Source organism: Saccopteryx leptura, chromosome 2 (assembly GCF_036850995.1).
Source record: "Saccopteryx leptura isolate mSacLep1 chromosome 2, mSacLep1_pri_phased_curated, whole genome shotgun sequence".
In the NCBI taxonomy this organism is placed as follows: domain Eukaryota; kingdom Metazoa; phylum Chordata; class Mammalia; order Chiroptera; family Emballonuridae; genus Saccopteryx; species Saccopteryx leptura.
The window spans coordinates 131,976,425-132,077,677 of NC_089504.1; the positions used below are offsets into that span (position 1 = coordinate 131,976,425).

General features: G+C 48.4%; 2 protein-coding genes across 17 annotated transcripts; one reads left to right on the top strand and one right to left on the bottom strand.

The window, feature by feature from the left end:
• Window positions 1–15,194: 15,194 nt before the first annotated feature.
• FMNL3 (formin like 3) lies at window positions 15,195–76,561 on the top strand. Of its 7 annotated transcripts, none has more exons than XM_066368743.1 (27): window positions 15,195–15,580; window positions 54,339–54,422; window positions 56,720–56,800; window positions 57,069–57,145; window positions 60,999–61,082; window positions 63,788–63,940; window positions 65,143–65,251; window positions 65,429–65,505; window positions 65,837–65,930; window positions 67,006–67,080; window positions 68,000–68,110; window positions 68,413–68,562; window positions 68,976–69,077; window positions 70,381–70,660; window positions 71,122–71,190; window positions 71,280–71,404; window positions 71,611–71,813; window positions 72,505–72,739; window positions 72,890–72,958; window positions 73,059–73,139; window positions 73,242–73,371; window positions 74,020–74,180; window positions 74,459–74,560; window positions 74,890–74,982; window positions 75,272–75,395; window positions 75,527–75,643; window positions 76,295–76,561. In XM_066368743.1, the coding sequence occupies exons 1-26, from the start codon at window positions 15,455–15,457 to the stop codon at window positions 75,616–75,618; spliced, it is 3,087 nt and encodes a 1,028-aa protein (XP_066224840.1). In that variant the 5' UTR covers window positions 15,195–15,454; the 3' UTR covers window positions 75,619–75,643; window positions 76,295–76,561. The 7 variants fall into 7 exon arrangements, with proteins under 7 accessions (XP_066224840.1, XP_066224842.1, XP_066224843.1 ...); XM_066368745.1 differs by having other exon boundaries at window positions 68,416–68,562; XM_066368746.1 differs by having other exon boundaries at window positions 15,195–15,564.
• Window positions 76,562–77,744: 1,183 nt separating this feature from the next.
• Window positions 77,745–101,014, bottom strand: PRPF40B (pre-mRNA processing factor 40 homolog B). Of its 10 annotated transcripts, none has more exons than XM_066368758.1 (25): window positions 100,978–101,011; window positions 93,137–93,280; window positions 92,751–92,816; window positions 92,073–92,100; window positions 91,820–91,845; window positions 91,581–91,691; window positions 91,170–91,290; window positions 91,064–91,088; window positions 90,618–90,827; window positions 90,252–90,378; window positions 90,104–90,168; window positions 89,437–89,601; window positions 89,227–89,335; window positions 88,732–88,882; window positions 87,919–88,052; window positions 87,006–87,120; window positions 86,767–86,858; window positions 80,324–80,440; window positions 79,969–80,106; window positions 79,678–79,764; window positions 79,374–79,460; window positions 79,001–79,289; window positions 78,659–78,720; window positions 78,402–78,545; window positions 77,745–78,302 (listed from the first exon to the last, which is right to left on the bottom strand). In XM_066368758.1, exons 1-25 carry the CDS (start codon window positions 100,978–100,980, stop codon window positions 78,210–78,212), a joined length of 2,709 nt encoding a protein of 902 aa, XP_066224855.1. In that variant the 5' UTR covers window positions 100,981–101,011; the 3' UTR covers window positions 77,745–78,209. The 10 variants fall into 10 exon arrangements, with proteins under 10 accessions (XP_066224855.1, XP_066224856.1, XP_066224849.1 ...); XM_066368759.1 differs by having other exon boundaries at window positions 79,001–79,175; window positions 79,669–79,764; window positions 100,978–101,007; XM_066368752.1 differs by having other exon boundaries at window positions 79,678–80,106; window positions 100,978–101,014.
• Between the last annotated feature and the right edge of the window lie 239 nt (window positions 101,015–101,253).

Here is a 101,253-nt window from a genome sequence, read left to right on the forward strand (position 1 = left end):
AAAAAATTAAACAACAAATGGCAGTAGAGAAACCAGGAGTTATTTATCTGGGAATCCTCCATGGTATCTTGCACTGTGTCTTTTTTTTTTTTAATTTTTATTTATTTATGCATTTTAGAGAGGAGAGAGAGAGAAACGGGAGAGGAGCAGGAAGCTTCAACTCCCATATGTGCCTTGACCAGACAAGTGCAGGGTTTTGAACCAGCGACCTCGATGCCTTTATCCACTGCACCACCACAGGTCAGACATCTTGCACTGTGTCTTGAATGTAGTAGACTCTCAGTGAATGTTGTTAAATTAAGTTCTGAATGAAAAGTAGAGAAATTGAGAGTCATAATCATTTAAATCTGGGAGAACTCCAGGATGGTGTTTAGAAGATGGTACCCACCTTATAACACCTTTGATCCAATCTGGTGCCTTCAAACTGTCCACACTTCTCCTCCACCTCTTTACCTTGCCTTCGTGGCTCCACACTATGAGCTCTTTTGAAGTCAGGGGATATCTTAACCATCTTTATAGCTTGCATTATGTATCTACTGGTATCTAGCCAGATGCTTTGTACATAATACTCATCCAATTAGTGTCAGTGGATAGAATGTCGGACTGGGACGTAGAGGACCCAGGTTCGAGATCCTGAGGTTGCCAGCTTGAGTGCAGGCTCATCAGGATTGAGCAAGGCTTGCCAGCATGAACACAAGGTCACTGGCTTGAGCAAGGGGTCATTCAGTCTGCTGTAGCCCCCCGGTCAAGGCACATGTGAGAAAGCAATCAATGAACGACTAAATGAAGAATTGATGCTTCTCATCTTTCTCTTTTCCTGGCTGTCTCTCCCACTCTCTGACTCTCTCTGTAATCTCTCTGTCTCTGTCACAAACAAACAAACAAAACTATATTATGCTGAGCCTGGATGAGATTTAAATAGATGCGTATAAGGAAAGAGGAACCCAGATCAGGGACAGGAGAAGTATATTTATTTCCTAGTACTGCTCCAGCAAATTACTACCCACTTGGTGGTTTGAAACAACACAGATTTGGCCTGTCCCACTGGCTCAGTGGATAGAGCACTGGCTGGGCGTATGGAAGTCCTGGGTTCAATTCACAATCAGGGCACACAAGAGAAGTGACCATCTGCTTCTCTACCCCTCTCTCTTCCCGTCCCTTCCTCTTCCCCCCCCCCCCCCACAGTCAGTGGCTCGATTGGTTTGAGTGTTAGCCTTAGGTGCTGAGAATAGCTTGGTTTATTTGAGCATCAGCCCCAGAATGGGGGTTGCGGGGTGAATCCCAGTTGGAGTGCATGCAGGAGTCTGTCTCACTATCTCCCCTCTTCTCACTTAAAAAAACAAACAAACAAAAAAACCAATAACACATGTTTATTATCTATAGCACCGGTTCTCAACCTGTGGGTCGCGACCCTGGCGGGGGTCGAATTTCTGATGGCTTTAGGCGACTCCTGTGTTTTGGTCCTTCGACCTCCACTGGGGTCGCGACCCACAGGTTGAGAACCGCTGATCTATAGGTTAGAAATCTGAAAATAAGTCTTATAGGGCTAAAATGAAAGTGTCAGCAGGGCTGTGTTCCTTCTAGAGGCTCTAGGGGAGAATTCATTTCCTTGCTTTTTCCAGTTACTAGAGGATGCTACCTTCGTTGGCTTGTGGCCTTGCATCACTCTGACCTCTGTATCTGTAGTCACTTCTCTTTTCTCATTCTGACCCTTCTGCCTCCTGTCTGTAAGAATACTTGTGATTACATTGAGCCCACTCGGATGACCCAGGATAATCTTCCCATTTCAAGATCTTCAGCTTAACCATGTCTGTAAAGTTTCTTTTGTCATGTAAAATAGCATATTCACAGGATTGGGACAAGCGCATTTAAGAGAACCATTATTCTGTCTACCCCAAGGGACAAAGCTGAAGACATAAAAATGCACAACTAATGTTTGGAGACAGAATTTTTCAGCTGAAGAAAAATATTCATGAAATATTAGAGCCAAGTAAGATAGAAAAAAATAGATTAAAGAGACACTGGGGTTTGGAGAGGATACAGACCATTGAAGACCAGATCAAGTTTTGGCTTTATCCTGTATAAAGTAAGAAAACCTTGAAGATGGGTGAGCATAGATTAACAATGAAAAGAGTAATCTAGTAGACTCAAGAAGACTCTAGAGTATGTATAAATCTGGTGCTCAAGCAAAATGAAAAACAAAAGATTTGGGACCAAGAGACCACACAAGGGTGAATTAATGTTGTTTGCTGTTTCATCAAAGATTTTCTCTCTGCTAGATGTTTCTTCAGCAGCCATAATAAATGACTGATGAATTATTTTCCCTCATGAGTTTCCATTTTTTGCCTAGTAGAAGTCTTCTGTCGTGTTATAACTCCTCTGCTCCAGAAGAGTCTGGTACATCAGTTGGGAAAGCTTGTGTTTGAGTGGAGTGGTAGGAAAAAAGGGTTAAGATGTGGTGGTTGGTTTGTCCAACTAATTGGAAGAGGCTGTGCTTCTTGGGAGAGAGTTTCAAATGGTCTGGAAAGACAAGGACTCCACTTTTCTTAAACATTTTTATTTGTTCATTTTAGCAAGAGAGGAAGGGGGAAAGAGAGAGAAAGAGAAACATCAACTGTTCCTATGTGTGCCCTAGCCAGGGATTGAACTGGCAACCTGTGCTCTTCTGGATGATGCTCTAACCAACCAAGCTTTCCGGCCAGGCCTGGGACTCCACTTTTTGGTTATAAGTAATAAAAACCCAAGTCAGAGTGACTTACAAAAATGTAGAATTCACCAGCTTTAAAAAGCATCAGTAGCTTGACCAGGTGGTGGCGCAGTGGATAGAGCATCAGACTGGGATGCTGAAGACCCAGGTTCAAGACCCCGAGGTTGTCAGCTTGAGCGCGGGCTCATCTGGTTTGAGCAAAAGCCCACCAGCTTGAACCCAAGGTCGCTGGCTCCAGCAAGGGGTTACTCGGTCTGCTGAAGGCCCACGGTCAAAGCACAAATGAGAAAGCAATCAATGAACAACTAAGGTGTTGCAACACGCAATGAAAAACTAATGATTGATGCTTCTCATCTCTCTCCATTCCTGTCTGTCTGTCCCTGTCTATCCCTCTCTCTGACTCACTCTCTGTCTCTGTAAAAAAATAAAATAAAATAAATAAAAAGAAAAAAAAAGAATTAAAAAGCATTAGTATGCTAGTGATTTCCAAATTATATTGCCAGTCTCATATATATATCTAATTGCCTAATGGCTACCTATACTTGGGTGTCCAATCAGCAAATCAAACTAACCATGCCCAAAAACCTGTTCCTGATCTTCTCTTTCCATTTGTCCTTCACCAGTGTACTCTTCCCACAAACTTCCTCCCTGTCAGTTAATGAAAAATCCACTATCCCAGTTGCTCAGGTCAAATGCTTTGGGGTTTTCTTTCATTCACCTTCCACATTCAAACTGTCCAGCAATTCTATTGGCTGTACTTTCAAATCCATCAAGAATATGACTACTTTGGGGCTTCTGGTAGAAGATAGTGGGGTAGGAAGACCATGAACACGTCACATTTACACCTATAGGCAGCAATTCCTCTTGAAGAACTGAGGGCTGAATGAACAGCATCTGTACAACAAATGAAAGAGAGACTACACAGAAATGTGTAGGAAAGGCCAGAGACATGACACTGTGGACACTCCAACCCAATGAACCACCTTGCAGCCAGGAGGGATGACTGAAGGGCCAGCACAGACTTGTTCACCCTGGGGCACATGGGAAAAAATAATGGTTTAAAGTAGTGGTTTTCAACTGCTGGTCCACCAGAAATTTTGTGCTGGTCCACAAAAGAGTTAACCACCCTAATGTTGTATTAAGATTATAGAACCAGGCCCTGGCCGGTTGGCTCAGCGGTAGAGCGTCGGCCTGGCATGCGGGGACCCGGGTTCGATTCCCGGCCAGGGCACATAGGAGAAGCGCCCATTTGCTTCTCCACTCCACCCCCTCTTCCTCTCTGTCTCTCTCTTCCCCTCCTGCAGCCAAGGCTCCATTGGAGCAAAGATGGCCCGGGCGCTGGGGATGGCTCCTTGGCCTCTGCCCCAGGCGCTAGAGTGGCTCTGGTCTAGGCAGAGCGACCCCCCAGAGGGGCAGAGCATCGCCCCCTGGTGGGCAGAGCGTCGCCCCTGGTGGGCGTGCCGGGTGGATCCTGGTGGGGCGCATGCGGGAGTCTGTCTGACTGTCTCTCCCCGTTTCCAGCTTCAGAAAAATACAAAAAAAAAAAAAAAAAAGATTATAGAACCAATGATCTTAATCAAATTCATTTATGCTCAGGGTGATTGCCACTTATCAGCCTGTATTTTTGATGAAAATATTAAGGTTGTCTTAGATATATTTGGAACTTGTACATTCATTGGAATAACCTTTTGCATCATGCTGAGCATTTATAAATCATACACAAGAGACAAAAAGCATTCAGACAAATTCATGTAGTAGTCAATGCTTTGTATATGTGGAGTTTGGAAATCAAGCACCAGTTCGTACTGTGTTGGAGTGTTATGTGCAGTAAGATAAAACTTCATTCATTGCATGTTTCTGTTTCTAGCCAGCTAGGTTATATGCAGGCTCTAACTCTCTGTACCTCTCTCTTTATAATTAATTTTCTCCCACTTCTCTCTCTCTCTCTCTCTCTTCTCTAAAATGAATAAGTTAAAAAAATTCACTTAAAAGAGATGTGTTGATAAGTTGGAAGGTGCAACAGAAACCCGAAAAGAGGAAAGGAAATTTCTTTAGGCAGTACAATAAGAAGTATTTATAACTTGGTTTCATTGTTGCACATGGTAGTGAATTATTACCATGGCCTTTGTGTGTAGTATATTCTGAAATTTTGTCAAATGATGCTATGAAACCTTCTGAACTTACCTGTCATTTGCATTCAAAACATAATGATCTTATTGAGAAGCCACTGGCTTTTTTTGAGGGACGGGGAACAGATAACACAACCAAATGAAAAGTCAGAAAATTAAAATGAGGAAAATGATGATTAGTGAAAATGGAGGCTTCAAGCATCTTATTTAGCTGCCCTTTGAATATCAAAAATGAAAAAACCGCCTGACCAGGCGGTGGCGCAGTGGATAGAGCGTCGGACTGGGATGCCGAGGACCCAGGTTCGAGACCCCGAGATCACCAGCTTGAGCGCAGGCTCATCTGGCTTGAGCAAAAGCTCACCAGCTTGGACCCAAGGTCACTGGCTTCAGCAAGGGGTTACTCGGTCTGCTGAAGGCCTGCGGTCAAGGCACATATGAGAAAGCAATCAATGAACAACTAAGGTAGGAGTCCCCAAACTTTTTACACAGGGGGCCAGTTCACTGTCCCTCAGACTGTGAGGGAGGGCCGGACTATAAAATAAAAAAAACTATGAACAAATCCCTTTGCATACTGCAGATATCTTATTTTAAAGTAAAAAAAAACAAACGGGAACAAATACAATATTTAAAATAAAGAACAATTAAATATAAATCAACAAACTGGCCAGTATTTCAATGGGAACTATGGACTTGCTTTTGGCTAATGAGCTGGTCAATGTCCGGTTCCGTATTTGTCACTGCTAGCCGTAACAAGTGATATGACGCGCTTCCAGAGCCGTGAGGCGTGCATCCCGTGTCACCAGAAGTAGTACTGTACGTGAGCAACGCCGCGCTTTGCGGTGGTCTCACTGACCACCAATGAAAGAGGTGCCCCTTCTGGAATGCGGCGGGGGCTGGATAAATGGCCTCAGGGGGCTGCATGTGGCCCGCGGGCCGTAGTTTGGGGACCCCTGAACTAAGGTGTTGCAATGCGCAATGAAAAACTAATGATTGATGCTTCTCATCTCTCTGTTCCTGTCTGTCTGTCCCTGTCTATCCCTCACTCTGAAACAAACAAACAAAAAAATGAAAAAACCATTCACTGTTGGTGAAGAATTAGTAAAGCCTTGCATTTTAGATGTCACTTGGGGAATTTTGGGTCCCCAAGCCACACAAAAACTTGAGGTTATACTACTTTGAACAATATTGTTCAGAGAGGCCCTGGCAGGTTGGCTCAGTGGTAGAGCGTCGGCCTGGCGTGCAGAAGTCCCGGGTTCGATTCCCGGCCAGGGCACACAGGAGAGGCGCCCATCTGCTTCTCCACCCCTCTCCCTCTCCTTCCTCTCTGTCTCTCTCTTCCCCTCCCGCAGCCGAGGCTCCATTGGAGCAAAGATGGCCCTGGCGCTGTGGATGGCTCCTTGGCTTCTGCCCCAGGCGCTAGAGTGGCTCTGGTCGCAACAGAGCGATGCCCCGGAGGGGCAGAGCATTGCCCCCTGGTGGGCGTGCCGGGTGGATCCTGGACGGGCGCATGCGGGAGTCTGTCTGTCTGTCTCTCCCCGTTTCCAGCTTCAGAAAAATACAAAAAATAAAAATAAAAAAGAAATAATGACTGCCTGACCTGTGGTGGCGCTTTGGATAAAACATTAACCTGGAATGCTGAGATTGTCCATTCAAAACCCTGGGCTTGACTGGCCAAGGCACAAAAGGGAGTTGATGCTTCCTGCTCTTCCCCCTTTTATCTCTTTCTCTCTAAATGACTAAAAAAAAATTTTTTTTTTTTTTGAGACAGAGAGAGAGTCAGAGAGAGGGATAGACAGGGACACACAGACAGGAATGGAGAGAGATGAGAAATATCAATCATTAGTTTTTCATTGTGACACCTTAGTTGTTCATTGATTGCTTTCTCATATGTGCCTTGACTGTGGGGCTACAGCAGACCAAGTGACACCTTGCTCGACCCAGCAACCTTGGGTCCAAGCTGGTGAGCTTTGCTCAAACCACATGAACCCATGCTCAAGCTGGCAACCTTGGGGTCTCAAACCTGGGTCCTCCACATCCCAATCCGACGCTCTATTCATTGCGCCACCGCCTGATCAGGCAAAAAAAAATTTTTTTAAAGAAGAAATAATGACCGAAAACTTTTTTTTTTTTTTCTGAAGCTGGAAACGGGGAGAGACAGTCAGACAGACTCCCGCATGCACCCCACCGGGATCCACCCGGCACGCCCACCAGGGGCGACGCTCTGCCCACCAGGGGGCGATGCTCTGCCCCTCCAGGGCGTTGCTCTGCGGCGACCAGAGCCACTCTAGCGCCTGGGACAGAGGCCAAGGAGCCATCCCCAGCGCCCGGAGGGGAAGAGAGAGACAGAGAGGAAGGAGGGGGTGGGGGGTGGGCACTTCTCCTATGTGCCCTGGCCGGGAATCGAACCCGAGTCCCCCGCATGCCAGGCTGACGCTCTACCGCTGAGCCAACCGGCCAGGGCCAATGACCGAAAACTTTTTAAACTGGTGAAGGAAATAAATACCCAGGTATAGGAAGCACAGAAAGTTCCAAATAAGGTGAACCCAAAGAGGTCTACTCCAAGACACACCATCTTTAAAATGCCAAAAGTTAAATCAACAAGATTATTTTTTTAAACTTCAAATTTGGAAACAAACAAAAACAAATAAACTTAAATATATATCAATTGAGTAACATCCATATTAAAGAACCCAAGTAACCTTTAGCTGTGGTACTTTTACTATCTTCAATCTGAAGATAAAAGAAACAAAATAAGTGCATAAAAGCTTAACTTTGACTTAATAGATTAGTAGGTTTGTTTTTTTATTTTTTTAAGATTAATAAAATTTATCAATACTTGAAAAAAAAGATTTTTATTTATTGATTCTTAGAGAGAGCAGAGAGAAAGAAAGAGAGAAGGAGAGGGAGCGGGAAGCATCAATTTGTAGTAGTTGCTTCACATATGTGCCTTGACCAGACAAGCCCGGGGTTTGCAATTGGTGACCTCAGCATTCCAGGTTGACACTATCTACTGCACCACCACAGGTCAGGCAGTAGGTAAGATTATTGTTAATAGTAGTGTGGGTGTAGTAATTTTGAAACAAATTTATGTGTATTGTAGAATTGAGCAAACGAATAAATTTATTGATCTTGCTGAGAGCCAGGCTTCTCATGGTGAGAAAAAGGAGCTACAAATATAAAATGATGAAAGGCAAGAATAATATAAAATGGCTATTTTCCCTAGTCTGTCCATTAAAAGGACATGAGCAATGACATCTCAGTGGCAATGAGTACAGCTAGTTTCCAGATCTTGAATTCTATTATCATTCCCCACTAAAAACAAAACAAAACAAAACAAAAAAGTGTTTTTAGCAAAATGGCTGAGTCCAGGGCTGGGGCTAGAAGATTAAGCCTAGTCCGTGTTGTGCCAGAGGTTAAGATATGCTCGAAAAATGACAGGCACAGAAGCCAGCTTGAAGGAGTTCCCACTGGCCAAATCTAGGAGAATCGGAGCATCAAAATAAGTAATGATAGCCTTGGCAGGATAGCTCAGTTGGTTTAGAGTATCATCCTGAAGCACAGAGGTTGCTGGTTTGATCCCCGGTCAGGTCACATACAGGAGGGTTTGATGTTCCTGTCTCTCTCTCTCTCTCTCTCTCTTCCCCTTTCTCTCACTATAAAAAAAAAAAAGTGCCTGACCAGGCAGTGGTACAGTGGATAGAGCGTCGGACTGGGACTCAGAGGACCCAGGTTCAAAACCCTGAGGTCACCAGCTTGAGCGTGGGCTCATCTGGTTTGAGCAAGGCTCACCAGCTTGAGCCCAAGGTCACTGAGTCGAGCAAGGTGTCACCTGGTCTGCTGTAGCCCCCCGGTCAAGGCACATATGAGAAAGCAATCAATGAACAACTAAGGTGCCACAATGAGGAACTGATGCTTCTCATCTCTCTCCCTTTCTGTCTGTCTGTCCCTATCTGTCCCTCTCTCTGACTCTCTCAGTCTCTGTCACAAAAAAAAGTGATAATAATGGGTTAATGGGTAATGGGTTATAAACTATTGAATAAAAATAAGAATCATGGATCCATTCTGACAGAAATAAATAAATAAATAAATGAAAAGGGAAGACCCTTATGATAAAATGTTAACTAATAAATGTAGAAGGAATGATAGTGTTTAAAAACTACTACTGTATTTGACAATCATAGTAATTTGATTCAGGCAATGTACTATAAAGAACAGGATATTCACATAGCTTCAGATAATCACCCCACAGGTTAGTTATTAATTACAATGGGGAAAATAGTAACTAAGTAGAGAAACTTGGAGGAGATGTCCAGGACTTGGTGATCAAAGTTAACAATGCCAATATGGGAATAAGTCACAATCGCCTGTCACCTGATAGGATCAATGAAAAGAACATAGCGTTATTTCTGGGGTATTTCTGCCACCCTATGCATAACGTGAATCTAATGAAGTATCAGATGAATACAAATTGAAGGACATTCTACAAAATAATTAGCTCCATCTGTTCAAAATGCCAAAATTGAGAAGAACAAAGAAGGATTAAGACTGATCCAAGATGAAGGAAGGCTGAAAAGACATGACCACTGAAATGCAACAGATGATTCTGGATTGGATCCTGGACCTGAAAAATTCTTACTATGGAGAACAAATAGGACACTGGGTGAAACCTGAACAAAGTCTATGGATTGGATAACACTGTTTTATCAATGTTAATTTTCTGATTTTGACACATTTGCATTGTGGTTATGTAGAAAATATTTTTTTCTCCTTTTCTTTTTCAGAGAGAGAGAAAGAGAGAGACAGGAAGGGAAATAGATGAGAAGCATCAATCTGTGGTTGCAGCACTTTAGTTGTTCATGGATTGCTTCTCATATGTGCCTTGATGGGGGGTGGGGGGTGGGCTCAAGCTGAGCCAGTGACCCCTTGCTCAAGGCAGCAATCTTTGAGCTCAAGCCAGTAACTTAGGGATCATGTTGATGATCCCACGCTCAAGTCAGCAACCCCATGCTCAAGCTGGCAAGCCTGTGCTCAAGCCAGTGACCTCAGAGTATCAAACCTGGGACCTCAGTGTTCCAGGTCGATACTCTATCCATCATGCCATCACTGGTCAGGTGAGAATATTCTTGATTATAAGAAATACACACAAAAGTATTTAAAGTTAAAAAAGAAGAATCTGAGCATTTCTCACTGCTTGTACAGCTACTATCCTGCTCCAAACTACCATCAACTTTCACCTGTATTATTTTAATAGTCTCCTAACTGGTCTCTCTGCCCATGCCTCTATTCAGTTTGTTTTTAATGCAAGAACCAGAATGATCATTTAAAACATAAGTTAGATTATGTCACTTCTCTGCTCAAAATCCTCAAATAGCTACCTAACCTACTTAGAGAAAAGCCAAAATCCTTTCAATTTCCTACAGTGTCCGATATAATAAGGCTATGGTTACCTTTCTGACCTCAACTGTTCCTATTCTTTCCCTTTCTCATTATACTCCAGCCACACTAGCCTTCTTGCTGTTCCTCTAACACAAGGGTCAGGAACCTTTGGCTGAGAGAGCCATGAACGCCACATATTTTAAAATGTAATTCCGTGAGAGCCATACAATATGTTTAACACTAAATACAAGTAAATGTGTGCATGTTATGTAAGACCAACACTTTTAAAGTACAATAAGTCTCTGAATTCTTTTTAATAACGTTGTTATGCTGTTGCTAACCAATGATGAATAAAGTACTTCTTACCATTAATGCAACTTCTGGTGCTGCATGGTTTTGCTGATGGCTTTGTAGTCTGGTTGATACGTAGTGAGGTTAAGCTTCATGCAGGCGTTGAGACTTCCATCCATTAAATGTGATCGTAAGTTGGTCTTAACATTCTTTAGATGTGAGAAAGACTGCTCACATGCATACGAAGAGTCAAACATTGTCAGTACAGCAATACTCACATGCTGCAATGTGTGGTATGTGACGGGAGCGCGTTCCAAGTTCTGACAATCAGCTGGTCCATAGGTTGAAGTTTTTTCATTTCTCCCCACTTGTGTTTGCTCGCCAACTCCGCTTGCTGTCGTGCAAGTCTTTCCAAATCTTCATTCAGTGACTTGAACTTATTCACCCACATGTCTGAGGCCTTCAGGTCAGCAGCCTGTAGCTCTAAATCTCTGACAGAGACACCGGGGATGTAACTCACGTCGGCACTGTCCACTGCACACTCGTGTGGATGGGTGACGAACTTAAAAAGACGAGTGTGCTCACAAAATTCTCCAAAGCGTGCTTTGAATGACTGTAGGAGATTAGATGTGAAGCCCGCTAGCTGCTGGAGATCAAGATGTTGAGCAGGGTCACTTGCTGTGCATGCATCTTTAAACTCTCCCAGTTTTTCAAAGTATAGTAAACAACCTGTTTCAATGTTGGTGATGAAGAGTTCCAGCTTGTTTTCAAATGCAAACACTGCTTGTTGAAAGGATAAGACTGTATTTCCAACGCCTTGCATTTTCACATTGAGCTGGTTCAGATGTTCAGTCATGTCCATGAGATAGTAGAACTTCAGGAGCCACTCCGTGTTAGCTAACTCAGGATGCTTGACGTTTTTCATTTCAAGAAAAATCCGGATTTCGCTCAGACAAACCGCAAAATGGCTGAGCACCTTCCTTCTTGACAACCAACGCACATTGCTGTGCAGAAGCAGACCAGGATAATGATTCCCAACTTTATCCAGCAGTGTTTTAAACTGGCAATCATTTAAAGCTCGGGCAACAATAAAGTTGACTACCCGAATGACCAGCGACATCACCTCACCAAGCTGCTTGCCACACATCTGAGCACAAAGCGCCTCCTGATGTAGGATGCAGTGAAAACTTAGGATGGGTTTCTTTTCATGTTCATGAAGAAGTGCTACAAATCCTGTTTTTCCCCACCATGCATGGAGCACCATCAGTACACACCGAAATAAGTTTATCCATCAGTAGATTATTTTCTTTAGCAAACTCAGTGAAAGACTTGAAAAAATCCTCCCCTCTTTTTGTCTCTTTCATAGGCAAGACTTTCCTCACATAGTGTGTCACCAACAGCATACCTTGCAATCATGCTGAACTGGGATAAATGGCTTATGTCTGTTGATTCATCCAAAGTGAGAGAAAACAATGGTGCTACATTTATGTCCTTCACCTGTGTTGACTCAATTTGATTTGCCATCATGATGGTACAATCGTGAACAGTTCTTACTGACCGAGGCATGTCTTTTATTCATTTGATTATCTTGTCTTCATCCAAAAAGTCATCCAAAAGTTCATTGGCAACATCAAGCATGAATGTTTTGGCATACTTCCCATCTGTGAATGGCTTTCCGTTTCTCACAATTGCTAAAGCACCAGCAAAGCTAGTCGAATTCCAGTCACCTTGTTGGGTCCAAACACGGAGTTGCTGCTGACTAGCTTGCACTCTGCACAGTAGCTCTTGATATGCTTTCTTCCTGCTGTCCCCCACTGGATATTTCAATGCAAATGTAGTATGGCATGTGTCGAAGTGCCGCTTTATATTTGACTGTTTCATCGATGCAATTTTATCATTGCATATTAGACACACTGCAGAACCTGCTCTCTCCACAAAGGCAAATTCCTCTGTCCATTCCTGCTTAAAAGTATGATACTCCTCATCTTTTTTTCTTTTAGCCATTTTCTTCATCAAAAGAGTTTCTGCGCCTGACCTGTGGTGGCACAGTGGATAAAGCGTCAACCTGGAAATGCTGAGGTCGCCGGTTCGAAACCCTGGGCTTGCCTAGTCAAGGCACATATGGGAGTTGATGCTTCCAGCTCCTCCCCCCTTCTCCCTCTCTCTGTCTCTCTCTTCTCTCTAAAAATGAATAATAAAAAAAAGAGAGTTTCTGCAATTAGCTAGCTGACTACTTGATTAAAAGGAGGGAAGTAGCCTGACCAGGCGGTGGCACAGTGAATAGAGCGTCGGACTGGGATGCGGAGGACCCAGGTTCGAGATCCCGAGGTCGCCAGCTTGAGCGTGGGCTCATCTGGCTTGAGCAAAAAAAAAAAAAAAAAAAGCTCACCAGCTTGGACCCAAGGTCGCTGGCTCGAGCAAGGGGTTATTCGGCCTGCTGAAGGCCCACGGTCAAGGCACATATGAGAAAGCAATCAATGAACAACTAAGGTGTCGCAACGAAAAACTGATACTTCTCATCTCTCTCCGTTCCTGTCTGTCTGTCCCTATCTATCCCTCTCTCTGACTCTCTCCCTGTCCCTGCAAAAAAAAAAAAAAAAAAAAAGGAGGGAAGTTTACTTCCTGACCTCACAACGACCCATGTATGTTATGCATTATCCAATAAAAATTTGGTGTTGTCCTGGAGGACAGTTGTGATTGGCTCCAGCCACCTGTAACCATGAACATGAGCAGTAGGAAATGAAGGGATTGTAAAACATGAGAATGTTTTATATTTTTAACGTTATTATATTTTTTATTAAAGATTTGTCTGTGAGCCAGATGCAGCCATCAAAAGAGCCACATCTGGCTCACGAGCTGTGGGTTCTCGACCCCTGCTCTATCTGGATCATTCTTCCCCAGGTATACCAAGACTTACTCTTTCACTTCAGATTTTTATCCAAATGTTATCTTGGCCCTGACAGGTTGGCTCAGTGGATTGAATGTCAGCCTGGTGTGCAGATATTCCAGGTTCAATCCCTGGTCAGGGCACACATGAGAAATGACCATCTGCTTCTCTTCCCTGCCCTCTCTCCCTTATTTCTCTCTCCCTTCCCACAGCCAGTAGCTTGATTGGTTTGAGTGTTGTCCCCAGGCACTGAGGATAGCTGTGTTGGTCCAAGCGTTGGCCTCAGGCCCTGAGGATAGCTTGGTTGATTTGAGCATTGACCCCAGGCCGGAGTTGCTGGGTGGCTCTCAGTTGGGGCATATGCAGGAGTCTCTCTATCTCCCCTCTTCTCACTTAAAAAAAAAGTTGTCTTACTAGGGAGGCCTTCTCTGACTGTCTTATTTAAAATTTCAACCACCCTACCTCTATACCCTTCAAGTTTTATTCTTATTAACACTGATTACTAACATCTGTATATTTTACTTATTTATTGACCACCTCTCCCCAAGAATGTAAATTCCAAGAGGGCAAGATGTATGCCTTTTATTTATTTATTTATTTTGTTCACTGATGTATCTTCAATGCCTAAAACAGTAATTGACATATAATTAGCTTTTCAGTAAATATTTGTTGAATAAATGAATGAAAGTCAAGATGATAACTTCAGGCATGGTTCGATTTAGATTCTCAGCATGTTACTAGAACTCTATTTTTATCTCTTAGCTTTGCTTTCCTCTGCATTGGCTTTATTCTCAAGCAAGCTTGAGGTGTGTTGCCTGATGACATGATGGCCACCAGCAGAAGCTCTGGATTTACATTCTAATACTTCAGCAGCCCTGATGGAAAGAAAGTGCCTGATTGCTCCAGTGAAAGTCTTAAAAATAAAATCATATTCTGGGCTTGGTTCAAGTGTCAATCCCTAAAACAATCTCCGAAGGTAGAGGAAGAAAATTCTGTGACTGGGCAGGCCTGAGTCATGGGGTTCCCTGGAATCAGGGTAAAGTTCCAGCTCCACATGGACAGAGAATAGGGGAGATTTGGTTTGCTAAAAGGAAAATGGGGTGCTATCACTTGAGGAAGAGGAATGGTGGCAAGGCTGGCAGAAACAACAGATGTCCATCATCAATGATGACCCACCAACAGACCTAACTCAGAACAGCATTCTCCTCTTGCTCCTTCATTTTCACATCCAGCCAGATCCAACTCTGAGCTTGGATAAGATTCTCTCTTCCTAAACGTCTTTTCACCTGTTCATGTCAGTTCGTCTTCCTCATTCCTCAATGCCAGATTCAGATATGATCTCCATTATGATGACTCCTAACAGATGGAGTCGCTCTCCCTCTTCTGAGCATCCTAGTTATTTCTACTTCTCTTGTGGTTATCTTACCACATTTTGCCCTATATTTTACTTATTTGTATACATTGTGAGCACCCTGTGGGAAAAGGGTCGGGTCCATCTCCCAGCTGTGCAAACCAACACCTCACACCCTCCGCTATTGCAGTGATAGATGAGCACCAGGGCCGCCAGGGCGCGCTAGGCGCGAGGCCTCCGTGATTGGCAGGTGCAGCCGTCAATCGCGCGCAGGCGGGAGCGGGGCGGGAGGAGGGGCCTGCATGAATGGGGCGCGCGGCAAGCGGGCTCCAGTCGGCGCTCGCAGGGGAAGCCGGAGTCCCGGCCGGGAGTGGGTGGGAGGAAATGAAAAGGGGGGGTGCGGGGGAGGAAGGGAAAGAGCGCGGGGGGCGGGGAGGGGCAGCGCCGGGGCGGTGCGCCTGGAGAGGCAAGGCGCGGGTGTGAGCGAGAGCTGTGGCCGCGGTGCCGGTCGCTTCTGTGTGGCTGTCTGCTGCGCCGCCTCCGCCATCGTTGCGGGCCGTCGCCTGCGGAACCGTGTGGAGCCCCCGGCGCCCCGGGCCGAGGAGAGGACTGGAGAACCGGCGCTGAGAGAGGAGCCAGGACCGAGCGGCCGAGCCCAAGGCCCCCAGGAGTGGAGGTGGGGGGCCTGAGGCCCCCGAGGGGGCCCCGCCGCAATGGGCAACCTGGAGAGCGCCGACGGGGGTCCGGGTGAACCGCCCTCTGTCTCGCTGCTGCCGCCGCCCGGCAAGATGCCGATGCCTGAGCCCTGTGAGCTGGAAGAGAGGTTCGCCCTGGTGCTGGTGAGAGCGGAGCCCAGTCCCTTCCCCCTTCCACCGCCCCCCTGGTCCCAGCGCCCGGGGTGGGATTTGGCCGCGGTTCCCTCTCTGGCCCACCCCTTCAGTCACGGCTTCCGACAGACCCCGTCCTCCAGCGCCTTTCTGGGAACCTTTGAGCGGCCGCCCGCGGGAGATCCCCGAACGACGACGCAGCCCCTGGACACTTAGGAGGAGGGGTCCCCGGCCCGGGACCTCCCCAGGATCCAGACTTCTTCCTTCCCCCCACCCTCTGCTGCCCTTTTCAATTCTCACCCACTTTCCTGAAAGTCTCCTTAGGTCTCTAGAATTCTCATTTCTAAGCCTCTGGCCGGTGCGGGGGAATTGAGCAGCGTGGGGCAGGCCCACTCCTTAGCCTAAGTCAGGGCTCTCTGACTGGGGAGACCGCCTCTCGTGTTAAATGGAGGCTTTCCAGGGAGCGGATCCCACTCCCAGCCTGGACCAGATGTTTGGGGGAGGTTAGGGGAAATGGGGAGGGGGGCTGGCAGCTCTTGAAGGAGCTGGGATAAAGAGTGATGCCATTCTACTTATTTTCAGAACGGCCTTCAGGCATCCTGCAAAGTTATAGTAGATTTACCTAAAAGGTCTGAACATGTGGATAAGCCATTTCGCTAGTGTATTTTTCCAATTGAAACAATACACAAACCATCCCGCCTCCACCCTCACACACCTTTTAAGTTAAGCCCTAGTGGCTGATTTGTGTTCTTTGCCTGTGTTTCTTTTTAGGCTTTCTGTAGGTTCATTTGGTTTGTATAGATGAGATGAGTTTTTAGAACTGATTTTGCGATTCTCTTTTGGTATGAAAATTGGACATTGATGCCGGGGGCTCTGTGGATAGAGAGAAACCAGAAATATATTGGAGCTAAAGTGAAGTTTTGGAGAAAGAAAGGGAACTAGGTGATGGAATATTTACTCTCAGAGGTCAAAGACTTTGGGAAATAGTTCCTAGTTCCTTAAAGAACTCATTAAGAGGCAGCATTAACGCTGCTGTTATTGTTGGTGTGGCCTGAAGGGCTGACTCTGCCTTTGCCTATGAGGAGGGATAAGTTGTGGACTTAGCAGCCTTATTGGATTTCATCTGCCTTGGAATAGAGAGATTAGATCTGTTGGCATCAGTGGAGCTGTCTGGAGATCCTGGTCTCTCTGGTGGTGGAGAGCCTGACGTAGGCCCACTGGCACCACAGCCAGATCAGAGAGCGTCCATGGGATTCCAAAGGGAAGCAGTATTACTGACACCTCTCTGCACCGACTTTGCAGAGGGCCAGAGGGATCTATCTGGGCCACACATCCTGTGGCCCTCTGCATTTCCCCATGCCTCCTCAGGGGGATGTGGTGAGTCAGTGATTACTAATACGCTGTGGCCATCTCAGAGGCTGAGGAAGAGAACCTAGGGCTTGGTGCCCTTGAGAACAAGAGCTCAACTGTTGAGAGAAAGAGTGGGAGGGAATCTGCACTCCAGTGGGGTGTGCGAAAACCCCCAGTGAGCTGGCATGAGGTAGCCTCAGAAATAGGAGAGAAAGGAAGAGGAGGTGGACTGGGTTGGGGCTGCCTTAGGTTGGGGCTGCCAGGCCATTTGTTGTGAGAGCTCAGAACCAGAGTCAATCATGTCCTCATTGGAGCTTGGTTGATAAATTTGTTTAGTTGGCAAGTTGATGGCTTAATATCCCTAAACTGCACATAATGTCCTGATTTCTAGCGGGAGCACCCAGAAAGCCCAGGTTAAGCAGGGGACTGGACCACCCACTTTGCAAGCCTTCATTTTTGTGTAAAGTTTTGATTTGTTTCCTTGTGGCTTTTGTTTTGGTCTTACTTCTGTGTGCCTGAGCTGCTGCTGATGGGAGGTTGGAACAGGGCAGGCCAGGGCTAGTTAGCTATCTTAAGAGAGAAGGGGATTTTACCTCTCTTTTCCAATACAGGGAAATCATGCTCTCTTGTGGACTTGAGTTCTCTGGGGACTTCTAAAAATATCTTCCTTTGCTCCTGAAATATGCCGTATGTACTATCCTTTGGGAACAATACTGGCTGTTGGGTGATTGACCCTGGAATAGGCTCCGTTTTATTTCTTGAACAGTCAGGAGAAACAGTGTAGTAGAAGTCAGGGCTCTGTCTTAACAATTGTTTTAACCAGTCTGAGCTTTGTCTATAAATTTTATAGATTTCCTTATCTGTAAATTAGAGCTAATAATACCCATCTTGATGAGATTGTGAGAAATAGGTGAGCCCTGTGTAAGGAGTTTGGCACCCAGTAGGTATTCAGTATAGATTAGCTGCTTTTCTTGATTATGTGAGAGTCAGACAAGCTGCTCCTTTTTTACCCTTTTCTTTCCAAGATTGTCATTTTCACTATGATTGATTTGCTTTCACAAAAAGCCAAATAGTATTTGGGGGTGAGAGTTGTTGAGGTGACATACTGGTATCCTGGTTAAGCATGTGGACTTGCAAGTCAAAGTGGGCTGAAATGTGGCTCTCCACAGTTTCTAGTCAGAAAACTGTTTCACCTCAAGCAGGTTAATCTCTTTGAGTCCCAGTTTCCTCTTATAAATGGGAGTAAGAACAGTATTTGCTACTTGGAATTGTGTGGATTTAATGAAACTGCAAGTCAAGTACTTAGCAGAGTCTGCATTTACTATATGCTCAGTAAATAGTAGCTTTTAAATATGTGGTTTTTAGCAGTGACTCAGATCTGAGACCACTTGTATTTCCCAAAATGGGATTTTAAGTTTAGAAATCTGATGAAGCCAGTCTCAGGATATGTCTGGTGCTGTCAGATGGAGGGCTTCCCCAGTCCCAATGTATATATGGAAACCCCCCTAAAAAGCACCCTGGTTGGGCAAGTTGTATCATTGCTGAGTCAAGACCACAGGCTCCCAGCTTTCTGATGCAGACACATGATCTGACCCACAGACTGTCAGCCGAGGTTGGAGAACTCAAGGTCTGAGGCCATGAGGTGATTTGTTCAGGACTTTGATCCTCAGAGTCCTAACCCAGCCTTGGACCCAAATCCAGGGCTTCCCTACTGATGTCCTGGGATACTGATCCCCTCATCCCTGGGGATAACTGAGGTCCTTGATTGGTCCCCTCTGGCTTCTACCATACTCCATGTACTGTACAGATAATATTATTTTCTAGGTGTGTCTCAATATAAAAAAGGTTGCAAGGCTGTTAGACTGTTTCCTTGAGATTCTTCCTTACCCCCCCCCCCCCATCTCAGCAGCAGCTCCCTTTCTGTTGAGTATTGAAAAGTTTAGGGATGGGCATTTATTGGGCTCTTCTTTATTAATACTAGGATGAGAGCTGATCTCTGGTCTGATAAAGCCCCAGTCTATGTTTTGGTCCCCACTAGATTACAGTCCAGTCTCAGTTACTCAGAGGCTAGCATTCTGGCCAGTACTGGCCTTTCTAGATAGAGAGGGGAGGCAGAGGGCTGTAAGGGCATTAAAAAGATAACTCTGCCTTTGCTATGTTTGCATCTTGATTTTATTTTATTTCCTGCTGACTTATTATAGACTTGTGATGGAGTCTGTAGGTTCTGACACCAGAGAAAGCCCTGGATATCAGGAAGAGGTTCTCAGGGCATAAGGGTGGGTTGTATGACAGGCTGCCCCTGCGTCTCTGCCAGAGTTCCTCCTCTCACATTTCTCTGGTGATAACTGATGACTTGGAGTTTTGCTATAAGCGAATCATTGATGTGGGAGCCAAAGCTGGTGTGTGCGCTAGTTGCCTAAGAGGCTTTGACAGGCCTTCTTTCACACAGAAAGGGGTTGGGGAAAAGTTGGACTAAATATCAAGTTCCAAATCACCATGGTGGAATTTTTCCCCCCCAGGATTTTGGTGAATTAGTTCAGGCTGGAATAGGACTTGGGGGAGGGAAAGTACCCTTGACAGCAACTGGTCAGAGGAGCCCCTCTTGTACAGAGACCCCAGTGAGAAGAGCCTAGGCCACAGAGAGGAGCTTCATTCTCTTGACCTTCCCGTATGATCCTGCCTTATTCTGAGGGAGGTGTGTGTATATATGTGTGGGGATGGTCTGGTGGAATGGTGGACTCCTTGTCATTTGGGAATGTTTCCATTGCTCAGAAGATTTGGGGTTTATTTTCCTTTTTCACTTAAGTAATATTCATTTTCTAAAAGTATGAGCAATTAGAAAGAAGATTGAAAATTTACATTGAAGAAAAACATCTGTATTTTCTTTAGTTCCTTTACTAAATGGAGCCAATATTTTAAAACCTGTAATGTTTTTGTCTCTGGCCCTGACCAGGTAGGTTGATTGGTTAGAACAGGGGTAGTCAACCTTTTTATACCTACCGCCCACTTTTGTATCTCTGTTAGTAGTAAAATTTTCTAACCGCCCACCGGTTCCACAGTAATGGTGATTTATAAAGTAGGGAAGTAACTTTACTTTATAAAATTTATAAAGCAGAGTTACAGCAAGTTAAAGCATATAATAATAATTACTTACCAAGTACTTTATGTCAATTTTCGCTAAGTTTGGCAGAATAAGTCTTTATAAAACAACTTACTATAGTTAAATCTATCTTTTTATTTATAGTTTGGTTGCTCTGCTACCGCCCACCATGAAGCTGGAACGCCCACTAGTGGGTGGTAGGGATCAGGTTGACTACCACTGGGTTAGAGTGTCACCCTGACACACTGAGTTTGCAAGTTTGATCCCTGTTTGGGGCATATATACATATGTACAAGAGTCAACCAGTGATGGCATGAATGAGTGGAGCGGCAATTTATTTCTCTATAAATAAATTATTTTTTTTCTCTGAATATATATATATCTCCACTTTGGTGTGTTTTTGTTGTTATTAGTTTTCCCAGACTAATCATTGTAAACATTTATTTTATTTTTATTTACTTATTTTTAGTGATTGTATTTATTGATTTTAGAGAAAGGATAGAGAGAAAGGTGGGGAAAGGAGCTGGAAGCACTAACTTGTAGTAGTTGCTTCTCATATGTGCCTTTTTTTTTTTTTTTTTTGGTATTTTTCTGAAGCTGGAAACGGGGAGAGACAGACAGACTCCCGCATGCGCCCCACCGGGATCCACCCGGCACTCCCACCAGGGGGCGACGCTTTGCCCACCAGGGGGCGATGCTCTGCCCCTCCGGAGCGTCGCTCTGCTGCGACCAGAGCCACTCTAGCGCCTGGGGCAGAGGCCAAGGAGCCATCCCCAGTGCCCGGGCCATCTTTGCTTCAATGGAGCCCTGGCTGCGGGAGGGGAAGAGAGAGACAGAGAGGAAGGAGGGGGGCGGGGTGGAGAAGCAAATGGGCGCTTCTCCTATGTGCCCTGGCCGGGAATCGAACCCGGGTTCCCGTACGCCAGGCTGACACTCTACCGCTGAGCCAACCGGCCAGGGCTCATGTGCCTTGACTGGGCAGGCTCAGGGTTTTGAACCCGTGACCTCAGCATTCCAAGTTGATGCTCCATCCACTGTATCATCACAGGTCAGGCTCATTGTAAACATTTTTAAATACTTGTACAATGGTCCATCAAATGAATGGAACATTGTTTATGTAATTATCCCCCTGTTGTTGGATGTTTAGGTTATTTGCTTCTGTTTGCTATCATAAACAATGCTGTGATGAACATCTTGATGTATAAAGCCTTTTCAGTATTTAGAGTTTTCCTTAAGATGGCAACCCAAATTGAACATTCCAAGTTGTAGGATATGTTTTTAAGTCCTAAATATACATTTCCAAATGGTTTTCTAAAAAGGGAGTAATGCATGTGAGTGTTCCCAAAGTGGAGAATTGAGAATAGCTTCTTTTCTCCTGATTTTGAAAATGATATATGTAAGAGCAAATTAGGAAGTTTAAATATAAAAATGTACAAAATATATAGAAGAGTATAAAGAAGAGAATTAAAATCACCTGTAATCTCACTATCTACTATTAACATTTTGATGTACTTATATATATGCTAACAATTAAGATCATAATGTACATATTATTTTATAAGCTGAATTTTTTATTTTACTATTTTAAGCATTTTCTCATTTGTTTAAATATTCTTCAGTATCATAATTTAATCGCTGCACAGTACTCTATATTATCCTATTTTATTACTGTCTTATAGATCTCTCTTTTTTTTGCTACTATTAATAACACTGTGTTGGATATCCTGTGCATAAATATTTGTGTGCATCTCTGATTATTTCCTTAAGATAAATTATTAGAAGTCAAATTATTTGGTCAAAGGGTATATGTTTTATAAAGGCCTTTGAGAAATATTGATTTCTAAAAATGTTGGCCCTGGCCAGTGGTTCAGTGGCCAGAGCCTAAGCCAGGCATTATGGAGGTCTCAGGTTCGATTCCTGGTTAGGGCACATAGGAGAAACAACCATCTGCTTCTCCCCCTCCCCCTTCACCCCTTCTCCTCCTTCTCACTGTCCTGTAGCCAGTAGCTTGTTTGGTTCAAGCAATGGCCCTGGGCTGTGAGGATAGCTCTACTGGAGCTTCAGCCTCAGGTGCTAAAAATAGCTTGCTTCTGGAGCCTGAGACCCTGATGGGGTTGTCAGGTCGATCCTGGTCAGGGTATATGTGGGAATCTGCCTTACTATCTGCCCTCCTCTTACCTAAAAAAAGAAAAAGGTTGTAACTGTTGGCTTTACCACTTATAGTGTATTTTCCTTTCTTTATAAGCTAACAATTACTGCATGATTTAACTTATAAAAAAATCTTTGCTAAGCCCTAGCTGGGTAGCTCTGGCTAGAGTATCATCCTGATTCACCATGGTTGTGGGTTCAATCCTTGGTCAGGGCACATACAAGAATCAAAAATAAGTGGAACAACAAATCCATGTTCCTCTCTCCTTCCCTCCCTTCCTCTCTTTCTCTAAAATTAAAAAACAAACACAAAAAACCTTTGCCAATTTTATAATGAGGAATGTATCTTACTTTATTTAAAGGTTTTATTTATTGATTTTAGAGAGAGAAGAGAGAAAGGGGAGGGAGTTAGGGAGGAGCAGGCGGCATTAACTCGTACTCCCATATATGCCTTGACCAGGCAAGCCCAGGATTTTAAACCAGCGACCTCAGCATTCCAGGTTCACACTCTATCCACTGTGCCACCACAGATCAGGTGAGAAATGCTATCTTGTTTTACTTTGTATTTCTGTCAATGTTTCATTATGGGTGTTTTGGCTATCTTTTGTTTGTTTCCTTTGCTCTCTGTTAGGAATTTATTATACACACACACACACACATACACACACACACACACGTATGTCTGTGTAATAAATGTATATACTTTTCATTATAAAATATTTCTCACATATAACTTTATGTAAGTTTAAAATAATAATAAAGTGGCCACCAGTGTATCCACTGTGTTCTTGAAATAGCTTCCTGCCCCTTAAAATTTCTTCTTCCTGCTGTTACCTGGGATGCAAAGCCCTTTTAACTCAGGACTCGTTTGGTCTGTTTCTGTAGCTGGGACAGTCCAGGTGGCAGCCACACCAGTGCTTCATAGCTCTGTCTGTGGGGAAACAACTGCTGCAGCTGCTGAGAACAGGAACTGGTCTTGGTGGAAATAGCTAATCTTCACTGAAGTGAAAAAAGAAGCCAAGGTAGAGAGGAAATGAGACCACAGATCCTCCCCTGCCCCTGAGGTTGCCTGGGAAGGCTAGCTGGAGCCAGGGCCCTGTTTTGTGGTCAAGACTGAAGTATCCGTCCCAGAACTGACTGTAGTGGCCCAAGGGACAGCAGTGCTCGCTGCCTGAAATTTATATGATATCTGGTTGGCCTGGCTGGTCACCTCCATTCTAGGGAAGCATTTCTCCCAAGTCTGAGCTGAACTGAAGCAGTGCCAGGGAAAGGCCGGGGGTTCGTTCCAGTTCGGAAGTGCACTTTAGAGAAGAGGAAGGACCTTTTTCTTTGAAGATAAGAGAGGGTGCTGTCTCTATACAGCTCTCCCTCCCCCTTGCTTCTCTCTGGGTACTTTAGGGCCCCTTTTGGAAAAGTACCAGATTGGAACTTGAGGGTTTTAAAATCATCATCCATGAACAAGAAAAGTGGATTACAAAAAAGAGGTGAACTGGGTGGCTAGAATTCCTGAGTTCCCATTTCCAGTCTCTTGCCTCCCTCAGCAGAGCCACCACATCTTTGTATCTTGTTTTCCTTCCATATGGAAGAATAAGCCCCCAAGAAAGATGTTGAGATACTCTGGTTGTCTGCCTCCAACTTGCCTTTCTACTTTTCATCTTTCAGAATCCTCTTTCCAGCCCTTACTGGGTAGCTCAGTTGAGTAGATTGTCATCCCAGTACACCAAGGTTGCTGGTTCAATCCCCTGTCAGGGCACATACAAGAACAATCAATACATAAATAAGTGGAACCACAAGTTGGTCTCGGTCTCTCTCTCTCTCTCTCTCTCTCTCTCTCATCAGGAAAAAAAAGCCTCCTCTTTCCATATTTTCTTAATCTGTCTGCCATCACCTCACAACAAAGTTAGGAGTTTGTATATTGGGTAGGACTTGGGTAGGGTTTTTGGGGAGCTGTTTTCCCCTACTCCCAGCTTTACTGTTAATATTTTGCATACTCTTTTCGGTTTATAAATACTTTGAGTTCCTTGAAAGGTGTTCTAAGCAAGGGACTAAGAGAATTCTTATTTTTTAAATGTTTATTTTACTGATTTTAGAGAGAGGAAGGGGGAGGGGGAGAGACAGGAACATGTGTTCCTGACTGTGCCCTGACCTGGAATTGAACTGGCTACCTCTGCATTTTAGGACAGTGCTCAAACCAACTGAGCTATCTGGCCAGAGCTAAGAGAATTATTTACATGACAAATGTTGTCAGTAAAAGGACAGTTTAGGCTATTGTATACCCTTGATGGTTCAGTTCTTGTCCTCACCTTTTCCCCTTATTCCTTCCCTATCTCTTTTACCACTTTCCCACCTTCACTCAGCATTATCACCAGGGCTGGAGTTGCGCTGGTGGTCTTGCCTCTGGGTTCCTAAAAATATTAACAAGGAAGGTATGTATTCTCTTCTTCCCCTGCGTGCTCATTTCTACTTGGATCTAGACTAGAGAATGTCATAGCCTTCCTAGCCTTCTTCCTGTTGCTCAGCTTAGCCTATCTCGAAGTAAGCTGGGGATGAGCCTAGTGTTTAGGTACTTTAAGGGATAGTTATCCTGTTTTAAGAACTACATATAGCAGCTCTGGTTGGTTGGCTCAGTGGTAGAGCGTCGGCCTGGCGTGCAGGAGTCCCGGGTTCGATTCCCGGCCAGGGCACACAGGAGAAGCACCCATCTGCTTCTCCACCCCTCCCCCTCTCCTTCCTCTCTGTCTCTCTCTTCCCCTCCCGCTGCCAAGGCTCCATTGGAGCAAAGATGGCCCGGGCGCTGGGGATGGCTCCTTGGCCTCTGCCTCAGGCGCTAGAATGGCTCTGGTTGCAACAGAGCGATGCCCCAGATGGGCAGAGCATTGCCCCCTGGTGGGCATGCCCGGTGGGTCCCAGTCGGGCGCATGCAGGAGTCTGTCTGACTGCCCAACCCCCCCCCCCCCCCCCCCCCGTTTCCAACTTCAGAAAAATACAAAAAAAAAGAACTACATATAGCTTAAAGTTCAGTTAGTTTCTGCTCATTTTTTACCAGCTTGCATGCAGGGAGCTGGGAAACCAATCTCTAGATCTTCCCAGTGTTTCCCATGAAACTTGAAAAAAATTTGTTCTGGTTGGAAGTAGTTGGTTTGAGATCTTGCTGGCTCAGGATCCGGTGAAAGAAAGAGCATCAGTTTAGAGTCAGAAGACTTGGGTTCTGATCCAGCTGTATAGCCCTTTTTCCTCCCCAGCTGAATGACTTTGGGCAAAACGTAGAACTTTTCTGAGCCTATTTCATCCTTTATGAAAAGGGTGATGATATTTTACAGGGTTTGCAGGATGCTTAAAGTAGAAAACACTTTGTAACATATAAAAGTTCTACAAATAAATGTTTGTGGCATATACAGTACTCACTCTACCACCTCTGTTCCCTTAAAGTGGTTTTCAACTGGGGGAGGTATTGCCCCAGCAGGGAATTCTGGGAAACAAGTGAGGATGCTTGGTTGTTTTGTTTATCACACTGATGGGGTTGGGAGAGTGGAGATGGTGTGGGGGGGCTCCTGGCCCTTAGAGTCTGAACACTGGGATATTAACCACCCTAAGGTGTTGGGGTCATCTTTACCAATAAAGAATGATCCTGTCCACAATGCTGATAGCATCCTTGCTGAGAATCCTCTTCTACTAAATTTGTACCTCCATTGTCCTGTGTCCCAGTTGGGGATGAAGCTTAAAAAGCGGTAAAAGTGAAGGCAGAGCCATAGTTATTGGTGCTTTCTTAGTTTTCCTATTTCCTATTACTAGAAGCAGACTTGTTTTTATTACCTCTCTCTGTAGGGTTAGTGCCTGATTCCTTGATTTCCTCTGTGTGTGGGTTTTACCCTAAAACTTACCAAGAAGCAGCTAGAGTATATATACTTCACTGCTGCCCTTTGCCTACCCCCTCGTTAGTTTGTCAAATCAGGGTAAAAACTCCTTTTAGTTTGGGAATATATTTGAGAGATCTTTCAACAGTGCTACTGAATCTTCTGGGTAACAGACCTTTTTAAAAATCTGATTAAATCTGCAACCCCTAATTCTCCTTTTCTCTATGTATATGTGCAAACACACATAGTATTTCAGGGGAGAGTTTAAAGCTCGTTCTTGAATCTGAGAGGGAATCCCTGGCTTTTATCCTAGAGCAGTGGTCGGCAAACTCATTAGTCAACAGAGCCAAATATCAACAGTACAACGATTGAAATTTCTTTTGAGAGCCAAATTTTTTAAACTTAAATTATATAGGTAGGTACATTGTTATTAACTTGATTAGGGTACTCCTAAACTGGCCTTTGCTAAAAACATCCTCAGTTTGATTGAGCCGCATGTGGCTTGCGAGCCGCAGTTTGCTGACCTCTGTCCTAGAGGGATAGGAGGAATAGGAGGGTAGTGCTGGGTGAGGAAAAGCAGGAGGTCCTTGATACAAACAGTGCTCTTGATATTTTATAAGGAGGAGCCCTGGTTATCAGAGCAGATAAAATGATGCCCCTGTTGGCAGATCTAAAAAGAGCTTGTTGAAACTTGGCTGACTCATTCAGGGAGATAGTGTGGCCCCTGGACATTTTGGTTTAAACTGATTATGGACACTGTGGTGGGGTTTGCCCCTTTGACCTAGAACCTCTACCTCCAGGAACATCTAGATAGGCGTGACAGTATGTGCTTTGACAAGCCAGGGAATCCAGTGGCATTCTTGCAGTGTGGCCCAAAGGTTAGGTCATATCCTGTGGTGAGAGGTACTGCTTACCTAAAGCTGCAGTTCTCCCCTGCAGACCTAAGGTCTCCAGGACTATCCAGACACTTGACTTCCCAGGGAGTGCCTGGAGGGGACTGCGAGCATCCAATCTGTAGATGTTACTGCTATGCCTGACTCTTTGAGTCGTGAGTTTTTTTCATGTTCCCTGACACCGGGAGTGAGGTTTTTTTTTCAAAAAATGAAATTAGTTCCAGTTCCAGTTTTATTAACTTAAAATCATGTTTGTTTGATAACCAACTTATGGAAACAAGAAGAACATACATTTGCCTTTTATTTTAATGTTGCCTTGCACATTTTTTAAATAAAAATTTTTGTACAATGGGCAGGAGGCACGAGGACGTACATGAACGTTTATACTGCTCAAAGGGTTAAATCTTGTTGCTTTCTGCCTTACAAAAGCAAAACAAAACAACAACAGAAAACCCTACACTTAAAAAAATTTTTAGCCTGACCTGTGGTGGCGCAGTGGATAAAGCGTCAACCTGGAAATGCTGAGGTCGCCAGTTCGAAACCCTGGGCTTGCCTGGTCAAGGCACATATGGGAGTTGATGCTTCCAGCTCCTCCCCCTTCTCTCTCTCTGTCTCTCTCTCCTCTCTCTCCCTCTCTGTCTCTCTCTCCCCTCTCTCTCTCCCTCTCTGTCTCTCTCCCCCTCTCTCCTCTCTAAAAATGAATAAATAAAAAAATAAATAAACTTAAAAAAAATTTTTTTTAATTTTTTTTTAAATTTATTGACTTTAGGCCCCAGCCGGTTGGCTCAGCGGTAGAGCGTCGGCCTGGCGTGCGGGGGACCTGGGTTCAATTCCCGGTCGGGGCACATAGGAGAAGTGCCCATTTGCTTCTCCACCCCCCCCCCTTCCTCTCTGTCTCTCTCTTCCCCTCCTGCAGCCAAGGCTCCATTGGAGCAAAGATGGCCCGGGCGCTGGGGATGGCTCCTTGGCCTCTGCCAAAGATGGCTCCCAGGCGCTAGAGTGGCTCTGGTCGCGGCAGAGCATCGCCCATGGTGGGCGTGCCGGGTGGATCCCAGTCGGGCGCATGCGGGAGTCTGTCTGACTGTCTCTCCCCGTTTCCAGCTTCAGAAAAATACAAAAAAAAAAATTTATTGACTTTAGAGAGCGAGAAACATTAATTTGTTGTTCTACCCATCCATGCATTTTATTGATTGATTCTTTTTTTAAAAAAGTTTATTTTTATTTACAACTTTTTTTTTTTTCTTACAGAGACAGAGAGAGTCAGAGAGAGGGATATAGACAGGGACAGAGACAGGAACGGAGAGAGATGAGAAGCATCAATTATTAGTTTTTTGTTGCTCATTGCGACACCTTAGTTGTTCATTGATTGCTTTCTCATATGTGCCTTGACCACAGGCCTTCAGCAGCCCGAGTAACCCCTTGCGGACCCCAGCCAGAGACCTTGGGTCCAAGCTGGTGAAGTTTTGCTCAAACCAGATGAGCCCGGGCTCAAGCTGGCGACCTCGGGGTCTCGAACCTGGGTCCTCGGCATCCCAGTCCGATGCTCTATCTACTGTGCCACCGCCAGGTCAGGCTATTGATTGATTCTTGCATGTGCCCCTACTGGAGACAAAACCCACAACCTTGGCACATTGGGACAATGTTCCAACCGATGGAGCCACTTGGCCAGGACCCTACACTTTTTTGACTACTCAGAATATTTTATATTAACATTTTTGAAGAAAACTTTGAATCTTTTCAGGTCATTATGAATAAAAGTTTTTTTCAGGACAACATTAAGAACATTCTTTTCTGGGTGGAGTCACCCATCCCATTCTTTTAGGAATGGCTTAGTTTCTTGTCTCCACCAAATGCCTGTATTTAATTTGTATATGTTAAGGAAAGAGAATTAACATTTGTTGAGTATGTGCTGCATGCTTTTACATTTAACTTGACAGCAACTCTATGAGGCAGTTATTTCATTTTTATTTTATAGGTGATGAAACCAGAGCTCGGAGGGATTAGCTAATTTGGAAAAGGTCTCTGCTTAAATGTCACTTACTTAGGCTTTAAGCAAAAATTTTTGGTTAGATATTTTGTTCATGCTAAAAGAACTGCTAGAAGTACAACTTCTAAAAGATGCTTAATCCTTGATTTTATATATACATGCACACACACACACATACACACACATATACATACACAGACATTTTAAAATGCATCGAAAAATTTCTGGAAGGATACAAATAAAACGTAATAATAGTTACCTCTGGGATGCAGGAAGGGAACCATAATGAAAGACACAAGAGAGTTGAAGGAAATTTAGCTTTTAACTGTTGATATTTTTTACAAAGAGAATGGACTTATATATTAGTCATGTAATTAAAAGTTAAAGAAAACATTCTTTGCCTCCCTAGAAATCAAGGAAATGAACAATTATATGATATACTTTCTATACTAATTACCTCAGTAAAAATTTAAAGATTGACAGTATCCATGGTTTTCATTAATGATACATTAATACACTATTAATGGTAGGGTAATTTGGTACAGACATTTCAGAAGGCATTTTATAGGGTCTTTCAATGTCAAATGTGCATACTCTTTAACTGAGTCATCCCACGCCAGGAAACTGACCTATAGAACTTTTTACAAATATGCATCCAAAGGATCCTCAGACTGCATTGTTTAACAGTAAAAAACTGGAAAAAAAAGTTGATTGTGCATTTCCTACCTAAATCTTTTTCTCTTCCATTCACCTAGTTACTCAAGGCAAATACTGGGAATTATTATTAATATTTCCTTCTCCCTTCCCCCTACCCAATCTATCAGCAAGCCCTGCCAATTCTACCTTCAGAAATATATCTCAGATCCACCCATTCTCTCTATCTCTACTGCCACCTGCCTCAGGCTAAGCCAATATCAGCTCTTACTTGTATTTTATCCAACCAACTGTCCTCCAGTTTCCTCTTGTGCCTCTTTCTTCATCCTTCCATCTGTGCTCCTCAAAGCAGTTAAATTTAAAATATAAATCAGCTAGCATTATTCTTCTGCCTAAAAACCTTTAATGGCTTCCTTTTGTACTAAGAAAAAAAAGCAGGGTACCAGCCTGGGCTCTTAGGGGCTGCATTATTTGGCTCTTGCTGACCTCTTCAACTTTATACTTGCCTTCCTGTTTACCAAGCTCCACATTAGCCTGCTTTCAGTTCAGGACAATCTCGTGTCTCAGGGCCTTTGCACAAGCTGTTTCCTCTCCTGGAATGCCATTTTGCTGAATCTTCAATTGGCTCGATTCAGCTTATAAGGTCTCAGTTTTAAAAATGCCATCTCTCAGGACTCCCTGCCTTATTATTCTATCTTAGTGTCCTATTCATTTCTTTTGTATTATTTTCCATTTTGAAATTATTTGATTACTTGTTTATTATCTGTCTCTCCAGACTGTTGACTCTATCAGGGTGGGGACTTTATATATACTTATCACCATACTGCCATACCTGGCACCAGGTAAGCACCCAGTAAACGGCTGTGGCTGATGGGAATCTCCAAGATACGTGTGTCTAAATATAATAATCTAAAAAGGCAGTTGCAACACTATATATAATGCTTTATCAAGCCACATATGTTTGTTTGTTAATGTATAGAAAAAAGGCCTGGAGGAATCAACACCAAGCTGTTAATCATGGTGACCTAAGGAGGGGGATGGGTAGGGTTGGGGGCTGAACAGTGACATTTTTTATTCTATAAGCTTTTGAGTTGATTGATTTTTTAAAATAATATGTATTCATGTAATAAATACTCTTTTAATGGAAAACGAGGAATCAAAATAGAGATAGAGGACTCAACTATTATTGCAAAAAAATAGAGCCCCCTCTCTTATTCTCTGCACTGAGCCAAAAGAAGAGAAGAAAAGGAGACAGGCCACCAGTGGGTTTAGCAGTCAGCCATAGCCCTTTTCCTCCCCTGTGTTGAGCTTGGTCCTAGTTCTCAGTAGAAAGACTCCTAAGAGATGCTTTTCTGCCCTGAGGCTGTATGTTAAGTTGTTAAATGTAGGCATGACCTTGGTTCCCCACACGCAGCCAGCCGGGCTGTGTATTTTTAGCCTCTTTCATTTTCAGATCAGTGAAAGCTGCACCTCTAGTCTTAACAGAGCTCAGCAGGTGAAGTCATCGAAGAGAATATGGGTGAGTTCTGGGCTTCACTGCAGCTAAGCTTCTCAAAGTCAGTTAACTTCAGCAGCCCTGACCCCATGGAAGCCACATTCTCTAGAATCTTGTCTCCCAAGAATACAGATAGTTAATCATTTTAATAGCTAACATTTAGTGAATGTTAATCTCATGCCAGGCACTATGTAAAGCTCTTTACATACATTATCTCATTTAATCATCTCAACTCTATGAAGTAGTTATTATTATCTCCATATTATAGGTGAGGAAATTGAGATTCAGGGAGGTTAAATATACTGCTCACAAAAATGAGGGGATTTTTCAAAATGAATATGAAGCGATAGCATATTCCCTAATTTTTTGTGAGCAGGTAGTTCATTTAAGATCACACAGTTAGGCCCTGGCCGGTTGGCTCAGCGGTAGAGCGTCAGCCTGGCGTACGGGGGACCCGGGTTCGATTCCCGGCCAGGGCACATAGGAGAAGCGCCCATTTGCTTCTCCACCCCCCCCCCCTCCTTCCTCTCTGTCTCTCTCTTCCCCTCCCGCAGCCAAGGCTCCATTGGAGCAAAGATGGCCCGGGCGCTGGATGGCTCCTTGGCCTCTGCCCCAGGCGCTAGAGTGGCTCTGGTCGAGGCAGAGCATTGCCCCCTGGTGGGCAGAGCGTCGCCCCTGGTGGGCGTGCTGGGTGGATCCCGGTCGGGCGCATGCGAGAGTCTGTCTGACTGTCTCTCCCCATTCCCAGCTTCAGAAAAATACAAAAAAAAAAAAAAAAAAAGGATCACACAGTTAGGTGGTGAAGTCTAGATTTGAATCCAAGCAGTCTGTCTCCAAAGCCCACATCTTTAACCTCAATCCCCTTCTCTTTCCAGGTTCAGCCCCCTTTGCCCTCATGGCTGCTATGGTGGACTACAGGGGAAGTTCTAGAACAAGTCTTCCTTTGCTAAGAGGTGTACTGGAAAGATTTGGGCTTAGGAGTCAGTCATTCTTGGGTTTGAATCTCAGCTCTCCCACTAACACATTAATTATTCAACAAGTTTTTGTTGTTGCTTCTTTACTTACTCTGTGCCGGTGATACCACTGGGTATACTATGGTGAATAAACAAATATCACCTCTGCTTTCATGAGGAAAGACATTAAACAAATAAATATTTAATTATAAATTATGCTATTTCCTTGGGAGGTAAAGAACAGATTGTTAGAAGAGAGCATAGCCAAAGAAAGGTAGGCACCTCTAAAGAAAGGCCAGAGACAGTCTTGGAAGTCTGTGAGAAACTTTCTACTTTGATTTTCCTTCCTTTCTTGATTTATTAAGGAAATATGTCCTAGGTGACTGCTGTATACATAGTACTTCCCTGAATGCTTTGTCGAATGCCAAAGAAGTGGAAGACAAGGCCCTGGCTGGTTGGCTCAGTGGTAGAGCGTCAGCCTGGCATGTGGAAGTTCCGGGTTTGATTCCCGGTCAGGGCACACAGGAGAAGTGACCATATGCTTCTCCACTCTTCCCCCTCTCCTTCCTTTCTGTCTCTTTCTTCCCCTCCCATAGCCAAGGCTCCATTGGAGCAAAAGTTGGCCCACGCGCTGAGGACGGCTCCATGGCCTCCACCTCAGGTGCTGGAATGACTCCTGCTGCAACGGAGCAACGCCCCAGATGGGCAGAGCATCGCCCCCTAGTGGGCATGCTGGGTGGATCCCGGTCGGGTGCATGCAGGAGTGTTGTCTGACTGCCCCCCTGCTTCTCACTTCGGAAAAATACAAAAAAAGAGGTGGAAGACAGTGCTCGCTAAGTTGGAGAAACAGAATTTTTATCTGGAACTGTACTATAAGCAATTAGAAAATTAAAACAAGTGTGTGTCCTCAGGTTGTCTACGAGGCTGTCTGTGTGCCTCAGGTACTTTATTCATAATATGGGGATACTTTTCGCCTTGCCCAATCCCAAGTATTTCGGAGACCAAATGAGATCATAAGGTGATGGGTGTCACACAGATATAGGCACAAAAGGATTGGAGAGTTAGGGAAGCATTAGCATGGCATAGGATCACTAATCAGGCAGTGCTCTAAGGAAGGCATGGACTTCAAGTGGGGTCTTAAAGATGACAGGTGTGGATCAGGGAGAGCAGGCTGTTGTAGGCCAGAGCACATAAGAGGAGATCAAAAAGGAAGAAAGAGCCAGCTGTATGAGGGGCAGCCTTGAGCCCTCCCTGCTGGGATAGCAGAGTCCAATTACAGACAGAGAGGTGAGTTTGGGTCAGAACAGATAATCAGAGAGTTTTGTCTGAAGAGCCCTTTAGGGCAGGAAGTAGGGGAATGGCACCCTTTCCCAGCTTGTCATCCAGGCCAGATACCTGGCATCACTCTAGGCTACTTCTCTCACCTTCTCCATATGTACTGCCACTGCTTTAGTTGGCCCTCGTCACTTGCCTTCTCTGTTGTAATAGACATTTTTTGGCTCTCTATTCCGATCTTGCAGACCCACCTGCCCTGATCCATTGTCATAGCTGTATGCAAAGGTCTGGGTGAAGAGTTTTCTAGGGAGAGGGAACAACCTATTCAAGCCTTGGGGTAGAAAAGAACTTGGCACATTCTAGGAACTGAAGGAATGCCAGACTGGTTGACAAGGCTGCTGAAGAGATGTTTCGAGAAGGAAGAAAAGAGATGAGCAGGGCCCAGGTCATAGGGACCTGTGCTGTGTGGGAGGCGCGGTACAGAGTTACAATTACTCACGGATGGATTTGAGGGAGAAATTTATTATGATTAATAACAATAAAAAATATTAAGGCAAAATCAAAAGGGGATTGCACTTAAGTAACTTAGAATAAAGAGAAAGGATCAATGCAACGATGAGCTATACAACATCACCAAATGAAGAAACATTAGCCTGGGCTCTAGAGTGATAACTAGTTAAAACAAAACACTAAGACAGAGAGAATTATGGGTATGTAAGAATCTCACCAAACCGTGGAGGAACATATCACCAGACTGGAAAGCGTCAGCCTGGGCTCCAAAGTCGGCCAGCTGCCATGCACATGGAGAGGAAGAGTTCTCTAGAGCTTCAGGGGCGCTCTGAGACCGGACCTATACTTACAGGGAAATTTTGGCTGGTGGCTATTACACGAGGGCCCTTGGTGTATAACTTCTAGGAACAAAGAAGAGGCACCACATTCTGAAATAATTCACTAGGCCGGCAGTCCAGTGGGAAGACCACCCTCCCTGGCTTCAGGGGAGACTGCAGCAGGACGACTCATCCCACCCTGAGTCAATGACTCAGTCAATTCCTGCAGCCGTTTTTTGTGACCCTTTTTGTTCGTGTTCAGTTGAGTTCAAATTTATATATGTATACTGTTCCTACACAGGACCTTCTTGGCCTTGGTGAGAACTTTGGATCTCAGTTGTTGGAGGAGTGACTTGATCTGCTTTATAGTTTTCAGAGTTCACTGTGGCTGCTATATGGAAAGCCGTGGAATCAGGCTCCCCTCTGGGCAGCATGTTGGGCTCCTCACTCAACTCGGCCCAGCAGAACCACCATGCCCTTTGCCCTTTCAGGTTTGACTGGTGCTCTGTCCTCAGCCCTATACCCCTACTCAGGCCAGAAAGGGCAGTGCCTCTGCTAGGTTGGCCCCAGTGTTTGGCGTGCCTCCCGGTGGCCTGAGCCTATAATTTGTTGGGTTGGCTGGTTACAAAAATAAAAAGTGCGACCTATAACTAAAGCTGAGTGGATTCAGTAAATAGGGAGCTTTTAATTTGCCAATGTCCTGGGCTGTATTTAACTGGAGAAGAAATGTGTCTCCTCCCTGGACTCTGCTCCATTTTCTCCCTTTAGTGCCCACTCTGGGGTGGGTTAAAGTTTGTGGGCCTGGAGGTGAGCTGTGGAGGACTTTAGGGAGATATTTGGAAGGGACATTAGGGTCCAAAGACAGGTTTGATGGGACTTCCTGCGAAGTTGTCATTATTCAGTCCTTCTTATGTAGCCCACTGGGATGGAAGTAGAGTTTTTGAATGTTTGATTGTATGATCACTCATTTATTCATTCAACAAAAAATTATTGAGTGTTTACTCTGTATTTTAGACATTGGGCGTATCATAGTGAACAGATGAGACAAAGAGAGCTGCTCCACGGAGTTCACATTGTTGTTGGAGAGAACAATAAACAAATATACAGATATGTAATGTTAAGTCGCAGTGAGTACTATGAAGAAAAAGAAGGAAAGAGGATAGAGAGTAATAGGCAATATTTTAGATAAGATGATGTCAAAATTTGGGGATGAGATACAAGAGGAATAATGCAGTTGTGAAGGGCAACTACCTGTGGACTCTGGATTCCGGCTCCTGAGTGTTTCTCTGAGGAAGGGGCTCCCCGTGAAGTGACTCCCCATGGCGGCACAGCCAGTCTGGGCAGGACTTAGGTCATTGTTTATGTAGGGGCACAGCTGGGTCCTAGTCCCAGGTGGGCCCCGGTCAGAGTCTTTGGTTGCCTCTTCCCTGCTCCACTTGTCAGAACTGTCTGCAGGGCTGGGCAGGGTGCTGATTAACTGTAAATAGATACTTGTCTTTCCAGGGCTTCTCAAGCCGGATTCTCTCAAGATTTCCTGAAGTCACTCTGTGTGTTCTTGGCTAGAGGAGGAATAAGAGCTGCCTGAGAAACTGCAAGGAGTGCAGGGGTTTCTTCAGCCTGGGACTGGGTACTCAGCCAGGCTTTTTGTGAGCGCTTTGGTGCTCATTGGCTTTGAATTTGAATCCTTGCTCTGCCATTTATTAGCGCTATGACCCTGAGCCAGTGTCTTAACTTCCTTGAGCCTCAGTTTCTTTATAATCAGGATAATACTACTTAGCTTCTAGGGATTTTGTGAGGACTAGATAACATATGTAAAACATTCAGGGTAGTGTCTGGCAGTGTGGGTGCTCAATTTTAAGTAGAAATATTCTAAGACCATTAACCTCTTCAAGTCAGGGATCTGGTATTAAGAGGTCCAATGAAAATATTCAAGAAATTCCTAGCGTGCGGAGGACCCGGGTTCGATTCCCAGCCAGGGCACATAGGAGAAGCGTCCATTTGCTTCTCCACCCCTCCGCCGCGTCTTCCTCTCTGTCTCTCTCTTCCCCTCCCGCAGCCAAGGCTCCATTGGAGCAAAGATGGCCCGGGCGCTGGGGATGGCTCTGTGGCCTCTGCCCCAGGCGCTAGAGTGGCTCTGGTCGCAACATGGCGACGCCCAGGATGGGCAGAGCATCGCCCCCTGGTGGGCAGAGCGTCGCCCCATGGTGGGCGTGCCGGGTGGATCCCGGTCGGGCGCATGCGGGAGTCTGTCTGACTGTCTCTCCCTGTTTCCAGCTTCAGAAAAATGCAAAAAAAAAAAAAAAAAAAGAAAAAAAAAAAAAAAAAGAAAATATTCAAGAAATAGAAGTTATTGTTGATGAGTAGAGACTGGTTCTGTGTACCTCAGAGTTGTAAAAACACTAAACTGCATACTACACATGAGTCACCTTGTCATCCTTGGCGATGATGACCTCTCTCTCAGCTTTGTCATGACCTCTCCTCAGCCCTTAGCACCTCCAGGAATTGACATAGCCCTTGGCCTGCCCTTGAGCACATTTCACCTCTGATACAACCATAGAAGGGTCGGACTTTAAGAGCCTTCTGGACTGGGGTATTTATCAAGGCCAGCACTGCCAGCATAGGCCTCCTGAGATTGAGTCCTGTGCTTCTAGGACTGGATTGAACTCGTGCTGGAGGCCTCTGTTATGTGGGGAGATCACACACTTTCCTCCCCTCAATGCCAGCCTTAGAGTGAGGACTAGAGAATGTTCTCAAATGGCTGGATGAGAGATAGCTAAACAGGAAAGAGCATCTTCGTATGAACCTTCTGTGTCCAGAGTATGCTCGGGCCCCTTACTTTGGTCAGACTTCTTGTTTGTGGTTGTGGTATTTTGTTTTTACTTGCTGCTCAGCAGAATCAGCATCACACAAGCACTCATTATCCTCAGGCCCTGGCAATCAGGGCACTTGCTGAATCCCTTGTAAAGTGCTTACGTCTACACATTATTTTCCGGTGTATCTGGCATGAGTTCCAGATGGAAGGCCCAATAGCAGCTATTAGTTGCTCCCTTTGGGCTTGGCTAATTATTGATGGCATTGTAAGTGACTAAGGAATTAAGAATCTTGTGCATTTATGGGACAACAGATCCTGGTGAGCTCCCAAAGCATGTATCTATCATTTCCCCAGAATGTCATTGTTAAAAATTATGAGCATAAACTCAGGAGTTGAGGGATAGCTAGCTAGAGAGTGTCTGTGGCATCTGGCTTCTCGGTCAATTCCCTGCAAAAACTGTAAAGTAACCACTTAGTACTTGTTGCCTACAGAAGCCCAAGAAAATGTCAAGATGCTATCAACATTATAAAAGCAGTGCTGGCTGCTTTTGATGGACTTAGAGCAGGGGTTGGGAACCTATGGCTCACGAGCCAGGTGTGGCTCTTTTGATAGCTTCATCTGGCTCACAGACAAATCTTTAATAAAAAATAATAACGTTAAAAATATAAAACATTCTCATGTATTACAACCCATTCATTTCCTACCGCTCATGTTCATGGTTGCCGGTGGCTAGAGCCAATCACAGCTGTCTTCTGGGACAACACCAAATTTTTATTGGATAATGTGTAACGTACATGGGTGGTTGTATGGCTCTCACAGAATTACATTTTAAAATATGTGGCGTTCAGGGCTCTCTCAGCCAAAAAGGTTCCCGACCCCTGACTTAGAGGCAGGAGGGCAGAGATACCCCAGCCGTATTCTGTGGCAGAGCAGGTGAAGATTCACAACAGTATTCTGGTAGTGTGGACGGCCTCTGAGGCGGTGAACTGAGAACGGTTAAGGTGTTGTCTTCCTTGCCTGTAGACAGAGAGGCACACGATACCAGTCTTCAGAGCCTCACCGAGTACAGCCTGGTGTTCATTCACTCAACAAGCATTTATTGAACACTTAAGAGAATTGTGTTAAGTGCCAGAGAAGTAAAGATGATTAAGACAGTGTCTGCCCCAGGAGTTCAGTCTAGAAGGGGAGACAAACACATGAAACACATAATTGCAATAAACAGCTTGTGAAGTGCAATGGTACAGATATGCAGGAGCACAGGGGAGAGGCGGAGCTGGGGAAATACTGCCTGTAAGGAGGAAATCTCTACTGGCTACAGGACAATTAGGAGTTGGAGAGATGTGGAAGGGAGAGCATTCCAGGTAGAGAGGCCAGCATGGGCAGGGGAGACAACATAATGTATTCAGAGAATCCTCATGCAGCCGCTCAGGGCTGTTGGGCTGTGAGGTTAAGGCAGAAAGTGGTGGGAGCGGAGGCTGAAGTGATCAGGAGGGCTTTGAATACCTTGTGGAAGGGACTGGAATTGACGCTTTCTGTAGGAGAATGACATGGTCAGATTTTGAGTGGTGGGCAGGCTGGCCTGGAGCCATGGGAAAGAATCAGAATTGGAGGTGGGCAGCCAAGTGAGAGGCCTGGTAGTGTGGAAACAGTGATGGGAGCCTAAACCAGGGCTGGTTTGCCTGGTGGTAATGATGGGACAGTCAGTAAATATTTTCATTACATTTTGAGGACATGATGACTGATTACATTTGACATTCAGGAGGTAGAGATGAGCGAAAAGGGAGAAATTAAGGATGACATCCAGATTTTTAATTTGCTAGATTAGTTAGGTAGAGGTGCCATTGGTTAAGAGAATATAGGAGAAAAAACATAGATGGGAAAGTGATGAGGTCAGTGAGAGACATGTGAGATTGCAGAGCCTGTGGAAGTCTGGGTGAAAGGTCTAATGGGCAGTTGGATATTTAAAGCTAAAGCTCAAAGGAGAAGTCTGAGATAGAAACACATAGTTGAGGCTGACCAGGTGGTGGCACAGTGGAAAGAGCATCGGACTGGGATGCAGAGGATCCAGATTCAAAACCCCAAGGTTGCTGGCTTGAGTGCGGGCTCATCTGGCTTGAGCACAGGCTTACCAGCTTGAGCGAGGGATCACTGGCTTGAATGTGGGATCATAGACATGACCTCGTGGTCACTGGCCTGAGCCCAAGGTCACTGGCTTGAAGTCCAAGGTCACTGGCTTGAGCCCAAGGTCGTTGGCTTGATTGAGCAAGGAGTCACTCTGCTGTAGCCCCTGGTCAAGGTGCATATGAGAAAGCAATCAATGAACAACTAAGGTGCCGCAGCAAAGAACTGATGCTTCTCATCTCTCTCCCTTCCTGTTTGTCCCTATCTGTCCCTGTCTCTGTCTCTGTCTCTCTCTGTCTCCCGCAAAAAATTAAAAAAAAATAGAAACACATATTTGAATCATCAGTGTCTAGTAGGCAGTTAATATTTGGGGCTGAAAATTTCTCATGCTTTTCTCTGTATTCCCACAGATAGCATCAGTGACTAGAAGGGACAGCTCCTAGTACTTAAGCAGTGTCACAAGGAGAGTAGCAAGTTGCTGAGGAATTACTTAAGGAGGCTGAAAACAGATGTATGGCAAAATCAGACCTTGGGTTTGCAGACCACAGGAAGTGGGAGATGATGGAGAAGTGAGGGATTTGAGATAGGGAAGAACATGAATGTCAATTTAGCATATCTCCTCCAAAAGGTCAAAGGAGTTGTCCCAGATCACTTAGCAGAGCACCTTAATCAGTGACTCAATTCTGTCTTCCTGAATCCTGGTCCCAGCTTTCTGTGAATCCTCTTGTGTGACTGACTGTTGGTGTCTCGTCTCAGTCTTATCATTCAAAGGGACATGCGTGCAATTGCTGTAACCTAGAGAAATTTAAAACATATAAATATATTTAACCTGTACTGTTCAACTATATACATATACTCACTTTTATTTATTTTTTTAAAGATTTTATTTATTGATTTAGAAAGAGGAGAGAGAGAGAAAGATAGGAGAGGAGTGGGAAACATCACCTCATAGTAGTTACTTTTCATATGTGCCTTGACCTGGCAAGCCTAGAGTTTCTAACTGGGAACCTCAGGGTTCCAGGTTGACGCCTTATCCACTGTACCACCACAGGTCAGACTTTTTGATGTATTTTAAAGTACTGTGAAATTGTATGCTGCTCACAAAATTAGGGGATATTTCAAAATGAATATGAAGCGATAAAATATCTTGTAATTTTTGTGAGCAGCATATATTGCCAGTGTGCTTAGAAGCTACCTTGAGTCAGCTGCAACTCCTGGAGTAGCTCCTTCCAGTTAATATTCATAGATCCTTTCTGTGCCAGGCACCATGCACAGTCCTTCCCATTCATTCATCCCTTCATGTAATTCTTATAAGAGGTAGATATTATAATCTACATTTTATAGATGAAGAAACAGATTCAGAGAACTTGAATAGTCTACGGCTGTACCGCCCTGAATGTGCCCAATCTCATCTGATCTCAGAAACTAAGCAGGGTCGTGCCTGGTTAGTATTTGGATGGGAGAAGTTTAATAACTGCCACTATCTCATGAAAAGCACCAGGATTCAAATCTAGCTCATCCCTGATTCCAAAGCCCATGCTTTTATCTATAGCAGTGTTTTTCAACTGCTGGTCCCAATAATTACAGACTCTGTAATCTTTATACAACGTCAGGGTGGTTAACTCTTTCACGAACTGGCTCCAAATTTCTGGTGAACCGACACCAATCCACGGACCAGCAGTTGAAAAACACTAATCTATAGCATCTGCATGTTTGAAATGACATTCATATGAAGGCATTGTCCCCATGTGGTGTCCAAGAGGGGAAGTTCCTTTGTCCCTTTGCTCTGCATGATCACCCTTTTACTCTGAGACAGAAACCTTAAACTTCGGGTGTTCAGCCCACATTCTTCATTGAACTGGTTCCACCCTAGTTTTGCTGGACAGGGAAGCACTGTTTAATGATCAACCAAAGCCAGTCAGACAAATCCAGGCAGACTTACTCAAGTTGGAAATGGAGGTTTGTTTTCTTTGTTGGAGGCCACATATCTGGGTTCTGCCACTTTCTTGGTGACTTCAAGACAGTTGGTCCAAGATTTTTTGTTTTAGCAAGAGAGACAGAGAGAGGGACAGGTAGGGACAGACAGGAAGGAGAGAGATTAGAAGCATCAGTTCTTCGCTGCAGCAGTTTAGTTGTTCATTGATTACTTTCTCATATGTGTCTTGATTGGGGGGGGGCTACAGCCGAGACAGAGACCCCCCTTGCTCAAGCCAGCGACCCTGCACTCAAGCTGTCAACCGTGGGGTTTTGCACCTGGGTCTTCTGCGTCCCAGGCTGACACTCTATCCACTGCGCCACTGCCTGGTCAGGCAGTTGGTCCAAGATTCTTTTTTCTTTTATTTTTTATTTAGTGAGAGAAGGGGAGGTAGAGACAGACTCCCGCATGTGCCCTGACTGGGATCCACCCAGCAAGCCCTCTAGGGGGCTTGCTCCAGTTGCAACCGGAGCCATTTTTTAGCACGTGAGGCAGAGGCCATGGAGTCATCCTCAGTGACCGCGGCCAACTTACTCCAATTGAACCATGGCTACAAGAGAGCAGGAGAAAGAGAGAGAGAGAGAGAGAAGTGAAAGGGGGAGAGGTGGAGAAGCAGATGGGTGCTTTTCCTGAGTGCCCTGGCCAGGAATTGAACCCAGGACATCCACACGCTGGGTCGATGCTCTACCACTGAGCCAACCAGCTAGGGCTGGTCCAAGATTCTTAACTTTCTCCCCAGTTAAACAGGCATAATATGTATTTATATTTACCTCTGGTGCTTATTGAGAGCAATAAGTGAGATCATGTGAGAAACGTGCCAGTAATGTTTTCCTCTCCCTCTGTGGCCCTGGGTAAATATGGCACTTAGGACTTCAGATGTGAGAAACAGAGAAGATTCAGTGTCTTTGGGTCAAGAGGTAGGAATCTTCAGAGGCTAATTCCAAAGGGGTGTTTTTTTTTGCTAGCTGAACAATCAGATGACAGAGTTGTAAAAACTCTGAGACACTCAAAGGTGGAGTTGGCATGTGGGCAGCTATGACCTCTGTTGTCAAGTTCTGGCCTTAATGACAGGAGGAGGGACAATGTTGGGAGGATGGCTCATGGATCAAGAGCAGACTAGGGTCATTATGATTCCTCCCCAGAGAGGACAGGAGCACTGAGGCTGAGGATAGATCCCCATTTGAGAGAAATTAAAAAGACAAAGGGAGACAGATAACTTGTAGTGCCTCTCCCAGCTGATATGAATTGTGACAGATGTGTGTCCATGCTGGGCCTCAGTTTACTCTTTCAGAAAGCAGGAGTCGTGCTCCTCCCACATGCAGTCTGGAAGTAGGAAGGGAGTCATTATATTTTATGGTTTGATAATAAGCTCCTGGACTTATAATGAGACTCCTGGAAAGCCAGAACTGTGTCTCTAGCTGGTGCACTGGATGAGATGGCGTGCTGCCCCCAACCGGCCTCTGTTGTCTACACGAACAGCTGCAGTATCTATTAAACTTCTGCTGTGCGCCAGACTTCCATGTCTAGGAACAAATATGTTCAAGGCAAAGTCCGTGCCCTCACAGAGTTTACAGTCTAGTTTGGGAAGTAATACAGACTGTGAAAGGCGAATGACAATGGGATAGAGGAGTGGCTCTTCCATGTAATCTTGAAATGAAAGGATCTAGCACAGTGCCTGACCCAGAGCAGATGTGTTTAACTTGTAGTTTCCCTTTTTGTCATTAATAAGCAAGTTACCACAAGGCAAAACAGGTCTCCCAGGTGGTACAGTGTGTGATACGTTGAAGACACTAGTGTTGGAGGAATGATCAAATACGATTGTCAACAGGAGTTAAGGGCAGTAAACCTCACCAAAGTTCATAGGAAGGAGTGTGCTAGGTCTGGCTTGTTTGGGGAAGATTTCATGAGGAAGATTGATTGGATTGATCCCAAAGGATGTGGACAATTGGAAAAAGTGCAAAGAGGTCTAATATAATTCATTGTCTCAGTAGACATTATGTAGAGATACAAGCTAAGGCTTTGGGTCAGACCTGGGTTCAAATCCCAGCTCTACCCTATACTGGCTCTGTGACTCTGGGCAAGTTCCATGACCTTTCCAAGCCTTTTGTTTTCTCACCTTTAAAGTGGGAATAATCATAGTCCCAATTTCATAGGGTTACTGTGAGAATTAAATGATAAACTTCTGCTGTGCGCCAGACTTCCATGTCTAGGAACAAATATGTTCAAGGCAAAGTCCATGCCCTCACAGAGTTTACAGTCTAGTTTGGGAAGTAATACAGACTGTGAAAGGTGAATAACAATTCATATAGAGCTCTTATCATGGTTCTGGCAATAAATGATAGCTTCTTTCAGTATTACTATTTTTGTTTTGATAGTAGCATCATTGTTGTCCTACTCATGCCCACCTACTAACTTTAGCTCCTAAGACCCTTTGTCAGCTGGCTGGTCCTGCCTGCTGTAATCTCCTCTTACACACTTTCATTCTGTTATCACAAATCGCTTAGAGACTCCTGGACTTTTTATAGTGTTTTGTGCTTTCATAGTTGGAAGTGCTACCTCCTTACCTAAAATATCACCAATTTCCCCTCCTTCATTGACTTTGCCCAGCTCCCTCTTGCTTGATGTTTAAGATTAGATTCTTTAGCATTTATTTCAGGAAGCCTTACTTGACTCTTCTGTCCAATTAGATGTTACCTCCCTGGGACCTCAAGTGCTATCTGTACCTCTCTCACAGAAGTGCTCTATACTCACACTTGGTTTGCTTGTCTACCTTGCCCTCTGGATATAAACTACCTGAATGTAAGGATCCTGCCCTATATAAATATGTATGTATGTATGTATGTATTTTAAATAATTTATTTATTGATTTTCGAGAAAGAAGAGAGAGAAAATGGGGTTGGGGGAGAAGGAAGCATTGTAGTAGTTGCCTTTCATATGCAACTCAACCAGGCAAGCCCAGGGTATTGAACTGGTGATCTCAGCATTCCAGGTCATTGTTTTATCTACTATACCACCACAGGTTAGGATATTTTTATATATCTTCAGCTTCTAGCTTAGTGCTTGCCATATAGTTGTTTTCCAGCTAAGTGTTGAATTAGGAAAAAACAAACGAACCAAAAAAAAAAACCATAGCTAGCATTATGTGTATAATTTACTACCTACATTCTGATTTAAATACTTTACATATGTTTGTTTAGTCATTGTAGCAACCCTATGAAATACATAGCTACTCTTTCTACCTCCGATTTATAGTTGAGGAAACTGATGCTGGTGTGGCTCTAAAGGCCACACAACTATTAAGCAGTGGCCAGGATTCATACCAGGGCAGTGTGGCTCCTCGTCCAGTGCTTTAACCACACTGTGAGTTTTGTGCTAGGATATTGGTTGAATGTCCAAAAATAGGTGAAGAGACATTAACCATGAGCCACAACTCCATGAACACATTTTAAAGGCATTAGCCAATATGTGGAGACACTGTTTTTGGGGAAAGGGAAGGTAGATCTTACCACTCTTAACTTAAGAAAGATTTGCTAGAGAAGGTGGGATTTTGCCTTTTTTGAATTCAAGGAGGAGTATGGCTGACAATTGGGAAGGAGATAATTTCTCTGGAGTGTAATGGAGTAGAAGAGTTAGAGAAAGGAAGAAGAGGATTATATTATGGGGAAGTTCAATTTGCCCAATCTGTTTTGAGCACCTGCTACAGTGGTAAACAAGCTGGTGGTGATCTCTGTGTCCTGGAGCCTATAGTCCAGCAAGCTATAAGAAGCTGAATTTGGCCCGGCCAGTTGGCTCAGCGGTAGAGCGTCGGCCTGGCGTGCGGGGGACCTGGGTTCGATTCCTGGCCAGGGCACATAGGAGAAGCGCCCATTTGCTTCTCCACCCCCCCCCTCCTTCCTCTCTGTCTCTCTCTTCCCCTCCCGCAGCCAAGGCTCCATTGGAGCAAAGATGGCCTGGGCGCTGGGGATGGCTCCTTGGCCTCTGCCCCAGGCGCTAGAGTGGCTCTGGTCGCGGCAGAACGAAGCCCTGTAGGGGCAGAGCATCGCCCCCTGGTGGGCAGAGCGTCGCCCCCTGGTGGGCGTGCCGGGTGGATCCCGGTCGGCACATGCGGGAGTCTGTCTGACTGTCTCTCCCCGTTTCCAGCTTCAGAAAAATACAAAAAAAAAAAAAAAAAAGAAGCTGAATTTGGTTAAAGAGTAGGGTAAGTAAATGGCTTAGATTATGGCATGAACTGAAGGATAGAGTTGAAACTCAGAATGAGAAGTCTGGGGAGTTTGTTGACAGAGAAGTAACACATAAAGAAAGAGATTTGGGCCTGACCAGGCGGTGGTGCAGTGGATAGAGCATAGGACTGGGATGCGGAAGGACCCAGGTTCGAGACCCCAAGGTCTCCAGCTTGAGCACGGGTTCATCTGGTTTGAGCAAAAAGCTCACCAGCTTGGACCCAAGGTCGCTGGTTACTCTGTCTGCTGAAGGCCCGTGGTCAAGGCACATATGAGAAAGCAATCAATGAACAACTAAGGTGTCAAAACGAAAAACTGATGATTGATACTTCTCATCTCTCTCTGTTCCTATCTGTCTGTCCTTCTCTCTGACTCTCTCTCTGTCCCTGTAAAAACAAAACAAAACAAACAAACAAAAAAAACAAAAAAAAAAAAAAGAAAGAGATTTGGGCCTGACCGGGAGGGGTGCAATGGATACAGCGTTGGACTGGGGCGCAGAGGAGCCAGATTCGAGCCCCGAGGTCTCAGGCTTGAGTCTGGGCTCACTAGCTTGAATGTGGGGTCATGGCCTTGAGCATGGAATCATAGACATGACTCCATGGTCACTGGCTTGAAGCCTAAGGTCGCTGGCTTGAGCAAGGGGTCACTCGCTCTGCTATTCCCCCCCCCCCCGTCAAGGCACATATGAGAAGGCAATCAATGAACAGCTAAGGTGCCACAATGAAGAATTGATGCTTTTAATCTCTCTCCCTTCCTGTCTGTCCCTATCTGTCCCTCTCTCTGTCTCTGTAAAAAAAAGAAAGAAAAAAAGTGATTTTGACTGTAGAACATAAGGTTGATCAAAGGAGAGAGTGCCCAGAAATAGCAGGACAATGATGAGAAGTTGGATAATCCCCTCTAAAAATAACCAGGAGCTGAACCAAGAACTTGGTGATAGGAGAGGTAGTAGTAGGATCAATCAGTTAGTAAGGACTTGCACATGATACAAAGAATTATAAAACACGACCCCATCCTCAAGGATTTCATGTTCTAGTTGTAAACAGAGCAAACACACACATGAAAAGATACTATGTGGAACAAATTCAATTTATGTTTAGGTCCATGGTATCAGTGACTAGGTATTTCTTTATTGTTGCTTCACCCATCTGGAATCCTATTTTCAGGGTTACCTCATGGTCCAGAGTAGCTACTGAAGTTCCAGCCATTACCTCTGAATTCCAACCAACTGAAAGAAGAAAGGAGAAAAGAAAGATATACTCTCTCCCTTGAATGACACTTCTGAGAAGTTGTACACATTAATTCTGCTTGCATCCTACATGGTCACATAGCCACACTTGAATATCAGTGAAGATGAGAAATATATTAATTCTGGGCTGCCAAGTACCCAACTGAATACTGGAGGTTCATTACTAAGGAAGACGAGAAGATATTGGGAGATACAAGCAAATCTCCACCATATTCTTCACATGTGATTATGCTTTGAGGCTCAGAAGAAGGGCTGATTATTTTAGGTTGGGTAGTCACAGAGCTGTTGGATTTTGAATCAGGTAGTAATAAGTAGGGATTCAGAAGATTAGGGAAACATCAGTTATAAGCAAATTCTATGATAAGAGTGTCTGTTCCAGGAAAGAGAATCCAGGAGAGGATAAGACTGGTCAGAGATGTTGGGGACAGCCTGGGGAGAATCTTACCTCTGAAGCATTTTCTTATTTTCAGATGCTAAGAATAGCAGGCAAAGGTGTTCAGGTTTTCTTGTGTAACGAAGGAGTCAGAGAAGATTTCTGAACTGAGAACAGACATAATTTATCTTATGTGCTAGGAAATTTAGAAATGTCACCTGTGTGCAGGTTGAGTGGGGTGGAGGTGCCAGAAGTAGGGGTGCCAGCTAGATTATCCTGGGGTCAGGAATGAATAGTACGGGGCCATTCAGTGTTGACAGTGGGAATGGAAGGGAAGGTATGGATGAGAGTCCCACAAGGTAGATATACTGGGTCTCAGTGAGTGATGGGGAGAAAAAGGAAGATGCCCGTTGTGGGCTGTAACCCTAGGAATGTGTCCTCTGAGAGGTAGTGCTGACTATTAGGGCTCCCTCGGTGGGAGGGCAGAATATCATGAACAGAAGGGAGAACCTTGGTTGGCTGCAGGGAGAATGTGAGGCTCTGCCCCAAGAGTCCTTGGCTTTGCAAAGCCGGCTGCCCCCAGCAGAATAGTTTCCATTCTGCGTAACTGGGGAGTGTGGGTCTGGTTAACCACGAGGAGGGGCTGGGGAGCCAGCAGACAGATCAAGTTGCTATGGCAATGTCTTTTAGCTAGGCCCTGGGGTCTCGGTTGGGAAGAGCTAACGAGAGTTCTCCTGAGATTGTGTGCTTCTTGACTAAGGCTACAAAGGGGTGTCCTCAGCCAGGGTTGGGGGGGCAGATTACTTACAGAGGTTACCTGATGTCGGGTGTGAGGCTGACAGTGTGGCAACGAGTAAAGCTGGGGGCTTTGCTGGTGTTGGGACATGGTCAATTTCCTTTGCCCCCTGAGAATCCAATGGAGGAGTCCTCTGAGGTGAAGAAGGGGCCTCAGAGGCACAGTTTTATCTGGAAAAAGCCACCTTTTGTTTGATTGATGCTGGCCTTCCAGGACTTCTCCTTTATCTGACTCCACTGGTGTGAGTTGCAGAGCTCAGCCTGAGACATCTGGAGAATCCATCTCTTTTTTCCTCCAGGCTGCTTGGGGACTTGGCCCATAACTGCTCAGCAAGTCATTTCTGGTTATAGAGTCATCGGTGACCACAGGAGCACACTCTCCAGACGGGGCTCTGTGCCTGTGAGAGCTGGCTTCTCCCTGGCAGCTTGTCCCCAAAGTGATAGCTTCAGTTAACAAAAACAGAAAGCCAGACAGACGTAAGCCACTGCAGACGTTTAAGTCATGGAGCACCCACTTTTTTGATGTCTTTTGTCATGAGGTACTCCAGCAGCTTTCACATAAGTCTAAGAGGACAGCTCAGTCCTAGAGCAAAATGTGTGTCTGGCTGGAGTTGTGTTGCACCCGTAAGCCCCTGTGCATAGGGTGATAGCTGGAGAGAGATGAGGAGCAGAGTGGGAGCTTGAGGTCTAGCGTTCAGGGAGGTGACCGCTGCTGTCCACCGTTTCCTGTTCCTGAACTCTTCAGTGTGCGGGGAGCTGGTGAAAGTGTTCACCTTACTGCATCATGGGGTGTGGTACCTCTTCCTCCAGCCAAGTGTCATGAACTGTTTCTGTCATTTCCTTTCAGCTACAGGATATGGTTCTTCTCCCAAAATCTTTCACAGCTGTCTCAGGCTCATTCCAGGCTGTCTCTCTAAAGTGATCTTCTCCAAACCTGAACTCTGAAAAGAAGGATGGGAGAGAAGCAGGCAAGGAGAGCAGTCTTGAGCTTTGTTCTCCAGTTTGGCTGCAGAGCCAGGCTCGGCCTTGGTCCATGGAGGCTACAGTGAGATCTGACCACCCGTCCATTCCACTTCCTCCCCTGCGCTACGCCTGCTAGTCACAGGGCCGGGGAAAAGTGTGGGTGTTTAGAGGGGCTGCTGTGTTTCCCATGTCTGGATCTTTCATTTTAGCTTTTGGATCTTTGATCAAACTCTGATTTATTTTTTTATTTTTTTATTTTTTTGGTTTCCTTTAGAAAGTATGGTAGTTTGGCGGGGAGTTAGGAGGAGTTGTGCTGAAACAACGAGATAAACAAACAGTGACGCAGAGGCGGCAGCGTAGGCGCGGGGCTGGGCCTGCTTGCCATCTGGGCGGGCTGGGTGGAGGAGGACTCCCGCCCTGCACACTGGCCAGCTGGCTTGTGTTAAAGCACTGGCTGAAAATAACTCTTATTGTCTACAAGCTGCTACTGCAGCGGGCTGGCTGTGGCCGCCAAGGGGGTCGAGGCAGCAGGAGCTGGTACCTCCCACCTCCTTGGGTTCTTGCCCTTTGGGAGTAATGCCCAGCTGACCACAGCTGTGCCTCCTGCCCACAAGTAGAGACACGTGGAGGGAAGGCTGGGCTGCTCTTAATGCTTTGTCCTTTTGGCAGCCAGAGTGGGCCTTTGTGCCCAGTGTTGCCCTGGACTCCCAAACTTTGTGCCTCCTTACTACATTCATCTCTGTCCATCTGTACAGTGGGCTGATCTGTGGATGCACAAAGAAGATATGAGAAGATATGGTGGCGGCTGTGGCCCATGGCTCAGCAGCATGTGAGCACAGCGCCTCATGTCATCTCTGGGGAAGTTGTAGATTCAGCTTCCCAAAGCTCCCCACTCCTGTTGGCTGACCATGAGCGCTGGGGCTACCATACTTGGGAGAAGGGTCCAGCCATAGGGGATTTGGTGAAAGTTGTTTTGAGAGGGAAAATATTAAGAAACCACCAACTCATATTCTGTAATTGTTCAAAATAAACATCCCCTGTCTGCCTTCCCTAACGCCTCCAGAATCCCCTTTGCAGGAAAGTTTCAGCCACCTCGCTCCCTGCCTCTCAGAGGAGCCATGCCATTTTTGTCTCTGTTCGTTAGATGCATTATGATTGACTGAGACCAACAGAAACATCTGGGAATTTTTGGTGGTTCCTATTTCTGTGTGTTGGGTTTTCCCCAGGCCGGGCTGGAGGAGACTGACAAGTCAAGGGTGAGTTCCAGAGGGCCTGCAGCTGAAGGAAACCCGAACCCTGCTGGCACTTCCCTCCCCACAATGGGAAGGAAACAAGGAGGGGCTAATTGGCTAGGGGTGCAGCGCAGGAAAGGGAAGGGAACCTCTGCCGCCAGAGCTTCCTCCCTCCCCTTTGCTTTACTGGGAAGACAGGGTCAGGTGGGGAGTAAAGAAGCCTTGCTCCCACAGAACCCAGGAGGGGGTTGGCCACTGAGCAGGGCACTGTGCCTGGCTTCAGATTGGCAGTAAACCTGAGTATCCTTGCTGGAGAAGCATCAGATCCACGCCTTTCTGCTCATATAGGTTTTGTTTGTTTGTTTGTTTGTTTGTTTTAGCAAGAGAGACAGGCAGACAGAAAAGGAGAGAGATGAGAAGCATCAACTCTTCGTTGCGACACCGTAGTTCATTGATTGCTTTCTCATATGTGCCTTGATGGTGGGGGAGGGGGAGTCCAGCAAAGCAAGTGACCCTTTGCTCAAGCCAGCGACCTTGGACTCAAGCCAGTGTCCTTGGGCTCAAGCCAGCGACCTTGAATTTCAAGCCACTGACCATGGGGTCGTGTCCATGATTCCAGGGTCAAGCTGGTGAGCCCACGCTCAAGCCGGCGACCTCAGGAATTCAAACCTGGGTCCCCCGCATCCTAGGCTGACACTCTATCCACTGTGCCACCACCTGGTCAGACCCGTTACAGGTTTTTATTATTATAATTCTTGCTAGTTCCTTCTGCTTTGGGACTCAGTCTCAGAATTGCTTTCAGTTTGAATTCATCTTCCTCTTTTCCCAACTCCCTGGGCTTTCCCCTCACACCCCAAGGAATTGCTCCATCCTCAGAGGTTTTTTTTGTTTGTTTGTTTGTTTTTGTTTTTTTTTTAAGAGAGAGAGAGTCAGAGAGAGGGATAGACAGGGACAGACAGGCAGGAATGGAGATGAGAAGCATCAATCATTAGTTTTTCATTGCGCATTGTGACACCTTAGTTGTTCATTGATTGCTTTTTCACATGTGCCTTGACCGTGGGGCTACAGCAAACCCAGTAACCCCTTGCTCAAGCCAGCGACCTGGGGTCCAAGCTGGTGAGCTTTGCTCAAACCAGACGAGCCCATGCTCAAGCTGGCAACTTTGGGGTTTCAAATCTGGGTCCTCCGCATCCCAGTCCGACGCTCTATCCACTGCACCACCGCCTGGTCAGGCCATCCTCAGAGTTTTGAGAAGCAGTTGCTGAAAGAGAGAGACCAAGAGAGAGAGATAGCCCAGAAGCAAGAGGGTGGCTATTTAGGAGGAAGGGGAAGGAACTTTGTTGAACACCCACAACACAGTTCCAGACAAATACAGACATAAAATGTTTATCACCTAATCCTCATAAACCCTGGGAAATAGTGAGATTGTCTTTATTTTATGTATGAGCTCGCTGAGGTTCAGCTGCCTAGAGGAGCCCAGAGTTGATTTGCACTGACTCCACATTTGGTGCTCTCTGCTCCAAGACAGCGCGGTGCCTCCTTCCTGTTCAGCAAACCTCTCAGTGAGGAGGTGGCAAGAACTTAACCCGGCTCCTATCTCCTGAGAGTCCACAGTCCCTGTGGAATCGCTGAATGTCAAGGAAACAAACCTTTGATTGAGACCGGAATCTTGTCAGGTTTGCTCCCTTGCTGTCCCCGGAACTCAGGAAGTTGTCCTTCCTCAGGGCAGAGGAACTTCCTCAGGACATTGGAGGCTGTTAGATTTACACCCGTTATCAGGTGGAGGCAGAAGCCTCAAAGCCCTTGTCTGGCAAGGGAGAAAATTTCCCTGACCAGTCCCTGGTTCTGCCCCCTAGGCGGGTGACTCCAACCCCACAACCAGTGACCATTTCCTTGTGAGAGTGCTGGAGACCGGGGAATTTCCCTTAACCTTACTCATTTTCTGCCCCATCCACACTTCAGCCCCAAAGAAGCTGAGAAGGCTGACGTCATAGCCTGGCTAGTGCCACACAGCTCTAGACTACAGGATGTGGGTCTGTGGTCAGAGCTGACTCGTGCTTCTGCCACTTGTTTCTATACTTTGGGGGTTCGTCTCATCTGAGCATCTAAAGTTTAGCCAGGTTCCTCATATGCTTTTTCCGTGCTCTCAGACTGGGGTTCCCAAGCTGGTGACTTTGCTCTGTATTTGAAACCCCAGGGATACCAAATGTTTCCTCACTGGTTCACCTGGTGGGGAAGTGCAAGGCCGCAGCAGCTGGCGGTGGTGGCTGAGGGAGGAAGTTGGCGTGGACAGGATATGATGTCGGCCACCATAGTGCCATGCTCCCCCACTCCCTCCCCAGTGGCTTTCTTCTAGGAGAGACAGTAGAAAACTATATTCATGACACAAACTTGGGATAAACGGGTAGGTGACAAATGATGTGCTTAGGATGTGCAGAACCAGAATCAGGCCTGAGTACAGTTTCTGCTCCTATCTCACTTGGGTTTAGCTGGCAGCAGCCTGACCCGGTTAGGCAGAAACCTTTATCTGGGCCCGCCTCTGACCTGTGGGTCCCTGTTGTGGCCTTCTGCCTTTGTCCTCCTATTCATATTGACATGTCAAGATTGGCCCTTAGCAAAGTAGTTCCAGAGAGAACATTTGAGGTTGTATTTGCACTTCCCACACTCTAGCTATCCATATTACATCAGCAATGGAGGAGAGGGTAGGTTCTGTTGGCCCCTCTGTCCTGGTGCCAGATAACCCTTTGAGTAGTACCAACTTTCATGTACGTCCTCACTCAAAGAGTTAACAAAAAACTCACTACTCCAAAGTGTTAAGGCCGATTTCTGGGCAGCAGAAACCACGGGAGATGTATGATGTGGTGGTATCTCCCCCCCCCCTTTTTCTCTCACCTGCTCCACGTCTGTATTCCTACCATTTCTAGATGCAGACCAGAGATCCCAACCCTACTTCATTTTTTGAGCCATAGTGACCCCGTTTTCAGCCAGGATCTGGGCTGATAGCTGGGACTGGGACATCATAACCATAGCTTTACCATCAACGTACTCTCCACTAGGTGCCTGTCACAGTATTAGACATTATTGGGGTTTGGAGGCCATATGAGTACAGCTGGTTTTATAGTATGGGTGTAGGTAAATACATAGTAGATACGTGTGATAGAAATAAATGTTTAAGGATTTTCTTTCCGTTTCCTAGAAAATGGAGGGCCTACTTTCAGGATACTCCTGCTTCTTCTTGAGTAATACAGGGCCCGTGTGACTCCTTGGTGCATACAATTCATGTCCCCAGTGATGAGGACGTCAAGGAGTTGGCAGAGGTAAACCAAGTGGTCATGCTTGGGTTACCAGGGAGTTAGATCTGAACTCAGCACAGTCTGTAAAGGGGAGGAAGCTGAGGAAGGCCCTCCTGGTGACCTGTAGAGTCCTGGAGAAGAGGGTGGATTTGTGGGAAGTCAAGTGGCTTGTCAGCCAGCTATGATACTTCAGACAGGAGATTCAAGAGTACTGAGAAGGTGGGGGGTGCAGTGATCTGCCTTTAAAAGCAAGGGCTGTGACCTAAAACAAAGGCAGCCAGCCCGGTTAGTAGAGAGAGTTGGTTGGATGGGGATAAAGGCCTGGGTGTGGCCAGGGCATGCACGGATGCCTTGGGCTTCACTCACTCACTCACCTAACTTTTATTCATTTATTCATTAAGCAAATAGTAGTGAACAAAATAAAATGACACCTGGCCTGTCCTTCTATAGTCAAAGTGTCTCAACGAGGAGTCAGGACACTTTATTGTGTCTTAATTAATTGGGAGGTTGTCTGTGTCATAAGTAATTTGCTACTAATAATTAAAGTACTAAAGTTTTGTTAGTTATTTCCTAAAAATATTCTGAACAGTTATCTCTATGTTCTTCTTACTCATTTGTGTTCTGATATGGGGAAATGGTAGAGTTGCAGCATCTACACAGGCTGTGAGTGGCTCAGGATTGGCCCACGGGTATGTGTGGTACAGGAAGGCCCCCCCATCTCTCAGGCCATGGGGGGAAAGCAGTTTGAAAGTCTCTGCTATAAACTGCTGGCTTTCAAACTTTATTGACCCGTCCTATATAATAAGTAAACACATTTTATAGTGTGAACTATGTGTGCTATGTATATACATAAACTATAAAAGAAACCAAAGCTTTATAAAAGCTTCATTATTTATTCTTCCTACTTGCAATGAATTCTGGTATCTTCTACCTTATTCTATTTTAATCTGTCCATTTGCATTTAAAATAAAAATAATCCTGACATTAAATTGATTCCATGACCTATGATTTAGAAAATTGTTCAACCAAACAACTAAATGTGAAGGGGAGGCAGGAGGTTTGTCCCACCTCTCTGAGCCTTTCTTACTAATGATAAAGTGTCAAGGTGAACAGAGGGTCCAGAAGGGAAAGATACAATAGTCCAGCTTTTCTCTCCTTGGGAGGGGGGAGCGTTCAGCCCCATTGACTTGGGTTCTCTCCTCAGAGCTCCATGAACCTGCCTCCTGACAAGGCCCGGCTCCTGCGGCAGTACGACAACGAGAAGAAGTGGGATCTGATCTGTGACCAGGTACAGGGTTTTGGGCAGGCTGGGAGGTGGAGGTTGTGTCTTGAGCTGGACAAGGCAGCAGGACCAAAGGCATGGCCTGTAGCCCTGAAGTCCCTTGAGGAAGCCTGGCCTGGACTCAGCCTCAGTCCTTGCTCACTTCCTGTCCCAAGAGGACTGTCCTGACAGACACGGGGCTAGTAGGCTGAGTTCCCTGCCAGCTCCTGCAAAGAGCTGTCTTGATTTCTTCCCAAAGGGCAGTAGCCTGAAGGAGGTTTGTATAGGTCTGGGGTATAGGGTCAGCTGTGGAGGAGTTTGGTAGTTTCCCTGTAGAACCTGTTTCTGCCTTTTCCCAGGATGGGAGCTATGCCTGGTGGGGTAATAATCCAAAGGACCATTTCTCTCTCACCTGCCCTAGACCTGGCAAATAGCAGGGTTTATTATTATTATTATTATTATTATTATTTACAGGCTTCAGTGAATGGGAAGCCCCAGTCCCCTAGTCTCCTGTTCCCAAATCTCAGAACATAAGGATTGGAAGCTCTCTCTACATGAATAGTATTTAGGGCTGGAAGAGAATATAGAGATTATTACTTAGCTCCAAACCATGAACTAACACCTATGGCTTGGCTCTTTACCATGCAGGTATTTGAAGATCAAAGTCAAGAGTCTGTGAACTCTAGCCGTCTGCAGGGCTGGGAGCATTGGGAGGTGTGGAGGCACCTGGCACAGTTAAATAGTGTGTTTGGCCAGTACTTTGCCGTGGAGCCTCACAAGAACAAATTTATTATTTCTTTTCAAGGAAGGACTGAACAAAATTATAATAACTAACATTTATTGAGTGCTCATATGGGCCAAGCACTTTATATATACTGAAAGATCTCATTTAATCCTCACAAAAACCTATGAGGAATTCACTGTTATACAGATGAAGAACGCTGGTTGATGATGGAGCCAGGGCTCAGGCAGCTGACTCTGTGCTAACCATTAAGCTCCTCTGCTGCCCAAGTCACACTGCTTGACCTAAGGTAGATTATGCCTCAGACAGCCTAGTCCAGGGCACTCCTTGTCCAGCGAAGGCTTCTCTCCTTGTGTTCTGCATTGAGAGGAGTTGGTGAGCATATGAGCAGTTGCTTGAGGTTTGGATAACAGCAGTCCCTTTTTTTTTTTTTAAGTTTTTAATATTTATATTGATTTTAGTGAGAGAGGAATGGAGAGAGAGAGAGACAGGTAGGAACATCGATCTGTTCCTGTATGTGCCCTGACTGGGATCAAACCGGCAGCCTTTATGCTTTGGGATGATGCTCGAACCAACTGAGCTATCCAGCCAGGGCTACCACAACCCTTTTGTACTGAGTTTCTTTCATTGATAATCTCTCAGTCTTCTCTAAGTCACATAATTTCAGCTCATTCTGAAACCTTTTTGTTTTTTCTTTCATTTTGTTTCTAAGCCCTGGACCCTTTTTGGCCACCCCCCAGCTCTTCAGATACCTCAGTTGTGAAGGCTCTTATGGGCCAGAATACCTGAGAGTTTTCCCTGTGTTTCCCCTTGGGTCAGATGAGGGGGTTGGGCTAAAACTGGAAGGGCATGGTCCCATGCCCTGTGTGGAAGGAGGTCGAGGGATGATGTTGCTGAAAGCAGGCTTCAGCACTGAGCATGCTTTGGATTGTTGGCCTGGGGTCTGGCGAGGAGTAGAAAGTGTGTTTGCAGCCCTAAACTTTGTTAACACTGCAAAATAAGTCTGGTCTTGACTTCTGGATTCAGAGCTGAGAAAGTTGGACTCGACACAGACAGCTCCCCTTGGCCTTCCTACCTCCATCCATCAGTTGGCCAGATAGCGAACAGCACTTCTCAAGTGTGTCTTCATTTTGAGTGCTGTTCACAGCTTTGAAATCTCTGCATATTTTCAGCAAGCAACAGGCTCTTAAAGTATTTTTTTATAGATGTATTTTTTATTGGATTTATTGGGGTGACATTGGTTATTAAATTTATGTATGTAGATTTCAGGTGTACAGTTCTATAGTACATCATCTATATTGTACCGTGCGTTCACCACCCCAAGTAAAATGATTTTGACATAGAAAAATCTAGGCTCAGGGAGCACTAGTTGGAGTTGGGGAAGATAGCAACGGAGGGGAAGTGCCTGAGGATAAGTCAGGAGAAGGAGCTTAAGGTTTGGGGTTTGGGCGATGCGGAGAGCCAGGTGACAACTTTGGGAGGCTGGGTCCCTCACATCGAACATGATGATGAGTGCTCTACTTCCTCAGTACTCTCCTCAGGACCCCAAGCGTCCGTGCACATGCGCGTGTTTCTCTTACAGGAGCGGTTTCAGGTGAAGAACCCTCCCCACACTTATATCCAGAAAATCCAGAGCTTCTTGGACCCCAGCGTAACTCGGAAGGTGAAGTACATGGCAGGGAGGCCCCATCTTGATACCCTATAAAGGCCTGTGAGATTTGGGAGCGAACCCATTGACCGGGGATGGGTTGCAGGCTTCTGAGCAGTGGGAGTTGGTTCTGGGTTCTGAGGCCATGGGCCTGGCGTGGCTGTCTAATGGTGGAGGGCAGGCCTGTAACTGCCCTCTTGTGTACCTTCCCTTTACTTTTCTACTCCTTTTGTTTGTACTGTGAAGTTAGATTGATCAGTGACAGAAAATTCCATGTTTACAGAAATTCAGGAGGAGAGTTCAGGAGTCAACCAAAGTACTAAGGGAGCTGGAGATCTCACTTCGTACTAACCACATTGGGTGAGTCTGATTTGGCCCTCTGAGGATAGTTTGCCTGTTTATCTCCCTGCTGGGCGGCAGAGTTACCTTGAAAAGTTTTGGTTCCCTAGAGCTTCAGACTGTTCCTTTCTGGCTTTTTTCTCCCTCAGCTCTGCAGCTGCTGACTGGCTGCTGCTGGCAAGTTTGGGGCCTCTCCTGGGGTCCTCAGTCCGTGGCTTTGAGTGCAAGAGATTCCCACAGCAGCTGAGACTGGAGTCTGCCTGTGGCCTGGGGCTGGGCCAAGGAAGACCAAGAGAAGGCTGGGACTGGGGGAGTATATTGCATTGGGTAGCTGAGACCTAGTTCCTGGACTATTTTGTGCCCAGATTATTTGCTGGATTTTAAGCCAATCTTAAAACGAGCAGGAGTTTCTCAAAGTACCAAGAAAGAAGATGTAAGGCAGTGGGGGCCAGGCTGTTGAATGGACCCTGGTACTAACAAACCATGGACAGGTCCCCTAGGAACTGTGTGAGTTGTGAAGGTTTTTTTCTCGTCTCTGATGGGGAGCCAAGACTTGCTGAACAGGCAGAGGGCTTATGCATGAGGTACAGTGAAAGATGGCAGTGGTCTCAGTTTTATAAAACCATAACCAGCCCGGGTATATATAGTGAAAATGAGAAGGAGGGTGAATGAGTGAGTGTGTGTGTGTGTGTGTGTGTGTGTGTGTACACAAAAAACAATTAGGCACACCTGATAGAAAATTGCAAGGAGGTCTACAACCCTGACCAAGGGGCCTGGCACAAGTGTCGAGAACTTACGTGAGTGAGAAATCTAGCTGGGGGTGGGGATGGACATCACTGGGTAGGTGCCAGCCCCAGCGTTCTGGGCTTCCTGAGAGAAGAGCCAAATGACATCATCTACCTTCCCCTCCAGGTGGCTGTCCCCAGCAGCCACCTACTGTCGATTCCCAGGCTGAGCCTGTCCAGGGCTTTTGTAGAGGCTACCTGTATATAGCCAGCTGCTGCAGCAGTCAGAGGAAATGGCACAGAAGAGAACAGGAAAGGGACAGTTCCTGGCCTCGGTGGCTGAGCTTGGTGGCCAGAATTGGCTTCCATACCTCGTCTGTGAACCAGTCGTTGAAAGCTGACCCACTAGGAAACATGTAACAAAGCCCCCACCTTTACTTGGTGACTCCTCAGAGAAGGGAAAACTGGCAGAGCCTCCTCAGCTGCCCTGCATGTGAGGGCAAGAGTGAAACAGACGGCCGCACAGAACACTACCTACCGCCTTGCACCCCTCCACGGGGCCTTACCCTCCCTCCCTCCTTCCTTCCTCCTCTCAGGCCCTCCTGTGTTCCTTATTACATCTTGCTATATGATGATGGGGGTCTGCTTTTCTCCAGAGGGCCACAGAGCAGTGTGTGACTGTCTGTTCTGCCTTCCCCTTCTACCTGATGCCTGCCCCTCTGGCCCCTGGACAGGATGTGGGGCCAGAGCAGCACGGTTCCCAGGCCTGGGGCCTCTTGGAAGTTGGCACACAAGTTAGAGGTTTGGACCTGGTCTTTGGTTCCCAGGGAACAGCTTAGTGTCTGGCATTTTAGGAGCTCCTGTCAGCTGAACTGTGGCTTCTCCCAGTAGAGTCATAAGGGAGGGCCAGCATCCTTTCGAGATTTCAGGGCGGGAAGACTTTATCAGGATGTCCAGCTATGGTGTGGGTGCCCCAGGTGGTAGGAGACTAGGGAAAGGGAGGGAGATGAGGATTCTGCTTTGGCCACAGCCTGATCAGCCCGAGGCCTGTGGAAGCTGGGTGTGCAGGGGCTGCCCAGTGAGAACTCAGACCCTGGAGCAGGGTGAGCCAGGAAGCGGGATTCCAGAGCCTCTGCAGCTCCTCCTCTCCCTGCTTTGTATCGGTTTCTCAGCCTTGCCTAAGTGCCCTTTAACCTCTCCTCAAAGTGTCAAGATCCCGAAAATAGCAGTGTAGACTCAGACAGGAAATGAGAAGGGGGTGGGGAGCTGGAGAGCAGACAGACAGGAAACGGGAGGCCTATCAGCCCCCTGAGAGGAAGCTAACTTCAGGCAGCTCCGGTGTCAGTCAGCCTCAGCTGGAGCCTGATGCCAGATCTCAGCTGGGCTTGGTGCTCTGGCCCTGCCTCTCTCTGGAGCTTGGGGTGTGGCTAGCAAACCTGGTGCTGGTTTCTAGCTGTGGGGCAGAATCATCCCTGCAGGGCTGTTGGGCACAGCTCGCCTTTAAAGACCCCAAGACATTCCCAGAGATAGTCAGGGTTTCATCTGAGAACTTTACGTCCCTCTGCTGTGGAGTAACGTGTCCTGGCACAGTCTTCCTAGGGCACACTCTTCACCTCCCTTTCAGGGATATCTCAGCCCCAAAAGCCTGAGGGCAGAAGGTGGAACTTCCCGGGTCTGCTGTTGTCTTTAGAGAGCCTTGTCCGCCCTCCAGCCTCCTTAGCTGGAGGGGCCCAATTCCTCGGTCTTGCTCTGAGTGGTCACAGCCATTCTTGAGTTACTGGAGTTCTTTTTTTTTTTTTTTTTTTGTATTTTTCTGAAGCTGGAAACGGGGAGAGACAGTCAGACAGACTCCCGCATGCGCCCGACCGGGATCCACCCAGCATGCCCACCCGGGGCTACGCTCTGCCTCTCCGGGGCGTCGCTCTGCCGCGACCAGAGCCACTCTAGCGCCTGGGGCAGAGGCCAAGGAGCCATCCCCAGCGCCCGGGCCATCTTTGCTCCAATGGAGCCTTGGCTGCGGGAGGGGAAGAGAGAGACAGAGAGGAAGGAGGGGGGCGTGGAGAAGCAAATGGGCGCTTCTCCTATGTGCCCTGGCCGGGAATCGAACCCGGGTCCCCCGCACACCAGTCCGACGCTCTACCGCTGAGCCAACCGGCCAGGGCCGAGTTACTGGAGTTCTTGATTGTTCTCTGATCTTTTTCCCATTCTGTCAAACACAGAACTCCCATGTAGACCTCTTTGCTCTCTACTTCCTGAAATACCATTCCTTGCACTTGGTGGAGAACCCCTAGGCTCAGTATGCCTCTGTTGAAGGGCCCTCTCTGACCCTTCCTGCCTGTCTTTTGACTGAGACTTTGGTCATGTTGGGGACCTGCTGGGCTCTGTCAGGTATAGCTCTGTGCAAGGGCTGCAGTAAATGCTCTTGATGCTCATCTAATTCTTGCAGCAAACATTGCACAGAGACAGTGTGCCCAGCCTTGTGCTACACACCAGGGGCACAGAAAGCAATTGAACTGGGCCACTGGCCTTTGAGGAGGGGCCTCTGAAAGCTTGTTTGGCTGATGCGGTATTGGAAAGCCCGTACCTTATCCCACTCTTAGCTTCCCGGCCTAGGGGAGGTCTAGCCAGTGACATGGCCGTGGGAGGGTCTGCCGTGAATTTTGATCTTCAGAATATTCCTGGCCTGGTGCTAAGTTCTCGGGGATCCTGGAGGGTGTTATTGGATCAGAGGTCCCTCTCCTTCCTTTCTCTTGCCCCACTTTAGTAGCTCCCTCCACTATGTTTTCTGTGTGTGTTTGTGTGTGTGTGTGTGTGTGTGTGTGTGTGTGGCAGAGACAGAATCAGAGAGAGGGACAAACAGAAAGGGAGAGAGATGAGAAGCATTAATTTTTCATTGCAGCACCTTAGTTGTTCATTGATTGCTTTCTCATATGTGCCTTGATCCAGGGCTACAGCAGACTGAGTGACCCCTTGCTCAAGCCAGCGACCTTGGGCTCAAGCTGGTGTGCCTTGCTCAAACCAAATGAGCCCACACTCAAGCTGGCAACCTTGGGATTTTGAATCTGGGTTCTCCGCATCCCAGTTCGATGCTCTATCCACTGCGCCACTGCCTGGTCAGGCTCCATCCACTATGTTTTCTTTATCTGCAGGTGGGTGCGGGAGTTTCTGAATGATGAAAACAAAGGCCTGGATGTGCTGGTGGATTACCTGTCCTTTGCTCAATGTTCCGTCATGTGAGTACCACCCTGGGACTGGGCTTGGGGATCAGTGAGAGAGGACAGAGGATGCAGTCCCATTCTGATTTAATGAGAAAGGTGAGGTTGCAGTAGTGAAGATGGGAATGGGGATCCCAGGCCAGGAGGGAGGAGCTAAGAGAACAGTGAGGGGACTGGACTGGCAGCCAAGGCAAGAACGCCAGGGGGCTGGAGTAAAAGGTGCACTTGGGGGGACAGGAGGAGAGCTGTGGAAAGGGAGTTCAGAAAAGGAACACAAAGGATCCAGACTAAGGAAATGCCCTGGCTTCTGGGAGCAATGCCCTGGTGGGATGCATTTACTTTTGGGAAGCAGAGTCTCCAAGAAGCTTGTTGGAGTCTCCAGTTGTGAAAGGGTTACTCCAGGTCACCTCGGGAGCAGTGAGCATCACCTTTGACCCAGACTGAAAACTTTTTTCAAGCAGGTTGGAAGCTTGGAGGCAGCCAGAAGCGAATTAACACAGATGAGAAGGCAGTGTGGGGCAGTGGAAGGAATGAGGGGCTTTCAAGTAAGACAGAGCTGGCTGTGGGTCTCTTGTTATTTACCATCATCTGTGACCTCAGGCATGTGTGCGTCTCTTGCATCAGAGGGGATCCACAGTCTAGGGTTCTAAGGATTAAATACTAATGTGTGTAAAGCACTTTTCAGTATTTGGAACATAAGTCTATACTGTGGCAGCCACTTTATTGTTAATTATTACTATTCAGGGTGGTATACTCTTATCATAATTACCTGAGTCTATGGAAAGAGGGATTCCAGTGATCGTTTACGAGAGGACTAACACATTCAGACTTATACTCAAGACTTAAGTCAGCCTCAGAGTGACCAATAGGCCTAAGCCTATGACTTTCCCCAGCTTCAGCCCTGAGTGTCCCACGTCCTGGGGAATGCCTGAGTCCTGAGCCTCAGCCCTAGCCTCCACTTCTACTTTGTACTGTCCTGGCCCCCCTGGCTGTTCTCCTTTGTCCAGCAGGTCTTCACTCTCATCTCCTTATTGTTTCGAATTAATGCCCCTCCTACGTTTGGCCTGTCACCTTTTCCAGGTCCGTTCCTGTCAAAACCTAGAGTTGCCCCCACTCTCCATTCCTATCCCTGCAGATGTTGTGCTTCTTAACCCTCCTCTCCCTTTAAAAACACTCTCTTTATAGAAAGAAATGAAAAACATTTGCTGAAGTGATTTTTTTAAATTTAGAACTTTTAAGTAAAAAGATGTAGATCATTTTTCCAAATAAGCCTATCTTGTTTAAAAAGCAAACACATCCCAGCTGCTCTGAACCAAAATACACTGGGACGTTAGGATTATAGTGTCCACGGCAGTGCCTCTGACTGTTTTTAAAAGAAAGAGTTGGGGCAGGCGTGGGGGCGATGGAGAAGAGAGAGAGTGTGTTTGGGAAGGGTTGGGAGAAAAGGGTAAAGCCAAGTAGTGTTTGCGTGAAGGCATTCTTATAAACTGCACACACCAGTGTAGCGAATACTGTTAGTGATAGAGACAAGCCACTGGCAGGCTGTTTCCTTGTCAGCGGGACCCCGCTACTTGAGCCCCATTAAACATCTTCTGATTGACAGGACTCTGAGCTCACTCCTGCTTCCTTTGGAACATTCAGGCATCTGCGGATGACAGCTTCCTATGTCAGAAAGCCTTGGCCTCTGTGCCTTTGACACCCGGGCTGAGCATGTCCAAGCAGAAGGCTCTTTGGGAGAAGAGCCTGTAGGAGACACTCTCTTGGTCCTTAGTAACCCATAGGGGGAAGGACAGGGGAGAGGAGTGGCTTGCTTCCCAAAGGGCGTATATCCTGATGTGGGGATATGTAAGGGAGAAGGCTCCGTGGCTTCTGATCTCGAATTGTCCTCCTTGCCCTGGTCACCCTCCCCAGCTGCTGAAACATCTGGTCTCAGAAGCAGGAAGTGACAAACAGAGAAACCATCCAGCTCCTGTAGGGATGGACTAAGGATGCTCATCCACACCCCTGGACCTGTGTGATTCCTTCCCCAGGGAAGCTGAGGCACAAGGAGCCTCTATACCAGAAAAACCTAGAAGCCTCATATAGGACCACAGAAAACCTGGTCATTCAAATCGAGTGGTAGTATGGGACCGTGATCTACTCCTGAACATAGAAGGCTGTCCGTCTCTGGGCTTGCTGGGACCCCTGTGTTCTTCCATTCTGACCTGCCCTCATGAGCTCAACCCAGAATCAGCAGAGCTCCCTCAGGGCACTCAGAGGCTTCTTTGGCTGCTGCCATTTGCCAACTAGCAAGACCTGCAGTTGGCATGTTCCCCAGCACTTCCCAATGGGATAGATTCTACATGGGGAGCCACAGCTTCTCTGAGATGTCCTATGTGAGGCTAAGAGCGTGGAAAGATTCTAGCTGCCTGCATCACTTTGGGCACATGGAGAGGTCACTCCTTGAGTTACCTGGCCAGTGGGAGCAGTGGCTGGCCTCTGTCAGCACTCCTGTCTCCTCAGAATCCCCCCTCCCCCCGTTGCTTCCTGTGCCTGCTCTGCCCTTGTCCTGTGTTGTTGGCTCTCCCAACCAGGGTTGGGTCTGTGTTGCCCGATTCCACTTTCTCTTCTGACTGCCCTTGCTTATTGTGTCCTAGAAGTCTGCAGGGCAGGGGTGGGCTCGCCAGGGGTCTTGGCACTGAATTTCTCCTGTGTGTGCGCATGTGTGTCCTTTCCTGCTCCAGGTTTGACTTTGAGTGTCTGGAGAGTGGTGACGATGGTGCATTTGACAAGCTCCGGTCCTGGAGCAGGTCCATCGAGGACCTGCAGCCACCCAGCGCCCTGTCAGCCCCCTTCACCAACAGCCTCGCTCGCTCTGCGCGCCAGTCTGTGCTCCGGTATGTGTGCTCTCGCTCTGCCCGCCTGCTCCCCCCAGCCCTGTCCAGGTCCTGGGTAACAGCGGTGAGTGCTCACGCTCCTCCCTCCACTCTTGCTTCCAGGCTCAGCTCTCTTGCCCTCTGCCTGCCAGTCTGTCTCTGGTCTGTCCTCTCTGTCTCCTTGACTCTGCCCAGCGATCTGTCCTGGGTAAGTACATCACCCTCAGCTGTGCCCACCCCACCTGGGGTTCCAGCTCTCCCCTCCTCATCCCCTCTCTGGGGGCCCCTCCATTCCTCATTCTCACTCTGCCATTCCTCCCAGTCTCTCAGGCAGGACTTGTACTCTCCCAGCTGCCTCAGAGTCACCGGGTGATCCAGCTGGGTCCCTCCTGTCTGTTTCCCTCTGGCTCTGCACTCTGCCCACCAGCTCCCACCCAGCCTGCCCACTGGTCGCCTTTCCTTCACTTCTTCCGTTAGGCCTTTTCTCTCCAAGGCTGCAAGATGTTCATTTGTCTGCAGTATCTTAAGAGCCATCCTGCCCGGAGGCAGGTGGATGGACCCTATGACTTATCCAAGCCCCTCCAACCGAGGGAGGCTTTCCTTTGGGTCCTGTGGCCCTTTCCAAGGTCTCTCCTTCATGGCCATACATTTTTCCTTGTCTCCTTTGGGTTTTGCCCTCTGACATTGCTCATTATTCTAGTCATGCATAAGCAGATACCATTGTGCCTCTTCTTTCTTCAATGAAACATCACTGGGGGGAGGAGGTGGTATGCCGTCAGCTGTAGCCCCTGGTGCTCCCTGAGTGTGTGGGATCTGCGCTGCCTTTTCTGGGACAGGGCAGCCAAGGGCTCCTGCCCCAGGGAATGAGTGGGGGATGCAGTGACTAAAAGGTGGAGGAAGAAAGGCTCAAATGAACATCTCCCTGGACCCATCTTGAGGACTAGGAATGCCTACACACCTGCTGTTGTGTTTTGGAGGACATTGGGCTTAGGATGGTTTGGGCACCGTTTATAAAGCTGGGATCCTGGGTAGTTCCTGACATAGGCCTGCTCCAGGGAGGTGAAACAGCTGAGTGCCCTGCCCCCTGCACCCTCTCTTTGGGCTGGTGGTGCAAGGTCCTCTTTCCCCCTTTTCTGCTGCTGCTGAGGCACAGCCTGCTGTCTGGGTGACGGTGAGCACTTTCAGATCCTTCACCAACAGCCGCCTTCCCCCCGCCCCCCCAGGTACAGCACTCTCCCTGGGCGCAGGGCCCTGAAGAACTCTCGCCTGGTGAGCCAGAAGGATGATGTCCACGTCTGCATCCTTTGTCTCAGAGCCATCATGAACTATCAGGTAAGGGGCAGCACTTGCCGCAGGTGATCAGCTCTTCTGCCTCATCGCCAAACCAGGAGAGCTGGGAGGTCCCCAGCTTAAAGAGAGGTTTGCTGGCGGGCCTATAGTCAAGGAGTCAGAGATCTGCTGTCCCCACCATCAAGGTCGCCCTTCCTCTCTCTTTTCCCCTTGATACAGTACGGATTCAACCTGGTCATGTCCCACCCCCATGCTGTCAACGAGATCGCACTCAGTCTCAACAACAAGAATCCAAGGTGAGTGCCTTCCCTCTCCTTTCCTCTCCACTCTGCCCTGGGCTCTGGAGATCTGGGCTCCACCTGTCCCTGGCCGTGGGGTCCTGTGGCCTGGGGCAGTGCCCTGGTTGGGCTCCCTCACCTCTGCTGGAGCAGAAGCAATGTCCCTGGCTTCTCTCTGGTCTGCACAGCTTTGTGTGGGAGCAAGCCTGTCTTCTTTCCCAAACCTAGCCTCTCCCCTCACCACTGAGGCTATCTCCACTCTGAAAGGACTCGCCTATTTGGGTGAGGAGGCTGTGGGGTGGCCATGGTGTGGACCTAAGGTGTTAATCTTCCCTTTTTTGCCCTTTAGGACCAAAGCCCTTGTCTTGGAGCTCCTAGCCGCTGTGTGTTTGGTGCGGGGAGGTCATGAAATCATTCTTGCTGCCTTTGACAATTTCAAAGAGGTCAGTCTGCTGCATTTGTGTGTGTGTGTGTGTGTGTGTGTGTGTGTGTGTATTTCAGCAGAGAGGTGGGAGTGAGGTAGGTAAGCACCCTTTCCTGTAATTTTACACATTTCAATGATTTTAACATTCCAGTACTTATATAAGTAGCCTGCCACACACCCCCTCTATTCCCCCCAATAAAACCAGAACTTCAGTCTTACTAGATTGTATGCCAGTAAATTTCTTGATTGGTGAGTTAGGGTGCCCTCGGATAGCTGATGTCTCTAGTGCACTGATTCTAGTCTGGCCATGTGTCAGAATGCCTGCGGAGCTTGTAGACAGACTCCAAACAGCTCCCTGGGAGGCTCTGAGACAAGGGACCCACTGGTAGAGCCCAAGGCAGGGGTCTTTGCAGTGGGAGGATAAGGCAAGCATGGATCCTTCTGGGTTGGTGGCTGATATTGGTGAGGGGAAGAGGCACTTCTACTTGGAATTTCCCCAACTCTGGGCCTGGTTCTGAAACCCCCATCTGCTTAAACATAGGATTCCTCGACATACTGCTGCAGCTTTAGGTCCCACCCCTTCCTTCTCTGTGGACTGCTTCCCTAGCATCCATTGTTCAAGCCAGGAAATGGCTCTTCCTCCTTGAAGCCAGAGCTCAGAAGAGTTTCGGGACCCCTCTCCACACAGGCTTTCCTGCACCCTGGCCTCCCTCCTGCATCCCCACTAGGACCTCAGCCCCCTGCCTCAGCCAGAGCCTCCAACCTTCCTCCTTGTTCCCTCCTTCCTTCAGTAATTTGGCCACAGCAAACCCCTCTGTTTCTTCTTGGCCTACCCCAAGAGGCACCTAAAGCTCAAACTAAGGCACAGGCTTTATTGAGCTCCCTCAGCAAGTCGGTGGGAGACCAGAGAACCAGGGCAGAAGCTAGGTCCCAGCTTTCTTCTATCATGTCTCGATTGGTCCATTGCGTAGGGAGAGTTGTGGTTGAACATGGTCTGAACCAGTCGTTTAGCCACGGTGTGTCTGGGAGCCAGGGCTCAGGGACTTGGGCTCTGCTTGGAGCAGGGCCTTTCACTGAGAAGTTTGATTATTCAGGTATGCAAGGAGCTGCACCGCTTTGAGAAGCTGATGGAGTATTTCCGGAATGAGGACAGCAACATCGACTTCATGGTGAGGAACTGGGCCTGGGCCCAGCAGGGGGTCATGCTTTGTCAGAATAGGGGCCAGGTTGACAGCAGATTTTTTTTTTTAGAGAGTCAGAGAGAGGGATAGATAGGGACAGACAGACAAGAATGGAGAGAGATGAGAAGCATCAATCATCAGTTTTTCACTGCAACACCTTAGTTGTTCATTGATTGCTCTCTCATATGTGCCTTGACTGGGGGCCTTCAGCAGACCGAGTAACCCCTTGCTGGAGCCAGCGACCTTGGGTCCAAGCTAGTGAGCTTTTTGCTCAAGCCAGATGAGCCCGCGCTCAAGCTGGTGACCTCGGGGGTCTCGAACCTGGGTCCTTCCGCATCACAGTCCGATGCTCTATCCACTGTGCCACCGTCTGGTCAGGCAGATTTTGATATTCTGTATAGAATCTAAAGTGAGTCTCTCTACCCAGTAAATGCTTGTTGTTTACTCACTCACCCCTGAGAGCTGATAGAAACTGCAAGACAGTGTCATTTGGGCGTCCTAAGCCTGCCTCCTTCCCCTGTCGGACCCTAGTCTTCCAGTCCCTAGTCTGGACCCTCTCTGAGCTGCTTCCTTTCCCAGTCTTTTCCTCTAGCTTCTCTGCCCCTCATATAGGTCTTCAGGTAAGTAGGGATGTCTCAAGAAGTACTTGCTGATATGCAGAGGAAATCAGCCGTAGCTTTATTTACATCTATTTCTTATGTAATTTACTTATCTTAATATACTGGATATTAAGTTTGATATTTTTTAAGTTAAAATGCTCTTTTGCTCCCAGAAAGATGTAACTTTTTTATTCACTGCTTTTGATTATCCACCTGATGATGCTGGTTCTAACAGCTGCCCACCCTCCCTGTTTCTTGGTCTCTTCTGCCCTTCCTGTCTCTGCCCGTTGGGGCCATTTCTTCCCCAGGTGGCCTGCATGCAGTTTATCAACATTGTGGTGCACTCAGTGGAGGATATGAACTTCCGGGTCCACCTGCAGTACGAGTTTACCAAGCTGGGGCTGGAGGAGTTCCTACAGGTGAGCCGGGCTCGAATGAGGAGCTTTGGGGCAAAAGACTAGCTTAGCCCTATCACACAGGGCTTTTCTTTCGTAAGAGCCTGGTCATGGATGCTCCCGGAACCCTGTCTGTCTTCTGTGGCATGGGGCTTAGACCCTCCGGCAGAGGGCACCCCAATCAGGCATCTCCATGGGGCAAGAATCTGGGATGGCTGCAACAGGAACTCCCTGGGTCTTAGGCTCTAGGAAGCAGCCATAGAAGGTGATGAGGACTATCTTTCTCAGAAGGGTTCCCCGACTACTACTCCCTCTGTTCTCCCTAGAAGTCAAGGCACACAGAGAGCGAAAAGCTGCAGGTGCAGATCCAGGCGTACCTAGAGAATGTGTTTGACGTGGGGGGGTTGTTGGAGGATGCCGAGACCAAGAACGTGGCCCTGGAGAAGGTGGAGGAACTGGAGGAGCACGTGTCCCACGTAGGTGGTTGGCCTCCCCTGCTGCCAGTACCACTGCTGAGGGTGGGGAGGGGATAGGGACATTTGAGTTACAGCAATCCCGAGCTGACCCACTTGCGTCCAGATTGAGCCCAGGGAAGCCTCAGGTACTACCGGGCTCTAAAGCACACTCTGGCTGAGACATTGGATCATCCAATGATCGGAACATACAGACCTGCAAGAACGGGCGTGAGGGGGCCTCCGGCTCGAGAGAGTCAGATATGGCCATTCACCTTGTACCGTTTCACATGGTCTCAAACCCTGGGCCCATGGGAGCCACATAGGGAATCCACCAGACCAAGTTGCCTTTGGGGCCCGGGTTCTGACTGGGGCTCAGGCTGTGCTGAGTCCCAGGCTTTAGGGCCAGCCCCGAACCTGCTCTTCCCATCCTGTAGCTCACAGAGAAGCTTCTGGACCTAGAGAACGAGAACATGATGCGAGTGGCAGAGCTGGAGAAGCAGCTGCTGCAGCGGGAGAAGGAACTAGAGAGCATCAAGGTACCAAGTACCCGGGGAAGGGAAGCCCTGCCTGCCTCTGGGCGCTGCGCCTGGGAGCTTTGTCTTTCCTGAGTCATGTCAAGTCCTTGAGACTCCAGATCTTGTTTCATGACCTTGAGGAATTCAGATGAGGGTGGGCTGACGATTTTACCCCATTTTTTGGTTGGAGAAGGAAACCAAAGCCAGAGAGGGCCAGACACACGGAAGAGGGTGGGAGCATATCGGGTGCCCGCGGGCCCTCTGGGGTCCAGGCCTCCTCCCACCAGCCCATCTGCTGCTTTTTCCTCTCCTGCAATCCCAGTGCTTCCCCAGCCCTGTGTCATGAGCAGGCTTTGAGTACCCCAGGCCCTCAGGACTGTTACTAGGATATGCATCAGGTCTCCTAAACTGAGAGAGCACGGGCTCCTCTTATTTCAGTGCCTTTTCTTCCCCTAAGCTAACTTTTGTTATCTATAAAATCACGCTCCAACCTACCTTTTCTTCCAGAGGAATATTAGTTATGCTGGCTCTGTTGAGCTCAGTAAATATCTGCTGAACCCCTGCTGGGAGTCTGAAGTGCTACATCGGGAGTATGGAAAATCGAGTTGGCTGAGACAGGGTCTTATTCGTAGGGACTCACAACCCAGCGAGTACAGAGCCCGTGACAAGTACAGAGGGCCGAGAGCTGCATAGCAGGCTGGTGGTGGATCAGGAAGAGTATACAGGGGCACCTTCTACCTGGGCCTCAAAGGGTCCAATGAGACTAAGGCTGGAGCAGCTTCCCCTGGTCTCCACCCAGATTTCATTCCATTCATTCATTCATTCATTCATTCATTTTTGTATTCAGTGAGAGGAGGGGAGGCAAAGAGACTCCCACATGTGCCCTGACCGGGTTCCACCTGGCAAGCCCACCAGGGGGCGCTGCTTTGGGTTGCTCAGCAACCTAGCTCTTCTTAGTGCCTGAGGTAGAGGCCGTGGAGCCATCCTCAGCACCCAGGGCCAGCTCGCTCCAACTGAGCCATGGCTGCAGGAGGGGAAGAGAGAGAGAAAAAGAGGGGGAGAGGTGGAGAAGCAGATGGGTGCTTCTCCTGTGTACCCTGACCCACCTGGCCTTAAAGATATGAACCCAGGACATCCACACACTGGGCCAATGCTCTACCACTGAGCCAATCAGCCAGGGCCCTACCCAGGTTTCTTGTGCTGCTTCTGAGCACTCTCCCAGAGATGCTAGCTGGGAGACCCTTGGATGGGAAGTCTCATTCCTGGGACACTGACTGCTGTGCCTTTAGCCCTCTCTTTTCTGAATGATGCATCTGCCCAATAGGAGACTTATGAGAACACAAGCCACCAGGTGCACACCCTGCGGCGGCTCATTAAAGAGAAGGAGGAGGCCTTCCAACGTCGATGCCACTTGGAGCCCAATGCCCGGGACTTGGAGTCAGTGAGCAGTGAGGCCCTGGCCCGGGTGGGTCCTGCAGAGCTGAGCGTGGGCATGCCACCCTCCAATTTGGACCTCCTGGCTCCAGTCCTGTCCCCTGAGGAGGCCCTCCCTCTGCCTCCTCCACCTGCTCCTCCCTTGCCTCCTCCACCTCCCCCTTTACCAGGTAAGGAAGATCCTGGGAGCTGGGAGGGTCAGCCTCATTGTAGGGCCAGACCAAAACCCCAGTCAGCAGTGCCTTCCTCGGAGAGAAGCTGGGGGTGTGGCTGGAAGGATGTAAAGGCAGCAGGGAGAAGGTTGAGGGGGTCATCTAGAATCTAAGGGAGGCTCAAGTTACTAGGGAAGGGATGTCTAAGGGCAGACATGGATCTGTTTTAAGGATCATAAAGCTGCTGCTTCTAATTCCTCTGAAGAAAGCCAAGGAAAGGGCTTAGATCAAAGCAGGAGAGAGAGTCAGAGACTGCTAAAACCTGCCCCTGTCAGAGTCAGGACACCTGGGAGCCACTTGGGACAGGAGTTCATGGAGCTTCCTTCCCTGAGAGTCTTTAAGGCCAGGTGGGACAGGCAGAAGGAGGGGACTCTGAGGAGTCTCGGCCCCTGGGCCACTGTGCCATTCTCTTCCCCCAGACAAGTGTCCTCCAGCCCCACCTCTCCCTGGTGCTGCTCCCTCTGTGGTGTTGACGGTAGGCCTGTCAGGTGAGTGTCCTCAGGACTCTGGGCAGGGCTTGTGGGACAAAGGGCATGTGTCTTTGGTCTCTGCCTCACTGATCCTTCTTCCAAATTAGCTATTCGTATCAAGAAACCTATCAAGACCAAGTTCCGGCTGCCCGTCTTCAATTGGACAGCACTGAAACCCAACCAGATCAGTGGCACTGTCTTCAGCGAACTTGATGATGAGAAGATCTTGGAGGTAGCAGGGTCTAGGACCCTGAGGAGGAAGTAGGAGGTCTGGGGACCAGGTTGCCCTTTTAGCCAGATCTCTTGGCCTTGGAAAAGCACTCAGATTCAGCCCTCCATCATCCAGAGCTGAGCTGATGCTGCTGGGAATGGGAATGGTGCCGGGGCTCCTGTGGAGTAAGAGGCCATAGCATTTTCCTTCTCGTCAACTCCTGCTAGGACCTGGACCTGGACAAGTTTGAAGAACTGTTCAAGACGAAAGCCCAGGGCCCTGCCCTTGACCTCATCTGCTCTAAGAATAAGACAGCACAGAAGGCTGCCAGTAAGGTGACCCTATTGGAAGTCAATCGTGCCAAGAACCTGGCCATCACCCTACGCAAGGCTGGCCGCTCAGCTGAGGAGATCTGCAGGGCCATCCACACGTGAGGCCCCCACTGACCTGGCCCTGGTCCCAAGCCAGTTGGAAACCCAGTTCTCCTTCCTTGGAGTTCAGGGCATTGGCAGAACTGCCTCACATCCCTCAGTCATCCACTGGCTTGGCCAGAACTTACTGCGTCCATGCCATGTGCCAGGCATTGTGTGAGGTGCTAGGGATTCAGCCCAAATTTTCACTCGAGCTCCCAGTCTACTGGGAACAGTCCAGTAAAGCTGGATGATAACCACTAAGATGATGGAGGTACAGGCAGCTTTGGGAGAACAGGGAGGGCCAGGTAGCTGAGCTGGGTAATCAGGGAAGACTTCCCAGAAGAGGTGATATCTTATCTGCAAGCCGAAGGAAGTATATGAAATCCATTTCAGTTCTTGGAGGGAGAAGCATGATGCCCTGGGTACTGGAAATTGGCTATGGCCTTAGTATAAGGAGGGGAGTAGGAGAGACAGGGTAGAGAGGTGGGCAGAAGTCTAAGCCATGCTTAGGTGTTAAGACTTCTCCCTAGGAGCAGAGGGAGGATATTGAAAGGGTTTCTAAGCAGGGTGTGGAATGTTTCCCTAGGATGGTCCCTAGGCTGCCTAGGATGCCACACCTCACCCTCAGTCCTAGTGGCTGGAGAATAAAGGGATGATGGACAATGTGGGCAAACGCGAGACCTGAGGTGGCTCCTCCCTTCCACACAGGTATGACCTGCAGACCCTGCCCGTGGACTTTGTGGAGTGCCTCATGCGCTTCCTGCCCACGGAGGCCGAGGTTAAGCTGCTGCGGCAGTATGAGCGGGAGCGGCAGCCCCTGGAGGAGCTGGCGGCTGAGGACCGCTTCATGCTGCTCTTCAGCAAGGTGGAACGGCTGACCCAGCGTATGGCTGGCATGGCCTTCCTGGGCAACTTCCAGGACAACCTGCAGATGCTCACGCCGGTAGGCCCCTTACCCAAGTCAGTCATCCTCAGCTCCCTCTCCACCATCCACCTGTCAGTCACTCCCTTGGCCCTGCTGGTCCTCCCAGCCCCTTGCTGGCTTTGCCCCATCCCGGCCGGGGGTTATTCAGCTCTTCATCTTGCCTTCCAGCAACTCAATGCCATCATTGCAGCCTCCGCCTCTGTCAAGTCCTCACAGAAACTGAAGCAGATGTTGGAGGTGGGAGAAGTTGTGGATAGGGGTGTTGGGGAAGCCCAGGTCCAAGAGGAAGGAGCCCTCAGGGTTTGGCCTGACCTCCTCCCATGCATCTTTTGGACAGATCATACTTGCACTGGGGAACTACATGAACAGCAGCAAGCGGGGAGCTGTGTATGGCTTCAAGCTCCAGAGCCTGGATCTGGTAAGATGGTGGGGCACATGGGGCCAGGAAGCCTGAGGGGTGGCAGCTGTGGATCCCAGGGTATTCATTCCTTTTGCATTGTCCCCTGCCCCCATCTCCCAGCTGCTGGACACTAAGTCCACTGACAGGAAAATGACACTGCTGCATTTCATTGCCTTGACGGTGAAAGAGAAATACCCAGACCTGGCCAACTTCTGGCATGAACTGCACTTTGTGGAAAAGGCTGCGGCAGGTGAGGGGGGCCTGGCTCACGACACTCCCAGGACGCTGTGAGGAGAGGGCACTCTGGGTCCCTCTGTTTCTGGCTTTTGTTGTCTTCTTTCTGGCCACTTCAGAGCTTTCTACTGGGGCTATGGGCGGGGGCTACCCCACAGGGAGCTTTCCTGCATGCACCGGCCCAGCCAGCCCTTCTCCTCTGGCGCAGTGGGAACGGGCAGAGGAAGGCAGCAGTGGCTCTTCCCTCCCAACTCCCTCAGGCTGGCCCCAGAGACTGCGTTTCTCTGTGATGTATGGGAACCACTTAGAACAACCATAAAGCCCCTCAGACATAAGGTAGCTGTTTGTTCTGCCCACTCATGGAAACAGGGCAGGCCTGAGGCAGCTCCGTTTTGGAGACAGCAGTCTGGCTTGTCATCCTTTGCTACTTTGCTCTTTGGGGTTGTGAGTTCCCAGCCTCCATTTATTTTCCTCGTCCCTGTGAGAGCTAGGCTGTCTTGGTACGGCCCTTTCTGTGTCCACCCAGGTGGCTCGGGAAGCCAGAGCGTGAAACCCTGAGTGAGCCCACGTTGAGGGGGAGGACCAGAGTTTGCTGTAGCCCTGGGCTGGGAAGTGGGCATGTCAGGCCCTGGGCAGGCCTCAGCCTGGGCTCTGGTGACCACAGTGTCCCTGGAGAACGTGCTGCTAGACGTGAAGGAGCTGGGCCGAGGCATGGAGCTGATTCGACGAGAGTGCAGTATACATGACAACAGCGTCCTTCGGAACTTCCTCAGCACTAATGAAGGCAAGCTGGACAAGCTTCAGCGCGACGCCAAGACAGCCGAGGTGAGCACAGGGTGGAGGCTGGAGGGAACAGCCAGGATTAAGGCACTGAGCCTCTTAGGAGGGCTTAGTTTCGGTTCTTGTATCAAAGAACTTTTATCCAGTGCTGGCTGGCTTACTGTGGGGGAAAGCGGGCATTGGGGGTGGCAGGCAGCTGTCTCTGGTGACGTGCATTCGGGAGCCGGGGTCCTTTCCAGCCCATGGGGCTGGATGCCGCTTTCTGTGGGCCTCCTGTCCCTGGTGGAGAGCCAGGCTGACCCCTTCTGCCCACCCTTCCCCAGGAGGCCTACAATGCCGTTGTGCGCTACTTTGGTGAGAGTCCCAAGACCACACCTCCTTCTGTATTCTTCCCAGTATTTGTTCGATTCATTCGTTCTTACAAGGTGAGCAGGAGAGGGGCTTTTATAGAAACAAGGCTGAGAGAAAACTGGTTGGGGGAGACAGGGTTGGGTTTCAAGTCTGAGCCTTTTCCGTCTCCTCTGAGTCCTGGGAGGGAGCAACGGAAGCTGGCCACAGGCCTTAGCTGTGAACCTGGTGGGCAGGGTGGGGGCCCAGACCCTTCCTGTCATTGTTTGGGGCAGGAAGTACCCCTCCAGAGGGTGGCCACCTGGGGTTGCTGGTCCCACTGCCACCCACTTTCCACTCTCTGTGTCAGCCCCTCCCTCACAGCCTGTGTGAGCCTCACACCCTCCTCCCCCACCATGGTTCTTAGGAAGCAGAACAAGAGAATGAAGCCCGTAAAAAGCAGGAGGAGGTAATGCGGGAGAAGCAGCTGGCTCAGGAAGCCAAGAAACTGGATGCCAAGGTGGGTGGGACCAAGAGCAGGGGCCTGGAGAAAAATGGGCAAAGGATTTAGGAGGGGGTGGAGCAAATGGAGAGGAGATGGAAAACAAGCCCACAGACCACCCAGAGGGCCTGAGGGATGGAGATTTCCAAAGGGATGGAGAGAGGGGCTTTGGGAGGGGATTCCCAGGCAAGGATGGAGGCTGGGCTGCCATGCACCATCAAGGACTTCCTCAGACTGCACCTTGGGGCAGGAACCATCCCAATGATAAGTTAGTGAGACTCCCTTCCCTTCTAATGCTCGGCCCTAGACTCCATCCCAGCGGAACAAGTGGCAACAGCAGGAGCTAATTGCAGAGTTGAGGAGGCGCCAGGCCAAGGAGCACCGGCCTGTGTACGAGGGGAAAGATGGTACCATTGAGGACATCATCACAGGTGGGGCCCTTTTCCTCCCTGGGGCCTGGGCACTGGGCCCCAGCTTCCCAAGCCCAATCATAGCCCCGGGGCTTTCCTCCCACTCCACCCCCCACGGGGCCTGACCAAGGTGTCTCTCTCCTGGGCCACAGTGCTGAAGAGTGTCCCTTTCACGGCCCGTACTGCCAAGCGGGGCTCACGCTTCTTCTGCGATGCAGCCCACCATGATGAGTCAAACTGTTAACCCCCAAGACTGGGGCCCTTGACAGGTACTGGGCACCATAGCTGCCCTTCTGCATGTCCACCTCCCAAGACTCCTGTTGGGGTCCACAGGCACCTCCTCCTCTGCATGACTTGGCAGCATCCTCTGGCTGCCTCGTGGTGACGGGGACACACATTTCCCTCCCTGCATGCCCTGTGCTCTGGGAAGCATGGCTTATGCCCTGCATGTGCTCTCAGGGAAGTGGTTTCTCCCATTAATGCCGTCCCAGCTTCTACTAAGACCCAAGGGTATGGAACAGGCCAATGCCTTTGATGGCTGAGCCTTAGGCCCTATTACTAGGCTTGGGTGTCCTTTGTCCTTATTCCCCTCCTCTTAAAGATCTCTGCAGTAGCTTCTGCCCAGGGGCATGAGATGTCCCTTGACCCATTTCACGATAGTCTCTTCCAGCTTCTGGCTCTTGCCGAGTCTGTCTTGCTTCTACTACTGTACAGTGGCCTCCGGTCACCCCCACCTGGTCCTCTGAAAATGCAGAGCCCCAGCCATCTCCCTGACCATCCCCTCCAGCGTCTTTAAGCTTCTCCCTCATCTAACCCATGACTGGCCCTGTCTGTGGGCTGCTCCTGTAGGATCTGTTCCTACAGAGGGTGGGCCTGGCCTGGCTGCCCTGCCTGTTCACAGGCCTCTGTCTCCCTCACAGGCCTCCACCATCAGCCCATTGTCGTTCGCCACCAAGCCAGGAGTGTGGCCCCAGCCAGCGGCCCCCCTCGGGCTCCAGGCCCCCACTGAGACCTCTAGAAGCAAGAAGCACTTCAACTCTCAGAGTCCTACAAGTCTAACCAGTGGGCCTCGAGCCTTGGAGTCGGCCAGGGGCCCAGTGGATGGCTACACTGCTCCCAGCCATGTCCACCCAGCCCTCATAGCTGCACCCTGCCTGCCACCACTGTGGGCACTAGGTATTTTAGGGCCAGCATGGCCCTGGTGCCTCCAGTCCTGCACTTTGCCCCAGGGTCTTCAATTTCATTTCCTGAAGGGTCACCAATGGTCAGCTCAGGACTGGAAAAAACTTTCCAGCTTTAACCTACACTGGGGCACCTAGGACACTATCATTAGAGGCAGAGGGACAAGAGGAGAAAGCAGCTGTCCTTTTTCACAGCCCCATGGTCAGCTGTGGTCTAGAGGTGTCCAGGCTTGGGGAAGGGGGCCCTGGGACCCTGCCAATCTCACCATCTTTTACCAGAAGCAAGGCCCTTCTAAGCCTGGGCCCTGCTCAGCTGTGCCCTAGTGATAAGGGTAGAGGAGAGATGCCACACTTAACTGCCCTTGGCCCTGACCCTTTCCTTGGCAGGCTCTGTCCTTGCTAAGGTGGGCAGAGGGATTTCTCTACCCCAGCCCCGAGACAGCTAGAGAAAGGGTGTGCCAACAAAATCTTCACCTCCTTTCTTCAGCTAGGTTTTTTTTGAGGGGCAAGGGCATGGTGATCTTAACTGGCTATATTTCTCAGTCCCCTGCTGGTTTCTTAGCCCCTGGAAGGGAGTATAGCAGCCCACTTTTTGTACATGTACCACCTCCCTTCTCTCTTGTATATAAACCCTTTTGCCCTTTCTCAACAAAGGCTTGAAGCACCAGGCCTGAATCTGTCTCCTCTTTCTGAGTGTGGAGGGCTAGGATGGCCAATTAGCTTGACCTGTGCCACATATAGAAAGGAGGCTGGACCTGACCAGGCAGTGGTGCAGTGGATAGAGCACTGGACTGGGACACAGAGAACCCAGGTTCAAAACCCTGAGGTCGCCAGCTTGAGCCCAAGGTCACTGGCTTGAGCAAAGAGACACTTGCTCTGCTGTACCCCCCCCCCCCAGTCAAGGCACATATGAGAAAGCAATCAGTGAACAACTAAGGGGCTACAACGAAGAATTGATGCTACTCTTCTCTTGCCTTCCTGTCTGTCCCTCTCCGTCTCTCACTAAAAAAAAAAAAAAAAAGGAAGGCTGGGCAGAGCTGCATCTGCTTGGGGGAGGTGAGCACAGAAAGCTGGGGAGGGAACCAGACTGGGTGGGCTCCATCACACAAAGGGAGGAAGGCTGCCACAGGACACTGATGCGCTCTGTTGCTGCCCCAGTAGTACATGAAGACAAAAGAGCCACTGGCCGTGTTATAAATATTATTTATAAAACAAAACCAAAACAAAACACATAAACTGGGTCCCAGGGCTGGAAGGAGGAGTGGTGGAGCCCCAGGGCCTGGGCGGGCAGAAGCAGGCACTGATGCTAAAGGGTAAGGACCCCGCCCTCTGCCACCCAGCCTGTGTCCACCAGTCTGTCACTCTTCCCTGGAACCCCTTCTTACGTTCTATCTACTGGCACCACCCACCCCACATGGTCTACACCACCAAGTTTCTGTGGGGCTGAGGGCAAGGACTGCACTAGTTGTCCAGGAAGTGGGAGACCCTTGAACACCATGAGCAACCTTGGGAGATGCTGGCAATGGTGTGCTGGGGATGGGGTTACTTGAGGAACAATGGACACAGACCAGACCAAGGAAGGAGTCTGACACAGATGGTGAGGGTGACCTAGTAGCCAGAGCCTCACAGACCCAAGGCCAAGCAGCTTGTCCAGTCACTGGTGGTCATCCAGCTGCTGCAGGAGCGTCCGCCGCCGCCTTTCCAGCTCACCCTCACTCAGCTCACTTTCTGACGTGTCCCAGCCCGTCTGGTAGAGCAAAGGCACAGCTCACCCACAGCCTCCAGAGGGCCATGGAGGCCTGAACAGAGCGCTTCTGGGTTGGGGGGGCAGGCACCTGCCTCTCACCTTCTCCTTCTTGATTCCAAAAGCTGGGGAGCGATTAGGGAGCTCTGCCAGCCGGAGCTCCCTGTCCTTGTCCTGTTCTGGTTCTTTCTCATCACTCTCTTTGCCAGCTTTCTCCTCAGGGTCTGTCACACTCTCAGGACTGTTCTGTAAGAGCCCAGAGCCCACCTCCTCAGTTCCTGTGAAGGATAGCCCAGAGGCGGGTGGAAGAGATCTTGTACAATAGCAGAGCCTTGGGTAGAAGTTCCTTCTCTACTCACCGACTTGTGTCTTCTCTTTTTAGTTTTCTTTTTGGGTTTTTTGGCTTTCCGAAGGCCATGATCTGGAGATAGAAAACCCCCCACTAAGTCCCATGGGAGAAGGGGAGTATCATCTGTTTCTCTGCCATAGTCCATCTCTCTGCTTATGCTTCACAGGCTGAGACTTGCCCAAGGAAGTCTGTCTTTCCAGTTTTCCTCCCTTTATTTCCTGTCTGGGCAGTGATGGGAAGTTCTTTCTACCCTCCGACAGGTGCACCCCTCCCAATCCACTCGACCCTCAGGCAGGGCTCCCCAGGGCCTCCTCTCAGTCTAGGCCATCCTCTCCAGCTCCCAACTGCTGACCTGATCCAAGGAGGTGGGAGGATGGGGAGCCCCGTCCTCCAAGGGCAGCACCCCCACTTTCAACTGAATCAAGTGAGGAAGAGGGCTCAGAGCCAGATTCGGAAGGGTTCCGCCGCCTCCGCTTGGGAGGCCGGAGAGACGGTGGGGGCAGTTCCTCTTCCTCCGACTCAGAGGCCTGGGCAAATGAGCAGATATATGTCAGCGCAGACATTCCCTGGCCTCCAAAAGCCCTCAAATCTGGGAGTTGGGGCAAAGAGGAGGATCCAGGGCCAAAGGAATCCTCCAATCTCTGTAGGGAGATGATACAGGGGAAAAGTAAGTTATTTCCCAAGACAGTCCAGCCTCACCGACATCCCTCTGCCCGCCGACTCACTGAGGGCGAGCGGGAACGCTTGCGATGGTGCTTCTTGCCCTTCCTGCTGTGCTTTCGGCCCTTGGTGTGGAGGTGCTGGCATTCAGTCTGGTAGAGGCAGAGTCAAGGGTAAGGAAGACACCTGGGTTCACTTCAGGACCCTGCAACCTAAAATCTGGTTTGCCTCCTCCTTTGAGGCTTGAGCCTTAGGCCTAACGAGGGCACCTCAAACCTCCCCCTCCTTCATTGTCCAGGGAAAAGAGAACTGGGCAGGGGATGAGGTCTCCTGGCCTCAGGTATTCAAGCTCTGCCTCACCTCCAGTACCTGCAGGAACTCCCGGAAGAGCCGGATCCGCTCCGACTCCAGGGTGATCTGCTCAAAGGCTGAGTCGCACACAAAGCGCTCACGGACCTTGAACGGGAGAGCACTGCTGATCAGACCAGCCCCAGCATGGCACGGGTGCCGCCATGAGCACAGGGAGGGGCTGGGGCAGAGGAAGGAAGGGAGCCAGAGCTGGCCCCAGCTGTTATGACTGGGGTGGGCCCTCAATGGTGGAGAAGCACCGCTGCCCTCAAGACGAGGGGGTGGCGTATGGTGCCAGGCTGCAGTCCTGACCTCTTCCCAGGCAGTGCCCAGCTCCAGAGCAGGCACGGCCTGCCTCAGCATGCTTCGAAAGGCAGCTTCCCTGCGCCGCAGCCTTCGTGCCTCCTCCTTCTCCCGCTCCCTCTCCCGCGCCTCTGCTTTCTCCAGTAGCTGAGGGCGGAAAGCACACAACAGTCACCCAGGAGGGTGGGTGCCCAGGCCCCACTCAGGCATACCGTAGGAGGTGGGAAGTTGGGTTCTGGGCTCCTACCATCCCCTGAACTGGGATAGTTATACTCGGGCAGTGTGTGAGAAGGAATGAAACAAGACACAGGGGTGAGTTTGAAAAGGAGCCCTGGCTATAGCCCCACCCCACCCAACCCCTCACACTATTGAAGGTCAGCTTGATGTTGCCTGCGTCCAGCGCAGCAGCCCTCTTGTCAAAGCTTATGACGTGGGCGAAGTCCTCAAAGGCTGTGTTCACCTCCACACAGAAGCCCCGGTCCTGTGGGCACAGCAGCGCATGAAGCAGGGGGCACTTCCAGGGCAGGTAGAGGAGTCCAACTAGAGGATGCTCAAGAAGTTCCCAACCCCCAAGAGATCCACAGGACTAGGATGCATTCAGAAACCAAGGTGTCCAAGTCCTCACCATATGCTGATGAAGCCCCCATGCCTCCCCTTGTTGTCACAGCAGGTTGGAAGGTTGGATCATGTGGGAAGAGGGAGGGGAGGCAGGGTGTGGGTGCCACGTCTGCTAATTGGTGCCCAAGTTTCTCATAATTAGCTCTTTATTCCTTTGGTTTAAATATTGGACCCTTTGTGGGCCCTCCTGCTGCTCAATAACTGCCTGGCATTCTCATTCAATCTCTGTTGGTCCCACTCTAAAGCTACATTTATTGAGTGCTTACTAAGTACCAGCTACGAAGCTGAGTGCTTCACATCTCATTTAATCACCTATCTAAATTTAAGCATAAATCCTAGACTCCTAATTTTATGCAGGAGAAACCAAGGCACTTGCCCAAAGTCTCATTGTACATGGCCGAGCGAGAACTCTACCCCAGGTGTTTCTAACACCAAAGGCCATTCTTGTAGGCACTTCACCCACACAGATCAATCGCTTGGACCATGGGAGAGAAAGAGGCCATCAGGTGTGCAATCCCCCCCAAAATATTAAAAACATCTCATTCTCAAAGCACCATGGGCCAGACACTAATTCTCATCTAAGCCCCACAACACCCCAATAAGAGAGGCTTAGGAAAGTCATCTCACTGGAGTACAAAGTCTGCCTCTCCAGTCAGCCCTATTTCCCTTCCTCTCTCTCTACACAGCTCTAACTTGCTCCGGCCTTCCTGCCCACAGCCAAAGCATACTCTTCCTGCTTCTTTCAGGAGGACTTCCTCAACCCACACTCTCCAGCTCTTCTCAAACGTATCAATCTCTCTCTCGGGGAACTGAAAGCTTCAATCTCACCTATCTGGCTCCTTCCATCAAGCACACACCTCACTTAACCTGGAACTTCCTTTCCACCCTGCTCTCACCTTCCTCAGGCTTAACAATCTGCTTCTTTTTCTTTGTTTCAAAATCTTTAAATGAAGCACAAAGGAAAATGAATAAACATTTATTGAGCCTACCATAAACAAGACACTACAAATATTAAATTCCCACAAGCCTGCACATAAATTATACCCATTTTACAAATGAGGAAACTGAGGCTCAGAGCTATTCTAAAACTTGCAGAGGTCTCAACCAATAAACAGCCAGCAGTTATCTGACTCTAAAACCTGTGCTGCACCCACTCTACTCTTTATGGACACTGCTCCCCGAAAGGTTGTTCGTGTTCTAATAGGGCGCTTTCCGGGTCCTTGCTCATCTGGCCCTCGGCACCTCTGCTGTTCACTTCCTCAGTGCTCCCCTCTCCAGGCCCCTCCTGTGTGTCTCTGACCTCTTTTACTGCCTCTCTTGCATGCCCTTATTCACCTGGGAACAGCACTTAAATCTTTTCAATCTCACTGTCCCTAGCAATCTCATTCTCCACCTCTCACTTTTAGACCCATACAAGACTGGGTATTTCATAGACACTTCGAACTCAGCAGATCCTAAGAAAACCCATTCTTGTGAGTGCCTGCCCACTCCCTCTCCCCATATTGCGCAGGCCCAGATCTTCTGTCTTCCAGCTGTTCCAAGTTCGGGCTCTTGTCATTATCCCATGGGATGAGAGGCACCATCACAGTCTGGCTGACTGGGACTCCTGGGCCTGTCGGCCTTGTGCAGGCAGGACCCCAAAAGGGGGGAAAGGAAGAGGAAGTGCCTAAAGAAGCTTCTTTCCCCAGAGACAGGATTCTGCAAGGACAGGCTTCCTGCAGGCCTGTCAGTAGTACTAGCCCCTCTGTGACTAAGAGTTAAGCATCCAATAAAATTTAGCTCTCTTGGGACTAGATAGTTCTATTTTATATGATTATTTTATTTAATATATAGTATGTACTTTATTCCTCCCTGCCCTAGGTTGTTTTTGAGAATACCGTATTTCCCCATGTATAAGATGCACCTTAATTTTGGGGCCCAAAATTTGGGGAAAAAAATGTATTACATAAAGTTACTGAACTTGTTTTATTCATCATAAAATTCATACAATTCCTCATCACTGTCAGAACTCCCATCCATTAGCTTGTCCTCATCTGTATCTGATGACGAATCACTGTCTTCAACAATGAGCGCAAAAACAGGCACAAAAAACTACAACCACTGTATAAGTGCACCCAGTTTTTAGACCCCAAAATTTTGAAAAAGTGTGTCTTACACACAGGGAAATACACTAAGTTCCCAAATGGAATTCCTATTTTTCTCCAACCCTGTTCTCTGCTTAATCCTTAGCAATAGCGCAGTCACCCATCCTACCTCACTTCCTTTCCCTCAATTACACACACACACAAATCTCAATTCTACTGCTGAGCGACTATCCCTACACATTTTAAACTTTTAATTTTTAAAAGCAGAATCATTTTTTAAATAAAAAGCTTATGCAGAACCTTAATGTATAAAAAAGCAAGCTGTTGTACATAAAAATTGAGGTTCCTCAATTGAGCATAATACCTCCACCCACCTGTCCCCAGCTCCCATGAGGAAACCTAGGGAGTCTCAGAAATGGTATGAGCACTACAGCTCTCTCCTCATCTGCCATCGCCAGTGCCCACCCAAGCTCATTTCCCACCAGATCACTGCAGTAGCCTCCTGGCTGGTCTCCCTGCTCACCTCCCACACCTCTGACCCAGCCCTGAGAACCCAGGGCTCCTCACATTTTATACCACATAGCCCCAACAGCGGGACGGTGGTCTCGGGGAAAGTCAGAAGAGGATGACTCAAGCTCAAAATTTATTTGAATTATTTGCCACTAATACTTTTTAGTATCCTGAGGCTTCAGGTACTATCCTATCCCTAAGGATACTCGGTCTGAGAGGTGCCACTCTACTCTCACTAGGACTTTTTCCAAGATATCATCTGATCAGATCATTCCCCAGCTCCCCATTATTTGCAAGATAAAAATCCAAATTTCTTATTTTAGCATTCAAGGAATTTTACATACAGGGCTCTACTTCCAAATTGGGACATGTGGTCCCAGAGAAATAAAGGAAGCCACAGAACAATACACTGGTACCTTGAGATACAAGCATACCAACATACAAATTTTTAAGATATGAGCTGCGACTTGGTCCGTATTTTTGTTCGAGATCCGAGCGAACAAAAGAAAAACGTGTTATTTCTTGAGACTTGTTTGGAGGTTCTAGCAGGGGGTACATTCTCGTATCCGAGATACGAATTGGAATCAACTGGTCATGCTTCAGCACTTTTTAATGACACTTGTTTGTCACATTTCCATAACATTTTAAAAGGCAGGCAAAAGCAAACCTCTTTGGATAGATTTTTATTCAAAAGTCTTGCAAATGAAAGTGCCGAAAGTGCAGCCAAAAAGGCAAAAACAGGTGGTAATTAAATGAAAAATACGTAATGTTAAGCTTAGGTTAAGTTTAAAGTTAAGAAAGTGCACTTTTTTACAATTAAGTTTTTATAGTTTCATTTTAAGTAAAGAAAATGCAGTTTTAGTTTACATTTAGTGTTAAAAAAGTACAGTTTTAGTTTCATGTCTACAGTGTCTGCATTCCTCCCTCCCTCCCTCCTCCTCTGCCATTCACCTCCGTTAGCCGCACTCGTCTGTCTCTAAGGTAAGAATACAGTACTAAATAACACTTTTTGGATGTGAGGGCGATCTGGCTGCGACATCTGTCACCCCGTTGATCGCCAGGGTTGATTTGGCTGATCTGGCTGGCTAGGCAGGTGTCCCCTTCCTCCCTCACTGTTCCATGTGCGTCTCTCCCGAAGCTGCGCACTCGGTCGAAGAGGACGACCTTCCCCGCTAGAGGAGAGGACCGTTCTTCGGTCAAGGGTATACGAGTAGCTGCGTTCCCCTGCTAGAACCTCCAAACAAGTCTCAAGAAATAACACTTTTTTCTTTTATTTCATATATTTTGTTATACATTGGTAAAGTATACATGTATGTTTCTTAATTAAAAACAGTCTTGGCCTGACCAGGCAGTAGCGCAGTGGATAGAGTGTCGGACTGGGATGCTGAGGACCCAGGTTCAAGACGCCAAGGTCACCAGCTTGAGCGCAGGCTCATCTGGTTTGAGCAAAGCTCACCAGCTTGGACCCAAGGTCTCTGGCTCGAGCAAGGGGTTACTTGGTCTGCTGTGGCCCCACCGTCAAGGCACATATGAGAAAGCAATCAATGAACAACTAAGGTGTCACAATGCGCAACAAAAAACTAATGGCTGATGCTTCTCATCCCTCTGTTCCTGTCTGTCTGTCCCTGTCTATCACTCTCTCTGACTCTCTGTCTCTGTAAAAAAAAATAAAAACATGTCTTTTTTTTTTTTTTTTTTTGGTATTTTCTGAAGTTGGAAATGGGGAGGCAGTCAGACAGACTCCTGCATGCACCCGACCGGGATCCACCCGGCACACCCACCAGGGGGCAATGCTCTGCCCATCTGGGTCATTGCTCTGTTGCAACCAGAGCCATTCTAGCACCTGAGGCAGAGGCCATGGAGCCATCCTAAGTGTCCGGGCCAACTCTGCTCCAATGGAGCCTCGGCTGTGGGAGGGGAAGAGAGAAACAGAGAGGAAGGAGAGGGGGAGGGGTGAGAAGCAGATGGGTGCCTCTCCTCTGTGCCCTGGCTGGGAATTGAACCCGGGACTCCTACATGCCAGGCTGACGCTCTACCACTGAGCCAACCGGCCAGGGCAAAACATGTCTTTTTTCATAATTTAGGATGGTTTGGGGATGTTTCATAGGGCTGGAACAGATTAAATCTATTTCAGTTATTTTAAATGGGAGAAATTTGCTTGATATACAAGTTGACTGATTTACAAGCTTGGTTACAGAACGAATTAAACTCGTATCTCAAGGTACCACTGTATATAGCTTACCTAAGGCCAGTAGTTTTAAAATATTCAGTTTAAACTAAACAAAGAAGTAACATGGTATTAAGATGCAATGCCTGCATGCATTTCTAGGCAAAACACATAAAACAAGTGTGCAGTGGGGCATTTCTAGCTTTACTCTCAGATCCTTCTCGCCTCAGGTACCAAGATACTCCCCTCAGTAATTAGATATACTCTGGTGGAAAACTCCCATTTTTCAGATGAAGAAATTGAGGTTCAGAAAGGTTAAATAATCTGCCCATGGTCACACAACTAGTACCGTATTTTTCGCTCCATAAGACGTACCTGACCATAAGACACACCTAGGGTTTTAAGGAGAAAAATAAGAAAAAAAATATTCTGAACCAAATGGTGTGTTAAAATATTTAATAAAATACCGTATTTTTCACTCCATAAGACACACAGGCATTTTCCCCTCCACTTTTGGGGGGAAAAAGTGCTGCTTATGGAGCAAAATATACAGTAAATGGGTAAGCTGGACTTTTACCCACGCAGTCTGCCTCCACAATCATGCTCCTAACAACTATGCCTACTAACTCCTCAAATGCATCAGACTGTTCTTTACTTCCACAAAGAAATATGCTTTCTGTTTTCTTTATTAGAAACAAGGCCCTCTTAGTCCATCACTAACATTCCGACCTTTGACATGTATATTCAGAACTATTTCTCTTGTGTAAGAAAAGCAGTGTGTGCGTGATGGGAAACAGCAGCTGAGCTCACTGCTGCACAGGGCAGTGCAGATAGGATGACATGCCCCTTCCAAGACGCACATCTCAGCAGGGGTCCACTAAATGCCTTGCAAAACCAACCGAGTGCCACTAGATAATCCTAATTTCCAAAAGAAGCTGAAGATGTGCAAGTGCTTGATCTTAAAATGTTAGCAAAAATTCCAAATGTTTCTAAAACACTGTACAGACCACATGGAACATATCCGTGGGCTTTCTGATGAACTATGCCTGCTCCTCCAACCTGCCATACCCTGTTCCCCTTGCCTTCACTCCTGTAGCTCCCTATGCCCAGGACCTCCACCCTCCTCCACCTACTCACTCTTAAAGGTGCAGTTCAAATGTCAATTCTTCTGACTCTCATCTCTAATAACACTTGCCCCTCTGTATAATAGCTGTCACATCTATCTTCCTATTAGGCCATGAGCTTCTTATGGGCAGAAACGGTATCTTATTCATTTCTGCGTCCCCAGTGCACAGTAAAGGATCACAGTAGGTATCTGCTGAACTGAGCTGCAATGTTCCTGCAAAACAGGACTTGTCAGGGAGTTCTTTCCAGGGAACATGCCCTATACCAGCCTTGCATCCACCCACAGCCCCAGGCCTCCCTCACCTTAAGGATGTCCTTAATGATCTTCTTCTCATCATGGAATCGTGCCTTCAATTCCTCCACATAGAACTTGAACAAGTCCAGGGGGGTGGAGCCTGCAGGGGAGGGAGGGAGGGGGGCCTGGCGGGCGGCAGCTTCCCAAGGCCTAGGGGTGGGGTCAAGGACAGGAGCCAGGAGTGGGGGTGCAGAGAGGCCATCAGGGCAGGAAGCCAGACCAGAGAAGGGGAGCCTGGCTGCCTTACCCGGCTGGCCAAGCATGTTGGCAAAGCGGACATCAGTGCTGACCGCTGGATACAGTTCCATCCAGGTGGACATAGAGTGCAGCTGCCCTGTCTCGTGCAGCTCATCCAGGAAGGTCTGAGCAGGGAAAGGCCGGTTATAGGGAGAGTGAGACAGGGAGGGAGGCAGAGTCAAGGACTGGGGAGGACAGCCTGACCTGTGGTGACGCAGTGGGTAAAGCCTTGACCTGAAACACTGAAGTCGGTGGTTCTAAACCCTGGGCTTGCTGGTCAGGCACATATGATATGGGAGTTGATGCTTCCTGCTCTTCCCCCTTTTCTCTCTCTCTTTCTCTCTCCCCCCACAAAATGAATAAAAATAAAATCTTAAAATAAAAAAGACTGGGAGGACAAGAGAGGATAGCAGGAAAGGCAGGGACAATCCAGATTGAGGAAATGCAGGCCAGGGAGCAGAGAGCAATGTGAAAGGAGAGAATGTAAATACAGAAAGGGACAGACTAAAACATGAGAGTCAGCCAGGCTGGGAGGCAAAGAAACATAAACTTGCCTGCAGTACAATCTTCCCATGACTTGGTTTTAACTTCCCTGTGTGTTACAGCTAAGTAACCCCTACCTACTATCACCACCTCCTAGCTATGCCTGTCTGGCTCCCCACCAAAGGGAAATAAACAGCCTAGCTGTCAAGCTGTGCCTTTAGGGTGCTCTCTGCTGACAGTTTCTGGGTGGTACACACATCTCATCTCCCTAGAGGAGCAAGGCCAAGTTGAGAGAACACAGCAGGGGAGACCTGAAGGCATAAAGAGGACTTGTGGATGTGGGACAGGGCTGGGCACAGACACATCAGGGGGCCTGACAGAGGTGGCAGTGCGCAGATGCAGAGGCTGTGGCCTGGGGCAGAGGTGAGCAGCAAAGATACCTGGAAGGCTTCCCGGTTCTTGCGTTGCTGGCGCCGCTCCCGAAGCCGGGCACGCTCCCGCTCCTCCTCCTCCTCCCTCTCCAAAGCTCGGATGTGCTCCTCAAAGCAGATCAGCGCATCTTCCTTGTCCATGTCTACCCACAGAGAGGAGGCTCAGCGGTTACTGTACCAGTGGGACACCCTCTCAGTCCCCATCGGCCATGCCTTGAGGATGCTGTCCCTAAGGTGCTGGGGACATCAGGAATGTGGGGCAAGGTTAACAGAGGGCTCTGTAGGAGAGGGTACTGGAACGGTTGTTCCTGAAGGATCATTAATTGTATGAGAAAAAATCAGCAAGAATTCAGCTCTTGTAAATTTAGTTAACGAAGTCATCATGTTTATAAAATCAGTTCTCTTAGGATCTAAGGTTTCAGTTTATGGAACTGAAAATCAGTTAGGCTTTGATACAACTTCAGAAGGTGAATTTCTGATACTGCCAGTGATTACAGGAAAACAGCTTATTGTAACATGTGTGACGAGTTAACATCCACAGTGACATGACAATTTACATCAGCTGTAAGTCACCTCTAAGTCTTCTGATTCCTATCCCAAACTCTTCCTCCAAGGACACAATCTCCAGGTCAACAGTGGACCCCAAAGGAAGAGGCTGTCCTGAGCATTCTGGAATCTCCAGAGTCCAGAGAGGCAGAGGGACTGAATGCTGGGGACTCCTGGATGTCCAGGAGGGCAGGAGTTACAAGGGGATGTGAGATAGGCTATGGGGACCCAGATCAGTGAGGAAGGGGAAGAGATGGAGTGAAGATTCAGGCTTACTCTGAAGCTGATGGTCCTGAGCAAAGCTGGGGTTATCCATGAGGTACTGCTGGGCCTGGGACCATGTGGTTTGGAAGTTGACACTACTCATCCCATCCAGGATGCTCTTCAGGGCCTGGATATTGCGGCGCCGGAGCTGCTTGGCCTGTTCCTGGAGAGCCACAGGATCAGGGTGAGGCAGGGCAAGCCTTGACAAAGGAGGATTTTGGGGAAAGGAAGGTAGCTAGGGAACCCTAGGAAGACCAGACGCAAGGCTTTCACATCCCCAGAATGACAGAGGAGCCCATATTCTAGATCAGCCCCTCAGAGAGTCCTTCCTGCCCTCCTGTGCCCAGGGTTGCAGGCCCACAGCAGACATGAAGTGGCACACCAGCTTCAGAGTAAGGAGCTGGGAACCTGGGGACTCAGAGACATTAATGATAAGGGACCATAAGGATCAAAGACGTAAGTCTATGAAGAGACTGGGGCTGACGAATCCAGCCCAGTGACTATTACCTTCTCTTTCTTAGCCAGGAAGAAGAGGACATCATCATAAACTTCTTTTCGATCCCTCTCAGGGACCACAGCCCAGACCTCCAGCTCCCCAAAAGTCTGTTCTGCCCGCCTGCGGAGCACATGGGCTGTGGGTAGGCAGGCAGAGACCGGACACCCTAGGCACACGTGTTCTCGGGGTTCCCCAGGCCCCGCCCCACCCAGGCCCCTGACCGGTAGCGGGTGGTGGAGGTCATGCGCTCATGCTGCTCCAGGAAGTGCTGCAAGGTCTGCTTGGCCTCCTTGGCCCTTAGCCGGGCCTCTTCTTTCTCCTCCTTCTCCCGCTGCGCCTTGTAGGCATTGAATGCCTGCTTTTTCTCACTCAATTTGGGCAAGGCACTGGGGTGGGAATAGAGGAGTCAGCCCGAACCACCCTGTGGTTCACAGCACACTGGGGACAGGTCTCCACAGAACTGAGTGAGGGGTCCATGCATGGGCACAGCAGGCTGCAGGGGCTCCAGGGCACAGGGAAGCAAGAAAGATCTCTGGAATGTGGGGAGGGGTGAGAGGTAGTGAGGGAAGAGACGGCATCCAGGACACTGATAACACTTAGCACTATGCTCTGGGATGCTCAAATTGAAGTCAGGGAGCTGCCCTATCCTGCCCCCTTACCCCAATTAATTCAATTCAATAAGCATTTATTGAATGTGTTCTATCAGATACCTTTACCCCCAGAGGCCCTCCATAGTTTCTTTTTCCCTTGAACCTTCACCATCTACCATTCTCCTGACTCTGGCCCGTTGGGGCTTAAGTACTAAGCTGGGGCTTCTCAGGCCATCTCTGACCCAGCTGCTCTCACGAACAGGGTCTGGAGGGCCTGTCTCCCTCCGCCCAAGCCTACCTGTAACGCGGGTCGGTGACTACCATCTTCATGGCCTGTTCCCATGAGGCATTGGAGGGGACAGCCTGGAATGAAACAGGTGAGGGTCACAGGGCCTGGCCCCCTCCAGCCCCCTCCAGGCCTACCCCAGGGGCCCCAACTCCTGTACCTTGTCCCTCAACAGCTCCTTAAAGGCCTGTTTCGCCTTCTCCCGATTGCTCCAACTGAGGCCAGACCTCTCTGGTTCTGGCTTTGACTCCTCTTCCTCCTGTTGCGGTGGCTGATGCTGTCTAGAACTAGGGGACAAAGGAGACTCACAGCCACAGCATTCCCCAGGCCCTGTAGTTTCCCTGTGTGCCCTGGGTGATCAACAGCAAACCACCCCCTTCTTGCTCCCTAGGGCAGCCCTTTTCTGCCTTCCAGAGGTCACAACCAGACCTCCACACCCTTCCCAAGAGGTCTAGCACAGGTAAAGGGCTGAGCCAGGCAGAGCGCCTGAGGCCAGCATACACAACACTGTGGGGGCAGCCCTCACCTGCTGGGGCCCTCCTCTGGCTGCTGCAGGAACCCCTGCTCCAGGGGCGGGGCAGCATCTGACACATCACAATCTTCACTCCCACCTGGCTCAGGTTCTAGGAGGCCCATAGGCACTGGGATGGGGCCGGGAGGTACAGGCGGGGGTTCAGGTTGTGGCTGAGGAGGCTGCGGCTGTAGTGTCTGTGGCTGCTGCTGCTGCTGCTGCTTCCTGCAGATGAGCCGGAAGGGCAGTGTCCAGGAGTGGAGCAGGGACAGAGGCAGTCCAAGGTTGGCAGGACCCTCTATGATGAAAAGGGCTGGGGCCAGACTGGACCACTCCACAAGTAGACTGAGAGCTGGTACCTCCTTCCACAGAGCAGGGACCATGGGGAGAAAGTCCAATCCCACCCCTCAGGTGGCCCCAAATACAGATGGATAGGTGGGCAAGATAGGCAAGTTACTCACCCCATAGCTTCCTGTTTGACTAGAGCTGCAAAGGGAAAAGGTACCATGGTCACAGGGTAGCAAGGGCCAACCCTCGATACCCTGCCCGGGCCCACCCCATCCTCACCCTCCAGGTCATCCAAGTCCTTTGGCCGGGTCCAGCGGGACTCCTTACTCTGGTTGTTATAGTAGTAAGGTTTGCCTGTATCCGACTTATACTCTTTCCAGGGACACTGGGATAGCAGCAGCTGTAAGAAGATGGGTCAGAAGACATCAGTGGGCTGGGTATGTCCCCCAGCCATAGTTGAAGGAGCTAAGAGGACCTGGTAAATAGGGGACATTGAAGTCTTTCGCTTCCACCTGGCCTGACTCAACATGGGGGAAAGTGGACTTCCTGAGATCCTAGGCAGGTTGGGAGTGGCGAGGGATCTTGGGATCAGAGGAACCATAGTGTATATGGCTATAGACTCAGGGGAGAGCAAACATTTGGAAGGGTCAGGGCAGCTGAAAGGGAGGGCCAGAAAGCCCCGCTCAGGACCTCCGCCTTGGACTTGAGCACGCTGGGCTTCTCCCACACGGACTGCTTGTCGTCAGCATTGTAGTAGTAGATGCGCCCATCAGGGGCCACATGCTCACTCCATAGGGCCCTCTGGGGGGGCACAGAATGGTGGTCAAGACCCCTTTCCCAAGGTCTCTTTGCCTCACCCCAAAGACTGAACCATTAACCCCCTACTTTCAGCCTTTCTACCCAGAAATCCCTGAGCTGAAAGAACTCACCGGAGGGCCTGTCCCAGCCACAGCAGCTAGAAAAGAAGCCAAATGAAAGATACTAAGTCCCTGCTCCAACCCCCATCTTATTCCCATTTTACTCCTCCCTTACTTCATCCCCAGTATATATCCCCTGGTCCCATCAACATTCCAGGCTCCCTGGCATCCCAACAGGCATGATCCAGGGTGGACTCTAGTCCCCTCTCCCTTGTACCCCCCCAACCTCCGAGCCTGGGGGGAAGCAGGCCCCCATAAGACTCACAGCTGGCGGTGTCCGCACCTGGAGCCGTCTGCCGAAGAAAGAGGAGGGGGAAGGGTTGGGGCCAAGCCCAGTGGCCCCCAGGACCCAGGCCATGGGGGACGGAGAAGCAGGCCAGGCCAAGATCCATGTGTCCTGCTCTCAGGGATCTCTGCTACCTAATACGCTTCCCCCACCCAGAGGCCGTGGCCCTAGGATCCCTGGGGGAATCACACAGCAGCTCTTTTCTTCTTTTTCCTTAAGTGAGAGTATTTTGTTGAGGCCCATTCCTTCCACAGTGGATGCCAAATTCTACATCCTACTCAGGCTCTACTACAGTGAGCAATGGCACAAGAAGGTACAGCGAGATCACCAGGGGCTTTAGTTTCCTCCAGAGATGAAAAAGATGTGGAGAGGGGACTGTATTTAAGTGTCCACAGTGCCAGCTCTGTGAGGTCAGGCAGTGTCTGGCACGAGTGCATTCCTTATGGGAGATGGGCACACGGCAGTAACAAGAGAGAATGTGTATGCCTCTGGGGAGAAGTGAGAGACAAGAAGAGCAGGATGCAAGTGTGGAGAGTACTGACAGGGACCAGGATGGAACCGAAGAGAAGAGGGGAGAATGGAGGCCATATCCCTGAACTCCAATCAGACCCACAATGCTGTAGTGCGGAGCTGCCTCCTGCTGGCCCCCGTGCTTACCGCTGCAGTGACAGGCACCGCTGGCATCAGCATTCCTGGCATCATGGGAGGTACCATTCCTGGTATCTATGGATATGAAGACAAAAACCAGCTACTGGCGGGGGGGGGGGGGGGGGGGGGGGGGGTACCGGCTCGGCAGGGTCCTAAGAGATTCTCTTGGGGCCATGGTCCTCACATGGGCACCTCCTCAGGTAATCCCCTGAGGGATTCTGGGCTCCCAACTCGCCTGAGAGTTTTTTCCAGTCGTTCAGCAGACAAATCACAGGATCCTGTCCCAAAGCTCTCACCCTTTCCTCCCGTTTCTAAAGTCCAGATCCTCACTCTCACCTCCATCCCCAAATAAACTGGCAGGTTTTCTGAGGCCCTGGTGCAGGAGAGAGGATTACCTGTGTGAGTGGTGGTGGTGACCCCATTGGTGGTAGCATTGGGGGCATGATGCCAGGTGGCATGGGGGGGATGGCTGGTGGTCTCTGACTCATGGGGGGTAGCCCCATTGGAGGAAAGGGTGGGGGGATTCCTGGAGGGGGCATCTAGAATTAAGAAAAAGAAGAGATACTGAGCAGAGAAGACACTGCCTTGGACCTGGCAGGAAACAACCTCTTGTCTCCCACCCGAACCTCCCATCCTGGCTTTGAGGCAATTCCAAGGCTTTAGTTTGAGAAGCACAAAGTATGAAATTGCCTCCCTCCTCACCACTGAGAAACACTGATAATGGGGTGGAGGGGGGTCCTCTGCATCTAACAGGCAGGCACACAGCTTCTTGAGAGGTAGGGATGGGATAAGGAAAAGAGAAGTATAACCACCACCAGACTGAAGCTGGAAGGCTCCAATTCTTCAACAACACTCCCCAAAGAGGCCTCTCAGATGCAGGGCCAGAAGGCAGTATCCAGGTACCCAAATCCCTAGGTCCCCCGCCTCCCACCCCTTTTTCTCCAACTCAGTGACCACCAGTTGCTAGTCCAGCCTGACTTCTGTGTTACATTTAAAGAATACAGACCAGGAGTAGTGAAAGAGAAAGACAGTCCACCCTGCCTTCACACTACCAGGGTCTTTTTCCTTCCACCTCTTCCCCAGCCCCAGTGTCCCAAGGACAAAAAGACAAAGTGGGAACTGTCAACTTTACGAATGGAGAGCTGAAGAGCAGCATCTCCCACTCCAGTACCCCAGCAAAACCATTCCTCTTCCAAGGGCAGCAGAGGGTTTTTTTTTTTACACAAAAAGCAGTGCTAGGGATTGGGGAATTAGGGGTGCAGGCTGGAAAAGCCAAGCCCAGGGAAAGATATAAAACTTACGAAGGGTGGTGGCATCATGGGGGGCCCCGGTGGGAAGGGGGCAGGCGCTGCTGGGGGCCGGGGACCAGAATCGGGAACCGACTGTTGAGGGAGAGAAAAGTCATAGGACCCAGGATGGGCAAAGAGATGGGCTTTTGCAAAAGGGAAGCAGAGGGATGAGGATAAAAGGAGCACAAAAGTTTAAAGGACTGGTCTCCAAGACCAATTTCCTGCCTACCCCCAGCTGAGCCCTGGGTAGGTCTGCTCTCTCTTCTGCCAGCCCAGAGCCAGCTGGCTGAGCCCCTTCAATATCATCTTTATTTTAGAAGTTTCCATTTTGCCAAAGCCACGGGAAAAACAAAGGAGGCTGCACTACAGGCAGACTGGCTCTGCCCAAGGCTTTTCAGCCACTCTCCTGTCTGTGGGCAAGGCTGTGCCTCCCTCTAAACAGTTAAACTGTGGCCTCTCATTCACAAAGTCTCCAGAAAAGAAGTGGCCTCCTTTCCTGTTTCCCCACCTGAATTCACCCAGGTACAGAGATTAAATCCCAAAGCTCTCTACACACAAATAATAACTAGACCATTGTAAGTACCAGTCTCCCTAACACTCTTCTACTATCAGCCACTTCCTCTACCTGGCCTCATCTCTAGTCACTCACTCTCTTTGATGTCTTCCACTCCCAATCACCTCCCTCATCTCTTTAGCTCTACTCCTCCTCCCCTACAGATCCTGAACTCTCCCTGTTGGTGAGGCTTTGAACAGCCTAGGTCTCCCCATCCTACACTTCATGGCTGGCCACACGTCACCCTTCAGTTCGCAGCTTAACTATCACTTGCTCTTAGAAGGCTTCCTGACTATTTAAAGCAGAACCTTCCAATGTTTTCTCTATCTGATCCCCTTTTATGTTTCCACTTAATAGAGGGTAGTAACATTCCACAAGGGCAGGGTTCATGTCTGGCTTGTTGAAAGCTGATTCCTGGTACCTGCCACAGTGTCTGGCACATAATGGGCACTCAATAAATACTGAATGGATGAATGACAAGTGAGAGAACAAAAACCCTCTATATAGAACCTTCCAATTCCAAATGTTCATCCTATAGATAAAGCCTCACATGGCCAAAATGATGTCTGTACAAGATTTCCATTTCAACTTTATTTGTGAAAACAAAAGATCAGAATCAGCCTAAACATCTACCAATAAGGAACTATGAAATTACACACAAACATAAAATGGAATACTATGCAGTCATAAAAAAGAATTGAAGACACTCATTGTTTTGATATGAAACAACCCGTAAGATATATTAACAAGTAGGAAAGAAAGCAAATTGCTGCAATGTTTTATCACCTGTAAAAAAATCGAGACACAAAATATGACACACAAGAAACTGGTGGAAAAGGGACTGAGGTGGGTAGGAGGTTTATCACTGTATGCCCTTTTGTAACTTTTGAATACACAGCCATATGTCACCCATCCAAAAAAAATTTATTTTGTTTTTTGTATTTTTCTAAAGTTGGAAACAGGGAGGCAGTCAGACAGACTCTCGCATGCGCCCGACCAGGATCCACCCGGCATGCCCACCAGGGGGCGACGCTCCGCCCATCTGGGGCATTGCTCTGTTGCAACCAGCACCTGAGGCAGAGGCCATGGAGCCATCCTCAGCGCCCAGGCCAACTTTGCTCCAATGGAGCCTTGGCTGCGGGAAGAGGAGAGACAGAGAGGAAGGAGAGGGGGAGGGGTGGAGAAACAGATGGGCGCTTCTCCTGTGTGCCCTAGCCAGGAATCGAAACCGGGACTCCTGCACGCCAGGCCGACACTCTACCACTGAGCCAACTGGCCAGGACTCAAAAAAATTTTTTTAAGAAAACTGAGATGTGGAGATGTAGCTAAAAGGATCTTCCTCCTCTTTGCTTGAAAGGGGGGGGGGAGGGATGACACCTCAGGAAAGGAGATCCAGGAACCATCTCACTGCTGCCCAATTTTTCTACTTCCCCAATTATCCCTATGTTGAGAAGCCTTGGCTTTTTTTTTTTTTTTTTTTTTTTGGTATTTTTCTGAAGTTAGAAGTGAGGGAGTTGCTCAGTTGCAACCGGAGCCATTCTAGCGCCTGGGGCAGAGGCCATGGAGCCATCCTTAGCATCCAGGCCAACTGTGCTCCAATGGAGCCTTGGGTGCAAAAGGGGAAGAGAGAGACAGAGAGGAAGGAGAGGGGGAAGGGTGGAGCAGATGGGCGCCTCTCCTGTGTGCCCTGGCCGGGAATCTAACCTGGGACTTCCACACACCGGGCCGACGCTCTACCACTGAGCCAACCGGCCAGGGCCTAAGAAGTCTCGGCTTTTAAAAATACTTTCTAATCTCTACCTTTAGCAATATCTGTGCTTCCTCTCTTCTCTCCTATTTTGTCCCAAGAAGAGAAGGGAATAAACCAAACTTGAATCACCTTTTCTCAGTGTTCAACTCCTTTCGCACTATATCAGACCTGCTCCTGCCCCTTGAAACTTTCGTTAGCATAGGAAGTAAGAAACTAATCAATATGGAAGAAATGCAATTCTTTGTGTCATTCTTTGCCCACTTCAAGCTGCCTTATGATCCTCTCTACCCTCTCAGATGCTACATAACCATCTTTGGGGCCTACCAGGCTCCAGCCGTTGCCCATGTCAGAGACTGGTGCCACCAACTGTCCAAGATAGAAACATGAGACTCATTCTCCATACCTCCCTCTTCCTTAACAATACATCGAGTCCTGTTAATTTTACCTCCTAAAGATTTCTTGAATCCATCTACCACGTCTTTCATCTAGTCTTCCCACATTCACTCCAATCTATAGCCATAACGAGTTCATCAAAATGCACCTCAAACCATGTTACTTCCCTGCTTAAAACTCTTCAATGGGCCCTGGCTGGTTGGCTCAGTGGTAGAGCATTGGCCTGGTGTACAGGAGTCCCGGGTTCGATTCCCGGTCAGGGCACACAGGAGAAGCACCCATCTGCTTCTCCACCCCTCCCCCTCTCCTTCCTCTCTGTCTCTCTCTTCCCTTCCTGCAGCCAAGGCTCCATTGGAGCAAAGTTGGCCTGGATGCTAAGGATGGCTCCATGGCCTCTGCCCCAGGCGCTAGAATGGCTCTGGTTGCAACAGAGCAACGCCTCAGATGGGCAGAGCATCGCCCCCTGGTGGGCATGCCAGGTGGATCCCGGTCGGGCGCATGCGGGAATCTGTCTGACTGCCTCCCTGTTTCCAACTTCAGAAAAATACAAAAAAAAAAACCAAAAAAACTCTTCAATGGCTTCCCACTGTTCTTAGGGTAAGGACCAAAACCATTGCCTGGGGCCTGAGAGGCTGTGGGAGATTAGCTCCCCAACTGCCTTGCCAGTCTCACCCACACTGAGATCCTGGGTCTGTACTCCAGCTACACTACCTTCTCTCAGTTCTCCAGCTCAGGAACCCACCTTTGCATGGGGTATCTTCCCACCAACCCCACAAATCTTGCCAGTCATCGCTGGCTCAGAAAAGCCTTCCTCCCAACCCAGTGTACCAGTCAGCACCCTCCCTTACATGCTCATATACCATGTACGTTTCCCTTCAGCAATTATCCACTAGAACTTTACAGTTACTATTTGTACAATTCTAATTCTAATGTAGCATTAAAAAAATGCTGCCAATTAAACCATGCTACTCCACTGATGTTAAGATGCACCTTGACTTCAGAAATGTTAGATTGTGACTCTTACAGTCAATGAAATATCTGCTGCCTCCCTGAAGCTGGAAACTCTAAGGGGCAGAGACTTCATCTGTTTTTGCTAACCCCAATATCCCATCCCCATTGAATTTTCCTCACTACCTGCTCTTGACACACAGTGGGTGCTAACAAGTTTTTGTTAACTTAATGACTAAATGTCTTAACAAGTCCCACAAAACAAAGCTACTGGTAAGGCCTAATAGTTATTCAGGAACACAGGATGTCAGAAATGGGGAGAGGACTCTGGCAACCACCCAAGATAGCCCCACTTTTTCAGATGAGAAAACTAAAGGGGAATAATGAGTCCAAGGTCCTACCACTGGTTAGGAACAGAGCCAGGACTGGATCTAATCTGCCTTCCAGCCCTACTCCCTTAAAAGCACAGTCCTCTTCATAGGAAGCAGGTCTATTTCTTCACTCCAGCATATCTCCTGCAACCCATGTAGTTAAATCAGCAAGGATCCAACATTTTCTTGCCTGATAATCAGTGGTGGCTCCCTATTGCCCACCTTACAGAATCCCTCACCTAACATTCAAAGTCTTTCAACAAGGCCCAGGCCATAAACTCTTCTTGGCTCCTCCTGACTCAGTGGTTTCCCTCCTCCTCTTTGTACACAAATTACTACGTGTTTCTCTTATTCCACTGTGTCTCTCACTTTGTTCAAGATGATCCAATATTCACCTTCTTCATTATAACTATCCTTCACACATACATACACTCCTACCTACTGTGTTCACTCAGGATAAATGCTGCACTACTTTACACCAAGTGACATGCTATTCTGTGGGTGTTTGTTGGGTGTTTCATGTGGCACTGCCTGCGTCCCTACTTGGGTAGGGATTTCTCTATACTCATGGACTGAGTTTTCTCTTCTTAAGCCTCCCCTGAGTGTCTAGTCAGAGCCCTGCACATAAAGTGCTGTGATAAAATGCAGACTCATCTTTAACCTGATTATATTTTTGCATCCTGGAATATCCTAAAATAGGCAAATGTGCCCAGGTACCTTTGTATAAATTCTCTGGGTAAAGGCTGTGATGAGACAGAGAGGCAGCTTGGCAGAGATCTGTGTGGCTGTGGAAAGGGAACTGGAACCAAATACTGGCTTGGGAAAACCTAAATAATGAAAAACAAAGTGTATATGACCATCTTTAACTTGGAATGGAGACCCCTGGCAAGGATCCAGACACTGGCCTGTTTTGGACAGAGCAATGTAATGAACATAAATTTCTACAGAACTTCCAAAGCCCTTCCTTTCCTAATCCTCCCCTGTACAATGTGTATACATCCCTTCCCCTATCATTTGCTGCAGTGCCTGTACAGCTTTGGATCTTATTACACTTCTGGGTGAGAACCTGAAGAAGTAATTTGTACGAGAAAGGGACACAGGAAAGGGGGCTGAAAGAGAAGCAGGTCCTGTGTTTTCATTGGAACAAAAACACATTGTAGGCCGGGGAGAGATGATGAAGAGACAACTGATCATCTGATTATCATGTTTTCACCTGGACCAGCGGAAAGACCCCCAAGATGCAATCAATTCTTCTCAGCCTCCACATCTAAGGGGCATCTCAGAACTGAAGATTCAGAAGAAAGAACAAAAGAGAAAAAGGACAAGAATGGAGAAAAGAGAATGGAAAGAGAATACGGTAGGTTAATAGCTAATATTTATTGAGTGCTTTTTATGAACCAGATACCATGACAAACATTTAATTCTCACAACCATCTTAGAGGTTTGGAATCCAAGCAGTCTGACCCAAGCCTGTGCTTTCAACTACTTTGCTTCACCAAGCCTCCTCCCAGCAAGGATGATGGTACCACAGGTATTTCTTACACTCAAATTCATTCTGTTTTCTTTCCCAATCCTCACCCGATCCTGACATCCTCAGTCAGCTAAGTGATCCCAAGACTGACCCAGTCTGACTCACTCCCTGAAGAGATTTGTGTTGCTAAATGAAACCTGAGAGACACATCTCTCAGTAAGAGGTAGTAATCACCAAAAAGAAAAGTATCATGGAGGCTGAGACCAGCTGATTATCCTGTAGTCCACCTACATGCTGCTGTTCTTCAGCTGCCCCAAACAGCACAAGCCCTCCCCGTTTCCAAGACCATCCTAGTCCCCACTCTCCTTATTATTCCTCCTGTTTGCAAAGATACTATTTTACTAGAAAATATCTTCCATTGCTTCTCTCTGATCCTGCCATCTTATTCTCCCTCTGAAGAACAGAATGCTACTTCAAGTCTTCATCCTTTTTGGGTTAGGTCTCAACCTCCTCCTCTACTCAAGAATTCTTCCATCCCTCCAACAGGATTCCAGAGGCCCTGGCTAGCCTGCCCCAGCCTTCCAGGTTTGGGGCCTACCATCTTCCCACATCCCTGGGGTCTTTCTGCAGCCCCAGCTGAATGCCTGCTCCATCTTCATCCTTTCTTTTGCTTCCCTACATCCTAGAACTCATTCTCTTAAAATCTCTCAAGCACCCACTCCATTTTGGAGCTGGAAGAGATCTTAACTATCATTCTTATGCATTTCCCTTTTCTTTTCATCGATAGGAAATGTAAGGCCCAAAGAAATAGAGTGACTTGCCCAAGGTCACACAGAGTTGTTACACAGTTTGCTGATGGCAGAGCCAGGGTTGAGGCCAAGGGGCCTCTGCATTCCTATTTCTGGAACTATCCAGCACTGCGTGGAGGCCGGAAGCCTCTCTTTCTCCAAGAGAGAGTGCCCCCTCCTCACCTCAGACCAGGCGAGGAAATGAAAGAGGGGTTCTCCAAGAGGTCTTACGGAACACACAAGGCTTCCAAAGGGAACAAGCACTGAGTCTGGGGGAGGGGCATGTCGCAAGCCAATATCCCAGGAGGCTGTGCCCCCAGTTCTCCCCTTGTCCGGCGGTTTCCACATCTCTTGCCCCGTCTCTCCTTTCCCGACATATGTCCACAAACCCACCCTTCACTTCTTCCCTTTCTCCTCACCCAGTCACGCAACTCTCGTTCCCCTCAAAACCCCTCTCCCGCCATCTCCATCATGGCCTCCCCCACCCCTTCTCCCCAAATCCCCGACCCCATCCCCCCTCCCGGCCTCCTCGCCCTAACCCCTCGGGCTCCTCGCGCTCCCCCGGGGGCCCGTTACCCCCAGGGGCCTCCCTGTCACCCCCTGGCTCCGGCCCGGGCCGCGGGGGGCGCTGTGGGACCGCCCCGGCCCCTCCACCCCGGCCCGAGGACGTTACCATGCCAGAGTCTCGGAGCAGCTGAGCCGGGTGGGCCCACACACCAGTAAAAGCCTCTCTGATTGGCCAAGCCACAGCCGGGAAGGCGGGGCCAGAGGGGGGTCGCACCCCTTGGTGGCCGGGGCTCCCGTCGCTGTCGTTGACCAGCCGGGCCCTGCACCGGCCCGGTGCGCCCAAGCTCGGCCCCGCCCCCGGCGCGGAGAGTCAGGCCCCGCCCCCGCGCGGGGTCCAGGGCCCGCCCACCGGGGGCGGGGCGCACCTACTCTGCGCTTTGAC

Bases quoted from the DNA above. Each gene is read 5' to 3' on its own strand.
- PRPF40B (XM_066368751.1), bottom strand. The intron at 90,379-90,617 runs GTGAGGGCTGCC...TTTGTCCCCTAG, and splicing joins CCAGAGGAGGGCCCCAGCAG to TTCTAGACAGCATCAGCCAC. The intron at 87,121-87,918 runs GTATCTTTGCTG...TTCCCTGCTCAG, and splicing joins AGAACCGGGAAGCCTTCCAG to ACCTTCCTGGATGAGCTGCA.
- FMNL3 (XM_066368743.1), top strand. From the start codon at position 15,455: ATGGGCAACCTGGAGAGCGCCGACGGGGGTCCGGGTGAACCGCCCTCT. The intron at 71,191-71,279 runs GTGAGTGTCCTC...CTTCCAAATTAG, and splicing joins GTTGACGGTAGGCCTGTCAG to CTATTCGTATCAAGAAACCT. The intron at 72,740-72,889 runs GTAGGCCCCTTA...CTTGCCTTCCAG, and splicing joins ACCTGCAGATGCTCACGCCG to CAACTCAATGCCATCATTGC.